At 41.1% G+C, this 118,179-nt stretch overlaps 2 protein-coding genes, 2 long non-coding RNA genes and 1 pseudogene across 8 annotated transcripts; 2 read left to right on the forward strand and 3 right to left on the reverse strand.

Annotated features, from left to right (window-relative positions):
- The first annotated feature begins 1,290 nt into the window (after positions 1-1,290).
- On the forward strand, positions 1,291-33,489 carry CCL28 (C-C motif chemokine ligand 28). 3 transcript variants are annotated; one of them, XM_021939351.2, is made up of 4 exons: positions 1,291-2,911; positions 25,259-25,385; positions 30,155-30,252; positions 32,479-32,662. In XM_021939351.2, the coding sequence occupies exons 1-4, from the start codon at positions 2,848-2,850 to the stop codon at positions 32,541-32,543; spliced, it is 354 nt and encodes a 117-aa protein (XP_021795043.1). In that variant the 5' UTR covers positions 1,291-2,847; the 3' UTR covers positions 32,544-32,662. The 3 variants fall into 3 exon arrangements, with proteins under 3 accessions (XP_021795043.1, XP_003899685.1, XP_017815009.1); XM_003899636.5 differs by lacking the exon at positions 30,155-30,252 and having other exon boundaries at positions 1,305-2,911; positions 32,479-33,489; XM_017959520.3 differs by lacking the exons at positions 1,291-2,911; positions 30,155-30,252 and adding an exon at positions 18,228-18,478 and having other exon boundaries at positions 32,479-33,489.
- On the reverse strand, positions 27,417-31,598 carry LOC116274893. The gene is made up of 2 exons (XR_004183703.1): positions 31,556-31,598; positions 27,417-27,846 (listed from the first exon to the last, which is right to left on the reverse strand). It is a non-coding gene; the product is annotated as an uncharacterized LOC116274893 (long non-coding RNA).
- Positions 33,490-50,160: 16,671 nt separating the features above from the next.
- Positions 50,161-51,454, reverse strand: LOC103885074. Its single transcript, XR_647965.4, has 2 exons — positions 50,596-51,454; positions 50,161-50,429 (listed from the first exon to the last, which is right to left on the reverse strand). It is a non-coding gene; the product is annotated as an uncharacterized LOC103885074 (long non-coding RNA).
- Positions 51,455-65,833: 14,379 nt separating this feature from the next.
- LOC110743451 lies at positions 65,834-70,908 on the reverse strand (annotated as a pseudogene).
- A 17,402-nt stretch (positions 70,909-88,310) lies between these two features.
- HMGCS1 (3-hydroxy-3-methylglutaryl-CoA synthase 1) lies at positions 88,311-112,552 on the forward strand. 3 transcript variants are annotated; one of them, XM_003899635.2, is made up of 11 exons: positions 88,327-88,462; positions 93,903-93,961; positions 102,647-103,104; positions 103,486-103,611; positions 104,462-104,626; positions 106,047-106,212; positions 107,044-107,214; positions 107,737-107,843; positions 108,960-109,085; positions 109,298-109,461; positions 110,728-112,552. In XM_003899635.2, exons 3-11 carry the CDS (start codon positions 102,657-102,659, stop codon positions 110,815-110,817), a joined length of 1,563 nt encoding a protein of 520 aa, XP_003899684.1. In that variant the 5' UTR covers positions 88,327-88,462; positions 93,903-93,961; positions 102,647-102,656; the 3' UTR covers positions 110,818-112,552. The 3 variants fall into 3 exon arrangements, with proteins under 3 accessions (XP_003899683.1, XP_003899684.1, XP_021795041.1); XM_003899634.2 differs by lacking the exon at positions 93,903-93,961 and having other exon boundaries at positions 88,311-88,462; XM_021939349.1 differs by lacking the exon at positions 103,486-103,611.
- Positions 112,553-118,179: the final 5,627 nt, after the last annotated feature.

The raw sequence follows: 118,179 nt of genomic DNA on the forward strand, positions 1-118,179 counted from the left end.
ACTGGGTGACAGAGCAAGACCCTGTCTCAAAAAACAAACCACAATCTTTTGGTTTGTTAAGAACAGTTGGTTGGTTCAATAAAGTACAATGTCTCTGTATTAGGAAATACTAAGCTAGGCAGCAGTTAAAAATCATGTTTTAGGCCAGGCACGGTAGCTCACGTCTGTAATACCAGCCCTTTGGGAGGCCAAGGTGGCAGATCATCTGAGGTCAAGAGATTGAGACCAGCCTGGCCAACATGGCGAAACCCCATCTCTACTAAAAGTATGAAAATTAGCTGGGCATGGTGGCACTCGCCTGGGAGCTACTCGGGAGGCTTAGGCAGGAGAATCGCTTGAACCCAGGAGGCAGACATTGCAGTGAGCCAAGATCGTGCCATTGCACTCCAGCCTGGGTGACAGAGCAAGACTCCATCTGAAAAAAAAAAAAAAATCATGTTTTAGAGCTGATTCATTCCCAGACTAGGTGAAGTACCTCTGCAACAGCATCCTAAGCACTGTGCTTCTCCTGTGTTTGCACTGAGCAGACTTTATTGCTATGGCTTACTGAATTGTGTATCCTCCTTACAGACAGAGACCATGTACCTTTTGCTCACCATTTGTCCTCAATGCCTAGCACAGTGTCTTACATATAGTAAGTAGTTCCTTTATCAAGGTTTAGTCAATGAATGAATTACTAGATATGCCAACAGATTAAGAAAGCTATTTTTTTGATATTTAAAATGTTTACTTCTTTATACTTTTTTACATGTTCCAAATTTTCTACAATGGCCCTAGTATAATTTTGTAATCAAAAGAGAACATATTATTTTTAAAATTTGTAACTCAGCAGCCTGCCATAAAGTATCTGGAGTCCAGTTTTTAATATGAGACTTCTGTTTGGCTCTGCCCTACTTTAGCAAATCTATTAACTATTCAAGTATTACACAGGATAAAAGGTGATTATTCTCAATGCCAAAGGGTTTATCAAAGGGGTTCATTACATTATAAATTATCCTAGGATATTTAAATGTTGATATGATTTTCAAAATATTCCGTCCAGACCTGACCTGTAATCCCAGTAATCTGGGAGGCCAAGGTGGGCAGATCGCTTGAGGGCAGGAGTTCGAGACCTGCCTGGCCAACACGGTGAAACCCTGTCTCTCCTAAAAATACAAAAATTAGCAGGTCGTGGTGGCGTGTGCCTGTAGTCCCAGCTCCTTGGGAGGCGGAGGCTGGAGAATCTCTTGAACCCGGAAAGTGGAAGTTGCAATGAGCCAAGATTGTGCCACTGCACTCCAGCCTGGGTGACAAGAGTGAAATTTCATCTCAAAATAATAATAATTATTGTGTATATATATATTCCATCGATATGCTAATTTTCCAAGACAAATATTCAAGCAAGCTTCAGTGGCTTAATTTTATTTTGTGAATTGTTACTCTTTGGAAATCTTCATCCTCCTAATCCAAGCAGGTCATTTTACCCAGTGCAGGATGGCAGCAGGTATTTTTATGATCATTCGAGATTTACAATTTGCTTCTTTTTAAAGTAAAAACTCTCTGGTTCTTCCTGGTAATTTTTTTTAAGTTTTTTTCCTAAAAGGTTACATCTAGATATTCTTAGCCAGGACCATTTCATAAACGGAAAACACAAAACCAGACATAGTTTTAGGTCCTCAACTGTTTCATCCTATGGCTCAACTATCCTCTGGGCCCTAATGGCACACATTTCTGTCTCCTCATTTTCTTTTGCAGAGTCCCCGTGCATGGAGAAAAATATTTAGGTAATCAAAGTTATTCATCTGAATCCACGGCTTTGGGACTCCTTCCTAGTTTATGGGTGGTCAGTGTCTGCCTAGTTAGCACCCCTCTCAAACACAGACACATGCCCCATAATTATAAATTGTCCTGTGTTCTCTCCAGACAAGAATCCCATGGTTCAGTTTTTCTCTCACTCCAAACGAAACTGATGTGCCCAGCATTCCTCTTATTCATGTCTTAGTACAAAAACTTAGTAAAAAAAATGACATGGCATAGGGTTTGTAGTGGTTTACAGGTTCCTGTGGGTAGACGTCAGGCTTGCTTTTTAGCACCAGGGTAACATAATACCCTCCCATAAGGTTGTAATTTCAGTGGTGGTAATTTCATGAGTGCTTTAATAGTTTTGGTTCTATATGTTATAGCAACTGTCTTCTAGTAACCACTATCCAACCCACGATCCCGTTCTAGTGCCCCCAGGAAGCTGTGGATGAAAGGGAGAATGCTAACAACCCAAGGAGTCCCTTTGCTTTCCAAGTCCCTGGATTAGCTGTGAACCAAGACCAGAATGGGCTTTGATAATTCCGTATCTTTCCACAAAGATAATTTTTTTATGACTTGTCACCCTTGTCCCCAGAAACTCATGGTTTCCATAAGCTACTTAAAAATTGATTATGCAATGGGCCTCAAGTGTCCATTACAATCACCTGTGGAGCTTTTACAAGCTTCAAATGACTGGTCTCCTACCCGAGAGTTCTGATTTACAAATCAGGGAAAGGGGAGAGTCATGTAGACTGATTTTTTAAAAATGTTTCCCAAATGATTCTGATGCACACCCCAACTCACAGTGACCCTGCCAGCGGCCAGATCTCCACTGACATCCCCTGACCCCCAGGCAGGGTGAACACAAGTTAGGAGCTTGATAAGTCGGGGAGGAGCTGGCCTTAAGGAAAGAAACATGAGAAACAGATACCTGAACACCTCCCAGGGCGGGGCCACCTGGCTTACTTTTCCTCTACACTTTCTCTGTGCCCAAGGACACTTTTAGCCTCATTTCCTGATTGAACAGCCTTACTTGTGTTGCTGTCAGTGCCAGTAGGGCAGGCAGGAATGCAGCAGACAGGACTTGCCATCATGGCCTTGGCTGTCTGTGCAGCCCTACATGCCTCAGAAGGTGAGTGGGGGCACTGGCCACTTAGGCCTCCACTGGAAGGGTGGTATCTCCCAAATCTGTGCTGGAAGGATTGAGGTGGGGCAAGAATAGCTATCTCTTCAAGCAGGAATTTCCAATTGATTTCTGATTACCTACCAGGGAATGACATAGGTTTAAATTCTAGCTCTCCCATTAGTTTCAGGAAGGAAACTCATTCTAACAGGCATACTAGAAATTTTTGCCACCTGCAGGATGAGGTCCTTCCATATAGGTGCAACTTTGGGCTATATTTCCTTTTCTGATGACGGTATCTTAGAAAATCCCCAGCTAGAAGCTGGAGTAAAGCTCCTAACTATTCATCTGTCTTCCTCCACACCCCAACCTGCTAAATTGTCTGAACACAAGTGTGCACATTCCTGGAGGGAAAGACAGACTTGGCCAGCTGCGTTCAAATTAGGTAAGTTGTAAATTTCCTGAGCAAAGTCAGCCCTATGGATACAAAAAACGTAAACTTCAGTCTGATCTTTAAAAAGGGAGGGCAGAGCTGAGCACAGTGGTGCATGCCTGTATTCCCAGCTACTCGGGAGGCTACAGCTGGAGGATAGCTTCAGGCCAGGAATTCGAGATTGCAGTGAGCTATGATCGCACTGTGGATTGCCACTGCACTCCAGCCTGGGCAACATAGTAAAGCCCCATCTCTTAAAAACAAAAAGAGGGGAGGGGAGGGGAGAGGGAAGGAAAGGAAGAAAGGAAAGAAAAGAAAGAAAAAGAAGGATGAGGGAGATTGAACCCTACAAATTATGTCAAAGAGAATTTAAATTGTGAGTTGCTAGCATGTATATGGAGACGGTAACTGCATTTGAACTAGAGGGAATCTCTTCTAAAGTAGCACTCACTACTATATTCAGGAAACCCTAAGTGTCAGTACTTAACACTTGACCAATGGCTGTTTTCCATTGTCATCTTTTCTTTAAGCTTTATCCTGAACAGATTCTCTAAGTCTAGAGCAAAGGCGGAATATAAGTCTTCTTTGGTCTGCTTTTTAAAAATTTGAGCCAACATTTTAAAACTGAAAGCTTTCTCATATACATATTCATACATACACACATACAAATTGGATTTTAAAGCTTCTCTTGAAAAATCAGATGTGGCAACAATGATTCCAACATACCGAGGCAAGAACTGGCTAAAGCAGATGAGCCTCTGAAGTTTGCTGTATTAACTGCCTAGTCCCTGCAGACATTTGCTTAGGGACTCCAATATAGTCCATCAATGTACTGGGCTTATACAAATAAGCAACAGAAAAAAACTGGACAGTCTCTTCTCAATTTCTACTAATCTATCTTATCAAGATAAAGACAAAAATTTGTCACTTTATGTTTCTGTAACATTTCTCAGAAAAATTCACCACTGAGATTTTGGGACTCATTTTCACTATTTCTGAAAGGTCTACCTGCTAAGGCTTCACTCCTAGTTCTGGTAATTCCACTAACTCAAATTTTTTACATAAAACTTTGAAATGTGTGCCTCTATCCAGCTTCCTGACCTACTCCCACCTGTCCCCGCAGCAGCAGCTCTCCTACAGGAAAGAAGGGAGGGAACAGCGGGTCGAGGAGGCAGAGTGTAATGAGGAAGGCTCTGCCATACCCAGGACCCAAGTTCACATGGGACTGAGTCCTGGTAGAGACGGTGGAGTGGGAAGGCAAAATGCAGAGGCGTGTGAAAAGGTATGGTTGCTGGCGATAATAAAGAAAGGGAGCCGAGAGACCCAGCAATAGACTTTTGGCTTAGTCTCGATGCTTTACCTAAGGCAGTTTAGGCCACAGGAAAATCACATTGTCTGAGAAGCTCCAACCTTCTGCCATTTAAAAAGAAGTGATACTGGGTAAAAATACACATGTAGTCCTGAGAACAGTTGTGGAACAGAGGGGCAACACCACAGCTATTCTTAGCAAACTTCCACTCAAGTGTCCATGTAAGCCAGGTGCCCTGTGGAAGGCACTTAAGTGATTCTGGGTCCAGGGAAGGGGTGGAAAACCAAGTGGGGAGGGAGGAAGGTAGAGAACACTCAACAACTCAACAGTGCAGAGAAAAGGACAGGTGGCCTTGGCAAGGGGAATAGGGAAATGGCCTGTGCCAGTTTGGAACTTTGGGAAATATATTTTGTTTTCTTCAGGCAGAAAGGTGTTCCTTATCTTAATGGTGTCTTAAATGGCTTAACTTGTTGTGATGGCTCAATAACTGGCATTCCCAAAGTGTTTTGCATAAATCAGGAAGCAGGTGACTTTATCTATAATTAAAAGCCTTGGATTCTGCCCAAAGGTAGGGCACACTCCACCTCTGCTGACGTGGCTGCTGGCTCCCAGAACTCAATACTGAATCCATAAACATGTCTTTCATCCTGTTTCAGTGGCCCTGAGCCCGATTATTTAAACCCACAATCTAGGGCTTTGTGGGCTTGGCTGTTTTATTGTACATTAAGATCAAGGCTCACTTGTGCCCAGCAGATTCAAGTTAGGAGGTTTTGCTACAGTGAGGCCCAAATTGTCTTCCCGCTGACAACCTTCTTTCTCAGAGTACGATGGCTACTGAATCACACCAATACTTGCTAGAGATTTGCTGCTTGCATCCTAAAATATTTACTTTTGTTTTAATCATGAGACACTGGCTAGGGAAGATTACCAGGAATATACATTTGTGACTCAGTGTTGTTCTGCACAACTGGGACTCTCCAATTGTGGTCCCTAAGAGGTATGACGTAGGTGGGACTACAGGTGCATGCCACCACACCTGTCTAATTTTTTGTTTGTTTTTGGAGATGGAGTTTGTTGCTCTTGTCGCCCAGGCCAGGCTAGAGTGCAATGGGGTGATCTCGGCTAACTGCAACCTCCGTCTCCTGGGTTCAAGCAATTCTCCTGCCTCATCCTCCTGAGTAGCTGGGATTAGAGGCTTGCACCATCACACCCAGCTAATTTTTGTATTTTTAGTAGAGACAGGGTTTCACCATGTTGCCCAGGCTGGTCTCAAACTCCTGACCTCAGGTGATCCACCCACCTTGGCCTCCCAAACTCCTGGGATTACAGGTGTGAGCCACCTGCCCAGCCACACCTGGCTAATTAAAAAAAAATTTTTTTTTGTAGAGATAGAGTCTCACTATGTTGCCCAGACTGGTCTCGAACTCCTGGCCTTAAGTGATTCTCCTTCCTTGGCCTCCCTGCCTGTAATCCCAGCACTTTGGGAGACTGAGGCAGAAAGATTGCTTGAGCGCGGGAGTTCCAGGCTGCAGTGAGTCATGATTGCACCACTGAACTCCAGCCTGGGTGACAGAGTGAGACTCTCTATCAAAAAAAAAAATAAAAAAAAATAAAACTTTACCAAAAAAATAAAATTACCAAAAGGCACAAAAATTAAAGAATTTATCCTAATATTATGAAAGTTACAAATACTTAGTGTATTTTAAAATATAAAAATATAAAGAATAAAAAAAGGAAAGTCCCACTTCATCATTCCTTTAATCCCTCTCCCCTGTCCAGAGGGTTCTGTATACCCTTCCAGAATTTCCTCTAGGCATTTAGCAACACAACCCACACATACATCCATACCAATATTTTTTTATCATTATTCTTTAAGATCTAGGGTACATGTGCACAATGTGCAGGTTTGTTACATATGCATACATGTGCCATGTTGGTGTGCTGCATCCATTAACTCGTCATTTACATTAGGTATATCTCCTAATGCTATCCCTCCCCCTCCCCCCAATCCACGACAGGCCCCGGTGTGTGATGTTCCCCACCCTGTGTCCAAGTGTTCTCATTGTTCAATTCCCACCTATGAGTGAGAACATGCAGTGTTTAGTTTTCTGTCCTTGCAATAGTTTGGTCAGAATGATGGTTTCCAGCTGCATCCATGTCCCTACAAAGGACACGAACTCATCCTTTTTTATGGATGCATAGTATTCCATGGTGCATATGTGCCACATTTTCTTAATCCAGTTTATCATTGATGGAAATTTGGCTTGGTTCCAAGTCTTTGCTATTGTGAATAGTGCTGCAATGAACATATGTGTGCATGTGCCTTTATAGCAGCATGATTTATAATCCTTTGGGTATATATCCAGTAATGGGATGGCTGGGTCAAATGGTATTTCTAGTTCTAGATCCTTGAGGAATCGCCACACTGTCTTCCACAACGGTTGAACTAGTTTACAGTCCCAACGAGAGTGTAAAAGCGTTCCTATTTTTCCACATCCTCTCCAGCACCAGTTGCTTCCTATGATCACCATTTTAATGATCACCATTCTAACTGGTGTGAGAATGTGGTGTTGATTTGCATTTCTCTGATGGCCAGTGATGATGACCATTATTTCATGTGTCTGTTGGCTGCATAAATGTCTTCTTTTGAGAATTGTCTGTTCATATCCTTTGCCCACTTTTTGATGGGGTTGTTTGATTTTTTTCTTGTAAATTTGTTTAAGTTCTTTGTAGATTCTGGATATTAGCCCTTTGTCAGATGGGTAGATTGTAAAAATTTTTCTCCCATTCTGTAGGTTGCCTGTTCACTCTGATGGTAGTTTCCTTTGCTGTGCAGAAGCTCTTTAGTTTAACTAGATCCCATTTGTCAATTTTGGCTTTTATTGCCATTGCTTTTGGCATTTTAGTAATGAAGTCCTTGCCCATGCCTATGGCCTGAATGGTATCGCCTAGGTTTTCTTCTAGGGTTTTTATGGTTTTAGGTCTAACATTTAAGTCTTTAATCCATCTTGAATTAATTTTTGTATAAGGTGTAAGGAAGGGATCCAGTTTCAGCTTTCTACATATGGCTAGCTAGTTTTCCCAGGACCATTTATTAAATAGGGAATCCTTTCCCCATTTCTTGTTTTTGTCAGGTTTAGCAAAGATCAGATGGCTGTAGATGTGTGGTATTATTTCTGAGGGCTCTGTTCTGTTCCATTGGTCTATATCTCTGTTTTGGTACTAGTACCATGCTGTTGTGTTTACTGTAGCCTTGTAGTATCGTTTGAAGTCAGATAGTGTGATGCCTCCAGCTTTGTTCTTTTTTGCTTAGGATTGCCTTGGCAATGTGGGGTCTTTTTGGTTCCATATGAAGTTTAAAGTAGATTTTTCCAATTCTGTGAAGAAACCCATTGGCAGCTTGATGGGGATAGCACTGAATCTATAAATTACCTCGGGCAGTATGGCCATTTTCACATATAGATTCTTCACATCCATGAGCATGGAATGTTCTTCCATTTTTTGTGTGTCCTCTTTTATTTCATTGAACAGTGGTTTGTAGTTCTCCTTGAAGAGGTTCTTCATATCCTAGGTATTTTATTATCTTTGAAGCAATGTGAATGGGACTTCACTCATGATTTGGCTCTCTGTTTATCTTTTATTAGTGTATAGGAATGCTTGTGATTTTTGCATATTGATTTTGTATCCTGAGATTTTGCTGAAGTTGCTTATCAGCTTAAGGAGATTTTGGGCTGAGATGATGGGGTTTTCTAAATATACAATCACGTCATCTGCAAACAGGGACAATTTGACTTCCTCTTTTCCTAATTGAACACCCTTTATTTCTTTCTCCTGCCTGATTGCCCTGGCCAGAACTTCCAACACTATGATGAATAGGAGTGGTGAGAGAGGGCATCCCTGTCTTGTGCCAGTTTTCAGAGGGAATGTTTCCAGTTTTTGCCCATTCTTTATGATATTGGCTGTGGGTTTGTCATAAATAGCTCTTACTGTTTTGAGATACGTTCCATCAATGCCTAGTTTATTGAGAGATTTTAGCATGAAGGGCTGTTGAATTTTGTCAGAGGCCTTTTCTGCATCTTTTGAGATAATCATGTGGTTTTTGTCTTTGGTTCTGTTTATATGATGGATTATGTTTATTGATTTGCGTATGTTGAACCAGCCTTGCATCCCAGGAATGAAGCCAACTTGATCATGGAAGATAAGCTTTTCGATGTGCTGCTCAATTTGGTTTGCCCGTATTTTATTGAGGATTTTTGCATCGATGTTCATCAGGGATAGTGGTCTAAAATTCTCTTTTTTTTGGTGTGTCTCTGCCAGGCTTTGGTAACAGGATGATACTGGCCTCACAGAATGGATTAGGGAGGATTCCCTCTGTTTCTATTGATTGGAATAGTTTCAGAAGGAATGGTACCAGCTCCTCTTTGTACCTCTGGTAGAATTCAGCTATGAATCCGTCTGGTCCTGGACTTTTTTGGTTGGTAGGCTATTAATTATGGCCTCAATTTCAGAGCCTGTTATTGGTCTATTCAGGGATTCAACTTCTTCCTGGTTTAGTCTTGGGAGGGTGTATGTGTCCAGGAATTTAGCCATTTCTTCTAGATTTTCTAGTTTATTTTCATAGAGGTGTTTATAGTATTCTGATGGTAGTTTTTATTTCTGTGGGGTTGGTGGTAATATCCCCTTCATCATTTTTTATTGTGTCTATTTGATTCTTCTCTCTTTTCTTCTTTATTAGTCTTGCTAGCAGTCTATCAATTTTGTTGATCTTTTCAAAAAACCAGCTCCTGGATTCATTTATTTTTTGAAGGGTTTGTTGTGTCTCTATCTCCTTCAGTTCTGCTCTGATCTTAGTTATTTCTTGCCTTCTACTAGCTTTTGAATGTGTTTGCTCTTGCTTCTCTAGTTCTTTTAATTGTGATGTTAGGGTGTCAATTTTAGATCTTTCCTTTCTCTTGTGGGCATTTAGTGCTATAAATTTCCCTCTACACACTGCTTTAAATGTGTCCCAGAGATTCTGGTATGTTGTGTATTTGTTCTCACTGGTTTCAAAGAACATTTTTATTTCTGCTTTCATTTTATTATGTACCCAGTAGTCATTCAGGAGCAGGTTGTTCAGTTTCTACATAGTTGAGTGGTTTTGAGTGAGTTTCTTAATCCTGAGTTCTAGTTTGATTGCACTGTGGTCTGAGAGAGAGTTCATTGTAATTTGTGTTCTTTTATATTTGCTGAGGAGTGCTTTATTTCCAACTATGTGGTCAGTTTTGGAATAAGTGTGATGTGTTGCTGAGAAAAACGTATATTCTGTTGATTTGCGGTGGAGAGTTCTGTAGATGTCTATTAGGCCTGCTTGGTGCAGAGCTGAGTTCAATCCCTGGATATCCTTGTTAACTTTCTGTCTCATTGATCTGTTTAATGTTGACAGTGGGGTGTTAAAGTCTCCCATTATTACTGTGTGGGAGTCTAAGTCTCTTTGTAGGTCTCTAAGGACTTGCTTTATGAATCTGGGTACTCCTGTGTTGGGTGTACATATATTTAGGATAGTTAGCTCTTCTTCTTGAATTGATCCCTTTACCATTATGTAACGGCCTTCTTTGTCTCTTTTGATCTTTGTTGGTTTAAAGTCTGTTTTATCAGAGACTAAGATTGCAACCCCTGCTTTTTTTCATTTTCCATTTGCTTGGTAGATCTTCCTCCATCCCTTTATTTTGAGCCTATGTGTGTCTCTGCATGTGAGATGGGTCTCCTGAATACAGGAAACTGATGTGGGTCTTTGACTCTTTATCCACTTGCCAGTCTGTGTCTTTTCTGTGCCTCTCGGCATTTAGCCTCCATTTTACATTTGTATACTATGTGTGAATCTGATCCTGCTTCATTATGACGCTAGGCAGGTTATTTTGCCTGGTTGATGCAGTTCCTCCTAGCAGGTCTACACCTGGCAATGCCTTTGCAGTGGCTGGCACCGCTGTTCCTTTCCATGTTTAGTGCCTCCTTCAGGGAGCCTGCAAGGCAGGCCTGGTGGGTGACAGAGAATCTCCTGGCATTTGTTTGTCTGTAGCGATTTTATTTCTCCTCACTTCACGGCTTAATTTGGCTGGATATGAAATTGGGTTGAAAATTCTTTTCTTTAAGAATGTTAGTCATTACCTCCACTGTTCTCTGGCTTCTGAGTTTCTGCTGAGATCTGTTGTTAGTCTGATGGTTTCCCCTTTGTAAGAACTGACCTTTCTCTGGCTGCCCCCAATACTTTTTCCTTCATTTCAACTTCTTTGTTGAATCTGACAATTATGTGTCTTGAGCGTTTCTTCCGAGCATCTTTTGTGGCATTCCCTGTATTTCCTGGTATTTGAATGTTGGTCTGCCTTAAGGTTTGGTTCTCCTGATAATATTCTGAAGAGTGTTTTCTAACTCTGGTTCCATTCCCGCCACTTCTTCAGGTATTGTTCAACGTATGACTGGTCTTTCTTTGCTATAGTCCCATTTTGAAGCTTTGTTCTGTTTTATTTTTTTCTAAACTTCTCTTCTCATTTCATCTCTTATCTTATTTCCTGACTTTAATCATCGATAATTCTTCCACTTGATTCGACTATTACTGAAGCTCTTGTGCATGCATCACATAGTTCTTGTGCCATGGTTTTCAGCTCCATCCGGTCCCTTAAGGTCTTCTCTATGCGGTTTATTCTAGTTAGGCATTCATCTAATCTTTTTTCAAGGTTTTCAGCTTCTTTGCAATGCGTTCAAACATCCCCCTTTAGCTCAGAGAAGTTTGTTATTACCGATTGTCTGAAGCCTTCTTCTCTCAACTCATCAAATTCATTCTCTGTCCAGCTTTGTTCCGTTGCTGGTGAGGAGCTGCATTCCTTTGGAGGAGAAGAGGCACTCTGATTTTCAGAATTTTCAGCTTTTCTGCTCTGGTTTCTCCTCATCTTTGTGGTTTTATCTACCTTTGGTCTTTGATGATGGTGACGTACAGATGGGGTTTTGGTGTCGATGTCCTTTCTGTTGGTTAGTTTTCCTTCTAACAGTCAGGACTCTCAGCTGCAGGTCTGTTGGAGTTTGCTAGAGGTTCACTCCAGACCCTGTTTTCCTGGGTATCACCAGTGGAGGCTGCAGAACAGCAAATATTGCAGAACAGCAAATGTTGCTGCCTGATCCTTCTGCTGGAAGCTTCGTCTCTGAGGGGCATCCGGCTGTATGAGGTGTCAGTCGGCCCCTACTGGGACAAGTCTCCCAGTTAGACTACTCGGGGGGTCAAGGACCCACTTGAGGAAGCAATCTGTCTGTTCTCGGATCTCAAACTCCATGCTGGGAGAACCACTGCTCTCTTCAAAGCTGTCAGACAGGGACGTTTAAGTCTGCAGAAGTTTCTGCTGTCTTTTGTTCAGTTATGCCCTGCCCCCAGAGGTGAAGACTACAGAGGCAGGCAGGCCTCCTTGAGCTGTGATGCGCTCCACCCAGTTCGAGCTTCCTGGCTGCTTTGTTTACCTACTCAAGCCTCAGCAATGGCAGACACCCATCCCCCAGCCTCGCTGCTGCCTTGCAGTTTGATCTCAGACTGCTGTGCCAGCAGTGAGCAAGGCTCCGTGGGCATGGGACCCTCTGAGCCAGGCACGGGATATAATCTACTGGTGTGCCGTTTGCTAAGACCATTGGAAAAGTGCAGTATTAGGGAGGGAGTGTCCTGATTTTCCAGGTACCATCTGTCACGGCTTCCTTTGGCTAGGAAAGGGAATTCCCTGACCCCTTGCACTTTCCTAGTGAGACAACACCCCAACCTGCTTCGGCTCACACTCCATGGACTGCACCCACTGTCCAACAAGCCCCAGTGAGATGAACCCAGTACCTCAGTTGGAAATGCAGAAATCACCCATCTTCTGCATCGCTCACACTGAGAGCTGTAGACTGGAGCTGTTCCTATTCGGCCATCTTGGAACCAGCACACACCAATTTTTTAAGACAGAAACAGGATGGCCAGGTGTGGTGGCTCACACCTGTAATCTCAGCACTTTAGGAGACTGAGGTGGGTGGATCACGAGGTCATGAGATCGAGACCATCCTGGCTAACATGGTGAAACCCCGTCTCTATTAAAAATACAAAAAATTAGCCAGGCGTGGTGGCGGGTGCCTGTAGTCCCGGCCACTTGGGAAGCTGAGGCAGGAGAATGGCGTGAACCTGGGAAGTGGAGTTTGCAGTGAGCCAAGATCGCGCCACTGCACTCCAGCCTGGGTGACAGAGCAAAACTCCATCTCAGAAGAAAAATAAAAATACAAAATACAAAAAAAAAAAAAAAAAAAACAGAAACAGGATCACAATCTACATATTGTCTTAACATGTATTTTAATCATAGATAACAGTAAATCTATTCAACACAAAAATTCTGAAAATCTGCAGCTTCATCTTATATAAAACATTTAAACTTCTCAGAACAACTGGGAATGTTAATGTTTCATTTATTATTAATATCAATCAGGGTCCTATCAGGAGACAGAAACCAGATAATTTGAAAGTTTAATATGAACAAATTATTAACTATAACAAGAAATAGGCTAGAAAGAAAGATAATTTTAAGGAATGTAGGAAAAGCAGATATTCCAAGGGCAAAAACAGATCACTCAAGGAAGAGTTCCTGCACCCTTACCCTCTCCAGCTGAGATCCAGCCATGGCTCACCAAATGGCAGAAAAGTCACCTGATCTGTACTGGCAGAATATGCTGGATATCCACCTTCTAGTTTGTAGGGGAAAGTCTGTCACAGGAAAGCATCTCACTGGAGGCACTGGGCTACAAACCTGCCTATAGGGGTGCTACTAATTGCCATGCACTGAAGAAGCTAAAGCACTGCAGGAGCTGGGTCTACAGGAATCTGATGAGAGAACCCTGGAGCCAGGAAGGAAAACCCCCTCTTCCTGCAATGTCCCTTCAATATCTTCTACAGATAAAGTTTAACAACGTGCCAGCTAGCCAAGGAAAAATATTTAAGGGCCCATCTCAATTTCATAGAATAGGGTGAGTTTGAAACTGAGGGAAAATAAATAAACAAGTGGCACATTCCACAAACACTTAATGGGCACCTGTATACTTACTGAGCCAGGGACTGTACTGCATATTGGCCCACATATGTCCTTTTTGTTTCCGTTTATTGAGTGCTATCTGTTGTCACTCCTGTTCTAAGCACTTAAATATACAAACTCATGCAATCTTCACAATAACCCTGAGGTAGATGCTAGGACCACCCCCATATTACAGATAACAGGATTGAGACACAGAGAATTAACTCACCCAAGGTCAGCTAGTAGGTAGCAGAAACAGAATTTAAACCTGGTAGTCTCCACATGTTTAAGTACCATGCTACAAAGCCTCTCAGGATGTTTTTATGGCACAAAATTATCCAAACCCCTTCAAGACTATCCCCTGACCACTCTAGTGTCTGTATCATGTTAAAGCAAAGAAAAATCCCCATCCACTCTCCATGCCCCCAAACATTATCCCAGGGTTCCAAAAAGTATCTTGGAGGACTTTACTTGGGAATAGCAGTTCCACATATCATGGATTATTGAGTCTTTCCTGCCCACTTAGTGACAGCAGTGGCCATCTGTCAGCACCCACCGCACCATCTGGCTACATTAAGGCGTGAGGTCCACGAGAACGGAGGGATGTGTTCTAACCACATTCTGAACATTATGTGTTGCCTTTTTTTTCTTTTTTTCGATGGAGTCTTGCTCTGTTGCCCAGGCTGGAGTGCAGTGGTGTGGTCTCTGCTTACCGCAACCTTTGCCTCCCAGGTTCAAGCAATTCTCCTGTCTCAGCCTCCTGAGTAGCTGGCATTACAGGTGCCTGCCACCAAGTCCAGCTAATTTTTTGTATTTTTAGTAGAGACGGGGTTTCACCATGTTGGCCAGGCTGGTCTCGAACTCCTGACCTCATGATCCACCCACCTCGGCCTCCCAAAATGCTGGGATTACAGGTGTGAGCCACTGCACTCAGACTGCCCTTCTTAAATTGCAGTCAGTCTTGAGACACTGCTAGTAGCTAAGTGAATCTGTCATTTTTATCTTTAGTCTGCAAATCCTTTCTGCAATAATTGCATGTGCCTTTCTTTACTGTTTCTATTTTGCTGTGTTCTGTATACAGTACCAGTGCTTTTCAAACCGCATTTCTAATCAGCTCCCAGGTGATGCCATTGTTGTGGCTCTGGGTACCTACCACACTTTGAGTAGTGAGATCCTATATAACTAAGCGAGGAAGCGGTTCACCTCTCTATAATAGCAGGATCCTTTCCTTAAAACCCAAAATCTGCCAGGCACGGTGGCTCACACCTGTAATCCCAGCACTTAGGGAGACAAAGGTGGAAGGATAGCTTGAGTCTAGGAGTTCGAGATCTGCCTGGGCAATAGAATGAGATACCGTTCTCCAACAACAACAAAACCCAGAATCTAATTTTTGTATCACAAATTTGATGTGCAGTGCCAACAGTTCTTGAGCACTGAGAGATCTTTACAGCCGTCTAGTGACCAAAACTGGATCATAGACAGAACCAAAACAGGGACTCACATTCCTGGAAAATCATCCATACACTTAATACTGGGAATAATAATGACAACAATCCAAAGCTAATAGAAATAACACCAGAATAAGGCCAGGTGCAGTGGCTCATGCCTATAATCCTTGCACTTTGGGAGGCTGAGGTGGGAGGATCGCTTGAGACTAGGAGTTTGAGACCAGCCTGGGCAACACACAACACCCTGTTTCTGCAAAAATTTTTAAAAATTAGCCAGGCATAGTGGGTGCACCTGTATTCCCAGCTACTTGGGCAGCTAAGGCAGGAGGATCACTTGAGCCTGGGCATTCAAGGCCGCAGTGAGCCATGATTGCACCATTGTGCTCCAGCCGGGGCAACAGAGCAAGACCATCTCCCAAAAAAAAAAGAAGAAGAAAAGAAAAAAGGAAAGAAAAGAAATAACACCATAATAAGACAAATAGGAATGCTTTTATTCAGATACTAAAAACATCTTTAAAATATTACACATAGTGAACAAATGATTTATTATATTTACTGACCCCTAATTACTTCAATGTGCAGGGATGGTACCTATGAAAAGCACTGTGTAATTGTAGGTAATTTGGGACATAAGACCTTGACCAAAAACTGAAAATACTATTCTTAGAAAAAAAGCAAAAATATTTTATACATTAAAAGCCTTAAAACAAGATAAAAATGAAACACTGATAAGATCAGAGCTTAGTTCAGTCTAAGAAACTTACTTAGCACTAATACCAGACAATGTGCTATGTGGTGGGGGGTTACAAAGATGCCCTGTGGGAGCTTACAGTCAAAAGACAGTCATAGACTCTTAATTTCATACATGGTAAAGACAAAGATATAGGAAAGCACAAGGTACTGTGGGACTTCAGATTCAAATGGGGAAATGATAAAATTGGAAAAAAGTAGACAACTGAGAGGTTCAGCAGTCCAGAAGCCAATTAATGAGGTCCTGAACTAAGAGTGGTAACAAGGATGAAGAGGAGACAGATGTGAAAAGCGTTAAGGAAAATACAATCTACAGGAGTTTGACTGGCCATGGGAGTGCAGAAGGAAGATGGAATTACACTTCGATAACAGTACAAAGTGATTAAATGAGATGAGAAAAGGAAAACAGAAGTAGATTTAAAGTGGCAGGAGATGATGTCTTCAGTTGGGGCTCTGTTGAGTTTGGGGTGCCTGTGGGATATCCAAGTGCATGTTCAATAGCAGGTGGATATACATCAGAATATTTGGGTAGAGGTAAAAAACCCATTTTGAAGTTACCAACATAGTAAAAATTTTAAACATGAGATGTGGAAAGAAAAGAGCAGTAGGTTAGGGATGGAACTTTGAGAATGCTAACTATTGAGGAAAGGGCAAAGGAGGACGCATTCAAGAAGCAGAGAACGTAATTTCTGGTTTTTGTTTGTTTTTTTTTTAAATGAGATGGAGTCTCGCTCTGTCACCCAGGCTGAAGTGCAGTGGCGCAATCTCGACTCACTGCAACCTCCACCTCCTGGGTTCAAGCAATTCGCTGCCTCAGCCTCCTGAGTAGCTGGGATTACAGGCGTCTGCCACCACGCCCGGCTAATTTTTTGTATTTTTAGTAGAGATGGGGTTTCACCATCTTGGCCAGGCTGGTCTTGAACTTCTGATCTTGTGATCCACCTGCCTCAGCCTCCCAAAGTGCTGGGATTACAGGCGTGAGCCACCGCGCCTGGCCATAGTTTCTCATTATTCAGAAAATTAGAAGAGACTGGTAATTAAGAATATGGAAATTTTCAAGGAAGGAATGGGCAAGTGTTAAATGCAGCAGAGATGTCCAATGAGATAATGTTAGAAAAATGTCTGCTCAGCCTGGGCACAAAGTGAGACCCCATCTCTACAAAAAAATAAAGAAAGTTAGCCAGGCATGGTGGTGTGCACCGGTGGTCCCAGCTACACGGGAGGCTGAGGCAAGAGGATCACTTGAGCCCAGGAGGTGAAGACTGCAGTCAGCTGTGTTTGTACCACTGCACTCCAGCACTCTGGCTTGGGTGACAGAGCAAGATCCCATCTGAAGGAAAAAAAGAAAAAAAAAAAGTCTGCTAATTGTAGGTGCCCTGAGAGTAGGTCTATGACTTATTAATTCTTATATACTCGGTGTCTGTTACAAAGACTGATACAATGTAGGCAGCACTCTATAAGTGCTTCTAGAATTTTACTGACATGACTATCACTTTCATTAGTAAAATAACACACTTATACGATTCAAAAAGAAACATGTCAGTACTAGATACTGCAGACATTTTCCCAAGGGAGATTTTTCTTGACTCAACTCAGGCTAAATTTTTAGTAGAAAAATATTAATAAAGGAAATATAGAAAATACCTTTCCAACAGAAAGAATAAAAAGCAAAGAAAAAGGATTTAAAATCGTAAAAAAGATAGAATAAATGAATACAAACCAAAAGATCAGTGTAGCAATGTCAATAACAGAAAAATACTATTTAAGCAAAAAGCTACAGTAGAAACAGAGGAATCTTACCGAAAGATAAAAAAGTTCACTTCACCGAAAAGCTATCTCTAGGGCCCAGACTCCTGTGAGGCAAGAGAGGTGATCGAGTCGTCAAAATGCAGTCAGATTTTTTTTTTATTTAAAATTGCAGCATTTTACTAATCGTAGACTTTTTTGCATTAATTTTCATTTTGAAAAATATTGCATCCAAATATTGCTCATCTTCATTACGGAGCTCTTTTGGCGGTTCCTTAAATTCTGCACCTGAGGCTCCTGCCTCATTCTAATCCTGGCTGTGGACCAGCAGGGTACTTAGGCGTCTGAAAACATAACCTCAAGTGTTATATCAGAAAAGTAGACAGAATTGCAAGAAGAAAAAAAAAAAAAAAAAAAAAAAAGCTGGCAAAATCCCAGTAACAGTTTAACATACCCGCATCAAAAACTGATCAATCAAAAAAAATACTAGTAAGGGTTAAGGAAATGCGTGCACAATACAACTAGATTTCTCCTGCAGCTCTGTGAAGGGCAGCCCGCGGTAGGCCAGGTCTGGTCCTGGGCGCCCCAGCCGGCTGCCCTGGGTCCAGGCGTTGGCTTGCGGGAGACGTGGGCGTCTCCGCGTCCGGCCGTCAAGCAATGCCTGGGACTCCACCCTACCCTTCGCGTAGTACTTGTTATACTTCGGCAGCTTCTTCACGCCCGGTCCTCTCCCCGCGCCGGTAGGAACCGTCCACGGCCTTAAAGAAACCTGCTCACCAGGTCAGGGGCGCCAACCAGGTTGCGCACGCGCAGAGGCCGCAAGGGCAGCTGGACGTCGCCCAGGTAGACGAAGTCCCGCGCCACTGGTTTCTTGTTGCTGTCACTCTGCACTTCCCACTCTCTTCCTTGGTCTCGCTTCCGCTACCGCCCGCGGTTTTCCACTTCAGTCTCTCCTGGTCCGCAGTAGCCACGACTACAGATACCAGTAGCGCGACAGCCGCGAAGCGCCATAACGTCGTGCTTTTCTTTTTTTTTTTTTTTTTTCTCGTGCTTTGTTTCTTCTGATTTTCCTTTTCCGGGTTTTTAGTTGAACACACGTTTTTTCCGTATATGTGTTTTAAATAAATGCATTTAGGGCTAAATTTAACTGTATCCCACCCATTATAATAAATAGTACTTTCACTATTTTCCAGAATAAGATTTTGTGGTTTCCTCTTTAACCCATGAGTTGAATGCTTTGTTTCTCAGCAACTTACACTTGTAAGTTTATAAATATATATTATTATTTATATCCAAACATGTATTTATTATCAGAGACAAGGTCTCTGTCGCCCAGGCTGCAATGCAATTGTCAGAGGCGAGTGAACCAGAGCAACTCCATCTTAAAATAGGAGCTAGGTAAAATGAGGCTGAAACCTACTAAGCTGCCTTCCCCATCTAAGTCACAGGATGAGATAGGTCAGCAAAAAATACAGGTCATAAAAGACCTTGCTAATAAAACAGGTTGCAGTGAAGAAGTCAGCTAAATCCTACCAAAACCAAAATGGCCCCAAGAGTAACTTCTGGTCGCTCTCACTACTACACTCCCATCAGCGCCATGACAGTTTACAAATGCCATGGCAACGTCAGGAGGTTACCCTATGGTCTAAAAAGGGGAGACATGGGCCGGGCACGGTGGCTCAGGCCTGTAATCCTAGCACTTTGGGAGGCCGAGGCGGGCGGATCACGAGGTCAGGAGATGAGACCATCCTGGCTAACACAAACCCCATCTCTACTAAAAATACAAAAAAAAAATTAGCCAGGTGTGCTGGTGGGGGCCTGTAGCCCAGCTACTGGGGAGGCTGAGCCAGGAGAATGGGGTGAACCCGGGAGGCAGAGCTTGCAGTGAGCAGAGATCGCTCCACTGCACTCCAGCCTGGGCCACAGAGAAGACTCCCTCTCAAAAAAAAGGGGGAGGAGGGGGAGGGGAAGGGCGTGAATAGTCCACTCCTTGTTTAGCATATCATCAAGAAATAACCATACAAATGAGCAACCAGTCGCCCTCAGGGCTGCTCTTTGAAGTAGCCATTCTTTTATTCCTTTGCTTTCTTAATAAACTTGCTTTCACTTTGCACTGCAGAGTTGCCCTAAATTCTTTCTTGCATGAAATCCAATAACCCTCTCTTGAGGTCTGGATGGGGACCCCTTTCCTATAACGCAGTGGCGGATCAAAGCCTCCAACTCCTGGGCTCAAGCGATCCCCCTGCCTTAGCCTCCCAGTAGGTGGGCCACAACGCCTGGCTAATCTTTTAAATTTTTTGTAGAGACAGGGTCTCACTATGTTGCCCAGGCTGGTCCTGAACTCCTGGCCTCAAGCAATCCTCCCACCTCAGTCTCCCAAAGTAGTGGGATTATAGGTATGAGCCACCACACCTGGCTCAAACTTTTAAACTGTTACTTTGCACAGGAAACTTCTCTTCAAACACTAAGAATTTAAAAAAAGAGTCATGACTGCAAATACAGTAAGATAAACCTATGAAATTTTGTGAGAATAAAGTAGAAATTGTGGATAAAATGAACAATTTCTTGGAAAAATAATAAATATATATATGTAAATATATATATATTTATTTACACACACACACAAGTTAGCCAATAACAAATCCAACTTAAACTTTATCTTTCCTCAGACACCAGGCCTAGATAGTTTTTGAAGTTTTACCAAAAATTGGAGGAACCGAAAATCTTTATCTTATACAAACTCTTTCAAAGGATGGAAGAACAGAGAAGAATACCCAATGCATTGTTGAGATTAACATACCCCTTAATACCCAAAACATGGGAGGATGGTAACAGGGTGTAAAAATGTAGATGAATTTATGAACAGAGGTGCAAAAATATTAATAAATAGCAAATCTTCTACAAGATATAAAAATTAATATGTTATGAATAAGTATGGTTTATCCCAGGAGGGCAAGGAAGAAAATAGATTGATCCACCACAGCAATTTAAAATTATGTGTTGAACTTTCAATGGGCTAGGCACTGTTCTAGGCATTTAGCAAAGTAACAGATTTTAAAAGAGAAAAAGCCTTTATTTCCTACACAGGAATTGAGAAAGAAAGAGATAAAAATGACGATTTACCTATAAAACTGGAGTATCTATTCCAAACTATCACAAATAAAAAAATTCAGCAAGGTTGCTGGATACAAGAGCAACATTAAATAATCAATAGAATTCTTATACATAAAAATTAACTAATTAGAAAAAAGTATTTTTAAAAAGCTCATTCACAATACAACAAAATTTAAAAGGTACCTAAATATAGATCTAAGATATACAACATTATCTTATCATTTTTTTATTTTTATTTTTTTTTACAATTTTCAGTTACAATTTACTGTCTGTTATGGGAAAAATTACATGTTTCAGTAGACAGTTCGTCAAACTTTTCTTTTTTTAACTTATGTCTTCTAAAATACTATCTCAGTTTGTTTCTCTATTCCCACCAGTTAAGGTTTTCACTGACCTCTGTGTTCTAAGACTTTTTTTTTTTTAATTATACTTTAAGTTCTAGGGTACAATGTGCACAACGTGCAGGTTTGTTACATATGTATACATGTGCCATGTTGGTGTGCTGCACCCATTAACTCGTTGTTTACATTAGGTATATCTCCTAATGCTATCCCTCCCCCCATCCTCCCCACAATAGGACCCGGTGTGTGATGATCCCCTTCCTGTGTCCAAGTGTTCTCATTGTTCAATTCCCACCTATGAGTGAGAACATGTGGTATTTGGTTTTCTGTTCTTGCAATAGTTTGCTGAGAATGATGGTTTCCAGCTGTATCCATATCCCTACAAAGGACATGAACTCATCCTTTTTTATGGCTGCATAGTATTCCATGGTGTATATGTGCCACATTTTCTTAATCCAGTCTGTCACTGATGGACATTTGGGTTGATTCCAAGTCTTTGCTATTGTGAACAGTGCCACAATAAACATACGTGTGCATGTGTCCTTATAGCAGCATGACTTACTTATCGTTATTTTCGTAAAGATCTTGGAGGACCAGGAAAATCTGAATAGCTAGAGAGATAATTCCATATTTATGAATGGGAAGACAATATTTTTCAGATCTTAGTTGTAATAAAATAAATAAATAAATAAAGTGTAACCAAAAGGTCTAAAAAGTGCCAGAATGCATATATTCAAATTCCAGCCCCACCATTTATTTCTTGGTCCTTTGATCTCCGGGAAGTTATGTAGTTTTTCTCTATATAATTACCCATTTATAAAATGGTGATTAATATACTTCCTTCTATATATAGTTGCTGTGTAGATTATATAAATTAATTCACACATGGCAGTTACACTAGTGCCTGGCACAGAGTAAGAACTCAATAAATGTCTGTTATCATTAGGATGTTTGTTGTAGCCTTGCTTGTTACAGTAAAGTACTGGAAACAGTTACTTAAAAATAAGACTGAAGGCAAATATGGAAAACATTTAACATTAATAACATTTGGGTGATGAGTATATAGGTGTTTTTATTATTCTTGGTAGTTCCTCTGGGTTGAAATATTTCACGAGGAAAGGAGAATAGTAGTAAAGTCATCATTTATTTATTCATATCTACATTTCCACAGAAGTATTAGTTTAGGTGAATTATCATGTCTTGATTTTTAAAGTTTCCATAGAAAGAGGTTACTGAACTTATGTTATTGGTATAAAATATAAAGCTGTCTGGTCTCAAAATGCTTTTCATGTCATCCTCCTACAACTTACATTCGTAAATTCTATATTCCAATCAAATTGGCATGAATCTGCCTTTTTCCACATTTGTATCTTTACACCCACTGTCTCCTCTATATTTACTGCCCTATTCATATTCTATCCATTTTCAAGTTTGCAGCTCAAATGCCACCACCTTGATAAAGATGAACCTAAGTCTCTATGTTATAATTTATTGCTTCTGCCTTTTAGTGTTCCAGATATCATTCTGTTTATCACATAGCCCTTGCCACATTTTCTCTTTTGTTAGAAATATTTTCCCCCTACTTTCTTTCACACACACTCTACAGAAGCACACCAGTATTTTTAATGGAGCAAAAGTTGATACAATCTCAAAAGTGCCAGAGCAAACTGATTCAAATATGATTTAAATACTGATTTCAATTCACTGCATAGACACATCAGATGCTGCCCATGGAACTCCTATACTCTGGGCTTCACTGGCTGGTGAGTAGAAATTGTGATGTTCCGGGTCCCCACTTTCTTGCCTGGCAGTAATTACAAAGTTGCTGCAAGATTTCTCAATCCAAATATTCTTGAGAATTCTCAAATAGTGGGTTCCGGAGAGGGGTACTTTCCCTCTAAGAGTCTGGGGGAAGTTGGTCTGATACTGTAGGAGGGATGATCCCTTGCATAATCAGAAACCTTACTCCCAGTTTTGTGGTTCCTCTGTTGGGCAGCTGCTCTGGATCCATTTGAAACCCACTGGTGGTTGCCCACTTCCTCCAGAGAGCTAACCTCAGTGCCTGCTTCTGAGGCCAGCTGGGAAACGCATCTGCTGATCTCACAAATCACTTTTCAGAGAAATTCCCCGGTGGATCTGCTGGACTTTGTCCTTCCCAAAGCAAAGGGAGCACCTCTAGGAGGGGTTAGAGAGGCAGTTGGGGGTGGATCAGGCAAAGTCTTGCAGCATACCTCCGATCCTTGCTCGTTCATACCTCTAGACTCCGTTGCTTTATCAAGCCCACTCTGCAAGACTTCTCTTATTTTCAGTAATAGTCACATATTTCTCTTCAAGGGAACCCCTTCTCCATCATACAGGTTTGTGTTTGTGTGAACTCCAATTCTGGAACATAAACTGATTATTTTCCATTATATTCCTGATCAAGATGGTTTTTGCAGACAGGTTTTGGCCTCCCTGATCTCTTAGCAGCTTGCCTCCCCAACAACCATTGTTCAGTATCATCTGAACAAAACTATGTAAATACTGAAGAAATGTCACATAATCATCTTTTTCAACCTAATTGACACACCACAATCTCTACTATATGGAAATTCTAGAGTCATAATTGAAATAAATGGAAGTAGCTGATGGCTTTTTAAAAATGGAAATATTCTGACAGGAGGCTACAGGAGGGAACCTCTAGGGGGCGATGTTACCTAACAGAATTTTACAGTTGCCCTGTTCGGAACTACCCAGTTTACGTTCTCCATTGCCTAACTTCCCGTGTTCTCTCCAAGGTTGTTTCCTGGCCTGTTATATTTTCTGCTTCCTCTGGAGGGCACTAGTTGCACCTACTAACATGTAATAAATGCTGGCCTGCTTCTTGCCTTTTTATAGTTAATCTGACTTAGATCAAGTGATCTCCAGCTGAGCCCAAACTACGTTTATATTAATATTTGAGAAATGCAATCCATTTTACTAAGTATATATATAGGTCCCTGGTACTCTTCGGGCTTAAGACTGTTTGAATTCATATCAGCACTCAGATAACTCAAATTCCTAAACACACAGATTTTCTTGTGATTCTTAATTGCTACCATGCTTCTGAAAGTACGTTTCTTATTAGAGTTGCTTGGGTCACAACTAATCTTTGAGGCTAGTAACTCTTCATCTTTCTACCTTCAGGGTCTAGCATAGTGATTCGCATATAGTGAGATGGGTGAATGAATGAATGGGTGGATATGTGGATAAACCCAATACCTTGTTCAGGATATTAAGGGTTTGACTTAGGCAGCACAGCATAGCTAAAGAAAGAAGCAATTAGTTTTAGGAAATAAATGCATTAATAAATGTAGGAACAACTGAATAAAATTCTCCATTTTAAAGTATAAAATTCAGTGGTCTTCAATATATTCACAGAACTGTGCTATTACCAATATCTCATTCCAGCACATTTTCATCACTCCAAAAAGAGATCTTGTACCTGTTCGCAGTCACTCCCTGTCCCCTCCTTTCATTCGTCCCTCTCCATCCCTTAGCCCCCCAGCCCCTGGCAACCACTAATCTACTTTCTGTCTTTATGGATTTGCCCATTCTGGATCTTTCATATAAAGGGAATCATACAGTATGGCCTTTTAAATCTGGCTTTTTTCATGTGTAATCCCATAACACTTTTAACATAACTCTTTAACACTTATTTTACTGTGTTGGGATTATTTGTTTATGGCCTGCCTCCCACTGCACTACTAAGCATCACAAGGACAGATTATGCCTTGTTTATTTCGGCTTTGAATGTAGAGCTCAGGGCCTGTCACAGAATGGGCAATCAATAAATGTTTGCTGAACAATTGATGCTTTTCCAGCTCCAAAATGCATGAAATACTATGCAGACCTAACTCCTTTCGTCTTTGATCAGTTTGCAGTACCACCAGAATCCTTGTCTGTAACTCTTTTCATCTCTTTCACTTGTTTTATGTCTTTGCCCAAATTTACATTTTCTCTTTCACAAATATAGCTTAAATTCCAGAAAGTGGGGACATGTCCTGCCCCAAGTCTGTATTCACAAAGTCGTGTTTGCCCCTTGTTTGTGTGGATTAACATTCTGTTTCTCTGAAATCTTTAAAATGAGAACCATGCCAGTGTTCTATAAACTGTAAGATTTAACGTTTTCTTTCTTTTCTTCTTTTAGCCATACTTCCCATTGCCTCCAGCTGTTGCACAGAGGTTTCACATCACATTTCCAGAAGGCTTCTGGAAAGAGTGAATATGTGTCGCATCCAGAGAGCTGATGGGGATTGTGACTTGGCTGCTGTCATGTGAGTGCTCTTCAGCCAGGAGGTCTAAACCTGCACAATGATTATTTCCCTGACCATCGAATAACAGGTTGGAAAGGCTTTGCTTGATTACAACATACAAACAGTCATCCAAACAAGGGAGGGAAGAGTAAATATTCTGTCCGTTAGGCCCCAGGCTCCCTGGAGTAAATTCATAGTCTCTCTATCCAAAGATGTCCTGAGCCCCATACCAGTGCACCATCTACTTCCACCCTGTAGTGCTGTGGTTAGCACTAAACTCCCCCAGTCACCAAAAAGTGTTCATGACTTTCCTAAGCAAAACAAAACCCCAAATAAAAGATGACTCTGTTATATTTCATGGCTTTTAACCTTTTCCAATATATGGGTTGCTGTCATTTCTACTTTCTGAATTCATCAGGAGCATATTATAAGGTTCCAAAAGGTAGGCCGTGTGTGGTGGCTTATGCCTGTTATCCTAGCACTTTGGAAGGCCAAGGCAGGGGTATCGCTTGAGACCAGGTGTTCAAGACCAGCCTGGGCAACATGGCGAGACCTCATCTCTACAAAAAACTTTAAAACTAGCCAGGCGTGGTGGCATGCACCTGTAGTCCCAGCTATTCGGGAGGCTAAGATGGGAGGATCATTGAGCCCAGTTTGAGGCTGCAGTGAGCCGTGATCATGGCACTGCACCCCAACCTGGGTGACAGAGTTAAATCCTGTCTCAAAAAACCACCACCACCACAACAACAAAAAGGCAAAAACAGAAGAAAAGGTTCAAAAAGAAGTGTGTAAATATCTATACCTGTCACAGTGCTATATGCAATCCAATCACAAATGCCAATCCAATCTCTGCTTTTGATTCTGTGGTGTTGGCTCATGATGAAACTTCCCTGCCCTGCCCCTGACTCAGTTATTAAAAGCTTTGTTTGTGTATGTACTTAACATCTCTATGGAGGCTCCAACATCTGAACTGCATTGGTATTTAGTAAATCTGGATTCTGACAACAATGCTGTGAGGAAAGCATAAATGATCTCCCAATCACACATAGGAGAAAGCTGTGACTCAGGTTACACGGTTCACTTGTGTACAGCTCGTGAATTGCAGAAACGGGATGTGAACCCAGGTCTCTTAGTTCAGAACGCTGTACACCTCCAATGTCATTCTAAAGCAGTGGTGGGACTAACCATAAAATGCCCTCTCCAAACTCTACTGCATCTGAGTATCAGGCATCTCCCTGGCATGCAGGTTTAAACACCATTTGTGGCTCCAGGTGATGCTAGTGAGTCATTTGGTGCTCCTTTCTTTGGGCTATAAATAAACCCGTTGCTTATGCCTGAGTTCCCGAGTCACTCAGAAACCTTATTCTTTCAGTGAATTCAACAAATATTAATGAATTAATGATTATGCGCCAAGCACTGTTCTATATGCTGGGGATGCGGTGGTGACAAAATGGGTTCTGTCTGCCTAGAGTCTCCAGGGGACTCTTTATCCAGCTGGGTTCTGCAGATCATCTTATGATTTAAGATGATCTCTGGAACTTGAAATGTATTTTACCCCCTTTCAGAGGGATTTATCTATTATTCAATTTTGAGGAAAAACTGCTCCAAGATAAGGGTTCTTAAAAGTTCAGAGGAAGAGTCTGTAAGATGTCTGTTGATAGACTTTCAACAGGTTAGGGGCTGTGAACTTCCTGAAATTTTTGTGTATGAACCTGTGAGCATTTGTAGAAGGTCCATAGGTTTTATAAGATTCTCAACGGTTCTGAGATCGAATAAAGTTTAAAGATCACACTCAGGGTCAGATGTAGGGGAGGAAACAATTCTTGATCCAAACTTGCATTAAGCATGAGTGTCTTTGTGGGAGAACGGAGAAGACTGATAATTTCCTCAGCATCTCAGTTCAAGCCACCACCTGGCTCCATTGGCTCAGGTGGTTTAGTCATTGGGAACCAGCATCACCTGTGGTACTCCAGGGACTACATACCAGTGAGGATTCTGAGGGGTGCTCCAAGTTCCCAACTTCTTTGAAAAACTCCTTGGTATATGTCTGGCTGAGATTCTACCAGTCTTTTATTTAATCTTAAAGAATACTGTTGATAATAGTTGGAGAGTAAAAAGTTCATAGACAATGCATGGATAGACAATGCATGGATAGACAATGCTTTAGGTGGTTAGAAACAGCTGGATATTTGTGTCGAGTGGACACAGCTGCACTAAATCTGTCTGAACCTGCTCCAGTTGCTCTGAGAAATTCCAAATTTTCAGCTCCTCTCAATTCCTTCCACCTCATTGGCATATATCACCTCAGACTTGAAGCTTGAAGCTTGTAAGGGCTCCGATAGGACTCCCAGAAAGGCTTGGAGAAAAAAAAACAGAGCAAGTTTCTGTGGGTGTATAAGACAGATTCTGGAGGTTATCCAGGGAAGCGATTGGTAACAGGATTTTCAGGGATGTTTCTTTGGGATAAGCAGGTGTCAGAGATCTGAAAGGCATAGGAACGGAAATGATGTTTTGCTGTGATAAGGCAAAATATAATCAGAAACATAAGTCTTCATTTTAAAAAGGACTCAATTTTTTTTTTTATGTTTAACTTTTTTTTTTTTAATTTATTTATTATTATTATACTGTAAGTTGTAGGGTACATGTGCATAACGTGCAGGTTTGTTACATATGTATACTTGTGCCTTGTTGGTGTGCTGCACCCATCAACTCGTCATTTACATCAGGTATAACTCCCAATGCAATCCCTCCCCCCTTCCCCCTCCCCCCTCCCCATGATAGGCCCCGGTGTGTGATGTTCCCCTTCCCGAGTCCAAGTGATCTCATTGTTCAGTTCCCACCTATGAGTGAGAACATGCGGTGTTTGGTTTTCTGTTCTTGTGATAGTTTGCTAAGAATGATGGATTCCAGCTGCATCCATGTCCCTACAAAGGACACAAACTCATCCTTTTTTATGGCTGCATAGTATTCCATGGTGTATATGTGCCACATTTTCTTAATCCAATCTGTCACTGATGGACATTTGGGTTGATTCCAAGTAAAAGGACTCAATTTTAACTAAAGAGGTACTAGGAAGCCAGTCACCTGGATCCAAAAATATTTACTTTATTCAAGCATAATTTGTAAATTGACCTCTGTGCTAAGAAAGCTGAAAAATACAGAGTTGCTATGACCTAATCTCAAATAAAATTAAACTCTGTAGTATTTTTTAACCATAAGTTACAGATCCTCTCTGTTGTGTTTCCTGATGTTCAACATAAATAAATAAACATTCTCTTGTTTTCAGATTAGTTTAGTATGGAGCATGTCTACATTATCTAAAATGTAGTCCCTTAACCCTGACTGGGTATAAAGACTTTAAGATTTGAGAAAGTATTTAAGATGCAGAAAGCATTGCTAACACTGGAAATATAATTCCCAAGTAGCATGTATTACTAATAACAATTAATTAATATAAATCAACGTGCAGTAAACTTATTAGGCTTTTTTTCTTTTCTGCCTAGAAATAGGTCCTTTGTTTTATACCTTATAAATGGTCATTGTAGTTTTTGATGCCTGAGACAGCAGTTTTCTTGTTCAAACTCCTCTACAGTGACTTCATTAATGAGCTTCTGGATGTTTCTGAACATAAATACAGTAAAAAGTTGTTTTTCATGGCCAGGTGTGGTGGCTTACATCTGTAATCCCAGCACTTTGGGAGGCTGAGGCGGGCAGATCACGAGGTCAGGCGATCGAGACCATCCTGGCTAACACGGTGAAACCCCATCTCTACTAAAAATACAAAAAAATTAGCTGGGCGTGATGGCAGGCACCTGTAGTCCCAGCTACTCGGGAGGCTGAGGCAGGAGAATGGCGTGAACCCGGGAGGTGGAGCTTGCAGTGAGCCAAGATCGCGCCATTGCACTCCAGCCTGGGTGACAGAGTAAGACTCTGTCTCAAAAAAAAAAGTTGTTTATGTTGGGCAGAGGTCAGAGGATTCTTAAACAGACATTTTTTGTTGTGAGAAAATGTGAGGTTTTTAAATAGAATTATCTGGAAGGCTTGAGTAGTTTTTCAGATGTGGTTGTGAGACATTGTTGTGTTTCGAGGAATGGGTAAAGAAATAAAGTTTAGGGGATATTAAAGGTATAATCTCCATGGCAGGGCCACCCCTTTACGTCCATCAGACTATCTCCAGCTATCCTCCTGTGGGTTAAGAAAAAAAAAAATCAGGGATTGGCCTCATGATTTCTTACAGTCAAAACTCTCCACCTACAAACTCACCACTGGGAAGGTGGGGATTGGTGCCCATCAGAATACTATGGAATTGCGAGTAGGGGAAGGAATGTGGAATAGGCCAGCCCCCTTTCCAACATTACTTCATCTCCTTCTATCCTGGTGGAAAATACATGGGATCCAAGTAGAGATTTAAGAAGTTTTTAAACTTTAGGATTCTAAAACATCATAGGATCTCAGATTTGGGAGCTGTGTTCTAGTAGCTGATTTTTTTTTCCTGGTTGAATTACATTGGGAGCTTGCGTCACCAGCAATCTTTGAAAAAGTCCACATGCTAGTTGTTGCGTATTTTCCTATGGTCCTCCACCTCTGTGAATCCTCTGTCTATATCTCTTCCATCTGGTTCTCTCCTTCAGCCCCGGTGCCAATGCCCCTCCCTGAGTACCATCTCTCTTATTTTCATAATGGACTTGAATCCTAGCTCTTTCCTGTGTAACTTGTGGGCTTATCTGCATGTCACTGAAATCTTTTTTTTTTTTTTTTTTTTGAGACAGAGTTTCCCTCTTGTTGCCCAGGCTGGAGTGCAGTGGCACGATCTCGGCTCACTGCAACCTCCGTCTCCCAGGTTCAAACAATTCTCCTACCTCAGCCTCCCAAGTAGCTGGGATTACAGGTGCATGCCACCATGCCCAGCTAATTTTTGTATTTTTAGTAGAGACAGGGTTTCACTATGTTGGCCAGGCTGGTCTCGATCACCCGACCTCAGGTGATCTGCCTGCCTCGGCCTCCCAAAGTGTTGGGATTATAGGCGTGAGCTACTGTGCCCGGCCTGCATGTCACTGAAATTTTTATCTGCTCAGTTTCTTTCTGACATCACAGGGAGAAGCAAGAGTTTTAGTCCTTTGGAAAGGGTAGGAGCTTCAATGCCAGTTTTTTGTTTGTTTGTTTGTTTGTTTTTGTTTCCTACGCAGCAGTAGTACAGCCATGTTTTCTCCTATGATAGCAAACCAACTGACCATAGTGATAAATAGGTGGTGCTTTTTTTTTTTTTTGAAGACTGTATCTAATACACATAGCGAATATATTGTTCTCTTATTAAGATGCTCTACTTCTTTCAAATTAATATTCCCCACATGGTGGCTTTATTATGTTAAAACTCATTGTTACTTTCCCCCCATTCTCCCCACTTTTCTTCCATTTCAGGAGTCCCTACATTAGCTGATAATGATTCAACTTAGGGCATCTAGAAAAACAGCAGCCTACTCTCTACTCCACCTCTGTTTTTTCCCTGAATAACAGGATCAGGAGTTTCAATTTATCTGGACACAGAAATACTGTATATGTAGAGCCAGCAGGATTTGTGACATTTGGTAAGAGCTGATGACCCCTCGTGGGGAAATTAGAAGTCACCAATATCTTTTTCAACAAAAAATTCTTCTAGTTACCAGAAACTGTGCGTGCTGCCCTAGCATTCTCTCAACCCACTGTGAGAACTTCATATAGAAAAATGAAAATGGCCGGGCGCGGTGGCTCACGCCTGTAATCCCAGCACTTTGGGAGGCCGAGGCAGGCGGATCACAAGGTCAGGAGATCGAGACCACGGTGAAACCCCGTCTCTACTAAAAATACAAAAAATTAGCCGGGCGCGGTTGTGGGCGCCTGTAGTCCCAGCTACTCGGGAGGCTGAGGCAGGAGAATGGCGTGAACCCGGGAGGCGGAGCTTGCAGTGAGCCGAGATCGCGCCACTGCACTCCAGCCTGGGCGACAGAGCGAGACTCCGTCTCAAAAAAAAAAAAAAAAAAAAAAAGAAAAATGAAAATGAACCAGGCATGGCGGTCATGCCTGTAATTCCAGCACTTTGGGGGCTGAGGTGAGTGGATCACCTGAGTTCAGGAGTTCAAGACCAGCCTGGCCAACATGGTAAAACCCCGTCTCTACTAATAATACAAAAATTATCTGGGTGTGGTGGTGCACACCTGTAATCCCAGCTACTCTGGAGGCTGGGGCAGAAGAATCACTTGAACCTGGGAGGCAGAAGTTGCAGTAAGCCGAGATCACACCATTGCACTCCAGCCTGGGTGACAAGAGTGAAACTCCATCTAACCAAAAAAAAAAGAAAAATGAAAATGAAAGCACATTCTGAACTGTGTCATAGATCTATATCATATTAAAATGTTAACGAATGCCTAGAATATCTTAGTTTTGTTTTGTTAATTTAAGTTTTAAATTGTTTAAGTTTTAAATTAAAGTTTTGAATAAGGCCTTTTCAAGAAACTTCTAGACTATTCCTCCTTCAAGGAACATATCTCCAGTAGGAGAGATGAGATGAGTATTCAGATAAAAGACAGCATAAACTAAGTGCCAGAAAAGAGGTAAGTAACTCTCATTGTGGAGAATCACAGGGGAACAAGGACAGCATCTAGCTGAGAGAATCTACAAATCCTTACGGATCAGAAAAACCTCAAACAAACCTTAAGGATGTGTTTGAGATGGGCTGTGAGGATGAATTGGTTTTGTTGAGTGAAGCTTGAAGTCAAGGAAGATAATTGTTTTCACTTGGTTTTTATTGTCTCTTTTCCTCCTTTCTTCTTCCTCTTTTTTCTCGTTCCTTTTCTCCTTCTCCTGCTCTTCATCCAATTCCTTCTTCTCCTCCTCTTTCTTTTAATACTCTCTGCTGATATCTGAGGACCCACAGGCAGCAGTGCTTGTGAAGTCAAAATTGAACCTTGTGGTGCTCAACTTTAGAATTCACTTCATTTCTACACTGAATTCAGAAATTTAGACTGAATTTAGTCTCTAGGAATACAGTGTCCCAAAGTGGGAGCTGCAGGTAAGTCACTTAGTGGTTATTTATATATATTTTCTATCAGTGACTTTCTTTTGCTTCCCTTTCTAACAGCCTTCATGTCAAGCGCAGAAGAATCTGTGTTAGCCCGCACAACCATACTGTTAAGCAGTGGATGAAAGTGCAAGCAGCCAAGAAAAATGGTAAAGGAAACGTTTGCCACAGGAAGAAACACCACAGCAAGAGGAACAGTAACAGGGCACATCAGGGGAAACACGAAACGTATGGCCATAAAACTCCTTATTAGAGAGTCTACAAATGAATCTACAGAGACAATTCCTCAAGTGGACTTGGCCATGATTGGTTGTAAGTTTATCATCTGAATTCTCCTTATTGTAGACAACAGAACAAAACAAAATATTGTTTTTTAAAAAATGAACAATTGTGTGGTATGCAAATGTAGCCAATAATATACACAACTGGAAGATGAAATGAAAAGATAATGCTGGCTGGGTACGGTGGTTCACAGCTGTAATCCCAGCACTTCGGGATGCTGAGGCAGGAGGATCACTTGAGTCCCGGAGTTTGAGACCAGCCTGGGCAACATAGCAAGACCTCATTTCTACAAATAAAAAAACATTGGCATGGTAGTACTTGCCTATGATCCCAGCCACATGGGAGGCTGAGGTGGGAGGATCACCTGAGTCTGGGAGAGTTTGAGGTTGCAGTGAGCAGCGTGGGTGACAGAATGAGACCCTGTCTCCAAAAATAATAGTAATAATAATAGTGCTTATCTTCATATAATATTTTAAGAGGAGCATATAGATATAACTTCTCCCAACTTTTTAATTATAGTTTTCCAAACTTACAAAGAAGTTAAAAGAATGGTACAATGAACATCTATATATCTTTCACCTAGATTAATCGTTGTTAATATTGTGTCACGTTTGCTTTCTCTCTCCTCTCTTTGTATGTGTTTCTATATAAAATATTATAACTTTTAAAATATACTTTGTTTACTAAACCATTTGAAAATAAGTTGCAAACATCATGGCACTTCACCTCTAGTTTCTTTTTGGTGTTATAACTTGACATACTCTAAAATAAAGACATTTTTCTACCTAATCACATTGTCAGTTTTATACCTAAAAAATTAACAATTTCATCTCATATATTCCATATTCAAATTTTCCCAACTATTTAGAGAGCATTTTATGTAGTTTTTTTCAATCCAGTAAACAATCAAGGTTGACATACATACTGCAAATAATTGTTATTTTTCTTTAATGTCTTTCAATCTAATAAAGTTCCTCTGCCTTTTTTTTCAATTTTTAATATTATTTTGTTGAGGGAGGGTCTTGCTGTGTCTTCCAGGCTGGAGTGCAGTGGCACAATTTTGATTTTGGCTCACTGAAGCCTCAACATCTGGGGCTCAAGCAATCCTCCCACCTCAGCCTCCCGAGTGTCTGGAACTAGGTACATACCCACCACACCTGGCTAATTTTGTTAATTTTTTGTAGAGACAGGGTCTCACTGTGTTGCCCAGGTTGGTCTCAACCTTCTGGGCTCAAGCGATCCTCCCACCTTAGCCTCCCAAAGTACTGGGATTAGAGGTGTGAGCCACAGTGCCTGGCCTAATTATTTTCTTATAATCAAATTCAGGTTTAATGTTTTTGGTAAGAATTTCCTATGTGAATTTGTATACTTATTTTGTCAGTTAGAGTTCATAAATATTAGGGGTTTTTTCTAAATAGAAAAGTGTAAACTAAATATAACTTCAAAACATGTAGTTTGAGTAGCTACCATTGTTTGAATTGAAATTTTCTCATACTGAAAAGAACAAAAAGCCTGCCTTGCTGTCCAGAACATTTTGCCTCCTGCAGTCAGTTCTTGGAGCAGCACTAGTTAGGGGCCCAGAGTTTGGTCCTCTGTGTGGTGATTTTACGCTCTGCCTAAACAAGGAGTCTGCATCTTTTAGCTCCTCTCCCACCCTTCTTACACGTTTTTGTTGTGTTTGGTTTTTTGTTTTTTGTTTTTTTTTTGAGACACAATCTCGCTCTGTTGCCCAGGCTGGAGTGCGGTGGCACAATCTCAGCTCATTGCAATCTCCACCTCCCAGGTTCAAGCGATTCTCTTGCCTCAGCCTCCCAAGTAGCTGGTATTACAGGCGCCCAGCCACCACACCCCGGTGATTTATGTATTTTTAGTAGAGACAGGGTTTCCCCATGTTGGCCGGGCTGGTCTCAAACTCCTGACCTCAAGTGATCCACCCAACTCTGCCTGCCAAAGTGCTGGAATTACAGGCATGAGCCACTGCACCCGGCTCACACGTTTGAGTTGATACCATTGTGCCATTCCTCTTTTTACCTCTTTTTTGTCCATAGAGGCTTTGAGATAGGTAAGAGCCCAGTGTTCACAAGAAGCCAATAGAAAGCAGGAGCCACTTTTTCAGGTGGCAGGTGTCCTGGGTCTCCCTGCTGGCTAGTCCCAGGCAGTGGTGTTGCCAGGATATCTTGAAGGTGATAATGGGACACACAGAGGCACTGAGTCTCCATAGGTTAAAATGCCACCAAAACTGGCCTTTGCCTAATATCCTTCATTGACTATTTAGCATTTAATTTATTTATATTCCTGACATTTCTGCAAGCTTTGTATTTATATTTCCACTTTATGGATGAGGAAACTTGAGGCTCTTAGAGGTAAAATGACTTGCCCAGATCACACAATAAGTGGCAGAGACAAGCCTTTTAAATAAGAAAAAAAATCATAAAATATAAGAGTAACTTAAAATAATAAACCACAAATTTAAATTAACCATAATAACCAACATTAATAAAAGTTGAGATACCAAAACACTGGTGTCTAATTCTTTCAACTAATAACTTTAATTATTTTCCATTTTGTTTCTTCTAGTTTGATCTACAATGCTACACAGTTGTTGGGTAGCTATGAATGACAGTAGGTTTACATGATATATTTTAAAAACTGATTTCTTTGTAATGCAAATAATTGAAACTTTGTCTGAAGATAGTGTGCCTCGGAAACCAGATTTTTTTTTTTTTTTTTTTTTTTTTTGAGATGGAGTCTCGCTCTGTCACCAGGCTGGAATGCAGTGGTGCATCTCAGCTCACTGCAATCTCTGCCTCCTGGGTTCCAGCAATTCCCTTGCCTCAGCCTCCCAAGTAGCTGGAACTACAGGTGCGCACCACCATGTCCGGCTAATTTTTTGTATTTTAGTAGAGACAGGGTTTTACCATGTTGGCCAGGATGGTCTCAATCTCCTGACCTCGTGATCCACCCACCTCGGCCTCCCAAAGTGCTGGGATAACAGGCGTGAGCCACCGCGTCCGGCCAAAACCAGATTCTTAAAGAAATTACATTTTACAGGTTATTGCATGTGCTTAGTAAAACATTATCACTGTTACTGTACTATGCACTATTATTGTACTAAGAGTGAATACTGTTACTATATCATGAGTAAATCACCTGGTTAATCCTTTAAGTTTTCTTTTTGAAAAGTTACATTTTTATTGAAGTCATATAGGTGTGTGATTAAAAAAATCAAAAGTACAGCAGAATTTGTAATAAAAATAACATCCTCCCAGCCTATCCTCCCTATTCCTAGGCCTATCCTTGAGGCAACATCTTGTAATCTTTTTTTCTGAGACAGGGTCTTGCTCTTTTGCCCAGGCTGGAGAGCAGTGGAGCAATCTGGGCTCATTACAATCTTGACCTCTTGAGTTCAAGCAATCCTTTTACCTCAGCCTGCCTAGTAGCTGGGACTACAGGCATGTGCCACCATGTCTGTCTATTTTTTAAAATTATTATTTTCTGTACAGACAGGGTCTCACTATATTGCCCAGGCTGGTCTTGAACTCCTGGGCTCAAGCGATCCTCCCATCTCACCCTCCCAAAGTGCTAGGATTACAGGCATGAGCCACCTCACCTGGCTTTCTTAATCCTTTTAAAAGTTTAAGTTCTAGTGGTTACTTCTGTGATTTCAAATGAAATGCTTAAAGTATCATTTTTTTGCTTATCTCTTCCCTTCTTTCTCCTCATCCTAGTGCTTGATGTTTCATTACAATTATTTTTCTTTATCTCTGTAACTTTCAATAATATACTTGTCTTCCATTTATTTATAGTCTTTTTTAAATACTTTTTTCTTTTTTCTTTTCTTTTTTTTGATACAGAGTCTCACTCTGTCACATAGGCTGGAGGGCAGTGGCACGATCTCAGTACACTCCAACCTTTGCCTCACAGGTTCAAGGGATTCTCGTGCCTCAGCCTCCCGAGTAGCTGGGATTACAGGTGTGTGTCAGTACGCCTGGCTAGTTTTAGTATTTTTTGTTACAGGCAGGGTTTCATCATGTTGGCTGGGCTGGTCTCAAGCTTCTGATCTCAAGTGATCCATCTGCCTTGGTCTCCCAAAGTGCTGGGATTACAGGCATGAGCCACCATGCCTGGCTTATGTATTAGTCTTTATGTAAGATGTACATAATACTCCATACTCCTTTCCTTTTCCTCCCATTGAAACTGTCCCTATAAACTTTATGAAATAAATCAGGGAAGAAGAGAGGGTGAGAAACACGTAAATAATCCAAGCTTGCAGCACATTCAGCATTAATCATTAGGTCAGTTTGCTCGCTGACCCCTTCCTCATAGTTGTTTGGCTATTGCTTCAGAATTACGTGGAGTCTGTTACAAGATTATAGTTCCCCTTAACTGCTCTATAGATAACAGCTTGAACATTATGAAATGTTAAGTTTTCCCTTTGAGACATTCTTTCGGGTCCTGCATACTGATGAAACTACTGATGTCAGCTGGTCTGAAGGACCCTACCAGAAGCTAAATCATCAAAGAATGCAATTTCCATATCCTAATGATTTAATCTCCCTTACCCTGACCAATCAGTGACCCAAATTTTCCAGCCCCTTGCCTTCCATGATCTTCTTAAAAACCCCAGCCCAGAACTCTTCAGAGATTTAGGAATCTTCTCCTACTTCCTGACTCAGCACCATGTAATCATTAAACTCTCTCTGCTGCAAACTCTGCTGTCTCAATGTATCAGTCTGTTACTGCACAGTGGGTATATGAACCTCTTGGTCTTATGACACTATCCTCCTATGTTTCATCTTGTGTCACATCAGCTATACTTTTACATTTACATGACTGATGTTGATAATTCTAACTCTGCACTGTAATAATTGTCTTTCCTGTTTTGCTTAGGGCAGGGTTTCACAATCCTGGCACTACTGACATCTTGGGCTGACAATTCTTTGTTGTGGGGCGTTCTCCCATATACTGTAGGTGGGTTAGTAGTATCTCTGGCCTCTACCCACCAGATGACATCCAAAAATGTCTCAAGATATTGTCCCCTGGGGAGGAGTATAAAAATCTCCTCTAACCCCAGTTGAAAACAACTGGTCTAGAATCTAAGGTAGATTTCAAAATTGAAAACCAATGTAGTCGGAAAAATTCTGAGATGACCCCTAAATTTTCTGCCCTGGTATAGACGTACCTCCCAAGCACCAATCTAGGTGCTGCAGTGAAGGTATTTTGCAAATGTAATTAAGATCACAAATCAGTTGATCTTAACATAGGGAAATTATCCATGTGATAGTGACTTAATCACAGGTACCCTTTCAATTTTTTGAGAGAGAGTTTCGCTCTTATTGCCCAGGCTGGAGTGCAATGGCACAATCTCGGCTCACCACAACCTCCGCTTCCCAGGCTCAAGCGATTCTCCTACCTCAGCCTCCCAAGTAGTTGGGATTACAGGCACACACCACCACACCCGGCTAATTTTTTATATTTTTGGTAGAGATGGGGTCCACCCACCTCAGCCTCCCAAAGTGCTGGGATTACAGGCATGAGTCACCATCCCTGGCCCCAAGTTCTTCATATAGCCTACTATTCTTGCCTTTATCAATTACTCGAAATCTTGAGATGACCACTTGCACATTTGAAGCTGTTTATAGTTCTAAGATTTTTAAGTAACAGCATTCATGTCAACTGCATTGCTGGGGAGGGCTGTGCCCTTCAAAATGAGTGCAAAATGTCTGTCTCCAGATCCCTAAAAGTGGGCAATGACTTTTTCTATCAGTTAACAATGGCTTTTTTTTTTTTTTTTGCTTTCTTTCTGTTTCTGATGAGTGCTTCTGTTTCTGGCTACCTTGGGTTGGTAGATGAGTTTTTACTCCTTTTAATAGGAGGACTATTGGCCATGCACAGTGGCTCACGCCTGTAATCCCAGCACTTTGGGAGACTGAGGTGGGTGGATCATGAGGTCAGAAGTTTGAGACCAGCCTGGACAACATGGCGAAACACCCTCTCTACTAAAAATACAAAAAATTAGGTGGGCGTGGTGGCAGGCACCTGTAATCCCAGCTACTCGGGAGGCTGAGGCAGGTGAATTGCTTGAACCTGGGAGGTGGAGGTTGCAGTGAGCTGAGACCACACTATTGCACTCCAGCCTGGGCAACAGAGCAAGAGTCCATCTCAAAAAAAAAGAAAAGAAAAGAAAAGAAAAAGACTATTGTAGCTTTCAATTTAATCTGAATTGAAAAAGGTCTTCCAGGCCAGGCACAGTAGCTCAAGTCTGTAATCCCAGCACTTTGGGAGGGCAAGGCGGGTGGATCACCTGAGGCTGGGAGTTCGAGACCAACCTGACTAACATGGAGAAACTCCGTCTCTACTAAAAATACAAAATTAGCTGGGCATGGTGGTGCATGCCTGTAGTCCCAGCTACTGGGGAGGCTGAGGCAGGAGAATCACTTGAACCCAGGAGGCGGAGGTTGCAGTGAGCCAAGATCGCACCATTGCACTCCAGCCTGGGCAACAAGAGCAAAGCTCCGTCTCCAGAAAAAAAGAAAAGAAAAAGATCTTTCATTTTGTAGAAAATGGATTTTCTGGGTAATGCCATTAAACTTCACTATTTCAATCCAAATTGGGAGGGCCAGCAGACAATCTAAAATGCTTCATTCACTCATTCTATGAAGCATAACTACAGAATGAGAGAAAGAGGACAAAGATGACCTAAATGTGGTATTAGTATGCATCCCTGTGAGATCTGAATTGTTTTTTGTTTTTTGTTTTTTTTTTTTGGAGACAGAGTCTCACTCTTTCACCCAGGCTGGATTGCAGTGGCTCGATCTCAGCTCACTGCAAACTTCACCTCCTAGGTTCAAGCGATTCTCCTGCCTCAGCTTCCTGAGTAGCTGGGATTACAGACTTGCACCACCACACCCGGCTAATTTTTGTATTTTTAGTAGAAATGAGGTTTCACCATGTTGGTCAGGCTGGTCTTGAACTTCTGACCTCGTGATCCACCCACCTGGGCCTCCCAAAGTGCTGGAATTACAGGTGTGAGCCACTGCACGCGGCCTTGAATTTTTATACTATCACAGAATAAATAGAACCATGACATATGTTTCACAATTACATAGCTAATTCGATGTTCTTTTGACAATTCTAGCACATTTCTTTTACAATGATAAAATCATTGTTTCCCTCTGGTAAATGTGGGTGACTCCAAGTTCATTCCATCCTAATGCCATGCTTATGCTCTTCCTCACTATTCCTGACAGATAATTGATTAACTGGCATATTGAAGCCTCTATATATTCTTGCCATTCTACCTCTATATAAACTTATCAAAACAATACAGCATCTCCTTTCTTCATCCAGGGTCTAGCACATAGTAAGACCTCAGTAAATATTTATTGATAAATATATGTAGGCAAGTGACATCTTATTTGCTCAATTACAATGAAAACAAAACACCACAGAGCAGTCATGCACTCTTGAGATGACCAACTTCTACTGAAAAATGAGAAGGCTACTGAGGGTTAAATTCTGCCAAGACCTGGCCTAGGAAACTATGTTAAATTAAGCCAGTGTGACTGGGCTCCAGTGTTTCCAAGCTGTTCCTAATATCAGACGTTTCATGCCCTCAGTCTGTCTATAAGACAGACTTATCTCTATTTCTGCTCATTTTTCTCCCAGGCCATAATTATATGCATCAGTGAGTTACAAAACCTTTGCACAGTAGGTAGGACAGGAGAAATGGCTTCTGGAAGCCCAACTTTGCTAAACGCAGGCCACAGTGAAGACAAGTGGCACAATCTGTGAGAAAAGTCAGTTTTGGAAAGAATGTGGGAACACAGTGGCCTTGGAGATTATAAAAGATGAAGAAAAGAGGTGATGCCCTGTTGATTCTTTATTTGGAGAGTTACCCTGGATCAATCAGAAGGGCTAAAATTTAAAAGATAAAAATATCAAGTGTTAGTCCGGGCATGGTGGCTCATGCCTGTTATCTCAGCACTCTGGGAGGCCGAGGCAGGTGGATCACCTGAGGTTGGGAGTTCAAGACCAGCCTGACTAACATGGAGAAACCCTATCTCCACTAAAAATACAGAATTAGCCGGGCGTGGTGGCACATGCCTGTAATCCCAGCTACTCGGGAGGCTGAGGCAGGAGAATTGCTTGAACCGGGGAAGCAGAGGTTGTAGTGAGCCGAGATTGCACCACTGCACTCCAACCTGGGCAAAAGAGCGAGACATCATCTCACCAAAAAAAAATAATAATAATAAAAATAAAAATTAAGAAAATCAAGTGTTAGCAAGGATGTGAAGCAACTAGAACTTTTATATGCGTGAGAGGAGGTGCAAATTAATAAAATCATTTTGGAGAACTCTCTATCACTATCTAGTCATATACCTATGCTATGACCCAGAAATTCCACACGTGAGTATTAATAATATCCAGTTAAGTGAGTATGTTCGTCAAAACACATGTATAAGAATGTTCAGGCTGGGCATGGTGGCTCACACCTGTAATCTCAGCACTTTGGGAGGCCAAGGTGGGTGGATCACCTGAGGTCAGGAGTTCAAGACCAGCCTGGCCAACATGGTGAAACCCCATCTCTGCTAAAAATATAAAAATTAGCTGGGCATGGTGGTGAGTGCATCTGTAATCCCAGCTTCTCAGGAGGCTGAAGTAGGAGAATCACTTGTATCTGGGAGGCTGAGTTTGCAGTGAGAAAAGATCACACCACTGCACTCCAGTGTGGGCAACAGAGCAAGACTCTGTCTCAAAAAATAAAATAAAAATAAAATAGAATGGATAAATTCAAAATATTATATGCATATAGTGAATATAACATTTGGCTGGGCATGGTGGCTCACCCTTGTAATCCTAGCATTTTGGGAGGCCAAGTTGGGTGAATCAGTTGAGGTCAGGAGTTTGAGACCAACCTGACCAACATGGAGAAACCCCGTCTCTACTGAAAATACAAAAATTAGCTGGGCATGGTGGCACACACCTGTAATCCCTACTACTCGGGAGACTGAAGCAGGAGAATCTCTTGAACCTGGGAGGCAGAATTTGCAGTGAGCTGCGATTGCCCCACTGCACTCCAGCCTGGGTGTCAAAGCAAGACTCTGTCTCAAGCAAACAAACAAACAAAACAAAAAGAATATAATATTTGTGTTAATGAGAAAGGACATCTAAAGGATACGAGTCCTCTTCAAGGACTCATGAAACAATACAGATGTATCTCACAAGCATAATGATTATAGAACAAGACCAGATACAAATAAGCCAGTATTAGTTATTGCTACAGTTAGCTATGTTTGTCCCCCAAAGCTCATATTGCAATTAGATCCCCAATATTGGAAGAGGGGCCCAATGGGAGGTGTTTGAGTCATTAGAGCAGATCCTTCATGAATGGCTTGGTGCCATCCTTGTGGTATTGAATAAGTTCCCACGCTACTACTAATCTGGAAAGCAGGTTGTTAAAAAAAGAGCCTGGCACCTCCCCCACTCTCTTGCTTCCTCTGTTACCATGTGATCTGCACACACTGGCTCTCCTTTGCCCTCCACCATGAGTGGAAGCAGCCTGAAATCCTCAACAGAAGCAGATGCTTGTGCTCTTGTACAGCCTGCGGAATGGTGAGCCAACTAAACCTCTTTTCTTTATAAATTACTCAGCCTCAGCTATTCCTTTATAATATAAATAGACTGAGATAGTTATCCATCAACATATAACAAGTTACCCCAAAACTTAGTGACTTAAAACAACACATATTTATTATCTCATAGTGTCTGTGGATAAGGAATTTGGGAGTGGCTCAGCTGGATGGTTTTGGCTCAGGATCTCTCATGAAGTTGCAGTCACAATGTCCACAGGGGCAGCAGGCATCTGAAGACTTGACTGGGGCTGGAGGATTCCCTTCTCAGATGGCTCACTCACATGTTGTTAGAAGGAGGCCTCATGTGGGTCTCTCCATGAGCTGTCTGAGTATTCTCACAACACAGCATCTGAATCCCTCAGAGAAAGTGATCCAAGAGACAGAACAAGGAGAAAGCCTCAGTGTTTTTATGACCTAGCATTGGAAGTGATTCATCCTGTCTCTGTAGGTTATACAGACCAAATCTGATACCATGTGGGTGGGGACTACACAATGGCATGAACACCAGAAGTCAAGGATCACTGGGGACAATTTTGGAGGCTGGAATCATCCATTCCACACATTTCTGTAAAGTACAAAAGCAGGTGAAACTAAGCTATGCTGTTGGTTAAGATAATGGTTACTCTGGGGAGAGGGCAGTGACTGGAAGGAGGGAAGAGATGGGCACTTGGGAGTGCTAGTAATGTTCTGTTGCTTGACATAGGTGTAGTTATATGACTAAATTCATCAGGCTGTAACTTATATGTTCCTCCACGTATATTAAACTTTGATAACTTAAGCAGAATAAGAAAAAGGAGAAAAGAAAGAGAGAAAGAAGCTGGGCATGGCGGCTCACTCCTGTAATTCCAGCATTTTGGGAGGCCAAAGGGGGCAGATCAATTGAGACAACAGTTTGAGACCAGCCTGGCCAACGTAGTGAAACCCCATCTCTACTAAAAATACAAAAATTAGCTGGTTGTGGTGGCAGGTGCCTGTAATCCCAGCTACTCAGAAGGCTGAGGCAAGAGAATCACTTGAACCCAGGAGTCAGAATTTGCAGTGAGCCGAGGTCATGCCACTGCACTCCAGCATGAGCAACAAAGCGAGACTCTGTATCAAAAAAAAAAAAAAAAAGAGAGAGAGAGAGAGAGAAAGAGAGACAAAGGAAGAGAGAAAAAGAACTCTGGAATACATCCAGAGGACATGGGATTCATATTCTATGAATGGAAAATCAGACCTTCTCAAGAAGGTGCTTAGCCCAGTGGCCCAGTGACCCAGTGCAACATAACTCAGAAGGAGAAGGGAGGTCCTGATCCATTTGACTGATCTAGGACACAATACATTGGCAGCTGTCTTATTATTAACCCAGGTGCCATAACTTCTTGAGTATATAAACAGGTAAAGATATTAGAGGAAGCAGGAGTAATAAAATTTAGATGTCTGCAATATTGCTCCATTCCTGGGTGTATCATGCCAACCACCAAGAGACAACAGATTGTCTGTGCATTGATATGCATAGTCATGATCTCATAAGACTGTTGAGAGATTAAGCGATATGATGTGTGAGAAAGTAGTAGGAGAATAGCATGGAGGAGGCACTGAACACATTTATGTATTCGTTAACTAGTATTTGAATTATATATTGCCGTCTAACTCACCATCTTAAAATTTGGTGGTTTTAAACAACAATAATTTATTATTTCTCACAATTTTCTGGGTTAGCTGGGGCTCAGTTGGACAGTTCTTACACTAGTCTCACTTGAAATCTTTCATATGGGTACAGTCAGATGGTTGAGACTGGAAAGTCCAAGATGGCTGCACTCCCATATCTAGCACTTTGTGGGGATGACAGGGAAGCCAAGCCCCACAGGGTGATGGGATTGCAGGGTCTAGTCTTTCTCCATAGTCTCAGAGTCTTTCCCTCTCCATGTGGTCTCTTCCCATACTATCTCTAGCACAGTAGCCAAACTTTTTTCATGGTGACTAAGGGTTCCCAAAAGTACAAACATGGAAGCTGCCAGGTCTTGTGCCACATTCAGTTAATTAAAACAAGTTGGCAGATTCCATTTGGGAAGGGACTGTATACCAGGAGATATGATTCATTGGAGGTCATCTTTGGAGTCTAGCTGCCACATGTGAACACTTAAAATATATATCAAGGCCAGGTGCAGTGGTGCACCTGTAATCCCAGCATTTTGGGAGGCCAAGGCGGGTGGATCACTTGAGATCAGGAGTTCAAGACCAGCCTAGCCAACATGGTGAAACCCCATCTCTACTAAAAATACAAAAATTAGCCGGGTGTGGTGGCACACACCTGTAATCCCAGCTACTTCGGAGGCTGAGGTAGGAGAATCGCTTTAACCTGGGAGGTGGAGGTTGCAGTGAGCCAAGATCCCACCACTGCACTCCAGCCTGGGTCACAGAGAGAGAATCCATCTCAAAAAAAGAAAAGAAATAAAATTTTAAAAATAAAATAAAATACATATCAGGAAATAACAATTTTGTTTATTTTAAGAATGTACTTTCTCAATTTGTTTCTACTTTTTGTCTCAATTTTTTAAGATCAGCTTTAGGTATACTAGAAATTAAAAAACTAATGAGTCTGGTGGGTAATTTTCTAAAATGGTTCCCAATCATCCCTACCTTCTAGTATTCATGCCCTTAAGCAATCCCCTTCCCTTGAGTGTGGGCTGAACCTAGTGATTTGCTTCTAACAAATAAAATACATCAAAAGTAAGGGGATGTCAGTTTTTTAATGAATTATAAAAAATTGTGACTTTGTCTTACCGGTTCTCTCTCTCTCTTTCTTTCTCTCCCCCCGACCCCTGCCCCACCTCTCAAAGACACTCTCCTGTCTTCTTGGCTTATTTGCTATATGAGTTTGCTAGGGTTGCCATAACAAAGTACCACAAACTAGGTGGCTTAACAACAGAAATTTACTGTCTCACAGTTTCAGAGTCTAGAAGTCTGAAGGTATCAGCAGGGTTGGTTTCTTCTGAGGGCTGTGAGGGAAGGTTCTGTCCCACGCCTCTCTCCTTGGCTTGTAGATGGCTGATAGTCAGCTTCTCCCAGTGTCTCTTCACATCATCTTCTTTCTACATGTGCCCATTTCTGTGTCCAAAATTCCCCTTTATATGAAGACCTCAGTCATACTGGCTTAGGTCCCACCCTAATGACCTTATTTTAGCGTAGCTAATTAAATCTATAACAACTCTCTTTCCAAATAAAGTCATACCCTCAGGTAGTAGGGGTTAGGTAGGACTTTAACAATTCAACCCATAACAGGGAGGATGAGTGCTGTGGGAATGGGAAAGGAAATGTTGTTTTCTTTAAAGTACATGACTCAGAGGTTGCATATAGCGCCTCCCCTCATATGCCATTGGCCAGCAGTTAGCCACATGGCCACATGACCATCCAACCTCAAGAGAAAAAGGAAATATAGTTTTTAGCTGGTGGCCACCTGCCAGCCAAAACTGTTGTTGTTTTATTATTAGAGGAAGATGGGGAGAAAGGATATTGGGGACAACTAGCAGCTTCAGATACATTATAGTTTGCAAAAATTTTGTGAAGGAGAAAACTACCTCCTTCAAACTGCAATAATAATTGCTCTTTTGTTGCAACTACCAACCTACCATACTGGAAATCTTATAATTAGTCCTCACAATAACCCTGAGAGTCATTTTTCCTCCCATGTATTACAAAAGGAAAAATAAAAGTTCGGAGAGATTAAGCAATTTGGTCAGAGCCACACCTTTTAAGTGGTGGAGGCTGGAATCCAACAGAGGATTCTGTCTGGTGTTAAAGCCTAACCATTTCACTGTACCCCATCACATACCCTAGTAAGCAGCACTCCATCAGGTCTACCTTATTTGTACTCCTTAACTTCATGGCAGTTCTGGGTAGTGACTTGAAAATTTGTATGGGAAACATCAGAAATGCCCATTTCTAGATTTGATGGGCTAACAAAGTGACAGACAATCAAAATTCCTATATAAAACATACACTGGTAGTTGGAGGCAAGATAGACATAGCTGAATAGGAACAGCCCTGGCCTGCAGCTCCCAGCAAGATCAATGCAGAAAGCAGGTGATTTCTGCATTTCCAACTGAGGTACCCAACTCATCTCACTGGGACTGGTTAGACAGTGGGTGCAGCCTACAGAGGGTGAGCCAAAGCAGGGTGGGGCATTGCCTCACCTGGGAAGCATAAGGGGTTGGGGAACTCCCTTCCCTAGCCAAGGGAAGCCGTGAGGGACTGTGCCATGAGAAACGGTGCACTCTGGCCCAGATAACTACACTTTTCCCACAGTCTTCACAGCCTGCAGACCAGGAGATTGCCTTTGATGCTCATGTCACCAGGGCCCTGGGCTTCAAGCACAAAACTGGGCGGCCATTTGGGCAAACACCAAGCTAGCTGCATGACTTTTTTTTTCAAACCCCATTGACACCTGGAATACCAGTGAGACAGAACTGTTCACTCCCCTGGAAAAGAGGCTGAAGCCAGGGAGCCAAGTGGTCTAGCTCAGCAGATCCCAGTCCCACAGAGCCCAGCAAGCTAAGATCCACTGGCTTGAAATTCTTGCTGCCAGAACAGCAGTCTGAAGTCCACCTGGAGTGCTCAAGCTTGGTGGGGGGAGGGACGTTCACCAATACTGAGTCCTGAGTGGACATGCAAACAAAGTGTAAACACAAACACAGTGTAAAAAAAAAGTGTAAACACAAACACAGTGTAAACAAAGCCACTGGGAAGTTGGAACTGGGTGGAACCCACAGCAGCTCAGCAAAACTGCTATAGCCAGACTGCCTCTCTAGATTCCTCCTCTCTGGCAGGACATCTCCAAAAGAAAGGCAGCAGCCCATAGTCAGGGGCTTATAAATAAAACTCCCATCTCCCTGGGACAGAGCACCTGAGGGAAGGGGTGGCTGTGGGTGCAGCTTCAGCAGACTTAAACTTTCCTGCCTGCCGGCTCTGAAGAGAGCAGCAGATCTCCCAGCATAGCACTCGAGCTTTGCTAAGGGACAGACTGCCTCCTCAAGTGGGTCCCTGACCCCCATGCCTCATGACTGGGAGACACCTCCCAGCAGAGGATGACAGACACCTCATACAGGAGAGCTCCGGCTGGCATCTGGCAGGTGCTCTTCTGGGATGAAGCTTCCAGAGGAAGAAACAGGCAGGAATCTTTGCTGCTCTGCAGCCTCCGCTGGTGATACCCAGGCAAACAGGGTCTGGAGTGGACCTCCAGCAAACTCCAGCAGACCTACAGAATAGGGGTCTGACTGTTAGAAGGAAAACTAACAAAGAGAAAGAAACAGCATCAACATTAACAAAAAGGACGTCCACACAGAAACCCCATCAAAGGTCACCAACATCAAAGACCAAAGGTAGATAAATCCATGAGGATGAGGAAAAAACAGCACAAAAAGGCTGAAAATTCCAAAAACCAAAACACCTCTTCTCCTCCAAAGGATCACAATTCCTCATAAGCAAGGCAACAAAACTGGAGGGAGAATGAGTTTCATGAATTGACAGAAGTAGGCTTCAGAAGGTGGGTAATAACAAACTCCTCCGAGCTAAAGGAGCATGTTCTAACCCAATGCAAGGAAGCTAAGAACCTTGAAAAAAGGTTAGAGGAATTGCTAATTAGAATAACCAGTTTAGAGAAGAACATAAATGACCTAAAGGAGCTGAAAAACACAGCACAAGAACTTCATGAAATATACACAAGTATCAACAGCCAAATCAATCAAGCAGAAGGAAAAAAGGATATCAGAGGTTGAAGATCAACTTAATGAAATAAATGTGAAGATAAGATTAGAGAAAAAAGATTGAAAAGGAACGAACAAAGCCTCCAAGAAATATGGGACTATGTGAAAAGACCAAACCTATGTTTGATTGGTGTACCTGAAAGTGACGGGGAGAATAGAACCAAGTTGGAAAACACTCTTCAGGATATTATCCAGGAGAACTTCCCCAACCTAGCAAGACAGGCCAACATTCAAGTTCAGGGAATACAGAAAACACCAGAAAGATACTCTTTGAGAAGCGCAATCCCAAGATATATAATCGTCAGATTCATCAAAGTTGAAATGAAGGAAAAAATGTTAAGGGCAGCCAGAGAGAAAGGTCAGGTTACCCACAAAGGGAAGCCCATTAGACTAACAGTGGATGTCTCTGCAGAAATGCTACAAGTCAGAAGAGAATGGGAGCCAATATTCAACATTCTTAAAGAAAGGAATTTTCAACCCCGAATTTCGTATCGAGCCAAACTAAGCTTCATAAGCAAAGGAGAAACAAAATCCTTTACAGACAAGCAAATGCTGAGAGATTTTTGTCACCACCAAGCCTGCCTTACAAGAGCTCCTGAAGGAAGCATTAAATATGAAAAAAAAAAAAAAACCAATACCAGACACTGCAAAAACATACCAAATTGTAAAGACCATCGACATTATGAAGAAACTGCATCAACTAACAGGCAAAATAACCAGCTAGCATCATAATGACAGGATCAAATTCACACATAACAATATTAACCTTAAATGTAAACAGACTAAATGCCCCAATTAAAAGACACAGACTGGCAAATTGGATGAAGAGTCAAGACCACTGGGCACAGTGGTTTATGCCTGTAAGCCCAGCACTTTGAGAAGCTGAGGCGGGTGGATCATGAGGCCAGGAGATCAAGACCATCCTGGCTAACATGGTGAAACCCCATCTCTACTAAAAACACACAAATTAGCTGGATGTGGTGGCACATGTCTGTAATCCCAGTTACTTGGGAGGCTGAGGCAGAAGAATCGCTTGAACCAGGGAATTGGAGGTTGCAGTGAGCCAAGATCACACTGCTGTACTCCAGCCTGGCGACAGAGCAACACGCCATCTCAAAAAAAAAAAAAAAAAAAAAAAAAAGTCAAGACCCATCAGTGTGCTGTATGCAGGAGACCCATCTCACATGCAAAGACACACATAGGTTCAAAATAAAGGGATGGGGGAATATTTACCAAGCAAATTGAAAACAAAAAAAAGCAGGGATTGCAATCCTAGTCTCTGTTAAAATAGGCTTTAAACCAACAAAGATTAAAAAAAAAAAAAATACAAAGAAAGGCATTACATAATGATAAAGGGATCAATGCAACGAGAAGAGCTAACTATCCTAAATATATATGCACTCAATACAGGAGCACCCAGATTCATAAAGCAAGTTCTCAGAGACCTACAAAGAGACGTAGATTCCCACACAATAATGGTGGGAGACTTTAACACCTCACTGTCAATATTAGATCAATGAGACAATAAATTAACATGTGTTTTTTTTTTTAGAACTGAAATAATTGCATTCTATGATAAAATTATTTTGAGATTAATATACCATAAGGCTGCCAGAAATCTATATCTTTACACAAATTGATATACTTTTAAAAAAATTTCTTATTTTTATCAACACATTGTAATTATATATATTTATGGGGTACAATTTGATGTTTTGATATATATGTTATATAATGATCAAATCAGGGTACTTAGCATACTCAAAAAAATGCAGTGGTATAAACATATAAAACACTCTACACAATACGCATACATATACACATGTGTACATGTACATACACACACACACACACACACACATAGTTTTGCTTTTGTGGAAAATTACTGTCCTTTCTTTTTTCCTCCAAGAACATCACTCTGCTCTGTGTTGCTCTAGTTTAAAAAAAATCACAATGTTTATCAGAAAATAAGGTTTGTAGTCTGCCTATGGAGTAGCCATTCTTATATTCCTTTACTTTGCTAGTAAACTTGCTTTCACTTTTTAAAAAGTAGAAAAAGAAAAGAAGATCTATACATAAGATTTTGCTGAAGTTGAGCAGAGAGTTTTATCCCTGTCCCTCTCCCAAATCTGATGGCAGGTTATTGTTTCACTTATCTTAGACACTTTTCCTTTTTCTCGAGGCAGAGGCAGGGAGTCAATTGGGGATGATGATTCACTAGTCTCAATTGCTCTGTGAAGGCTTTCTTGAGTGGCTTCTATTTCCTTGTGTAAACCCAAAGGTTGCAATAAGATGATCCTCTCCCCCTTTATGGGTTAGCAGCAGTTTCTTCCACTAATCTATGAAAATTCTGGAAAAGAGGTATGTAGGTTACATCAGAGAGCCAGAACTTTTTGGGAAAGAGGTACCAGCACTCTAATCTGATCTACTGAAATTGGAGATAGGATAATCTGTCAGGGTAAACTCCTGAAGTCAGCTAGCAGGCACGGCACCAACTGCCACAAAGGGAAACTCACCTGAAGAGCAAGTGCATTCTCAGTTGGTCACTCGGGCTTGACACCAGGGTCTCAGTGCTTGGGCACGGAGGTGGATTCTTTCTACTTCAGTGAGTGGTTAGGAGCCAAAATGCTCAAGACCTTACCACTCAGGGTATGGAATCTGAGCCTATGTGTTTCCCAGGACAGCTGCAGCTATGGAGCCCAATTCTGGAGCAAATGAAGCTGGTGCATGTCTGGTCCAGTAAGGACATCATCATCTACTGAACTGTGGTATTAGAAAAGCCCCATGAGGGCAGAGCCATGTCTAATGTGTTCCCTGTTCTATTCCTGGTGCCTAGCCCACTATCCTGTATGTGGAAGGTGCTCTGTGAACATTTCATCATAAAAGACGCTAAATAAAGAATTCAGGATCTAGAATTCAGTAACATAACACTGTGGTAGCAACCACAGCAACCATAGCAACCATGCTGGTAGACTGAAATCTCTCTCTCTGCCTCATATCTGGGAAACAAAAGTGCCCTGCTTTGGACTGAATTCTTGGACTATTCAGGTGGAGGACATAAAGAGACCTTGAAAAGGAAATACTCTAGTTCTTGTAAATAAAGGTAAATTGATTTGCAATGACTTGACTGGAAAAATAAATGTTAGTGTATGTGCACCCCAAGTAAGTAGAACAAATCATACTGGTTGCATAAGATATTATTTCAGGTATCTGAATCATGTAGATCACGGGTGACAACTGCAAGGTTCTGATTCCCTGAAAGGACATGCCTGAACAAATCTTATTTTAGTTGGATGAACCACTCAGTACGTATATATATCAATCTTTTATGTCAGAAATAGCTCCTCACTCCAAAATGGGCTCAGGTTACTTTTCAGGTGTAAAATGAGAAACTCAGCATTTCTAATTCTCCAAATCAAATGTTAAAATCAGGTCAATTTCTCCATATTGCTGTATAAGAAATCAGAAGTAGCAAAGACACAGCAGATATTATTTATTTCTGGAGCAAACATATTCACAATGACTGCTATGTAAATAATTCAAGTAAAACATTAGTTTTAATAATCTTGCATGCATTTTCATGGAGTTAGCAATTATTATTTAAAACATACACACAACTTAGTAGCTAAAAGTGAGTCTGTTTTTTTATAAACTATATATACCTGAAAACTATGGGGTAAATAATATTTTTATAACTATAATGAAATTGTAAATGAAGTAGAAAAGTTTTGCAGATGACATAATTCTTTATCTAGAAAACCCCATAGTCTTGGCCCAAAAGCTTCTTATGCTGATAAACAACTTCAGCAGTTTCAGGACACAAAATCAACATACAGAAATCACTAGCATTCCTATACACCAAAAACAACCAAGCTGTGAGCCAAATCAGGAATGTAATCCCATTCATAGTTGCAACAAAAATAATAAAATACCTGGGAGTACAGCTAACAAGGGAGGTGAAAGATCTCTACAATGAGAATTACAAAACACAGCTCAAAGAAATCAGAGATGACACAAACAAGTGGAAAACATTCCATGTTCATGGTTAGAAAGAATGAATATCATTAAAATGGTCATACTGCCCAAACCAATTTACAGATTCAATGCTATTTCTATCAAACTACCAATGACATTCTTCACAGAACTAGAAAAAACTATTTTAAAATTCATATGGAACCAAAAAAGAGCCTGAATAGCCAAGGCAATCCTAAGTAAAAAGAACAAAGCTGTAGGCATCACTTTACCGGACTTTGAACTATACTATAGGACTACAATAACCGAAACAGCATAGTACTGGTACCAAAAAAAAGACACATAGATCAATGTAACAGAATAGAGAGCCCAGAAATAAGGCCACATATCTACAACTATCTGATCTTCAACAAAGCTGACAAAAATAAGCAATGAGGAAGGGATCCCTGTTGAAATCCTATTTATTGAATCCCTATTCAATAAATAGTGCTGGATAACTGGCTAGCCATATACAGAAGATTGAAACTAGACCCCTTCTTTACACCATGTATAAAAATCAACTCAAGATGGATTAAGACTTAAATGTAAAACCCAAAACTGTAAAAACCCTGGAAGACAACCTAGGCAATGCCATTCTGGACATAAAAACTGGCAAAGATTTCATGATGAAGATGCCAAAAGCAATTGCAATAAAAGCAAAATTGATAAATAGGGTCTAATTAAACTAAAGAGCTTCTGCACAGGAAAAGAAACTATCAACAGAGTAAATAGACAACCTACAGGATGGGAGAAAATATTTACAAACTATGCATCCAACAAAGGTCTCATATTGAAATGCAAATCAAAACCACAATGAAATAACCATCTCACTCCAGACAGAATGGCTATCAAAGGAATATAAGTCATTCTGTTATAAAGTTACATACATGTGCATGTTCATTGTAACCCTATTCACAATAGCAAAGACATAGAATCAGCCTAAATGCCCATCAATGATAGACTGGTTAAAGAAAATGTAGTACATATACACCATGAAATACTATGCAGCCATAAAAAGGACAAGATCATGTCCTTTGCAGGGACATGGATGGAGTTGGAGGCTATTATTCTCAGCAAACTAACACAGGTCTAGAAAACCAAACACTGCATATTCTTACTTATAAGTGGGAGCTGAATGATGAGAACACATGGGGAGGAAGAACACACACTGGGTCCTGTCAGGAGATGCCAGGGGAGGGAGAGCAGGAGGAAAAATAGTTAATGGATGCTGAGCTTAATTACTAGGTGATGGGATGATCTGTGTGTCAAACCACATGCCAAACATGGCATGTGTTTACTTATATAACAAACCTGCACATCCTGCACATGTACCCCTGAACTTAAAATAAAAGTTGAAGATAAAAAGGTATCATATCCAGAATCTATAAGAAACTTAAACAAATTTATAATAAAAAGAACCATTAGAAAGTGGGCAAAGGACATGAACAGACACTTTTCAAAAGAAGACATACATGTGGCCAATAGGCATATGTCATGAAAAAAAGGAGATCATGTCCTTTGCATGGACATGGATGAAGCTGGAGGCCATTATCCTTAGCAAACTAATGCAGGAACAGAAAACCAAATACCACATGTTCTCATTTTTAAGTGGGAGCTAAATGATGTAAACACATAGACACAAAGAGGGAAACAACAGCCATGGGAGCCTACCTGAGGGTAGAGGGTGGGTAGAAGGAAAGGAGCAGATAAAATAACTATTGGGTATGAGGCTTAGTACCTGGCTGACAAAATAATCTGTACAACAAACACCCGTGGCACGAGTTTACGTATATAACAAACCTGCGCTTGAACCTAAAATTTTAAAAAAATTCCCAAAAAAATCACGTGATAAAAATGAATATTATTATTATTTCATTTTTTTACATGGGTCTGGGGACCAAGGGAGAATATTATTTCATAAAGCCGATGTTGACATTTGAGTTTTCATTTGTGCGGCATTACCTGGTAGTGTAATTGCCCACAAGGGTCTTCTTGTCTGCTGCATGGATAAACCAATTCACTGAGACAGCATTATGCAGTAAAGAGTTTAGTTTACACAAGGCCAGCCAGGTGGGAGGGCAGGAGTTCTTTATTACTCAAATCAGCCTCCCTGAGAACCCTGAATCCTGAGTTTTTATGGATAATTTGGTGGGCAGAGGATTAGGGAATGGATGCTGCTGATTAGTTGGGGATGAAATCATAGGGATGTGGAAAATCGTCCTCATGCATTGAATCTGCCTGTAGGTAGGGGCCATGGGACTGATTTTGAGTCATAAGTCACAGAACTGGGAGGTGGTGTCATTCAGTTGCCAAAATGCAAAAGTCAGAAAAAAATCTCAAAAGACCAGTCTTAGGTCTTACAATAGTGATGTTATGTATAGGAGCAATTGAGGAAGTTACAAATCTTGTGATCTCTGGCCACATGACTCCTGAGCAGTAAGGTATTATAGAAAAACAATCGAGGTGAACAATGGCTGCTTATTGTTGGGAACAGGCTCCCAAATCTGGCCATAAACTGGCCCCAAAACTGGCCATAAACAAAATCTCTGCAGCACTGTGACATATTCCTGATGGCCATGACACCCACGCTGAAGGCTGTGGGTTAACTAGAATGAGGGCAAGGAACACCTGGCCCACCCAGGGCAGAAACCGCTTAAAGGTGTTCCTAAGCCACAAACAATAGCATGAGCGATCTGTGCCTTAAGGACATGTTCCTGCTGCAGATAACTAGCCAGAGCCCATCCCTTTGTTTCCCATAAGGAATACTTTTAGTTGATCTATAATCTGTAGAAACAATGCTTATCACTGGCTAGCTGTTAATAAATATGTGGGTAAATCTCTGTTCGGGGATCTCAGGTCTGAAGGCTATGAGTCACCTAATTCCCACACCATACTATATTTCTGTGTCTTTGTCTTAATTCCTCTAGCACCACTGGGTTAGGGTCTTCACAACCAAGCTGGTCTCAGCAACTTGTCATTTAGCTATACCTACATTTTAGCAGAATTCAGGCCCCTTTCATAATCCTAATCTTGTGGCCTTTCATTAGTCTTACAAACATGGTTTCAGTCCCTGAACAATGAGGGGATCAGTTTTAGGAAGGGATTATTATTATTCTGACTTTATAACTAAACTATAAATTAAATTCTTCTTATAGTTAGCTTGGCTTTTGCCCAGGAGTGAGTGAGGACAGTCAGCCTGTGAAGCTAGAAGCAAGACAGAGTCAGGCATACTAGACCTCTCTTGCTGTCATAATCTTTGCAAAAATGATTTTAGTAGAAAAAGTATGGGACTATTTTGGTCAGACAGCCCTTGATTAAAATCCTTGTAATTACCATTGGTCTGTTTATCTATAAGTAGATATTTTTTAAAACTTGCTTAAAAGGTTGTGAGGATTTAATATAAAGCACAGTGCTTGATATAAGCGTTGCTCAGTAACTATTACCTCTGTTTTGGTGAAGACCTAATTCCCAGCAGTTGCTGCATAAAATTTATTGAAGACCAATGGTTTGGACTGATCTCCTGCACAAGGTCCAACAGATCAAACCAAAATGAAGTTACTTTTGCTGAAGTTCCACACCACCAAATAGAAACTAAGTTGTTTATCTGACCTTCCAACAAATGAGAAGAGAGAAAGATAGCCAAATCTTCAAACAGGCAGTTTTGGCTGACATAAGTCAGTCCCCTCTGCTTTAACCTTTATAAGGAAAGTAAGTTTGAAATGACCAATCTGCTTTTTGTTCTCTGTTTTTGCTTTTTTATGACCTTTTCTGTCTATAAAGCCAGTTTCCTCTGTTCAGCTCATGGCAACACTCATTCTACTTTATACAATGAGGTGTTGCCTGATTCTAGAATTCCAAACAAAAGCCAATTAAGATATTTCAACTAAATTTTTTGTAATTTGTCATTTGACACACTTGAGCACCTATTAAATATTACAGCTTTGCCTCAGCCATGCTGTGGAAGTTGGGGAAGGGACTGTATTGTGCTTCAGAACGAATTGCTGAGAGGAGCTGTATCTTCACAAGGCCTGAGTGGTGACATTAGGGGCTGTCACTAATAGAACAGAAGACATCTGTGCCTCTAAAAGCAGCAAGTTCCTGTGGGTCATTAGTAGCTGAGGTAGTGACGGGGCAGCAGAAACAAGGCCTATCCCTGAGCACAGTTGGGGCAATACCCTTGGGCCCTAGGTGGAGGTGGGAGTGTCACACTGAAGAAAGGAAATTTTTGAGTGAGTTTGGTGGAATTACAAGATACCTTAACTGAACATCAAAATAACGTGCCCCTGTCTTGCAGTCACATCAGTTATTTTTTTCACTGCATGAAATTAGCTTCTGTTTCATTGATTTAGACTGGATTTTGGAGAAGTGTGAGAAAATGTAGCCTACACTTCCCACCTCACCTTTTTTTTTCCTTTCCTTCAGGAACATCAGAGACCTGGGTGGGTTAGAGTAAGAGAAAGAACACAAGAGCAAAAGATAAAGTATAGCCACAGCTTTTGGAAATAAGAAGAATTTGGGAGCTTGATCATGTTTTTGCTTTTGTTGTTTTCCCCTTCTGCTTCACCTTCCACCAAGCCTACTTCCCCAATGCCATGGCAAAAGATCAGTGACAACAGCTCTTATTCCCTTCTGACTGGCTTCACTATCCTGAATGGTGTCAAAGAAGTGGTTCTTCCCTGCACTGAAATTGGAGTCTATTCTGATGGTCTATTGTATACTGAATCATTGGCCCCAGTTTTTTGTCCTTCCCTGTATGCACACCCTTTGCCAAGTGGCTTTGCAGTTCCTCCCACAAAAAATTTCTTATCGCCTTGACTTTGGAATTGAGCGCATGACTAACTTTGGCATGTTAGCAGTTGTGATGCAAAGAGGGGCTTGAAGAGTATTTGTGCAGTGGTGCTTGCCCTCTTACACTCTGTCACTGCCATAAGAACCCTCCATTCTGGGTAGCAACTCCCTCCATTCTGGGTCCCAGAATGAAAACACCCCAGCACAGATCTAAACTGGCCAGACCCATACATTGAACAGAGCCATTTGGCTGAACCCACTCTGGATCAGCTGACCCCTTGCTAACCTGCAGAGGTGAGCAAATAAATGATTGCTGTTTTAAATCATTGAGCTTTGGGGTGTTTTATAATTGTAGCTGACTTGTTTTATAATAGTAGCTGACTAATGCCATATTTCTATAGAAGGGAGGTAGAGAGAAATGTATACTTTTTTCATAGGAATTCATCTGTCACAGGGGAAATCCTGCTACGTCGGGGAATGGAAGAGAGGAAGAGAAGTGATAGGGCCAGAGTGATAATGAGGTTGTGAGAAAAACAAGATAAATCTAGGGGATATTACAAATTAAAGTCAGTTTGGCATGGTGGCTCACACCTGTAATCCCAGCTTGGGCAACATAGTGCGATCCATCCCTAACAAGAAAAAATAGGCCATGCACAGTGGCTCATGCATGTAATCTCAGCACTTGGCAAGGGGCCAAGGTGGGTGAATCACCTGAGGTCAGGAGTTCAAGACCAGCCTGACCAACATGGTGAAATCCCATCTCTACTAAAAATACAAAAAGTTGGCCAGGCATAGTGGCAGATGCCTATAATCCCAGCTACTTGGGAGGCTGAGGCAGGAAAATCACTTGAACCCAGGAGGCAGAAGTTGCAGTCAGCCAGGATCGTGCCACTGCACTCCAGCCTTGGCAACAAAGACTCTGTCTCAAAAAAAAAAAAAAAAGAAAACTGGGTTTGGTGGCACGTACCTGTAGTCCCAGCTATGTGGGGTGGGGGCAGGGAGGTTAGGGCTGAGGCAGGAGGATCACTTGAGCCTAGGAGTTCAAGGCTGCAGTGAGCCTTGATCATACTGCTGTACTGCAGCCTGGGTGACAGAGCAAGACCCCTGTCTATAAATAAATAAATAAGTCAAAGGTGTACCGCCCTTAAAGTATGGGCTGAGCACAGTGATTCCCTTTTAAGGAACACAGTATAGAAAGTGGGAAAAGAGTAACTTTATAGTGGAAAACCCTGGTAAACATTGCCTCAGTCAGATGATCAAGGTTAACATCAACCGCAATAAGTCATGTTGATAGTATGTACCCTTGGTATGATTTAATGAGAATGGCACTTTAAACTCGGTGGTCTTCCTCCAGAAAACCTATAACCCCAGTCTTGCCATGAGAAAAACATTAGACAAACCCCAATTAAGGAACATTCTACAAAATAGTTGACTAGCATTTCTCAAAACTGCCAAGGTCATCAAATACAAGGAAAGCCTGAGAAATCGCCACAGCCTAAGGTGATATAATAATGTGGTGTTATGTGGTATCCTGGAGGGGATCCTGAACAGAAAGAAAACACTGGGTAAAAACAGAGGAAATCTGAATAAAAGCATAGAATTTAGTTAATTCTAAATGTGTCAGTATTGGTTCATTAGTTATGACAAATGCACGGTATGTAAGACATTAACAACTGGGGAAATGGGGTGTGGAATATATGGGAACCCCATATAACATTTGTAATTTTGCTGTAAACCTAGAACTACTCTAAAATTAAAAGTGTATTTTAAAAAATCAGAAGAATACTTTATTTAATCCAATTCTCACATCCCCAAGAAGTCTTTTTTTGTTTTGATTTCACTCATTGATACATTCTCCATCTCTTTCTTTAAGACCTGGAAATTCCAGTTCACCTGTTCTTTTCAAGACAGTACCTTCAATTCTCTCTCTGTCTCTCTCTCTCTCGCTCACTCTCTTTGTTTTTTGTTTTGTTTTGGTTTGGTTTGGTTTTTTTGAGACAGGATCTGGCTCTGTCAGCCAGGCTGGAGTGCAGTGGCGTGATCATGGCTCACTGCAACCTCCAGCTCCTGGGCTCAGGTGATCCTTCCACTTCAGCCTCCCGAGTAGTGAGGACCATAAAACATGCCAGCATGCCTGGCTAATTTTTGTATTTTTATTTTCAATTTTTATATATTTTTAAATTTTTGTATAATAGTAGAGACAGGGTTTCACCATGTTGCCCAGGCTAGTCTCGAACTGATGTGCTTAGGCAATCAACTTGCCTCAGCCTCCCAAAGTCCTGGGATTACAAGCATGAGCCACCATGCTCAGTCCCTTTAATTCTTTTCCTTCCCTTCATTTGTTCACATGTCACCTGTAATCATTCTTGTAGGCAAGCTGCCCCAGGCAAAGCAAAACAGGGCAGGACAGGGTAGGGCAGTCCTACCAGTCCCACCTACTTACTATCACCTCAACAATTCAAACAGTTGGATAAAATACCATGTCTCTGCTCTGTTGTGGGAAGTCAGTGAACCCAAATGGAGGGACTGGCTGAAGCCATGGCAGAAGAACATAAATTGTGAAGATTTCATGGACATTTATTAGTTCCCCAAATTAATACTTTCATAATTTCTTATGCCTGTCTTTACTGCAATCTCTGAACATAAATTGTGAAGAGTTCATGGACATTTATCACTTCCCCAATCAATACTCTTGTGATTTCCTATGCCTGTCTTTACTTTAATCTCTTAATCCCCTCATCTTCGTAAACTGAGGATGTATGTCACCTCAGGACCCTGTGATGATTGCATTAACTGCACAAATTGTTTAAACAATATGAAATCTGGGCATCTTGAAAAAAGAACAGGATAACAGCGATGTTCAGGGAACAAGGGAGATAACCATTAGGTCTGGCTGCCTGAGAGCTGGTTGGAACAGAGCCATATTTCTCTTCTTTCAAAAGTAAATAGGAGAAATATCGCTGAATTCTTTTTGTCAGCAAGGAACAGCCCTGAGAAAGAGAATGTGTTCCAAGGGAGAGGTCTCTGAAACGGCTGCTCTGGGAATATCTGTCTTTTACGTAGATAAGGAATGAAATAAACCCCAGTCTCCCATACTGCTCCCAGGCTTATTAGGACGAGGAAATTCCTGCCTAATAAATTTTGGTCAGACTGGTTGACTGCTCTCAAACCCTGTCTCCTAATAAGATATTATCAATGACAATGCATGCCCAAAACTTCATTAGCAATTTTAATTTCACCCCAGTCCTGTGATCTTGCCCTGCCTCCATTTGCCTTGCAATATTTTATTACTTTGTAAAACATGTGATCTCTGTGACCGACACCCTATTCATACACTCCCTCCCCTTTGAAAATCACTAATAAAAACTTGCTGGTTTTGTGGCTTGGGGGGCATCACGGAACTTGCCAACATGTGATGTCTCCCCTGGACACCCAGCTTTAAAATGTCTCTCTTTTGTACTCTTTCCCTTTATTTCTCAGACCAGCTGACACTTAGGGAAATAGAAAAGAACCTATGTGAAATAACGTTGAATTATGAGGGGCTGGTTTTCCTCAGAGTAAAATTACTTTGGAACTGTGAAAACAAGGGGCATTCTTATTTTAGATATTGAAAAATCATAGAACTTAAGAATGTGGCAAGTACTTGGAAAATCTCTCATTTTAAAGATGAAGAGGATAAGAGCCAGAAAAGGTAAGGTTGAAAAGGGTAGGCTCAAATCCATGGTTCTTGCTTTAGAGATCATATGTGCAGTTTATCACACATAATTTTTAGGGAAATAATTACCCAGATCAACTATATTTATTTAAGAAAATATTTAAGCGTCTACTTTGGGCAAGGCGTTGTGCTAGATGCTGAAGACAATAGAAACATGGGCAAGAATAACACCTGTCCCCAAGGAGCTTCCAATGTAGGGATGGGAGGGAAATAACACCAATATGTGGAATAACTATAATGTAAGCAAGAGTAGCATATGTGCCATAAGAGGTAGTGAGAAAGGCGACATGACATCCAGGTAAAGATATCAAGAAAAGATTCATGGGTGGGGTATCATTTGCAATGGGTTTTGAAGGATGGGTGAGACTTTGATGGGTAGAGATGGGGTGGCAAGGCATTCTAGACAGAAGAAGAGCAAAAGTCAAGTCAGAAATGTGGGAATATATAGATTGAAGTTGAGGAAGAGCAAATAATTTGGTTTGGTAAGAAAATTCTGCAAGAATAGGCCAGGATACTATGAACAAAGGACTTTGGATGGCTGTAGCTTTGGTATTTAATTTCCTAAGAAATGGGGAATGCCTGGTTTGTGCCACTAGCAGAGAAGATGTGGGACCTTTACCTGGCTTGGTGTTCTCCAGGTCAGAATGGTGAGAAGGTAGAGCCATCCTTTATCCACAGTGTAGAGGCAGCACATAAGCTAGATTGGAGGAAGGCATGTACCTTGAATGAGGTGGGAACACACTGGGAAATCCAAAGTGGTCTTTGAGAATGTGGGGCTGAAGCAGTACAACATAAGCATAGCCAAAAGAATACTTAAATGTGAGCCAAGAGGTATGAGACATGCATAGGGGTTAGGCCATAACTGCAGAACTTGCAGCCAGTTTAAGAACAAAAAAGGCCAGGAGATGTCCTGAGCAGTGAGTTATGGAGCAAGAGGAGGGTGAGCTAGGAACTTCAGGAAACTCTACAAACAGGAGGCCCATTAGTTTGGAATACTCTCTTATCCTGATCATCAAGATAGTACATATGGAAATTAACTTAGTATGATAAGTATAAAGTTCCAAAGTGAGTGTCAGAATGAGATGCAGATTTTCTTTTTTTTTTTTTTAAGAGGTAAATAAAAGTAACTTTAAATCATTTGAAAAACATGATGTTTATTTGTCCAATACAGACTCAAACTTAAATGCTATGGTTATAATTTCCAAACTTCTACAAAATTAACATTTATATATACATATGGGTTTTGTTTACAGAACTGTATTTTGCAATCAACAAGTTTTAGAGAACAATATATCTGGTTGCAGTTCCACATATTTGTAGTAAAGACAAAGCCACATAATGTTCATGATGTTAAATCTGGCTCTAAATAACCTAAGGTACAAAATTTTGACCAAATATCAAAATTATAATAATCCAACCTTAAAAGTTCAACCCATATGAAATTACTTTTCAGAGATTAAATGTGCTGTTCAATAATTATTTCAATAACCCTTTCTTTTTATGAGTATTTGCAGACTGATCCTTTTTTTTAATCTTCATGACTCACCAATATTTTAAAGTGACCTCTTTGCTTCCGTGTTACCATTTCAGTACCCAGGGGTTTCTGAGGCAGCATAAATTTGACTTCATAAAAACAGTAGATACCTTAACAGTGACAGTTTTGAAATCTGTAAACTCAATAATCACATTAGTTAGTTCAGCAACTATAAAAACATTGAGATTGTGGCACTGCAAACCAGAATCTCTTTGTGCTTTTAAAATTAAGCTGCATTTACATCTTTTTGGTATTTATCAGCCATCTGTATTTCCCTTATAATAATAAAAGCATATATTTAAAATAAATTTTAAGGTTGAATGTACTGGGGGGCTTATCTACACATTTTTTTAAAACACGATATAAATCAATTATCTTTTTTCCTTCAGTATTTGGAAGAGCAAAAATTATTTCTGGTCCCTCTTTAGATCAATCAACACCACTTTTCATGACATATAACACTGAAATTGACAGACATCCCTGAAATGTTTTTAAGTAAACGAGTGAATCACAGTGGAGTCTCCATCAGTTAACAGTGCAGATCCATTGTTTTTTTAAAAAACTGAATATTAAAAGAAAATCTTCAAGCTAAAAACAAAAACAAAACCCTCCAAAGAACTAAAGTCGAGTGTGTGTTGTCAATGATTCAATACTTTTAACCCATGACTGATTTAGACTCCTCCTCATATTCTAAGACATGTTTGCTGAAATCTTCACGCCAAACATTTGGGACGCCTGGGTGAAGAGGCTATGCTACTGTAGCATCTAAGGGAATAGTGGCAATGTTTCTTCCCTAATAGATTTCATATCCAAAGATGAGCAGTGAGTCTCACTCCCCTGCATTCACCAGCATCTTATCAGGAGATAATACTTGCTGTGCAAATTGATAACAGCTGATCCTCCAACCCCATGCCACCCCTTCACCCCCTACTGTCAATGTGAGGTTATCATCAGTTTGTCATTATATGCACTGGCCTTTCACTCTTTCAATCAGAAAAGCTGTGGCTTACTCTAAAAGGTGGGGGAGGGACAGGGAGAAATGAAAAACCAAGAGTCTGAAGGCATAAAGTCGCATAGCTGCTCTAGTTGGAGTTTGTAAACAGAGAATAGGTTGAATTTAGATAATCCCAATCTATGAGAATAAAAAGGCCCCCATAGCAGGCTTTTATCCAGCCAGCTTCTTTGAGACCCTTCATGGGTTTTGAGGTCTACAATGTATGCACTAAAATCCCATACTTCAAAAAGCAATAAGGCAAATAGTATAATCATTATTCCAAAAGTTACAATGGTAGTGTAGGCATACATAGTATAATTTAGTTACAATGTGTGGTACTGTTTCTATTGTGTAACCATATTAACTGTTTATTTCCTACATAATTATAAATTCAGCTGGGTTTCAGTTGAACACAAAACCATGCTTGTATCACCATTGATAGTTGGCAACAGCTCTTTGATAGCAGTTTTTATTCTGCTGTAGAAATTATCCTTGAACTGAAAAAAGCCCACAATTCAATATCCAGTCATTAAACACTATCATGTTTGTGAAGAGCTTCTTCCAACTTCTGGATCACTTTTTGGAAAAATATTATTTGTTGTAAGAAATGCTGGAGATGCAAATTTTCAAAGGAAATGCTCAAGCATTGGTTTGGATTCACAATTCTAAAAACACCCAACTCATAATAAGGGTATGATGGTTAGTTTTATGGGTCGACTTGGCTAGGCTACTCTACAGTTCTCAGTTATTCAATCAAACACTAATCTAGGTGTTGCTGAGAAGGAATTTGGTAGACATAAAGTTCATAGCAGTTGACATTAGGGTCATCATCTAGATAATCTGGATGGGCTGGATTCAACCAGTTGAAAAGCCTGAAAAGCAAAGCTGAGATTTCCCTGAAGAAAAAGCAATTCCACATGTGGAGTGCAGCTGCAGCTGTTGCTTGAAGTTCCAGCCTGCCATTCCTGATGGCTTGCTTTCCAGATCTGACTAGCCAGTCCCCACAATTGCATAAGTCAATTGCTTGCAGTAAATCTTTGACTATGTATCTCCTGTTGGTTCGGTTTCTCTGGTTGAACCCTGAATGAGTTGAAAGAGGAGTGCTCAAGAGACAAGTTAGTGAGGCAGGTTTCTTTGGAGAGAGGTATGCTTTGATTTTTTTCCCCTCAAATGAGATGGGGCTTCCATGGGACTCTTAAGAATGTGACATGTGCTCTATGAAGTTGGAGGCAGCATGGACTGATAACAGTTTCTGAGGATGAGAGCAGGTGGGCTACCTCCTTTAGCAGATGAGCCACCTAAAACCAGGACAGAGAATTCCAAGTAAAATATGAATTGAATATACATTGGCATTTGCTCGCTTGTGAAAACTGACTGAAATGATAGTACATGGACTTTGTAAAAAATCATAAGAATAGGAAGCCAAAGAGAGGAAACAACAGGAGCAAGATTTTCTTGGGAAGGAAATAAAAGAGGGATTGAAAAATCTAGCAGAACCTATCAGTATCGTCTGAGTATGTAACCAGCTATTGGAAGAAAAAAATTCTCAATATTCCTTATGGGAACAACAGAAAATACAAAAATTCAACTCCAGATTCCCAAAAGAGGCCGTTGGGTAAGCACAGACGTTCACTACTTTAGTGCTGGATTATTCTGAATTTTCAAAAGTGCATGTTAGTGTCAGAAGATACAATTAACTTAATAGCACCATAAGAAAAAGCCAAATCAATATCTAGGGGTATTGGTTATGGGTTTGTTTCCTCTCAGCTCCAAATTCACTCTGAATTTCCCTGCCCTGTGAAAACAGTTCTGGAAACTTCAAAGGTTTTTCCTTTGCCAGCTGGCACGATGTTAAGCTTTGTCAGTGGAAGAGTTCTAGAAAGACATTACAAGAGGCAAAAAGGGGTTTTGCCTTCTGATTCCCCATGCTCCTCTCAGCAGGCTCCTGCAAGAGTTTAGTGTATGGCATATGGGATGAGGCAGTAGCCCCCAGAGGCCTGCAGAACTCCCCTTCCCAACACCAGCCCCTGGTCTTGAGCAGCTTTGTAGCCTTTGTAGCCCAATGCCTCTGGTGAGCTCCAACAATTCTCCCCAGCAACCTGGAGGACAAATTTCCACAAATTCCAGAGGACATGCCACCATAGTGACTTCTGTGCCTTTCCGTGAGCCACAGCCAAGTTCTCTCCAACAAAGTCTGGCTCTCAGCCCAGTGTAGGGGCTTTTCCTTGGATGCTCCATCTCACCTAACAGACCTAGGGATAGTGGTTGCTCCTTATATCTGCTATTCCTGTATTCTTTAGAATTCTCTCTTGACTAGTCAATCCAGGTACACCAATCTCATCATTTAATGCATGATTCTTTATATTAAACCTTTCCTGTTTAAATTACTATGTGTTTCCTCTATCCTAGAAAGAGGAATTCAGATTCAGACAAGAAGAAAAAAGTAGCAAACTAGATACACATTAAATTTTCAGAATTTTACTTTTTTGTTTTGTTTTTTTATTTTGAGGTGGAGTCTCCCTCTGTCACCTAGGCTGGAGTGCAATGGTGCAATCTTAGCTCACTGCAACCTCCGCCTCCCAGGTTCAAGTGATTCTCCTGCCTCAGCCTCCCAAGTAGCTGGGACTACAGGTGCGTGCCACCATGGCCAGCTAATTTTTGTATTTTCAGTAGAGACGGGGTTTCACCATGTTGGCCAGGCTGGTCTTAAACTCCTGGCCTCAAGCGATCCACCCCACTCGGCCTCCCAAAGTGCTGGGGTTACATGGTGAACCACCATGCCTAGCCTAGAATTTTACTTTGAAAGTACAAATGGAATAATTTGTATAAATCTGTTTGAGTCTGCCAGTGCTACATTTAAAAACTGTCCTCTTCTCCTGTCAAGTTCTTAAAAGGTTGCTGAGTGAGACCAAAGTATTGCCTATATTCCTGCTAAGAGTCAAAGTAAAGGACATGGTCCAGGTGTGTACAGTATCAGTGGGCTTCCTAACGCTAAACCTCTGAATTGCAGACTCACCCTCCCAGGCACAGGCAAGGGTGCACCAGGACAAGCCTCTTTCAGAAGGACAGGGCTGGTACTCCAAGCTTACTGCATGGTAAGGGAAACACAGCCTGGCGGTGGCTCCCAAGACAGAGGGGAATGGGCTGGGCCACAACTTCCTGGTTTCTTCTTCCAACCCTTAAATTAGGTAAATAAGTCTTTCCTCTTGGAAAAGGAGGGAGTAAGCGGGTATGGAAAGGCCAGGAGTATTTTACAATGATGGTCTCCATGTGCCACTCCCTTCAACAAGATCCAAGCCATATTCATATTACTTTTCTGGATTTCACAAGGATGGATAAAAAAACACAGGTATAGTTGGATTATAACACATATCAATTAAAATTCCGTGTTCATAATCTACTAGGCCTATATGGGTCAAGAAATAACATTAGAGTTTTGTTTTGTTTTTTTTTTTTTAAGAGTTTGGTTTTTTATTGAACATGTTACAAGAGAGATTTCATCAACAAAAGACCGAAGCCCATACATCATCAGACTCCTTGGATTCTTCTTTCTTTGATTCCACTTCCTTCTCTTCAGCTTGGGCTGCAGTGGTGGAGAAAGTAGGACCTCCCACTGGTGTAGCACCAGGTGCTGGAAAAGGTCCACCAGCGTCTCCATCACATATGAGGCTCCTGATGTTGATATTGTCCAGGGCCTCTGCAAACAAGCCAGGCCAGAAACATTCAACATTTTCACCAGCTACTTTAATGATGGTATTTATCTTATCTTCCATGATGGTCACCTCATCATGCAGAATGGGGCCTGGGTAGATGCAGGTGAGCTCAGAGACAGAGTCCATCGTGCAGGTGAGTATGGGGCTGATGCTGCTGGGAGTGGTGCTCATTGTCAGATCAAGTGAGGGCCTCACTCCAAGTCAGCTTTAGCTTCCTCAGAAGAACTGAGGACCTTGGCAGCAGATGACAAAAGGATTTTTGTTCATTCATTTGCATGTTTTTTTAACATAAAATTATGTACAGAAATTTCAAAAGGTGCAACCATAGACATAGTTAGACATGGTTAGACAGTCATTGTATCAGACACCAATTCCAGCTTGTTTAAACAGAAAAAGGATTTATGAAAATGATACTGGGCATCTCAGAATATCTAAGAAGGCTGAAGAACCAGGTCTAGAAAATGGGCAGAAAGGAAGGGTTGCAGGTCATTCAGCACAGCAGCTGTCCTGATAATTATGCCAGTCAGGAAAGACCCAACCCCTCTGCAGGATACTGGTGCTGTGGCTTGCACCACTGGTCCTGAATACTCTCTTGGCCTTTGCCCCTAGATAACAGACAGGGCAGACAGAGCAGCCATGGCAGCCATTGCCAGAAAAAAACTATCCACTTAGCTTGCTTCTTTCCAACACTAGCTTCAGATTCAAAGTTCCGCTTAGGCACATCTGACTGGCTGAACCCAGGTCATGTGCTTTCTTTCCAACTGTTAGGTGATCTGGGAAAGTGATTATCTGTCACTCCCATCTTCTTATTGTGGAAGAAAGACAGGAAGAAATGTTCATAGGGACTTCTCTAAATATAGAAAAGAGATCCACATACTAAGAAGTCAAGAGAAAAAAGGGCAATGTGCACTACACCTATTTGTGGCTTTAGTGCAAGTAGCCACATGTTTGCACGGATTAAACAGGTCACACCGGCCCGGTGTGGTGGCTCAGCCTGTAATCCCAGTACATTGGGAGGCCGAGGGGGGCAGATCACTTGAGATCAGGAGTTTGAGACCAGTCTGGCCAACATGGGGAAACCCCATCTCTACTAAAAATACAAAAATTAGCCGGGTGTGATGGCAGGCACCTTGTGGCAGCCTCAGGGGTGAGAAATCAGAACCCACCCAGTGCAAGGAATAACCCAAGCTCTCAGTAACGTGAAAAAAAATAAACTGGCCAGCAACCTAGCTTAAAGGATTCTCACATACTGCAGCGATGATTCTGTGCAGAAACCAAGGAAGGAGAAGCCGTGGCAGCTGTAAAGTATTTCCTTGGTGGTTGGGACCAAGAAAACCACAGTGGGGCAGTGAAGTACTCCTTGGTCGGGGTGGTTTAGAGGTTACAAAGAGTTGAGACATCCCTATTGCGGGGGATTGAACCTCACACAAACCTCCAGTAGTAGAAAAGGCAAGAGATTTCCAGTGGGAGAAATTGAGCCTCACCCCAAAAGACAAGAAATTTCCAGTGGGGTAATTTGAGCCTCACCCCAAAAGGCAAGAAATTTCCAATGGGGGAAATTGAGCCTCACCCCAAAAGGTGGTATAATTCCTAGGGCTGCTATGGTAGTTCGGGAAGGTGAGCACCCTCCCAGTGAAAACGTTCCTACCACGGACCAGAAATTCCCCACCTGAGACCCCCGATGGGACAATAACAATGCAGATCACCAGGAAAATATGCAGGACCTAAGGGAGATGCTAATAAAAGGAATTTGGGAATCAGTACCCCAAACCCAAAATCTTTCCAAAGCACTCGATATACAACAGGAAAAGGAGGAAGGGCCTATGAGATTCCTAGACAGACTGAGGGAGCAAATGAGGCAATATGCAGGCCTCAATTTCGATGATCCCATTGGACAAGGAATGTCAAAACTCCAATTTGTCACTAAACTGGAGTGAGTCTGTTGGCCAGACGTTTCAAAAAAGTTTCAAAAGATAGACAATTGGGAAGATTTCCCCCTAAATGAGCTTCTCAGGGGAGCTCAGAAAGTATACATGAAAAGGGATGAAGAAAAACAGAAACAAAAGACAAAACCTATATTTTCACCTTCCAACAAATGACTCCAAACCCAGGTACTTCTAGACAGAGCTTCCAGGGAGCCAGAAACTATAAAGGGTCCGAACCCTCTTTTAAAGGAGCCCAGCTTCCATCTGGAGGATCAAGGTCCTTGTCTACCAGGCCCCCTAAAGAGTATGGGGGAACAGGGTTAAAGTATCCTAGAATTAAGAGGGAGGAAGGACAAGATAGGTGCTATAGATGTGGAAGAACAGGCCACTTCAAGAGAAGATGTCCTGAATTAAGAAAGGAGAAAGAAGCCCTTCCACTCATGACTTTCAAGGAAGAATAGGGGGGTCAGGGGCTCTGTCTCTTTTATCTTGAGTCCCACCAGGAGCCCTTGATAAATTTGGAGGTGGGACCTAAACATGAGCTTATCACCTTTTTAGTCGATTCAGGGGCTGCTCGCTCTTCTGTTTGTTTCCTTGCATCTAATGTTGTCCCCTCCTCAGAGGAACTTTTAGTCTCCAGGGTTAAAGGGGAAGGATTTAGAGCAAAAATTTTATAAAGCACAGAAGTTAGATACCAGGATCACTCAGCTTATATTCAGTTATTATTAATCCCTGAAGCAGGAATTAATTTACTGGGGAAGGATTTAATGTTAAAGTTGGGCATAGGTCTACAAGTCAGCCCAAGAGGATTCCTCACCTCATTAAACCTACTCACTGTCAGGTCTCTGAGCCAAAGCTCAGCCATTGTAACCCTGGTAACCTGCACATATACGTCCAGGTGGCCTGCAGGAGTCAAGAAGTCTGGGGCAACCCAAAACTACTAAAGAAGTGAAACAGCAAGCTCCTGTCTCAACTGATTGACCAACCTTATGACATTCCATTATGACTTGTTCCTGCCCTGTCCCAACTGATCGATCGACCTCATGACATTCTTCTGGACAATGAGTCTTATGATCTCCCCACTATACACGTTGTGACCCCCTCCTCTTCTGACAATAGATAACCACCTTTAACTGTAACTTTCCACTGCTTACCCCAGTCCTATAAAACTGCCCCACCCCTAACTCCCTTTGCTGACTCTCTTTTTGGACTCAGCCCACTTACACTGAAGTGAAATAGACAGCCTTGTTGCTCACCCAAAGCCTGCTGGTGGACTCTCTTCACACAGACGTGCTTGACATTTGGTGCCATGACTCGGATCAGGGGACCTCCCTTGGGAGATCAATCCTATCTTTCTGCTCTTTGCTCCATGAGAAAATCCACCTATGAACTCAGATCCTCAGACTGGCCCAAGAAACACCTCACCAACTTTAAATTGGGTAAAAGGCCTCTTTTTACTCTCTTCCCCAACCTCTCTCACTATCCCTCAACCTCTTTCTCCTTCAATTTCAGTGCCACCCTCGATCTTGCCCTTCCCTTAATTTCAGTTCCTTTCCTTTTCTGGTAGAGACAGAGGAGATGCACTTTATTTGTGAATCCAAAACTCCAGTTCCAGTCAAGGACTCATGAAGACAGTCTTCTCTTGGTGTTTAATCACAATGGGGATGCCTGCCTGATTATTCACCCTCATTCCAGAGGTGTTAGATCACCGCAGGCATACCTGCCTTGATCCTCCACCTTGATGGCAAGTGCCACCTCCTCTGGGTTTCAAGGACCACCCCCCTCTCTCCGTGTCTCTATCCCTCTTTTCTCTAAACTTACCTTTTTACTATAGGCAACCTTCTGCCCTCCATTCCTCCTTCTTCTCCCTTAGCCTGTGTCCTTAAAAACTTGAAACCTCTTCAACTCTCACCTGATCTAAAACCTAAGTGACTTATTTTCTTCTGCAACACAGTTCGGCCCCAATATAAACTTGATAATGGCTCTAAATGGCCAGAAAACAGCACTTTTGATTTCTCCATCCTACAAGATCTAGATAATTTTGTCGAAAAATGGGCAAACGGTCTGAGGGGACTGACGTTCAGGCATTTCTTTTACACATTGGTCCCTCCCTAGTCCCTGCTCCCAATGCGACTCATCCCAAATCTTTCTTCTTTCTCTCCTGTCTGTTCCTTCAGTCTCCACCCCAAGCTCTGAGTCCTTTAAATCTTCCTTTTCTATGGGCCCACCTGACCTCTCCCCTCCTCCCCAGGCTGCTCCTCGCCAGGCCAAGCCAGGTCCCAATTCTTGGTCAACCTCTGCTCCCCTACCCTGTAATCCTTCTCTGACTTCCCCTCTACACCTGGTCTGGCTTACAGTTTCATTCCGTGACTAGCCATCCCCCACCTGCCCAACAATTTCCTCTTAGAGAGGTGGCTGGAACTGAAGGCATAGTCAAGGTTAATGCTCCTTTTTCTTCATGTGACCTCTCCCAGATCAGTTAGCATTTAGGCTCTTTTTCATCAAATATAAAAACCCAGCCCAGTTCATTGCCCATTTGGCAACAACCCTTAGAGGCTTTACCACCCTAGACCCAGAGAGGCCAGAAGGCTGTCTTATTCTCAATATGAATTTTATTATCCAATCTGCTCCTGACATTAGAAAAAGCTCCAAAAATTGGATTCTGGCCCTCAAACTCCACAACAGGACTTAACTAACCTCGCCTTCAAGATGTACAATAATAAAAAAGATGCAGCCAAATGGTAACATATTTCTGAGTTGCAGTTACTTGCCTCTGCTATGAGAGAAACCCTAGCTACATCTCCAGCATGCAAGAACTTCAAAACACCTAAACCACAGTGGTCAGGCATTCCTCCAGGACCTCCTCCCCAAGGATCTTGCTTCAAGTGCCGAAAATCTGGCCACTGGGCCAAGGAATGCTGGCAGCTTGAGATTCCTCCTAACCCAAGTCCCATCTGTGTGGGAGCCCGCTGGAAATCGGACTGTCCAACTCACCCGGCAGCCACTCCCAGAACCCCTAGAACTCTGGCCCAAGGCTCTCTGACTGACTCCTTCCCAGATCTTCTTGGCTTAGCGGCTGAAGACTACCATTGCCTGATCACCTAGGAAGGCTCCTGGACCATCCCAGACACTTTGGGTAACTCTTACAGTGGAGGGCAAATCCGTCGTCCCCTTCTTAATCAATATGGAGGCTACCCACTCCACATTGCCTTCTTTTCAAGGGCCTGTTTCCATGCCTCCATAACTGTTCTGGATATTGACAGCCAGGCTTCTAAACCTCTTAAAACTCCCCAACTTTGGTGCCAACTTGGACAACATTCTTTTATGCACTTCTTTTTAGTTATCCCCATGTGCCCAGTTCCCTTATTAGGTCAAAATGTTTTAACACAATTATCTACTACCCTGATTATTCCTGGACTACAGTCACATCTCATTGCTGCCCTTCTTCCCAACCCAAATCCTCCGTCGCATCTTCCTCTTGTGTACCCCCACCTTAACCCACAGGTACGGGACACCTCTACTCCCTCCCTGGCAACCGATCACACACCCATTACTATCCCATTAAAACCTAATCACCCTTAACCTACTCAATGCCAGTATCCCATCTCACAACAGGCTTTAAAGGGGTAAAAGCATGTTATAACTCGCTGGCTACAGCATGGGCTTCTAAAGTGTACAAAATCTCCTTACAATTCCCCCATTTTACCTGTCCAAAAACCAGACAAGTCTTACAGGTTGGTTCAGGATCTGCACCTTATCAACCAAATTGTTTTGCCTATCCAACCTGTGTTGCCCAACCTGTACACTCTTTTGTCCTCGATACCTCCCTCCACAACTCACTATTCCATTCTTGATCTTAAAGATGCTTTTTCACTATTCCCCTGCACCCCTCATCCCAGCCTCTCTTTGCTTTTACCTGGACTGACCCTGACACCCATCAGTCCCAGCAGCTTACCTGGGCTGTACTGCTGCAAGGCTTCCTACTTACTCTCCCACTGAAGTTTCCACCTATCAATCCCTCCCAACTCAAGGCAAATGGTTCTTAGACCAAGGAAAATACCTCCTTCCAGCTTCACAGGCTCATTCCATTCTATCGTCCTTTCATAACCTCTTCCATGTAAGTTACAAGCCATTAGTCCACCTCTTAAAACTTCTCATTTCTGGCCAGGCATGGTGGCTCACACCTGTAATCCCAGCACTTTGGGAGGCCAAGGCGGTTGGAACATGAGGTCAGGAGATCGAGATCATCCTGGCTAACACAGTGAAACCCCATCTCTACTAAAAAAAAGAAAAATACAAAAAATTAGTCAGGCATGATGGCAGGTGCCTGTAGTCCCAGCTACTCAGGAGGCTGAGGCAGGAGAATGGCATGGACCTGGGAGGCAGAGCTTATAGAGAGCCAAGACCACATCACTGCACTCCATCCTGGGTGACAGAGTGAGACTCCGTCTCAAAAGAAGAAAAACAACAACAACCAAAAAAAAAAAACTTCTCATTTCCTTCAAGACATTACCCTGCACTGAGGTCCGTTCCAAGATGGCCAAATAGGAACAGCTCTAGTCTGCAGCTCCCAGTATGATTGACGTAGAAGACAGGTGATTTCTGCATTTCCAACTGAGGTACCTTGTTCATCTCACTGGGACTGGTTGGACAGTGGGTGCAGCCCACGGAGGGTGAGCCAAAGCTGGGCAGGGAACTGCCTCACCCAGGAAGCATGAGGGGTCAGGGGATTTCCATTTCCTAGCCAAGGGAAACCGTGACAGACTGTACCTGGAAAATCAGGACATTGCCACTCAAATACTGTGCTTTTCCAACAGTCTTAGAAAAGAGCACACCAGGAGATTACATCCTGCGCCTGGCCCAGCAGGTCCCACAGAGGCTTGCTCACTGCTAGCACAGCAGTCTAAGATTGAACTGTGAGGTGGCAGCCTGGCTGGAGGAGGGGCATCCACCATTGCTGAGGCTTGAGTAGATAAACAAAGCAGTCAAGAAACTGGAACTGGGTGGAGCCCACTGCAGCTCAACCAGGCCTGCCTGCCTCTGTAGACTTCACCTCTGGGGGCAGGGCATAGCTAAACAAAAGGCAGTAGAAACTTCTGAGACTTAAATGTCCCTGTTTGACAGCTCTGAAGAGAGCAGTGGTTCTCCCAGCACGGTGTTTGAGCTCTGAGAACAGACAGACTGCCTCCTCAAGTGGGTCCCTGACCCCCGAGTAGCTTAACTGGGAGACACCTCCCACTAGGGGCCAACTGACACCTCATATAGCCGGGTGCCCCTCTGAGATGAAGCTCCCAGAGGAAAGATCAGGCAGCAATATTTGCTGTTCTGCAGCCTATGCTGATGATACCCAGGCAAACAGATCTGAAGTGGACCTCCAGCAAACTCCAACAGACCTGCAGCTGAGGAACCTGACTGTTAGAAGGAAAACTAACAAACAGAAAGGAATAGCATCAACATCAACATAAAGGACATCCACACCAAAACCCCATCTGTAGGTCACCATCATCATACAACAAAGGAAGATAAAACCACGGAGATCAGGAGAAACCAGAGCAGGAAAGCTGAAAATTCTAAAAACCAGAGTGCCCCTTCTCCAAAGGATCGCAGCTCCTCACCAGCAATGGAACAAAGCTGGACAGAGAATGACTCTGATGAGTTGGCAGAAGTAGGCTTCAGAAGGTTGGTAATAACAAACTTCTCTGAGCTAAAGGAGGATGTTCGAACCCATTGCAAGGAAGCTAAAAAACTTGAAAAAGATTAGACTAATGGCTAACTAGAATAAACAGTGTAGAGAAGACCTTAAATGACCCAATGGAGCTAAAAACCATGGCACGAGAACTATGTGATGCATGCACAAGCTTCAGTAGCTGATTTGATCAAGTGGAAGAAAAGCTATCAGTGATTGAAGATCAAATTAATGAAATGAAGTGAGAAGAGAAGTTTAAAGAAAAGAGAGTAAAAAGAAACAAACGAAGCCTCCAAGAAATGTGGGACTATGTGAAAAGACCAAATCTATGTCTGATTGGTGTACCTGAAAGTGACGGGGAGAATGGAACCAAGCTGGAAAACACTCTGTAGGATATTATCCAGGAGAACTTCCCCAACCTAGCAAGGCAGGGCAACATTCAAATTCAGGAAATACAGAGAACACCACAAATATACTCCTCGAGAAGAGCAACTCCAAGACACATAATTGTCAGATTCACCAAAGTTGAAATGAAGCAAAAAATGTTAAGGGCAGCCAGAGAGAAAAGTCATGTTACCCACAAAGGGAAGCCCATCAGACTAACAGCAGATATCTCGGCAGAAACTCTAGAAGCCAGAAGAGAGTGAGGGTAATTCAACATTTTCAAAGAAAAGAATTTTCAACCCAGAATTTCATATCCAGCCAAACTAAGCTTCATAAGTGAAGGAGAAATAAAATCCTTTACAGACAAGCAAATGCTGAGAGATTTTGTCACCACTAGGCCCGCCTTACAAGAGCACCTGAAGGAAGCACTAAACATGGAAAGGAACAACCGGTAACAGCCACTGCAAAAACATACCAAATTGCAAAGACCATCAATGATAGGAAGAAACTGCATCAACTAACGGGCAAAACAATCAGCTAACATTATAATGACAGTATCAAATTCACACATAACAACATAAACTTTAAATGTAAATGGACTAAATGCCCCAATTAAAAGAAATAGACTGGCAAATTGAATAAAGAGTCAAGACCCATCAGTGTGCTGTATTCAGGAGACCCATCTCACGTGTAGAGACACATATAGGCTCAAAATAAAGGGATGGAGGAAGATCTACCAAGCACATGGAAAGCAAAAAAAAGCAGAGGTTGCAATACTAGTCTCTGATAAAACAGACTTTCAACCAACAAAGATCAAAAGAGACAAAGAAGGCCATTACATAATGGTAAAGGGATCAATTCAACAAGAAGAGCTAACTATCCTAAATATATATGCACCCAATACAGGAGCACCCAGATTCATAAAGCAAATCCTTAGAGACCTACAAAGAGACTTAGACTCCCACACAATAATAATGGGAGACTTTAACACTCCACTGTCAACATTAGACAGATCAATGAGACAGAAAGTTAACAAGGATATCCAGGGATTGAACTCAGCTCTGCACCAAGCAGACCTAATAGACATCTACGGAACTCTCCACCCCAGATCAACAGAATGTACATTCTTCTCAGCACCACTTTGCACTTGTTCCAAAATTGACCCCATAGTTGGAAGTAAAGTACTCCTCAGCAAATGTAAAAGAACAGAAATCAAAACAAACTGTCTCTCAGACCACAGTGCAATCAAACTAGAACTCAGGATTAAGAACGTCACTCAAAACCACTCAACTACATGGAAACTGAACAACCTGTTCCTGAGTGACCGCTGGGTACATAACGAAATGAAGGCAGAAACAAAGATGTTCTTTGAAACCAATGAGAACAAAGATACAACATACCAGAATCTCCGGGACACATTTAAAGCAATGTGTAGAGGGAAATTTATAGCACTAAATGCCCACAAGACAAAGCTGGAAAGATCTAAAATTGACACCCTAACATCACAATTAAAAGATCTAGAGAAGCAAGAGCAAACACATTCAAAAGCTAGCAGAAGGCAAGAAATAACTAAGATCAGAGCAGAACTGAAGGAGATAGAGACACAACAAACCCTTCAAAGAATCAATGAATCCAGGAGCTGGTTTTTTTTTTTTTGAAAAGATCAACAAAATTGATAGATCTCTAGCAAGAATAATAAAGAAGAAAAGAGAGAAAAATCAAATAGACACATTAAAAAATGATAAAGGGAATATCATCACCGATCCCTCAAGAATACAAACTACCATCAGAGAATACTATAAACACCTCTATGCAAATAAACTAGAAAATGTAGAAGAAATGGCTAAATTCCTGGACACGTACACGTGCCCAAGACTATGTCAGAGACACACACAAAAAAGAGAATTTTAGACCAGTATCCCTGACGAACATCAATGTGAAAATCCTCAGTAAAATATTGGCAAACCAAATCCAATAGCACATCAAAAACCTTATCCACCACAATCAAGTTGGCTTCATCCCTGGGATGCAAGGTTGGTTCAACATTGTCTAATGTTGACAAATCAATAAACGTAATCCATCACATAAACAGAACTAAGGACGAAAACCACATGATTATCTCAACAGAGGCAGAAAAGGCTTTCAACAAAATCAACAGTCTTCATGCTAAAACTTCTCAATAAACTAGGTATTGATGGAACTTGTCTCAAAATGATAAGAGCTATTTATGACAAACCTACAGCCAATATCATACTGAATGGGCAAAAACTGGAAGCATTCCCTTTGAAAACTGGCACAAGACAGGGATGCCCTCTCTCACCACTCCTATTCAACATAGTGTTGGAAGTTCTGGCCAGGGCAATCAGGCATGGGAAGGAAATAAAGAGTATTCGATTAGGAAAAGAGGAAGTCAAATTGTCCCTGTTTGCAGATGACATGATTGTATATTTAGAAAACCCCATCATCTCAGCCCAATATCTCCTTAAGCTGATAAGCAACCTCAGCAAAGTCACAGGATACAAAATCAAGGGGCAAAAATCACAAGCATTCCTATACACCAATAATAGACAAACAGAGAGCGAAATCATGAGTGAACTCCCATTCGCAATTGCTACAAGCAGAGTAAAATACCTAGGAATACAACTTACAAGGGATATGAAGGACCTCTTCAAGGAGAGCTACAAACCACTCACTGATCAAGGAAATAAAAGAGGACACAAACAAATGGAAAAACATTCCATGCTCATGGATAGGAAAAATCATTCATGAAAATGGCCATATTGCCCAAAGTAATTTACAGATTCAATGCTCTCCTTATCAAGCTACCAATGACTTTCTTCATAGAATTGGAAAAAACTACTTTAAAGTTCATATGGAACCAAAAAAGATCCTGCATTGCCAAGACAATCCTAAGGAAAAAGAACAAAGCTAGAGGCATCACGCTACTTGACTTCAAACTATACTAAAAGGCTACAGTAACCAAAACAGCATTGTACTGGTACCAAAACAGAAAGATAGACCAATGGAAGAGAACAGAGGCCTCAGAAATAACACTACACATCTACAGCCATCTGATCTTTGAGAAACCTGACAAAAACAAGAAATGGGGTAAGTATTCCCTATTTAATAAATGGTGCTGGAAAAACTGGCTAGTCATATGTAGAAAGCTGAAATTGGATCCCTTCCTTACACCTTATAAAAAATTAATTCAAGATGGATTAAAGACTTAAATGTCATACCTAAAACCATAAAAACCCTAGAAGAAAACCTACGCAATACCATTCAGGACATAGGCATAGACAAGGACTTCATGTCTAAAATAGCAAAAGCAATGGCAACAAAAGCCAAAATTGACAAATGGGATCTAATTAAACTAAGGAGCTTCTGCACAGGAAAAGAAACTACCATCAGAGTGAATAGGCAACCTACAGAATGGGAGAAAATTTTTGCAATCTACCCATCTGACAAAGGGCTAACATCCAGAATCTACAAAGAATTTAAACAAATTTACAAGAAAAAATCAAACAACCCCATCAAAAAGTGGGCAAAGGATATGAACAGACAATTCTCAAAAGAAGACATTTATGCAGCCAACAGACACATGAAAAAATGCTCATCATCACTGGCCATCAGAGAAATGGAAATCAAAACCACAATGAGATACCATCTCACACCAGTTAGAATGGTGATCATTAAAAAGTCAGGAAACAACAGATGCTGGAGAGGATGTGGAGAAATAGGGACGCTTTTACACTGTTGGTGGGAGTGTAAATTGGTTCAACCATTGTGGAAGATAGTATGGCGATTCCTGAAGGATCTAGAACTAGAAATACCTTTTGACTCAGCCATCCCATTACTGGGTATATGCCCAAAGGATTATAAATCATGCTACTATAAAGACACATGCACACGTATGCTTATTGTGGCACTATTCACAATAGCAAAGACTTGGAACCAACGCAAATGTCCATCAATGATAGACTGGATAAAGAAAATGTGGCACATATACACCATGGAATACTGTGCAGCCACAAAAAAGGATGAGTTCATGTCCTTTGTAGGATCATGGATGAAGCTGGAAACCATCATTCTGAGCAAATTATCGCAAGGGCAGAAAACCAAACTCTGCATGTTCTCACTCATAGGTGGGAATTGAACAATGAGAACACTTGGACACAGGGTGGGGAACATCACATACTGGGGCCTGACGTGGGGTGAGGGGATGGGGGAGGGATAGCATTAGCAGAAATACCTAATGTAAATGACAGGTTAAGGGGTGCAGCAAACCAACATGGCACATGTATACATATGTAACAAACCTGTACATTGTGCACATGTACCCTAGAACTTAAAGTAGAATAATTAAAATATGTATATTTTTTAAAGAAAAGAAAAATAAATAAATAAAAATAAATAACGATCTAACCCAGAATAATGGAAAAAAAAAAAAAAAAAGACATTTACCCTGCATTTCACTCCATCCTTGGCTACCTTCCCCTTGTTCTTCAGACTCTCCTCCCAAGCCCTCTTCTTGCTTACTTGTATCTAGCCCCGTAAATAACAGTGAAAGGTTGCTCATAGACACTCGACGCTTTCTCATATTTCTGATACATCATGAGAATCGAACCTCCCCATCTACATAGTTACCCCATCAGTCCCCATTACAACCTTTGATGGCTGCCACCCTAGCTGGATCCTTAGGAGTCTGGGTTCAAGACACCTCTTTTACTACTCCTTCTCATCTTTTCACTTTGCATTTCCAATTTTGCCTTACAGAAGGCCTCTTCTTCTTCTGTGGCTCCTCCATCTACATGTGTCTACCTGCTAATTGGACAGGTACATGTACACTAGTTTTTCTTATTCCCAAAATTCAATTTGCAAATGAGACCAAACAACTTCCTGTCTCCCTCATGACACCAACCAGACAAAAAAGAGTTATTCCTCTAATCCCTCTACTTGTATGGTTACAACTTTCTGCTTCCACTATTGCCCTTGGAGCTGGAATAGCAAGCATTTCAACTTCTGTCACAACCTTCCGTAGCCTTTCTAATGACTTTTCTACTAGCATTACAGATATATCACAAACTTTATCAGTCCTTCAAGCCCAGGTCAACTCCTTAGCCGCAGTTATCTTCCAAAATCGCTGAGGCCTTGACCTACTCACTGCTGTAAAAGGAGGACTGTATATTTTTAAATGAAGAATGTTGTTTTTATCTAAACCAATCTAGCCTGGTATACGACAACATAAAAAAGCTTAAAGATAAGGCCCAAAAACTCACCAGTCAGGCAAATAATTACGCTGGACCCACCTGGAGACTTTCTAACTGGGTGTCTTGGCTCCTCCCTATTCTTAGTCCCGTGGTACCTGTTTTCCTCCTTCTCTTACTTGGGCCTTGGGTCTTCGGTTTGGTTTCTCAATTCATACAAAACCACATCCAGACGATCACCAATAATTCTATATGACAAATGCTACTTTTAATAACCCCGTGGTACCATCCTCTGCTCCAAGATCTCCCCACAGCCTAAATTTCTATTCCTTGTAACACGTTGTAAAATTTTCTTTAAGGTGTCCACATAGTCCCTGCTCACACTTGAAGCAGTCCTGAGAAACATCACCCCTACCCCAATAATCCCCAGTAAAACTTATATTTTCTTTATCTTTTCTTATAACTTTATATTTTATAAATAAAAAGACAGGAATGTCAGGCCTCTGAGCCGAAGCTCAGACATTGTAACCCCTGTGATCTACACATATACATCCAGACGGCCTGCAGTAGCCAAGAAGTCTGGGGCAAACCAAAACTACAAAAGAAGTGAAACAACAAGCTTCTGTCTTAACTGATTGACCAACCTTACAACATTCCATTATGACTTGTTCCAGTCCTTCCCCAACTGATCAATCGATCTTGTGACATTCTTGTTCTGGACAATGAGTCTTATGGTCTCCCCACCATGCACCTTGAGACCCCCTCCTTTGCTGACAATAGATAACCACCTTTAACTGTAACTTTCCACTGTTTACCCCACTCATATAAAAATGCCCCACACCTATCTCCCTTTGCTGACTCTGTTTTCGGACTCAGCCCACTTGCACCCAAGTGAAATAGACAGCCTTGTTGCTCACCCAAAGCCTGTTGGTGAACTCTCTTCACACAGATGCGCTTGACACTCATCACTGCAGATGAAAAATATATTAATCCTAATGTCTGGTCCAAAGAAGAAAACCAAGGGAAACTCCAAGTCCCTCTGATCCACATCAAGCTAAAAACCCCAGGAGAAGTAGTAAGAAGGAAGCAATACCCTATTCCCCTAGAAGGTAGGATAGGGTTGAAATCTATAATCAAAGGCCTTCTTAAGGACAGGCTTCTTGAGCCCTGTATGTCCCCTTATAACACCTCAATACTGTCAGTCAAGAAATCAGATGGGTCATACTGGCTAGTACAGGACCTTGGAGCTATCAACCAAATAGTCCAGACTACCCCACCCTGTTGTCCCCAGTCCTTACGCCATTCTTAGCAAGATTCCATATAATCATCAATGGTTTACTGTAATAGATTTGAAGGATGCTTTTTTGGGCATGTCCCCTGCAGATAGCTGAGATATATTTGCTTTTGAGTGAGAGGATCCCCACTCAGAGCAGAAACAACAATATCAATGGACAGTCTTGCCCCAAGGGTTCACAGACTCCCCTAATGTTTTTGTCCAAATTTTAAAACAAGTACTAGAAAAAGTTGTCATCCCAGAGCAAATATGCCTTCTTCAGTAAGTGGACGACATTCTTATATCTGGTGAAGATATAGAGAAGGTAACTGACTTCTCTACACATATGCTTAACCATCTGCAGTTTGAGGGGCTACAAGTCTCAAAAAGAAAGCTTCAGTATGTAGAACCTGAAGTTAAATATTTAGGCCACTAATAAATGCAGGCAAGCGAAGAACAGGGCCTGAACGAATCAAGGGAATCGTGTCTCAACGATACCTTTGCCTCAAACAAACAAGAACTCAGGAAATTTTTAGGGTTAGTTGGATACCGCCACTTATGAATTGACTCATATGCACTGAACAGTAAACTGTTATATCAAAAACTTGCCCAGGAGAAGCCTAACCGTATCCTGTGAACTTCTGAGGAAGTTGGTCAAGTCGAGAAGCTGAAGGAAAGGCTCATAACTGCCCCTGTTTTAGGGTTACTCTCCCTGGAAAAGCCATTCCACCTTTTTGTTAATGTGTACAGTGGGGTAGCTTTAGGAGTGCTGACTCAAGAACACAGAAGCCGCCAGCAGTCTGTAGCCTTCCTATTGAAGGTCTTAGACCCAGTCATTTGCGGATGGCCTCAATGCAGCCAGTCCATCGTGGCTATGGCAATACTAGTCGAGGAAAGCAGAAAGTTAACCTTTGGAACAAAATTGACAGTAAGCATGCCTCACTAAGTTAGAACTATCTTAAACCAGAGAGCATGGAGATGGCTTACTGCATCGAGAAACTTAAAGCATGAGGCCATTCTGTTAGAAAAGGATGATTTAACATTGACTACCCATAATTCACTCAACCCAGCAGGTTTCCTAACAGGGAATCCAAATCTAAGGAGGGAACACACATGTTTAGATTTAATTGATTACCACACAAAGGTTCAACCAGACCTAGGAAAAACCCCCTTCCGGGCTGGATGGCACGTATTCATAGATGGTTCCTCCCAGGTGATTGAGGGAAAAAGACACAGTAGGTATTCAGTGTTTGACGGAGAAACTCTCATAGAAATAGAGTCAGGAAAATTGCCCAACAGTTGGTCTGCTCAAACGGGTGAGCTGTTTGCACTCAGCCAAGCCTTAAAGTACTTACAGGACCAGGAAAGAACTATCTATACAGATTCCAGGTATGCCTTTGGAGTCGCCCATATGTTTCGGAAAATATGAACTGAACGAGGTCTCATTAATAGTAAAGGTCAAGACCTTGTTCACAAGGAGCTGATCACCCAAGTGTTGAATAATCTTCCGTTGCTGGAAGAAATAGCTATTGTCCATGTTCCCAGACAGCAGAAAACAATTTCTTTTGAAAGTCAAGGAAGCAATCTAGCAGATCAGGTAGCCAAGCAGGCTGCTGTGTCTTCTGAATGCATATTTTCCACTTAACTTCCTACCTCCCTCCTCCTACCATAATCCCCATTTTCTCTTCCACCAGAAAAGAGAAACTAATAAAAATAGGCACTAAAGAGAATTCAGAAGGAAAGTGGATATGGCCAGACCAGAGAGAAATGTTGTCTAAACCCCTTATGAGGGAAGTCTTATCCCAACTACATCAGGGGACCCACTGGGGGCCCCAGGCCACGTGTGATGCCGTTCTCAGAGTTTATGGTTGTATGGGAATTTATACCCTGGCCAAACAGGTTACAGACAGTTGCTTAGTATGTAAGAAAACTAATAGACATACTATAAAAATATTACCTCTCGGGGGAAGGAATCCAGGTTTAAGGCCATTCCAAAGTATCCAAGTTGATTACACAGAAATGCCTCCAACAGGTTGTCTAAAATATTTACTAGTGACAGTAGACCACCTCACTCACTGGGTCAAAGCTATCCCCTTTTCAAATGCAACAGTCAATAATGTAGTTACGGCCCTAATTGAAAATATAGTACCCAGGTTTGGACTAAGAGAAAATATTGACTCAGACAATGGAACTCATTTCACCACACACATTATTAAAAAGCTATCCCAAACATTAGATGTTAGTTGGGAACACCATACTCCCTGACACACACCCTCATTAGGGAGAGTAGAAAGAATGAATCAGACTCTAAAGAACCACTTGAACAAATTAGTCTTAGAGACTCGATTGCCATGGACCAAGTGTCTTCCTATTGCCCTACTGAGAATTCAAACTGCACCACAGAAAGACATTGGTCTTCCTCTTTATGAGATGCTCTACGGATTACCTTATTTGCACTCCACTGCTGATATTCCTACCTTTGAAACAAAAGATCAATTCCTTAAAAATTATATGCTTGGTCTATCTTCTACTTTCTCTTCTCTTAAAACTAAAGGTCTATTAGCACAGGTGCTGCCCTTGGAGTTCCTGGTGCATCAACATCAGCCTGGGATCACGTCCTCATCAAGAGCCAGAAAAAGGAGATGCTTGAGCCAGTCTGGGAAGGTCCTTACTTAGTGCTCCTAACTACTGAAAGTGCAGTCCACACAGCAGAGAGAGGATGGAGTCCCCACACCCCAGTCAAGAAAGAGCTGCCCCCTCCAGAGTAGTGGCTACTCTGGAGTCCCAGGGGAAAACCCTACCAAACTAAAGCTAAGAAGAATTTAACTCTCTTTCATCTATTCTATTACACTTTCTTCTTTCCTTGCTCTATTGCTGATCATCTAGTTATTAACATAAGTCAATTTCACCTCAAACTATTGCATTTGATGCTTGCCTTGTTATACCATGTGGGAATTTGTCAAGTCAAAGGCAGCTTTCTACTTCAGAAAAGTACCTCTGTCCCTTCTGGCTCTCCTCAGACTGGGCATTAGTGAATTGGGACCATTTAATTTGGGGAGATTTTGATAAAGACCCCAATGGCAACCAGGAGTCTTGCCGCCACTGACGTAGAGCTTTTATGCTCTAAAATAGTATAGTAGTTGGTCCAATATTCTGTGGACCACTAAAGAGCAAGGATGGACTGCCCCTACCAGTTTTTGCAATTCCCTAAAACCATACATTCATTTTACTAAACGGACAGCCCCCGCTAACTGTCAGCTAAACCAGTGCAATCCTGTACAGGTTATTATCTTGAGCCCCCAAGGTTCTTCCCCTTTTCTAAGATGGTTGCCTTCTTTAAGCCGTTTTTATAGTATGGGGGCTAGGTTTCAGGGACAGACCCTATTGGATCTTTGAAATGCATTTATTTGATCACCTGCCACCTGCACCTGCCTCTAAGTCTTTTTCCGAAACCTCTCACAACAGAACCATTGTTCCTCCTCCATCTAACGACAAGGCCAAGGTAGAAGTTAAAGACTTAAAACAAACTTTGGCAATTGAGACGGGATACCAAGATGTAAATGCCTGGTTGGAATGGATCAAATATTCCATCCACATATTAAACAAAAGCAATTGTTATGCTCGTGCACACAGCAGACCAGAGGCCCAGATTGTCCCCTTTCCACTAAGGTGGTCCTCCAGTCGACTGGGCATGGGCTGTATGGTAGCTCTTTTCCAGGATTCTATAGCCTGGGGTAACAAGTCGTGCCAAGCTCTCTCTCTGCTATATCCCGAAGTCCGACACCCTGTAGGTCAGCCCCCGAGGGCCATTCAGCTTCCATCTCCCAACACCAAGTTCACTTGGTGTGTCTCACAATAGGGAGGAAACTTAGCATTCCTTGGAGACCTGAAGGGATGCAGTGAGCTTAAGAATTTTCAAGAGCTTACCAATCAGTTAGCCCTTGTTCATCCCTGGGCAGATGTGTGGTGGTATTGTGGTGGACCTTTACTGGACACTCTGCTGAATAACTGGAGTGGCACTTGTGCTTTAGTCCAATTGGCTATCCCTTTTACCCTGGCATTTCATCAAACAGAGGAAGGGAAAATAAGACTTCATAAAGAGAGAGAAGCCCTTTATGGGTCTTTCGACTCTCACGTCTATTTAGACGCAATTGGAGTACCACGGGGAATACCAGATCAATTTAAAGCCTGAAATCAAATAGCTGCAGGATTTGAGTCAATATTTTGGTGGGTGACAATTAATAAAAATGTAGTTGGATAAACTACACCTACGCCAACAGCGATTTATTAACTACACTAGAGATGCTGTTAAAGGAATAGCTGAGCAATTAGGGGCTACTAGCCAAGATGGCTTGGGAAAATAGGATAGCCTTAGACATATTAGCAGAAATGGGAGGAGTTTGCATCATGATTAAAACTCAATGTTGCACCTTCATCCCAAAAAACGCCACCCCTAATGGAAGTATAACAAAGGCATTGCAAGGTCTGACTGCTCTATCCAATGAGTTAGCCAGCAACTCAGGGGTAAATGACCCCTTTACAGGATGGCTAGAAAAGTGGTTCAGTAAATGGAAAGGAATAATAGCCCCAATTCTCACCTCCCTCATAGTCATAATAGGTGTACTTGTTCTTGTCAGGTGCTGTGTCATATCATGCATCCGTGAGTTGGTGCAGAGGCTCATAGAAACGGTACTTACTAAAGCCTTCCTTAACAATCTCCACCTCATCCAGAAAAGCTTCTTCTTTGGAAAATGAAGCAGAACAACTAAGTCAAGACATGTTAAATAAGTTTGAAGAGAAAGCTGTAAGAAAAATGCAAGAGGAGGAAGTTGTTAAATATGAATTCTAAATTTCTCTTCAAAGAATTAATATGTCGGTATGTTCCATTCTTTGCCTTCTACTTTTAAACATAACTTCCTCATAAAGCAACCTTTTCTGATTACCTACTCCAACCTGACTCATTCTCCACCTTGACTCATTCTGATTCATTCTCCACCCTGACTCATTTCATAACCATTTTTCTCACCCCATCACTCTCTTTATATTAGTCAATTGGTAATAATTTAGCCTGTGCGGTCTAACCCTAGCCAATAGGGGAACAAGACAGCAGTAGGGACCACATGCATCAGGAATAAGAACCACTTTCTCTCCCTTGTTCAAGTGTGCACTCACCATTGCTCCATCTGTAAGGGTGCACCCTTCTATAGAAGTACCTTGCCTTGCTGAGAAGTAAAAAGAAAATTTTGTATTCGAATGCTATTTCTTTTGTGGCACTGAAACTTTATTTAAGATCTTCTGTATGTAATTACTAACCTTTTTGTTCTCCATTGCTTGGCTTCCCAATAATCAATAATCATGCTCACTTTGCTTAATTGAAGATTAATGTGATGAAAAAGATGGTCTGTTCCTTGTAGACATTTCCAGTTGTATATAAGATGGTCATTTTCATGACTGTCTGGCTAATCATTTCCCATTGTGCACTCCTGGAGTTGGAATTATTTGCGATTCCTTTCTAAGGACAAAACTGTATCTTCTTTCTTGTGTTTGTCCTTACTGCCTTTCAGCATATTCCAATATGCCAAGAATTTTAATCTCCTACCCCACCCCAAGTAGATGTTGATCACAATCAGGCAATGTCTCTCTCTCTGTATGTTTATTATCTAGTTACTTTATGTAGGTATGAAATGAGTCATGGGCAATACTGTGGAATGGAAATCATCATTGAATGGTCCTCTTCCCCCAAGTCATTTATGCCACCACTTCACAGTGGTTCCATTTCCAATATATTTTGCCACTTTGCTGCTGAGAATGTGTCTTACTAGATTAGCATGTACAGTAGTTTAAAAAATCTCCCATAACAATAATTGTGTGAATCACAGAATTACCAATGACCTCTTATCAATAGCATTCCTGTTAATGAAACTGAGATGGGGAGAGACATTAACAACTCCGAACCTCACTCATGGTTCCCCACCAAAGCTAAGTATTATGGCTTCTCTCTCTGACCAGACAGAGGCAGAGTTTATTGCAAAGCCATAAGTGTCCTCCTTTGGATGCCCCAAATAGTGTTTCAGTGATTTCCTCTAGCTTGAATTGCTCCTATTTGCTGGGGGAGCTAGGCAGTCCGTATCTGATGGATTTACTATGCGGACAATTACGTGGCCTTTCCACAGCCTTTTATTTGGCACGTACCACATATGAAGCTCAGAAGATACAGTGGGGAACAGGCCAAATGGAGTCCCTTTCCTCAGAGTGCATGGCCTGGCAAAAATCCTTGAATTCAGTATCAACTTTCCTTCACAGGCACGGCTCTGCACCCTCCTCCTCACGGATGCCTAGTCCTGAAACTATCTTGTTTTAGGTTTAGTTAGAAAGCTTTGTCTCAATAGCCCTTTTGTTTGTTTGTTTTATTTTTTTAAGTCAAGGTAGTTTTGAATAAAGGAGACAATATTCGAGTATTTACAAATCGGGTATTTAGAATATTTACACATATACAAGTTCTGGGTGAAATATTCTGCTCCAATTTGTAATCTAGGCACACTTTGCTAGAAAACGTTAAGATTGAATTCAAATCAAGTACAGTATTTCAGAAAGCTTTCAGGTGAAGCCTAGCTCTGGTTGCTAGGCAACCTGACAGACTCCCAAGCTGGGACCAACTCGCCTCCCACACTTGACCATCTCTCCAGTGGTGGGACGCGGAGTACCCATTGGTTCGCATCTCCTCTCACTTAGCCCCAAATGGTCGGAGAATCTCTCACTCCGCTCCCGTTGGCTCTCGCCGTCTCTTGCCGCTCCGTCATTGGCAAGTTGGCTCTCGTGCCACCCCACGTCAGTCTCTCACACCACTTCCTCGGCCCTGAGACTTTGTCCCCGCCCCTTCCCCCCGCCCTTCCAGCCACGAGGGAAGATCCTAGCGAGTCACCGCCTCTAGTTTCCTTTTGATTGGTAGAAGCCGGACTAGGGGGCGGGCGCTACAGGGCAACTCTACTGGCCGTGATTGGCTGCTGGAGCCACCGTCCCGCCTCCCAGCGACTCTCGGCGGTGCCGGAGTCGGGTGGGTTGGCGGCTATAAAGCTGGTGGCGGAGGGGAGGCGCCGCGGACTGTTCTTTCGTGGCTCACTCCCTTTCCTCTGTTGCCTCTCGGTCACGTTTGGTGAGTGTCCCGCGCGGTGGAGTAGAGCTAGGCTGCGGAGGTGCCGCGGGCGGGTGTGGGCTAGACGGAGGCGGTGTCCTTGACTAGGCCCGAAGGAGCTGGGGCTCTGGGTCAGGACGGAGGCGTGGACCTTGCCCGGGAGGATGGGGCACCGTGAGTGGGGCCGGGCGGGGGCTCCCTCGCCAGGGACCTGAGGCCGACCGTAGCGGATCTGAGAAGAGCCGAGGACACAGGCGAGTCGCGGAGGGGAGAACGCGAGAGGGCGTTGAGGTCTAGGTGTTCTAACGACGTAGGAATTGGAGGTGCCAGAGAGGCAGCTGTGACCGCCTAGAGGGAAGTGGGGGGTGTCAGGAGGGTAGAGAAGAGAGTTGGGCTGCCGAGGCGTTTCCAGAGCCTTGGTTAAGGGTGGACGCCAAAGGATGGGTAAGATCCTCTTTAGACAGGCTGGTAGGTTCGTAGGGGGTGTGTCCTGCTGCCACATATAGAGTTGATGGAAAGAAGGGAAGTGGGTAGAATTACTTTTCTTCCTCAGCTCAGGTGCAAGAAAGCGTTCACAACCGTGATTTAGACCTGGCTAAGTATTGGGGCTCAGTCTGTACTTGCTTCAAGTCGCATAGATCACTGCCTCCCGCCTTCGTGCCTCCGTATTTTTTTTATGTCTGCGTTTTAAAAAATAGGCTTCCTTGGTGTTCTGAAATCCCACATCTCCCTCCTGCTAATACCTTCAGGACTAGCTTTAGGTGATACAATGTAATGGGCAGGCACTCACAGAGTCCTCACACAAATAGATTTTAGATTAAGCTAAGGATATTTCAAAGCAAGTATATGGAGTCTTTGAAAACGCACGTCCGGCCTGGACCAGTGGTAGAGAAATGATCATTCTGATCACTCTGGAGGAGGGATTTGGGGAACAGATAATGTGAGGTTGTGCTTGTTTGTCATGCTTGTCCCTGTGGCCTTAGCCTTAAGGCATCACTGGCTGCTTTCACCGCTCACCTCTGCTGCAGCTCCCCACCTTCCCGAGGATGATCTTGCCACCTGCTGCAGTAGGATGATGTGTTCTGGCTGCTGCTAACTAACATTTGCTCTGTTTCAGGCATGAATCATGAAAAACAATTGACAAGATAAACAACAAAATTAAGACAAATGGAAGTGCTCCTAGAGTTAACAGATTTTTCCTTCTGAGATGGGTTTTGGACTTTATTGCACAGATACTATTAGATGAGAGGCAGTTGAAAGTCCTTAACATTTTCCGTGTCAGTGGTTCTTTGCACTTGAGACACCTAAGCAGCTTGTGTTCTTTAAACTTTATTTTAAAATTTCAATTATTTTTGTGTGGAGAAGGGAGCAGGGATAGCATACCTTATGGGAAGAGAGAAAGGCTTTCTTTGTGTCTACCTTTGTAGATATTTCTCACCTAAGTTTGTAAGTTTGCCCTTTATTCAACTGTAGTCTAGTTCAGCTCAATTCTAGTATAAACATCAGTAACCCCAGCACTCAGAAGGTATGACGTATGCTGGGGGGAGGGAGTGTAAAAGGATATTTTATGTTTGGAGCCGTAGGCCACATCATTTGGGCCTTGTTTTAATTTTGTTTCTCATCTTAAATATTCCTCCAGATTGCTTTTACATCTTGTTTCTTTTAACTGTGGATTGATTTTGAGATTTTGACTTAGATAGCTTTTCTCAGAAGAAATAAATGCAAAAACCCCAGATATTGTTGTAACATGGGTTTCCTGGGTCCTGTAGAATCATTTAAAACCTGGTTGTATCTTCCAGAATCCAGAATTGGATATGAGATGTGGCTTGAGAAGTTTGTTTTGCTACATATCAAAATCTCCAATTAGTTTCCTTTAGAAAGGAATATAGCCTTATAATTTTATGCTGGGTTACTGTGGAACCAAATATCATAGAAGGATGTGTGATATTTTTATGTTTTTCAAGAAGGTAGTATAGATTTAAAAGGCTGCGATACATATTATCTGTCCTAATGATAGTACTATATATATATATATATATATATATATTTTTTTTTTTTTTTTCGAAGCAGAATCTCACTGTGTCGCCCAAGCTGGAGTTGCAGCTCACTGCAACTTCCGCCTCCCAGGTTCAAGCAATTCTCCTGCCTTAGCCTCCCGAGTAGCTAGGACTACAGACCACCACACCCAGCTAATTTTTTTGTATTTTTAGGAGAGATGGGGCGTCACCATGTTGGTCAGACTGGTCTTGAACTCCTTACCTCAAATGATCCATCTGCCTCAGCCTCCCAAAGTGCTGGGATTACAGGCATGAGCCACTGCGCCTGCCTAGAGCTAGATTCTTAATCTCTTCATCCTAATGCGTGGTGTGTGTTGATGTTCACTTAGTGTCTGTCAACTGAGTGTAGTTACACCAGTAGAGGAGAGGCTACTCTTTGAAAGCTTGAAGTCTTGTCTTCATCTTTGCAGGGTTTGTGGTTGTGTGTGGGTGCATATGGGAATGATTGTAAGACCAACAAATGTTTTCTGATTCCATATGGGCTTCTTACATTGTTCACCTTGGAATCTGTGAACAATTGAAACCATTTGCCTTGAACCATAGCAGTAGAGAGCCAGTTTCTTTAAACTAGACACTATGGTGCTGCAGGTCATCTCAAAAGTGATAGCAGGCTACTCTGGACACGCTGCCTATAGGGAGCCCTGCTCTGCAAGGAGCAGTAACAAATTAAAAAAAAAAAAAAAGTGATAGCAGAAAGCACTTACTACTGAGGGCTGCTACAAGTATTAAATCGAAAAGATTTGTCCTCTAGTAGTTATAACTCCAAATTCAGCCACTGAAAAATACAGCAATTGAGTACCCTTTACTTCAAGATCTCAAAGGGATTTCAAAAAATCAAAATATATAGCCCCTCTCCCAATAGAAGTGTAGGAATCCTGTATGGATAAGAAGACTGCCCATAACTAGTTTTCCATAGAGAGTAGGCTATGTAGACTTGGGTATGAATGACCTACCTCTGTAGAAGTACAGGTCCCTGATTAGAAAACTTATTTTCTGTGTAATTTATCAAGGAAACCTTCCAGGAAGAGGTGACTTAGAACAGGGCCTTGAAAATGAGTAGAATCTCTGATAGGCAGACCTCCTCCTGGGAGGAGGCAGGAATGTCCATGCTTTTTACTTGGAGAACTATACCAGAGTGTACAGGTTTGAGCAAGTCTTTCTTAACATTAGTTTTTACTTGCTTGCTCCTAGGGAGGAAAGGTTGCCGACTTGTTCTTAATTTCCTAGATTTATCTCCTGTAACAATGAGAAAGATCAACAGGTAACTGTTTATGTTTTATAGTTTATATACTAAAATGTGTAGGTGATGAACTTGTCCAACCACTTGTTTGAATCAAGGCTAAGGAGGGAGCCAGAAGGAAGTATTCAGAACCCTGAGTAAACTCCAGAAGAAACCATCATTGCATAAATCTGATTGGCCCTAGACAATTCTTATCATTCTTGTGTTTTAGTCTTTGCCTGACTCAAAGTGCCAATAATTTTTCCCAGGAGTCTGCACACCTGCTTTGTGGTAACCTGCCCAGCTACTTGCCCTTCATTAACTGCTTCTTGACCCATGTTGATTCCCTCTGTCACTTACTCTGAAAAGACCTGTTAGAAATAAGCTTGTGATCTGCTTGAGACTTTGGCAATACTGGTTTAGCCAGAATGGAGAAATCCTTAAGTAGCACAGCAGTTCTTTCTGAATCTTCTATTTGTTTCTTCTTTGTTCTCTGTGTCTCTCCCACCTAACCTCCCTTTCCAATTTAAGTAATCAAAATAGAAAGAGGAGCCCAGGCAAGGTGGCTCACGCCTATAATCCCAGCACTTTGGGAGGCCAAAGTGGGTGAATTGCTTTAGCCCAGGAGTTGGAAAACAGCCTGGGCAACATGGCAAAATCCCATCTCTACAAAAAATACAAAAATCAGCTGTGTATCGTGGTATGCACCTGTAGTCCCAGCTACTTGGGGGGCTGAGACAGGAGGATCACTTGAGCCTAGGAAGTCAAGGTTATAGTGAGCAGTGACCATGCCACTGCCTTCCAGTCTGGGTGACAGAGAGACACCCTGTCTCAAAAAAAAAAAAAATTGAGGGAATATAGGCAGTTCAAGGAAAATTTCCTTGTCACAAGCAGTGTCAAATGCATATACATACATGAACATCAAGAAGAAATATTATTTAAGTAGTCTTAACATGGAGAAGGAATCATGTTTTTCAAGAACTGGTCTCTGTGGTCTGCTTAATTTGCAGAAGACAAAGGCATAATTTGAGATAATAAAGAACAAAAGATAGGTTATTTTCTCAAAGTATATATAATACTGTAGAGACATTTTTGGAATATTGTAGTAGTCTTTGCCTACAAAACTTAAGATCTATTTCTTTTCACGGGGCAGTGGGGGTAGGTGGGTAGTAAACTTAGTCAATGAAGTATGGCTGTGAGGAGCTCTTAAATTATGTAATTACGTAAATAAAGTAAAACTTTACTAAATACTAATAACATCCGAATGTAGTCACCAGTGAATTCATTAAGGGCAGATGCTAAATTTGCCAGTAATTAAATAGAGAGCAGAGGAAATGGTGTATGCTGTGTTAAACACAGAAGCTGTCATCTCAAGTAACAGTCTTTCAAAACAGATGGACTGAAGAATATGTTCCAGTCACTTTCGAAAATTATTTCTACTTAATTTACATAATAATGTTTAATGGTCCTGTGTCTAAATGCTTAATTTTTTAACATAAGCACTAAGGGGGAAAATCACTTTCTAAAAGGTTTGGAGGGTGAAGGTGGCAGTGTTGAAAATGATTAGATCTTGCTAGAAAAAATACCTTTGTATAAGAACTAAGGTAATATTCAGTGTATTAGTGCTTTATGTTACAAAGTGTCTTCATGTATGTTACCATCTCAGCAGTCCTTCACAATGATCTGGGGAGGGCAACTGTATTAGCTTCATTTTATAGATGAGGAAACTGAGGTCCAAAATTGGTGCCAAAGCCACAATCTCTTATATGCAGTGCAGGCTCTTGAATGCATAGATCTCTTTACTCTAGGAGTTTGCTAACTCATTACAACTTGTTTATATTCCTTTCCTCCAGTTCTTGAAAACCTTGGTTTAAAGCCTCAATTGGTGACATGGGCTTCTTATTTCCTTGAGGTTTTTTGTTTTTTCCTTCCCACAATAGTGATCTTCTTATATCCATTTATTACCAGGACTGAACCTATCACTAAAAGGGCTAAGAAAATCAGGGGGAAAATGTGTTATAAGCTTTAAGTATGATTTTTTCTAAGCAAATGTCAAATTCTATTCTGCATAATGTAGTTGGATAAGGAATTGCTTATTTTAACTCACTTTGAGTTGGATTCATTAGTATTTGAATTTGGGTAGTGATTTGTAACTTTAAAAGCAGTTCTTATTTGAAATTCCTAGTGCCCGAAGGAGGAAACAGTGACAGACCTGGAGACTACAGTTCTCTATCCTTCACACAGGTATGGCATCCTGTCATGCTACTTAAGGAAAGTATTCCTCTCTAATGGAAGGAAGAAATTTTGGTATCCTAGAGCGAATAACAATTTGTTTGTGCCATATGTTCTTAAAACCCCTTTTAGGGTTCTGCCTTATCTTTAAAATTTTGTTAATGCTGTAATGCTTCAGGAGACTAATTTTGTGTTTATTAGACTAATGTTTAAAATCTAGAAACAAATTTTAAAAATTAGTGTTCACTCATAAGAGAAAAATTGCATATAATAAAATGTAACTACATGAACTACTTAATCAGAAACAATCAGAGGTAACCATGTCTGCCAGTAATGCTTTTTAAATTACAGCCTCAAAAGATATGTATCTGGGCTGCGGATGAATGTTTAAAATTATGTGAGAATGGGCCAGGCGCAGTGGCTCACGTCTGTAATCCCAGCACTTTGGGAGGCTGAGGTGGGTGGATCACCTGAGGTCAGGAATTCGAGACCAGCCTGGCCAACATGGTAAAACCCCGTCTCTACTAAAAATGCAAAAAAATTAGCCGGGCATGGTGGCAGGTGCCTATAATTCAAGCAGCTTGGGAGGCTGAGGCAAGAAAATCGCTTGAACCCGGGAGTCGGAGGTTGCAGTGAGCCGAGACTGCGCCACGGCACTCCAGCCTGGGCAAGAGTGGGACTCTGTCTCAAAAAAGAAAAAATTATGTGAGAATGGACAGTAATTGCAAATGTATTTCAACTGGTAATCTAATTATTTGCAGCCATTGCTTTCTCATATTGCCAGGGAGTGCTTCTCTTACGATTCTGCTTTCTTTGTATTTCAAGATTATGATTTCCTATGGATGTTAATGACATTAGATTAGAAGTCTAGTGCAATTTCATCTATTCAACATTAGCATCTACCATATGCCAAACAGTGGGCTGGGTACCAGGGACACAAAAATGAAAAAAGCACGGTTCCTGCTCGCCAAAAGCTCCTTGTTTAATGCAGAGAGGCTAAGCCTAAATAGTAGAAGAGAAACTTGGCAGAGTTATTGAATTTTCCTTATCTGAAATGCTTGGGACCAGCACCGTTAAAGATTTTGGATTTTTCTGAATCATGGAATATTTGAGAAAACATACCAGTTGAGCACCCCTAATCCGAAAATCCAAAATCCAAAATATTCCAATGAGCATTTCCTTTGAGCATCATGTTGGTGCTCAGAGAGTTTCAGATTTTGGAGCATTTCAGATTTTGCATTTTTGTATTAGGAATGCTCAACCTGCAGCATCTTGACAATGGTTAGATATGCAGTTTGGAAAGAACTGTTGGCCTATGATAGAGAAGAGAGCAGAGGCAGAGCTCAATTAGGAGGGACTGATGCTGAAGTCCTTCCCCAACACAGCCATTGAGGAGCTAGATTAGGACTTCCCTTACACCAGTATCATCAGCTAGTTTCCCTCCCCTTTTTCTCCCCTTTCCAGTTCTCTTTCATTTCCAGATTTATTCTCAGAATAACTATATAGGTCTTTTATGTATTGTAGACAGGAAGCATTCAGAAAACATTAACAAGGCTTCCTTATCTTGCTTTACTGACTCTGGAGATAGGGTATGGAGTTTCTTTTGTCCACCAGAGGGAGTGAGCCCTCACTTAAATGAGACTTAAGACTTTAGTCATCTCTTGGTACTGCTTTGTTGGAAAACTTGAAAATTCTCTGAAAGTTACCTTTTCTCTCCTTTTTTAAGGATGGAATTTTAAAAAAATGTATATGTTTTATTATAATTACAGAGTCTTCATTATTCTCCTTAGACTTATTTTATGGTGAATATAGTACTCTGAAAAATAATAAAATGCATTATCTGCAAAAAATTAAAAACATATGTAAGTTTTTTAACCCTCAGATTTTTAAAATTATATTCTACTTAGAAAATTTTTGTGATTTGTCTCTTTTTTTTAAATTAAAAAAAATTTTTTTTTTTTGAGATGGAGTCACACTCTGTGATCCAGGCTGGAGTGCAGTGGTGCGATCTTAGCTCACTGCAACCTCCGTCTCCCAGGTTCAAGCCTTCCTGCCTCAGCCTTCCAAGTAGCTGGGATTACAGATGCCCGCCACCATACCCAGTGAATTTTTGTATTTTTACTAGAGACGGAGTTTCACCATTTTGGCCAGGCTGGTCTTGAACTCCTGACCTCAAGTGATCTGCCCACCTAGGCCTTCCAAAGTGCTGGGATTATAGGCATAAGCCATCACACCCGGCCTCTTTATTCTTAAATAGTGAATTAACCAAAATATTCTATTCTCTGATAGGGTAAAGAGTGAATACCATAATGTGACCACCTCAGACCTATAGCTAGTCTTTTTTTCACCTAATTTATACCTAGCTATATCTAGCCTATTTCAGAGAGCATTTGAAAGGACAATGTAAGAGCACATCCTCAATAGGATAGTTAAAAGTAACATTTGCTGGGCACGGTGGCTCACGCCTGCAATCCCAGTACTTTGGGAGGCCGAGGCAGGTGGATCACTTGAGGTCAGGAGTTTGAGACCAGCCTGAACAACATGGTGAAACCCCATCTCTATTAAAAATACAAAATCAGCTGGGTGTGGTGGCAACCTGTAATCCCAGCTACTTGGGAGGCTGAGGCAGTAGAATCGCTTGAACCTGGGAGGCGCAGGTTGCAGTGAGCTGAGATCATGCCATTTCACTCCAGCCTGGGCAACAAGAGCAAAATTCCGTCTCAAAAAAAAAAGTAACATTTGAAACCAGAAACAATTTTCTGTTCTTCTAAATGTCATGAAAGCAGTTATTTCTCTGTATTAATTTTCCTGTCAACTTACTCTCTTTTCTCAATTTGAACCAAAGGCTAAATATTTCATATTAGATGGCTTTTTACCAAGAACATAATGGAAAAAAACATTGGCTGTCAGAAACCCTCAGAGGATGAGTAATATTGACTGAGTTGGACAATGTAAAAATGATTTTTTCCATCAAGGTCAGAATTGTGATTCACTTTCCATTTGATGTATGGGGGTTATTTTAGCTAACCTACATTTTTTGTTTGTTTGTTTGTTTTCAAATGAAACAAGTCATGTAGTTAATGTAGGACATTTAGGAGTCATAGAGTTGTACCTTATTTTAGGAGTACTATAATACAAAGAATTGATCAGTGCTCATCAGACTATGACAAATACAGATTAATTCTGAAATTGAAGCCTTGCATTATAGCTTTGTTTTATAGAGAATTGTACAAGCATTATAAGGATAATTAAATATGTTGCCAGTGTTGCTGCATGATGCTCTTAAAAGACTAAACTGAATTTATTAGTGAGTACAAGTATATTGCAAACTGGTTTATACCTTCAAAACGGTATATTACCTGTTCATTTTATTTCCAATAGTGTTAAAAACAACTGAGCCAGGCAAGGAAGACCATACTGTCTTCAGCATGTTTAAAGCAGTTTGAAGAGTTGAAAATAATCTAAAGGGTAGCCTTGTGGGAAAGGCTGGGAAGGTGGTTACTCCTACTTCAGTGACTTAAGAGATCATATGTAGCAGCTTATATGCCTATGGACTAGTCTTTTTCTGGTAACAGTAGTTGTAGAGCACTTTCTTGTGGACTATCCGGTATCTTATTTTACTGTAAACTTAGAATTCATGCCTAGTGGCATATTAGACAGCCCTTTTATATTTTCGTTTCAACTTCAGCAAAGTGGGAACCAACTTTATCAAAAAATTGATGGGAAAAGTTTGTTGAGGCTCAGAGTGAGGATAGATGTAGAGCATTTCAAGCACCTCATATCGAGAAAATCAGTAGTCTTCCATCTGAGTTGTAGACACAGGAAAGGAGTTGAAGATGAATGGAGTAGGAATGTAAAAGCCTTATCTTTATCCTCCCCAGCTTTAGGTTTTAACAGGAATGAACTTCCCTTAGTCTTTCTTTATGCTCCTGTCCCTGAGTGTTGGTGATGACATTGTTTTTCCTGTATTGAATACAGAAATATGGCCAGTACTTTAAGAATTAAGAGGATATAATTGGGAAGTAGATTGTTGTGTTTAGGGGTTTTCCTTTCCATTGTGGAATTGAGTAGCAGCAGTATATATACTATGTCTGGTAAAATGGGCCATACAGTAGTCTAAGACATGAGAAGACCTTAAGGAACTTGGACGTGGTTGAGGTGACCAGACTATTTAATCTGCTTAGGTGCCACAGCAAAATACCATAGAGTAGGTGTTTTAAACAGCAGGTATTTATGATCTCATAGGTCTTTAGTCTGGAAGTCAGAGTGCCAGCGTGGTTGGTTCCCAATGACGGCTCTTCTGGATTGCAAGTGGCTGTGTCCTCACATGGCACAGAGAGAGTATGAGAGCATGAGCAAACTCTTGTGGTACCTTCTTATAAGGGCGCTGATCCCATCATGAGGGCCCATCCTCATGACCTCATCTAAACCTGATTATTTTCCAAAGGCCCCATCTCCAAATGCCATCACATTGAGAGTTAAGGCTTCAACATATGAATTTGGTGGGGAAATACAGACATTCAATCCATAATATAGGCAGATATTTGGGAAGTAACACAGTTGAAGCACTGAGTGCTGTATTTTGTACTATCTGAAGAATCTGGGATATAATAAATTTAAGATGCTTCATTGCCAATTAAATTAAGATACAATGCTTTTTTGATTACTTAGAATGTTTTAAAGAGCTCTTTTAGAGTTAGACATAGATTTTTGTCATGTGTCACTTGCATATTCAATAAGATGGAAAACACATAAAGAATTGCTAAATTTCACATATTTAGAGTCTGCCTTCTGAATTGTTTTTGGAGTCAGAGTTATTAATACCTGTAATTTTCCATTAAACATCCTCTGTGCGGCCAAGAGAATTGGTGATGTAGCATTCCTTTCAAGAGCCCAAAAAAGAATGGGAAGGTTATGGTGCTGACCTTCAGCTTCGCGATTATGCAAAGCTAGCCTACTTTGACTCCTGCTTAGGGATTCACCACCTTCTACTTCCTTCCCAGTCCGTTTGGTTCCTAGAGGGTGAAATGAGTGCTCCAGTATCATATCTGAGAATTTCTTTCAGGCTGTTGACTGTCAGCTGCAAATGTCATGCTGGCAGTTTTGTTATTTTCCCATGTGTAAGCAATGACAGCATCATAATTGGCTTCTGTCTGATAGCAATTGTAAGAGGAATCCCAATTTCTGAAATGTTACCCAAGAAAGTGACTTTTAATTGACGAAGTATGATGGTGTAGAAGGACAGGCAAGAAATGCAAAAGGTAATTTAGAAAGGTTTCATGGGTAAAATGTGACCTATGTGATCTAGGGCTATAAAGGATTTCAATAAGCAGAAGCACGAGGTGGGTTGTTGAAGAAAGCACTAAATTTTTTGGATAAAGAATATAATAATTTGAGAGTAAAGAGTAGAGGGAGGATTATGTAGGTAAATAGTTGTAAGATGGGGAAAGATTGGGTAGTATTTAGCATTTATCCTTGATTGTTGACTTTAGTATAGTACTCTTTGTGTGTTTTCTAGTATAAAGTGCATACATGAAAGTTAAGAATCTTGTGTTAAGTCCCATATAAGAAGGAAGTAGATAGGAAGACCAAACTGGAAAAATGTATGGAGGTGTTTGTGAAATGACAGGAATGAAAGCAGCTTGTCTGAGCCTGATCTCTTCACTTCCTCAGTGGTGGTTCTGAGCGCTGGTGTGGCTGAACTCCACTTACCAGGGAAAAGGGCATAAAGGAAACAGGGTTTGTGTGGAAGAAGTGGGGTAGAACAAAGTGGAGAGGGTCTCTGTTCATTTAGTGTATCTGGCAGTGTGCTTGTCAAGTGATAAAACACTTGAGAATAGAAATTTGGAATTCATTCTATACATTTTCTTCTTTCCCTAACATTTAGTCAGTTACAGTTTCTGCTAGTTCTTTTGCTTTTTCCATATTTTTGGAGGCTGTTCCTCTTCACTCCACACATAGTAATTGCTCTAGTTCATGACCCGTGTCTTATCTGGACTGCCATGTCAGCTTCCTAACTCAACCATTCACAGCACCAGTGACTGTAAAACAGCGTTAGTGATGATAAAACAGTGGCTGTCAAACTTTTTTGACTGTGACCCCCAGTAAAAAAAATACGCTTTGTATTGCACCTTATGTGTACTTTATGTATGTATGAATAATTAAAACAAAAGGTTGATTCAAGAAAAATCTTTACGTTTACCCTGTGCCATGCAATTCTATATCTTGTATTCTTTTCTGTTTCATTTTTTTAAATGTGTGCTTGCCATCCACTAAATCGATTCCGGAGTTGGAAAAACACTGACCTGACAACTAATATCACCATGTTATTCCTTTTTTAAAACTCTCCGATGGCTTCTTACTATCTTCATGATAAATTTGAAGCCTTCAACATCAGTATACCAGAACCTTCATGACCTAACCCTTACCTAGTTATCCTAATCTATTATTTACCTGATCTACTCACTGGGGCTCATGTTTCATTCCAATAGACAAATAAAGCTTTTTGTAATTTCTTGTAGTCTGTCTTTCTTCATGCTGTCCACTCTGTTGAAAATCTACTACCCTCCATTTCTTCAGTGCGTTACTGCTTACTCTTGCCCATTCCTGGGGCTCAAGTCAGGCCCCTATAACCAGGATGATTTTCCTAACACTCCTTGCCCTACCACCAGGCTGGGTTAGGTAGTTCTCCATTATATAATGTGGCTCTCAATGTTGTTACCTGTTTATTATTATGTGTTTTTCTCTTATTATTCCATAAAATAGTGAATATTTGAGAGGATAAGGAAGTCTCCTATTAAACATCCATAATGTTTAGCATGTAACATGTTGATATTGTTTGGATGAATGAAAAAAAAGAAACAAAAACAATTCTTCTGTTTGGAAGGGAGACACAACTGGTATCTCTTAAGTCTTTTTTTTTTTTTTTTTTTCTTTTTCCTTCTACAGACAAGGTCTCACTGTCACCCAGTGGTGCAATCACAGCTCACTACACCCTTGTACTCCTGGGCTCAAGTGGTCCTCCTGCCTCAGCCTCCCTAGTAGCTGGGACTACAGACATGCACCACCATGCTCAGCTCATTAAAAAAAAAAACTGTAGAGACAAGGTCTTGCTGTGTTGCCTAGGCTGGTCTTGAACTCCTGGGCTCAAGTGATCCTCCTGCCTCAGCCTCCCATTTGCACCTGGCCCCTTAAGACCTTTAATTGCAGAGTGGCAGAGGACAAATGACATAAATATAGAATTTGGCTTTCATTTTTAAGTATCAGATTAGTGGTGGGTTGACAAGTGATACAGAATGTTCATGAATCAGTTCAGCCCAGGTAACTCATAAACCAAGACCTTTGGGTCAATGAAATTCTGCCACGTAAGTGGCACCATCCAGTAATGTCATACCAAAAAAGGAAACTGAGTTGTAGAATTTTAGGTTTTAGGATTCTTTCTCTAAAACTGAGGAGGTGTGCCACTCTTCAGAGCCTCACAACTACATTTCATTGGTTCTTATGCCATCTGGGTTCTGGTTAGAGGGCTGATGGAAGTACTCAAGAAAGATTAGAAGGTGGGAAGAAGGTACCTGTCTTGTTCTTGTCAGTGGCAGCAGCAACAGTGGGACTTTGGGTCTCTGGGTTCCAGCTCAGCAGCAGAGGTGCTAGTACTGTAGCTCTAGCAGCTTCAGCAGGAGTGCAGGCTCATGGGATCTGAAAACCACCTTTCCCACTTTGTTCTTCCAGCCCAGCCAACAAGTTTGTAGCTATTTCCCTGCATTAAAACTCCCCTCTGTTTGAAATATCTGGAGTAATTTTTCTTTTCCTGACTGATACAACCTGTTGAAGAAGCTGAAGCTCTGATAGGTTAAGTGCCCAACAATGGTCTTATGTAGCTAGCAATTTTTGTTACTATTGGTAAGTAAATCTAGACACCACTTTTTAGTCCCTTTTTTAAAAAAGAGGACTGGTTTATCTGTGATGAATAAATTATGTATGTATGTATGTATTTATTTATTTATTTATTTATTTATTTTTGGGACGGAATCTCACTTTGTCACCAAGGCTGGAGTGCAGTGGTGAGATCTCAGCTAACTGCAAGCCCCTCCTCCTGGGTTCACACCATTCTTCTGCCTCAGCCTCCCAAGTAGCTGGGACTACAGGCGCCTGCCACCACGCCCGGCTAATTTTTTTGTATTTTTAGTAGAGACGGGGTTTCACTGTGTTAGCCAGGGTGGTCTTGATCTCCTGACCTCATGATCCGCCCGCCAAGGCCTCCCAAAGTGCTGGGATCACAGGCATGAGCCACCATGCTGGCCTGATTTATTTAAACTTTCAGGTGGTAGGTAATTCTGATTTGTTAGCCGTATTTCTAAATTGTCATTGTATTTTATCTTACAGTTCTTTACAATGTAGAAAATCTTATTTGAGTGTTGTTTACCTCTAATAATCATGTTTTAAATCTAGAGATGCCCAATTTTGAATAAAATGAAAGCCTTTCTAAAAGACTATAATTTTAAATGATAATATTCCATTTGTATAATAATTGCTACTTCACATGTACACAATTGACTGCCCTAAATACTAAACTTAAAGAAACTAAACTAATACTTCAGGTGATTGCTAAACTCTTAATATCTATTTCTCAATTTCAAACTTGAAAACCAGCAACTTATAACCTAATACAATGTTTTTTTCTGTTTCTCCTTTCTAAAGCTCTTTCACCATGCCTGGATCGCTTCCTTTGAATGCGGAAGCTTGCTGGCCAAAAGATGTGGGAATTGTTGCCCTTGAGATCTATTTTCCTTCTCAATATGTTGATCAAGCAGAGTTGGAAAAATATGATGGTGTAGATGCTGGAAAGTATACCATTGGCTTGGGCCAGGCCAAGATGGGCTTCTGCACAGATAGAGAAGATATTAACTCTCTTTGCATGACTGTGGTTCAGAATCTTATGGAGAGAAATAACCTTTCCTATGATTGCATTGGGCGGCTGGAAGTTGGAACAGAGACAATCATCGACAAATCAAAGTCTGTGAAGACTAATTTGATGCAGCTGTTTGAAGAGTCTGGGAATACCGATATAGAAGGAATTGACACAACTAATGCATGCTATGGAGGCACAGCTGCTGTCTTCAATGCTGTTAACTGGATTGAATCCAGCTCTTGGGATGGTATGTTACATGCCTATTCCCCTCGTCCCCCAAAATTTTCTTCTGAGATTCAGTAGACCCAAATGACACTTTAGTTAATGCAATATGCAAACTTCTGTAATTTATACTTGTGTGGATATATTAAGAAAGATATTATACCTGTCTGTTGTCATCTGAATTGTGAATTGGTTATCTTATCTTGTAGGACAAATGGTCTATTCAAAATTTAGTCAGATAGATGACAGAGCCTTGGCAGATGAATTAAAAAAAAAAATTAGAGCATTTCTTTCTTTATCAAAGATGGGAAAAGCATATTCTGGGGGAAATATAACAGACTTCAGTTTCCATGTATGGTTATAGTGTTGAATTCCTTCTTGTGAAATAACAAAAAATATTTTTCAGGACGGTATGCCCTGGTAGTTGCGGGAGATATTGCTGTATATGCCACAGGAAATGCTAGACCTACAGGTGGAGTTGGAGCAGTAGCTCTGCTAATTGGGCCAAATGCTCCTTTAATTTTTGAACGAGGTAAGTGCTTCGGAAAGCATTTTTGGTTTTTTTAGCACAGTATGCTGAGAAAGTTGAAAATAGAAATAGGAGCTGTCACTTCCTTAATGGTCATTAAATGCAGGTACTACTTGCTAAGAGCTTTATGTGTGTTACTGTATTTATGTTTTTCTTTTCTTTTTTTTTTTTTTTTTTTGAGATGGAGTTTCGCTCTTGTTGCCCAAGCTGGAGTGTAATGGCATGATCTCAGCTCACTGCAACCTGTGCCCCCGGGTTCAAGTGATTATCCTGCCTCAGCCTCCTGAGTAGCTGGGATTACAGGCACGCGCCACCATGCCTGGCTAATTTTTTGTATTTTTAGTAACAGGGTTTCACCATGTTAGCCAGGCTGGTATGGAACTCCTGACCTCGTGATTCACCCGCCTTGGTCTCCCAAAGTGCTGGGATTACAGGCATGAGCCACCGTCCCCGGCCCGTATTTAATTTTTATAGCAGTTTTATGAGGTAGGTGGTGTCATCCCCACTTTACAGAGAAGTGGGTTAATGTAGGGTTTAAGTGATAACTTAAATAGTAACTTGCTCATAGTCAGTGGCAAGTGTAATTTGTCTTCAGTGTAGTAGAGTAACTGATCTCTGTTAGAGTTATGAAACTGGCTTGAAAAGTTGTATACCAAAGGAGTGTTAGGACTGTCCATGGATACTGTTATGTATCATTTCACTTATATTGGCTTCACCTTGTGATTTCTCTACTGTAAGTGGTGAGAATTGATCAGATAGTTAAGGAAAGTCCTTAGATAATTCAATATACTTACTAGCATACAGACATCAAGAAGCAGAAATATATAGACATCTTCCTTTTTGGTTCCAATAGGGCTTCGTGGGACACATATGCAACATGCCTATGATTTTTACAAGCCTGATATGCTATCTGAATATCCTATAGTAGATGGAAAACTCTCCATACAGTGCTACCTCAGTGCATTAGACCGCTGCTATTCTGTCTACTGCAAAAAGATCCGTGCCCAGTGGCAGAAAGGTAAGTTTTACCCATTTTCCTTGGTTTTGGGATCAGTTGAGAGCAGTGTAATGTACCAGTTGAGAGCAGTGTAAGGTATCTTTAGTAAGCAACTACTTTGTGGGCTTTCTTCATTTAATGTGCTTTTACCATTAATTCCTCATTCACCAAACAGCATTTTCCCGTAGTTTCTGGGAAAGTGTAATTTACTAGAAGAGGTAAACTTTGAAACTGAGGTATATCTCTGCAAAAATATTCAGGTCGGTTTACCCCTTGTAAGAAAATCAAAGTGGATGCCGGGCGCGGTGGCTCAAGCCTGTAATCCCAGCACTTTGGGAGGCCGAGACGGGCGGATCACGAGGTCAGGAGATCGAGACCATCCTGGCTAACACAGTGAAACCCCGTCTCTACTAAAAATACAAAAAAATAGCCGGGCGTAGTGGCGGCGCCTGTAGTCCCAGCTACTCGGGAGGCTGAGGCAGGAGAATGGCGTAAACCCGGGAGGCGGAGCTTGCAGTGAGCCGAGATCGCGCCACTGCACTCCAGCCTGGGGGCGACAGAGCGAGACTCCGCCTCAAAAAAAAAAAAAAAAAAAAAAAGAAAATCAAAGTGGAGTAAAAGAAGGTAACTTGAATTTTGTTTTTTTAAGAGAGTTATTTTAAGAAGGTTTTGGACTACAGTTGTGATTCAGGGAAAACTAATGAAAATGAATTACTAAAGTGATCTTCCCCCAAAAATAATCTCTTTGCACTTGACCTGTGAATTTGTATTTGTTTTTTTACCGTTGTCATTAATCTAGACATTTGTTGAGGCACTGAAAGGACAGTATTTGAGTTAATGCTATCCTAACACATTATTACATAAAGTATACTTTTTCTATAGTCCAGCTTTGCTTTTTAGAGGTTATGAGAAAGGGTTAAAAATCATATTCAATGAAAATATCAGTGAATTTAGTGGCTCTGGATAAGAATCATTCTTGCAGTATACATTAACAGAAAGGTGGTTTTCTAACTTTTTATTAGGACCCACAGTAAGAAGTACATGTTACATTGTATGTGTATGCCAGACTGAAACAAAAATGTCATGACATTACTTACCCTTGCTGCAAGTTATACAGTTTCCTATTTTTCTACTGTATTTTGTTTTTTAAAATACTCTTCTACTAAAAAAAAAAAATTCCGAATCCTGACCCACTAAATTGATTATGTAACCTGCTAGTATGTATGACTCTTAAATTTGAAAATTAGTGACATGGTATATATTGTTTCATCTTTGAGTGTCTTTTTAAATGTACATTTTAAGGTATAGAGAGGTTTCATTATACAGTATATTTGTGGTTGCTGTTTAAACATATAAAAATATCCTAGCCTTATTCTAAAGTCAAACTTTAAGATTTCATGGCTTATATGAATTTCATAGTTTCCTTGGACTTCTCTTTCAGAGGGAAATGATAAAGATTTTACCTTGAATGATTTTGGCTTCATGATCTTTCACTCACCATATTGTAAACTGGTTCAGAAATCTCTAGCTCGGATGTTGTTGAATGACTTCCTTAATGACCAGAATAGAGATAAAAATAGTATCTATAGTGGCCTGGAAGCCTTTGGGTAAGAGGAGCTCTTATGAGTTTTTTCCTTCTATATTATAGCATTTTTAATATCTGTTAAGCTGTTATTTGTACAGACTGAGAAATTGAGAGTCAGAAGGATCTTAGAAGTCATCTGGTCTAATCTATGTGTCTCAATCAGTGAAGAATCTAAGTCCAGAGAGGTGGTAGCTTTCGTGCACAAATTCTTTAGACATTTCTATTCAGATTTTCTGATTTCTTTCTTTCAGCTGCGTTCATGTTGTCACGATAAAATAACTGCACAAGGGCCTATATTCACTACAGCAGCCTCTTAACTCCTTGCCTCTCTCAGCACCCCTGCCCCCACGTCCTTTTCCATCCTGCACACTGCCACAGATGAAGTCAGCTTTTGTACTCCACCTGCCTTTTTCTCACTTTAGGCTCCCTAGCATGCTATGCGTGTTCAACTCATTCTGTTTCTCCCCATGTCTCTTGTGTGTCCTTTCTCTATCTGATAAAATTATCCGTGAATTTTAAAACTTGGCTCCTGTAATACCATGACTTTTCTAACTAAATAAATATTATTGTGGACTTGAAATAGTATTCTATTCACTGCCAATAAAGCTACAGCAGGTCTATTAACCTATTCAAATCAAACAGTCTTAACTTGCTTATGAAAACTTTTGAGAAAAAGAACCATATATGTACAACTGTTATGATTTCTATAGCAATTAGATTGCTGCTACTTGGCTTTTAATAAATGGGAAAACAATTATATACACTTAAAGATTTGAATCCTAATTAGGCTGTTGTTTAGAGTAATAAAAACATAGGCTTTGAGCACTGTAAAACTGTAAAATAAATCTTTCAGGGATGTTAAATTAGAAGACACCTACTTTGATAGAGATGTGGAGAAAGCATTTATGAAGGCTAGCTCTGAACTCTTCAGTCAGAAAACAAAGGCATCTTTACTTGTATCAAATCAAAATGGAAATATGTACACATCTTCAGTATATGGTTCCCTTGCATCTGTTCTAGCACAGTAAGTATAAATTTCACCTACTACTTAACTCCCCTTATTTGGTAGATGTTAGATTTCTAAGACCAAATCTGGTGTCAAGCATGTTGGTGGCAGATCACAGAAAATTTTATCTTGAGGCTCTCTAATCTGCTATTGTCCATTGACTTGAAGGATGTATGGGTTGAGGCTACAGTTCTTCCAGAAGTATTTGTTAATTTCATACCGGCTTTCCTGGCTCCATGGTTTTTTTTGTTCTTGACCTACAGTTGAACTACAAATACCTGGTTAATGAAGTAACTTGTTTTGTGGCATGACTTTCACAAGCTCTGTCATTGCCCACAAGATGAAAACTCACATGCTGCAATATTAAAACTAAGTTAGATTCCCTACTGTAATATTAACACTTTGAGTTATATCTTTAAAACTTTAAGTTAGATTCTACTTTAACTTATAGCCTGAATTTTTATTGCTACTTTTATAGCTTCCCACGCATTGTAGCTTTGGATCAGTTAAACTTCTTAACTATTGTTACACCCTACATAGGTACTCACCTCAGCAATTAGCAGGGAAGAGAATTGGAGTGTTTTCTTATGGTTCTGGTTTGGCTGCCACTCTGTACTCTCTTAAAGTCACACAAGATGCTACACCAGGTAAGGGCTGAATCTTTCAAAAATAATGTATTATGAACTGAGGCCGGGCACAGTGGCTCAAACCCGTAATCCCAGCACTTTGGGAGGCCGAGGCGGGCAGATCACCTGAGGTCAGGAGTTCAAGACCAGTCTGGCCAACATGGTGACACCCCATCTCTACTAAAAATACAAAAAATTAGCCAGGTGAGGTGGTGCATACCTGTAGTCCCAGCTACTCGGGAGGCTGAAGTAGCAGAATCGCTTCAATCCAGGAGAGCGAGGTTGTGGTGAGCTGAGATCGCACTACTGTGCTCCAGCCTGGGTGATAGAGCGAGACTCTGTCTCAAAAAAAAAAAAAAAAAAAAAAAAAAGAATGTATTGAAAACTACTCTGGGGAAGTTGATTTTGCAGGCTTCTGCAGGCTTCTCAAGTGAGCACCTGAATCTGTCCTACAGATCATTACAATATTTTAGTCTTCACTACTTCTTCAATAGGTTTTTACTCTCTGCCCTAAAAATCTACCTTATCCAAAAAAAAAAAAAAAAAAAAAAAAAATTCTGCTTTATCTGGATAAAGGATAGGACTAAGTTATCTAATTTTTATAGGCTTATGGTCTTGGCTATATTTAAGGTCACGTTTGTGCTTTCCCTGAGCAGCAATGAGCAAAAATGTAGAGATAAACTGATGAAAACTTGACATAACTTTTTAAAATTATACCATGGGCCAGGTGCAATGGCTCACACCTATAATCCTAACACTTCAGGAGGCTGAGGTGAGAGGATTGCTTGAGGCCAGATGTTCAAGGCCAGCCTCAGCAACATAGTGAGACTCCATCTCTATAAAAAATAATAATAATAAAATAATTATACCATGAATTAATTGTAGACAAGTTATTTATAGTTTCAAATTCTACCTGTTTCCTAACTTGTCTAGTGGTGGATACTCAATAATAGATTTCCAGTCTGAGATCATAGGAGATTTGTCAAATAGGTATCTTATCTTTTAACTAATCAATAGCCAGTAGTTTTAACAAAAATGAAAAGTTGTTTTATCTCATTTGGCAACATTTTACTTAGGCTTCTTTTGGACATGATTTTTTTTAAAGTCTTTTAATGTTGGAATTATTTACTATTTTAGGGTCTGCTCTTGATAAAATAACAGCAAGTTTATGTGATCTTAAATCAAGACTTGATTCAAGAACTTGTGTGGCACCAGATGTCTTCGCTGAAAACATGAAGCTCAGAGAGGACACCCATCATTTGGGTAAAAATATTAAATGTTCTTTAACCCAAAGCTTATTTGGAGGGCTGATATCATTAAGGATGCTACATATAAGATAAGGATGTCAAGACTTTACTCAGTACTAATCTGATGTCAGTGAAAATTATTAGGATATATGAAACTTATCTTTAGTTTTATTACCAGATGACTTGTATATCATAACTAATTGTAGATATTCTCTCCCTTTCCTTTAGTCAACTATATTCCCCAGGGTTCAATAGATTCACTCTTTGAAGGAACATGGTACTTAGTTAGGGTGGATGAAAAGCACAGAAGAACTTACGCTCGGCGTCCCACTCCAAATGATGACACTTTGGATGAAGGAGTAGGACTTGTGCATTCAAACACAGCAACTGAGGTAAGTAAAAGAGTTCCTATCTCCGTATCTTAGGGTTTAGGAGACCTAACTGGGATTTAGCAACTTAAATAAATGTCAGTAAAGAAGAGTAATTCATAGTAAGGGCTCTGGGAGTAGATTCTAGCTGTACTATTTCCAATTGTATAAAGTGCTTTGCATTTGAATTATTAATATTTTAAGAATATACAGTAAAGGCCGGATGCGGTGGCTTATGCCTGTAATCCCAGCACTTTGGGAGGCTGAGGCAGGCGGATCATGAGGTCAGGAGATCAAGACCATCCTGGCCAACATGGTGAAACCCTGTCTCTACTAAAAATACAAAAATTAGCTGGGCTTAGTGGCATATGCCTATAACCCCAGCTACTCAGGAGGCTGAGTCAGGAGAATCGCTTGAACCAGGGAGTCAGAGGTTGCAGTGAGCTGAGATCACACCACTGCACTCCAGCCTGGCGACAGAGCAAGATTCCATCTCAAAAAAAAAAAAAAGAAAGAAAGAAAAAGAATATGCAGTAAATAACTAGGTTTTATTAAGGATACCAGGATTTGAAGGAAGACAGATGTAGAGAGAAGGTTCATTTGTGGTGTGTATCTTGGTGAGAGATGGAGTAGAGGGACAAGGATCCTTTCACATCTCATCCTAGATCATGGTCAAAATCTGTCCTCACATTGTCAAGAAGTAACAATCATAGCTATAATTTGAATTCCTGTTACATACTAGGCACTTTACTTACGTTTTCTTATTTAATCCTTACAACAACCTCCTTGAAGTTTATAAATGATACTGTCCTCCCTTTAGAGATGAGCCTCCAAGAAGTTACATTACTTGCCCAGGATTATAGCTAGTAAGTGTTGAAGCTAGGTTATAAACTAAGGACTTTATAACCTTGAAACTACTTATTTATCTGCTTATTACAAGTTTGGTAAATGGATAGTTTGCTTCTTGCTATTATGCAAATTAGGTAGCAAGTCAAAACACCAGTGTTTGAGTTGCAAATACAAGATGTAACAAGTAAAATACTGTATGTGGTGGGTCTCTGTGGCAGGCTTCCTCTCTCCCCCATATGGATAATTGTATACTAAATTCACCACAAGGTGAAAAATTGATATTTAGTTCCCTTCTTGAAAAGTTATATAGAATACATATTTAGCATAAACTTCTCCAGAGTTGTCCTTTATTAAGTTTCTTTACAGAAACTTTAATTGGTGCCATGATTCTTGGGGGGTAAAGAATCATAAGAGCCATCAACTTTTTTCCTTTCATTTTAGCATATTCCAAGCCCTGCCAAGAAAGTGCCAAGACTCCCTGCCACAGCAGCAGAACCTGAAGCAGCTGTCATTAGTAACGGGGAACATTAAGATGCTCTATGAGGTGCAAGACTTCAGGGTGGGGGTGGGCATGGGGTGGGAGGATGGGAACGGTTGGAGGAATGGGATATCTGGGGATAATTTTAAAGGATTACGTGTTACGTAAATTTTTATGTGACTGACATGGAGCCTGGATCACTATCGTGTACTTGGGAAAGTCTTTTTGCTCAATTTGCTGACATACTTCCTGTTGTGGTCTGGCCAATGCCAAATGTACTCGAATGATGTTAAGGGCTCTGTAAAACTTCATACCTCTTTGGCCATTCATATGCATGATGTTTGGTTTTTAAACATGGTATAATGAATTGTGTACTTCTGTCAGAAGAAAGCAGAGGTACTAATCTCCAGTTAAGAATTTTTTTTAATATGTAAGAATTTTGTACTTTGAACAACAAGATTACAGCAAGTACCTGTGGTTTTTGAAAAACATTTCTAGCTTGGGGAATGTGACCACATTCCCCAATGTGGTAAAATTGGGGTAAAATGTGATATGCATAAACCCTTTGAAAGTAGCAAGACAAACATGCCCTTTTTCTAAAATGGATAAATCCTAAAGAGGAAGAAAAAAGTTGGGACAATAAAACACTGGCTCTGGAATCTGGAATGTTAAGTCCAGGCCAGCAGTGACAAAAGTTATTGTAATGACCTCTGAACAGAGAAACACTGCCATTGAACAGGCTTCTGGTATAGAAAACGTGGTACCTTCAGGAGCTGTGAATATAACTCTAGTTGTGCCCCTGAATCAGTTCATGGTAGATTATGCTGAACAACAGTGAGATGTTATTGGAGGTGTGGATGAGGAAGTTTGTTGTTGCAGTCCTTCTTTGCACCTTATTTTAAAGAATAAATGAAACATTTTTCTGGTTATCTTTTTAAAAATTTAAAGTGGAAGGGAAGAATAGAGGCAAGGCATTATTAGCTTACTTCTGATGCTTCAGTGTTATAAATTCAACATATAGGCTGACAACCTAAATTCATGGTGTAAAACAGCTCTTTTCCTTTTTTTTTTTTTTCTGTATCTGTTCAATGAAAATAAGGTACAACACAAGTTTTTACCTAGTCTGACTAGAAGTATTCCACTTCAAGGTCTGAAGTAGTACTTTTACCTTAAAAAAAAAAAAAAAAAAGACGACAACAAACAAAAACTGTCACACAGGATGGATAAGAAGATTGGTTAAACAGTTCTGTGTAGATCTTTTTGGTGCTGAACTATGACATGAGCCTTATAGATTGTAAAATAGAGATAGTTGGAACTAATGTACAGAACTAAATTTTTTAAACTTTATTTGCTGTTAAATTCTGTGAAGTTTCAGTTATCTAAAATAAACATACACAAATATGAAATGTAATGTTTCAGATTGCAAGGTAATACGTAATGTAGTGTTTGTAAGATACTCTTGTCTAATATTAACTAGTAGTATTTTGATTTGTACAGTCATAATTTGTTAAAATGACTTCATTTAACATTCACTGATATAGATTAATAATGTAAGTTCTGATTTAAAGAATGGTGGGAAAATGGTGCATGTAATACTTTTGCAACTGTTGGGGAGATCGGTATGTTTTGAAAAGAGTAATTTAACTTTTGGGTGCCAGGAAATGGGTTTTCTCAAAGTTCATTGCCGGCAATGGGCAGGCCTGCAAATACTGGCACAGAGCATTAATCATACACCTTATTAACGGTGAGGTGAATAACTTTGAAATAAAGTTTTAGAGAAATATTTCAGATACTTGAGTATTCTTTTTCACTCTTGAACTAACAACTTAGGCAAGAAATCAGCTACTATTCTATTTTTAAATATGGGCATTAATTTCATTTCAGTTCATTCACTCATTCCATTCATTTATCATTTCACAAACATTTGAAATCCTAATATAAGCAAGGTGCTCTGTTTAAGGCAGAAATTTAAAAATGTACAGATGTATGGTCTTCTCTTTAAGGAGCTTTTCATCTAGAATGGAGGAATTTACACTGATAATTATTCTTACACTTGAAACAAATAAATTAACTCTCAAATTGGGTGGCAAGCATGTATAGACTTTGCTATAAATATTTATGAAATGAGTTACTGTTTTCCTTAAAAAAAGCTAGGACTCAGGGCTGACAATCAAAGAAGAGAAAATTTGGTGGTGAACATAGAACTGCCCACTACCAGCTAGAGCCTCCAACCTAAAAGTCCCATGTTGCTAGAGATCCCCAGGGGTTTTGTAGAGGGAATCCCTGCATGGGTAGTAATTTTGGATTAGATGATCTCTAAGAGCACTATCAACTCTTAGGATTCTATGAATTAGGAAATAAACCAAATTATATATTTTCTTATACTGATCAGCTCATATTTTATCATCATGTCATGTCTGGCTTTCATACTTAGTAATAATTTACTTTCTAGGTCGTTTAGAGGCTAGTGTTCTCTAAGGTCACTTCTGCTTGCAAATTCTAGGATATTATTTAGTATGGCTTTAAGAGTTCAATCTTTCGCCCTCTCTTTTATGGAATGTGTGTTTCCTCTATTTGTGCACTTTTTGTCCTAAGTTTTTATTTTTATGGATACTAATGAATAAGTTTGAGATTGACACTAGACCTAAACAGATGCAGCCACTTTCTGTCCTCTTGTGACACAGTTGAAACACTTTATCTCTTGTCTGCTGTTTGGAGTGTCCTGAAAGAAACACTGAAGTGGAAGTCAATAGAGCAAGGGTAACAGGATCTTTAAATAATTTAAAGCTGTCTAATCTTGACATAAAAGTGAACCCTTTCTTTTAAGATTTCTAGCAACTGCTCTTAAGTCATAGGTTCCTCATTTTTTCTTTACTGGTGGTGGGAGAAAATAGTTGATGTGTGATTTTTGTTTTCATCTCCCCAATTATGTTATAAAGGCAGTAATTTGATGCTGAAGATTATGATTAGAAATCCTCAGATGGTTTATATATTGGGGCTTTATCTTTTAATAATAAAAAGAATGTCTTTATTGGACTACTTTATTCAGTAGTAAGCACTATTCATTCTGTGTATCATATTCCTTATTCAGCCTTGCAGACTCCTGTGGGATCTGATCTCTGCCTGCTTCAACTCAGTACCATACTCACCAAGGTTTAGTATGTCTTCACCCACTCTCCCTTCTCTTGCATTCCTCAAACATGCTAAGTTTATTCCAGCCTTAAGCCTTTGATCTATGCATCAGAAACGTTGGGCCCCACTTCAGATCTTCTCTGCCCTGCCTTCTACTCCAGTCACTGCTGTGGCAACTAATTCCATGAAATCTTTGACCAGGTTCTCAGAGAATATGATAGTACATCTCTTTGAATTCTAGCTGTATACCTTTCACGACAGCCTCCCTGCAATGCATTTCATAAGTCTCCTCAAAAGAGGAGGAGACTTCTGTGGCGGGTTTGGCAATAACCATCCTTATAGGCTTTCCTCTTTTGTTTCACCCCTGTGCATCTCTTTTGCATCCTGATATCGTTTCTCAAATAAATGACTTTCATTCAAGCTTTTCTCTCAGGCTCTGTTTTTGGGGGAATCCGAACTAAGACAATCGGTACCCAGAATGGCCCTAGAAAGCAGGCATTCAGGATGGGAGATCGGAGCTGGCTTACCCACCAAATGACAAAACCTCATTACAGAATGATGCCCTCCCAGCCCCTACCAAAGTTGTCCATTCCCAGAATCTGAATATGCTACCTTAAATGTCAGAAGCAGGTGTGAGTAAGGTTAAGAACCTTGAGGTGGGGAGATTATCCTGGATTGTCTGTGTAGGCCCAACCTTACCATGTGGGTCTTTAAAAGCAGAGAACCTTTCTTGGCTGGTGGTCAAGGGAGAGTGACTACAGAAGGTTGGCCAAAAAAATGCAATATTGCTGGCTTTGAAGATGAAGGAAGATGACCATGAGCTAAGGAATGCAGGCAGCCTCTAGAAAGTTAACAAGACAAGGAAATAGATTCTTCCCCTGGAGCCTCCAGAAAGGAGCACAGCCCTGGAAACACCTTGATTTTAGTCCACTGAGACTCATGTCAAACTTCTATCTCCCAGAGCTGTAAGATGATACATTTGTGTTGTTTTAAGCCACTAAGTTTGTGAATTTGTGATGACATCAGGAGAACACTGGTGCAGTGTTGTTAAGCAGAGTGGTTATAGCCTGTGGCATGCAGGAGCAGCACAATCACCACTGACACTGTCATCTGTAGGTGTAGGTAGAAGATGAAGCATTGGATCTTGTAGTACCTGTGGCACTTGAACAGTAGAGGGGCAGTGATAAAGATTGTGGACTTGGCCAGCTTTTATTAACTGCTTTAGAAGCCTGGAAAACAAAATAACAGGCTCAAGTCAGCCAACTGTCAGTTTAAGGCAAGGTTGAAGGAGAGCCTTATCTCCTGCAGTGGAGAGAAAACGACCTGAAATAGACCCAGTATCTAGTTGTAAGTTTGGAAAATACTAAGTCTTGATAATTTTCCTTTATGAAAGTTTAGGTTTGACAAGAAGAGAATGGGACACTGAGACCTAGTTAGTAATACAGTGGATAACCCTGAAAATATTGCAAACCTGAATTTTCCTAATGTGGGGCTGGCGGGAGGAGCTCATGCTCCCTTGCCTGAAGACCCTGCCAAGGCTTCTAGTGAGGCAGCTCTTGACCTCCACATTCTCTTCCAAAAACCTTACTATTCTCCAAACCAAGAACCAGGGTGACTTCTCAGTAGAGCCTGAGTGGAGAAATACAACCCCCTGTCTGGGGGGAAATAGTGTAGATACTGAAGGAGCTGCAGAACCTGATATATACTATCAGTAACCAAGGGGAAATGTGTGTGAATGATTTTGAGGGTGTTAGGCCAGAGGTGGAAGTTGAGGGAAGAATATAAGGCAGGATAAGAAAGATTACTATAGGAGCCAGGCACGGTGGCTCATGCTTGTAATTCCAGCACTTTGGGAGGCTGAGGCAGGTGGATCACCTAAGGTCAGAAGTTTGAGCCCAGCCTGACCGACACAGAGAAAACCCGTCTCTACTAAAAATACAAAATTAACTGGGCATGGTGGTGCATGCCTGTAATTCCAGCTACTTGGGAGGCTGAGGCAGGAGAATCACTTGAACCCGGGAGGTTGTGATGGGCCAAGATCGCTCCATTGCACTCCACCCTGGGCGACAAGAGTGAAACTCAGTCTCAAAAAAAAAAAAAAAAAAAAAAAAAAATTACTATAGGAATGTTTACCTATGACTTAGAAGTGAACAACACCTGAATTTGATCATAATATTCTGTTGGGATGGCTGCTGAGGCTTGGATATTATTATAGCACACAGTAAATGAGGTGAAGATGGCGGAACTGCCTTGGTATAGTATTGAAGAAAGGGTTGGAAAGTTCCAGGAGGTGTGAATGTTAAAATGGATTCATTATGTGAGACTGAACAACCGTCTAACTACGTTCCTCAGGAAGACACTGCCATCACTAAGGCAATATAAAATGCACTGGTTTGCAAACTTTTCATCTGACAAGGGACTAATATCCAGAATATACAGGGAACTCAACAGCAAAAAAAACAAATAATCCCACTAAAAAGTAGGAAAAGGACCTAAAAAGACATTTCTCAAAAGAAGACATACAAATGGCCAAGTGAGTGGAAAAATGTTCAACATCACTAATTATCAGGGAAAGGCAAATCAAAACCACAATGAGATAGCATCTCATCCCCAGTTAGAATAACTATTATCAAAAGGACAATAACAAATGCTGGTGAGGATGCAGAGAAAAGGAAATTTTTTGTTTTCTTTTTGTATTTTTCTAGAGAAAAGGGAATTATTATACACAGTTGGGAATGTAAATTAGTACAGCCATTATGGAAGACAATATAGAGGTTTCTGAAAAAATTAAAAATACAACCATCGTGGGATTCAGCAGTCCACCTACTGGGAATTTATCCAAAGGAAAGGAAATGAGTATATCAAAGCAATACCTGTGCTCTCCCATGTGTGTTGCAGCACTATTCACAATAGCAGAGATGGGACCAACATAAGTTTCCATCAATGGATGGATGGATAAAGAAAATGTATATAAACACAATGGAATATTCAGCCATAAAGAAGAATGAAATCAGCTGGGGGTGATGGCTCATGCCTGTAATCCCAACACTTTGGGAGGCCAAGGTGGGTGGATCACTTGAGGCTAGGAGTTCGAGACCAGCCTGGCCAACATGGTGAAACCTCGTCTCTACTAAAAATACAAAAATTAGCTGGGTGTGGTGGCAGGCGACTGTAATCCCAGCTACTGGGAGGCTGAGGCAGGATAATCACTTGAACCCGGGAGGCAGAGGTTGCAGTGAGCTGAGATGGCACCACTGCACCCTGGGTGACAGAGTGAGGCTCTGTCTCAAAAAAATAAATAAATAAGAATGAAATCATGTAATTTGCAGCATTATGGATGGAACTGGAGGTCATTAGGTTAAGTGAAATCAGCCAGGCACAGAAAGACAAATATCACATGTTCTTGTATATAAAAGCTAAAAAGTTGATCTCATGGAGGTAGAGAGTAGAATGGTGCTAATAAGCTGAGAAGGATGGTAGGGGTGGAGGATGAAGACAGGTTGGTTAATGGGTGCAAACACACAGTTAGAAGGAATAAGTTATACTATTTGATAGCACAGCAGGGTGACTGTAGTTAACAATAATTTATTGTATATTTCAAAATAGCTGGAAAAGTTGAAGTATTCCTAACACCAAAAAATGATAAATGTTTGAGGTTATGGGGTATCCTAAATACCCTGATTTGATCATTATGCCTTGTATACATGTATCAGAATATCACATGTACCCCATAAATACATACAATTGTGTATGAATAAAAACTAATTTTTTTAAAAAAGGAATGCACTGGTGAGGGTTGCGGCAGCACCTAAGAAAAGTTCAGTGGTGGCTGCCCATTGCAGGCAGGTGTTGATGGTAAGAAATGCTGCCACGGAATTGAGCATGAGATCATCAGTGGAGATGATGATGAGACTAGAATGGTAGAGGTCATGTATTATCACTTAAATGTCAGAGGCAAGGTGGACACAATAAAATAAACAGGCCGGGCGCGGTGGCTCAAGCCTGTAATCCCAGCACTTTGGGAGGCCGAGACGGGCGGATCACGAGGTCAGGAGATCGAGACCATCCTGGCTAACACAGTGAAACCCCGTCTCTACTAAAAATACAAAAAACTAGCCGGGCGTGGTGGCGGCGCCTGTAGTCCCAGCTACTCGGGAGGCTGAGGCAGGAGAATGGCGGGAACCCGGGAGGCGGAGCTTGCAGTGAGCCGAGATCGCGCCACTGCACTCCAGCCTGGGCGACAGAGCGAGACTCCGCCTCAAAAAAAATAAAATAAAATAAAA

Source organism: Papio anubis, chromosome 5 (genome assembly GCF_008728515.1).
Source record: "Papio anubis isolate 15944 chromosome 5, Panubis1.0, whole genome shotgun sequence".
NCBI classification, from domain to species: Eukaryota; Metazoa; Chordata; class Mammalia; order Primates; family Cercopithecidae; genus Papio; species Papio anubis.

Bases quoted from the DNA above. Each gene is read 5' to 3' on its own strand.
- CCL28 (XM_003899636.5), top strand. From the start codon at position 2,848: ATGCAGCAGACAGGACTTGCCATCATGGCCTTGGCTGTCTGTGCAGCC. The intron at 2,912-25,258 runs GTGAGTGGGGGC...TTCTTCTTTTAG, and splicing joins AGCCCTACATGCCTCAGAAG to CCATACTTCCCATTGCCTCC. The intron at 25,386-32,478 runs GTGAGTGCTCTT...CCTTTCTAACAG, and splicing joins TGTGACTTGGCTGCTGTCAT to CCTTCATGTCAAGCGCAGAA.
- HMGCS1 (XM_003899634.2), top strand. From the start codon at position 102,657: ATGCCTGGATCGCTTCCTTTGAATGCGGAAGCTTGCTGGCCAAAAGAT. The intron at 104,627-106,046 runs GTAAGTTTTACC...CTTCTCTTTCAG, and splicing joins CCGTGCCCAGTGGCAGAAAG to AGGGAAATGATAAAGATTTT. The intron at 106,213-107,043 runs GTAAGAGGAGCT...TAAATCTTTCAG, and splicing joins AGTGGCCTGGAAGCCTTTGG to GGATGTTAAATTAGAAGACA.